Source organism: Gymnoscopelus microlampas (assembly GCF_963454915.1).
Source record: "Gymnoscopelus microlampas genome assembly, chromosome: 15".
Classification (NCBI taxonomy): domain Eukaryota; kingdom Metazoa; phylum Chordata; class Actinopteri; order Myctophiformes; family Myctophidae; genus Gymnoscopelus; species Gymnoscopelus microlampas.
Window position 1 is genome coordinate 1,528,907 of NC_139952.1, and position 144,179 is coordinate 1,673,085.

The 144,179-nt window shown below is 41.7% G+C and overlaps 2 protein-coding genes across 2 annotated transcripts in view; both read left to right on the plus strand.

Annotated features, from left to right (window-relative positions):
* Positions 1-51,282: 51,282 nt before the first annotated feature.
* On the plus strand, positions 51,283-112,213 carry LOC311061250 (uncharacterized protein; the record flags this gene model as incomplete). Its single annotated transcript, XM_084079805.1, has 14 exons — positions 51,283-51,393; positions 54,902-55,164; positions 55,724-55,850; positions 57,432-57,526; positions 57,635-57,783; positions 58,496-59,675; positions 60,299-60,400; positions 63,222-63,323; positions 66,429-66,530; positions 72,801-72,965; positions 80,868-81,011; positions 86,611-86,785; positions 93,313-93,361; positions 112,058-112,213. The coding sequence occupies exons 2-14, from the start codon at positions 54,957-54,959 to the stop codon at positions 112,211-112,213; spliced, it is 2,754 nt and encodes a 917-aa protein (XP_083935931.1). The 5' UTR covers positions 51,283-51,393; positions 54,902-54,956.
* Positions 112,214-142,308: 30,095 nt separating this feature from the next.
* The window catches only part of LOC311061251 (uncharacterized protein), a gene marked incomplete at both ends in the record, with an annotated part of 25,204 nt that continues 23,333 nt past the window's right edge, over positions 142,309-144,179 (plus strand). The window contains 4 exons of the mRNA XM_084079806.1: positions 142,309-142,378; positions 142,829-142,955; positions 143,592-143,686; positions 143,801-143,952. Coding sequence (XP_083935932.1) covers positions 142,309-142,378; positions 142,829-142,955; positions 143,592-143,686; positions 143,801-143,952 — 444 coding nt within the window. The remainder of the gene's footprint in view (positions 142,379-142,828; positions 142,956-143,591; positions 143,687-143,800; positions 143,953-144,179) is intronic.

The following is a 144,179-nucleotide window of genomic DNA, read 5'->3' on the forward strand; positions in this document are numbered from 1 at the left end:
GCAGAGCATCAACTTACACAGAGCAGGTTGGTAAAATGACTTTAAAAAAAAGCACTGTCAGTCAAATCGATGTTTGCTTTAATTTATTTTAGAGTGAGATCCCATTGTGGTAGTAATGTCCTTTATGCTGTTCTTTGTTGGGATTAGTTCAAGTTTATTAATGTTGGATCTTCCAACAATGCTCAAAAACTTTTGAATAATTTCTCTAAAGCATAGAAAGTATAGAAAGGACAAAATATTCATGGCTGACTGTGGTACATTGTGGCGTAATCAACACAAGTTTAGCTGATTAACTTAATGGACATGCTGGATTTAAGTGTGACAATGGTTGCATTTGATAAATATCCATAAACAAGGATATGGTATAGAAATGTATCAATTTATATTCTAAGCATTTGATGGTTTTATCTTTTGCCCAGACATACTGCAACAACAGGGGAGGAACTCTATTCTGGTTCAGGGAGAACCGGAGCTTCCACATATTAAAGAGGAACAAGTGGAGCTACTTCTCACACAAGAGGAGGGGTTGATGTTACTAGCAGTGAAAACTGAAGTTGATGGCGAGAACAGAGATACAGTGCCTGTAGCCAGCATCTCAACTGAACAAATGAAACCGCAAGCTGATTTAGAGGACTTTGGCACATCACGACCAACTAGTGATGACCAGCTCCTCTCTTCACACTGTTCTGAATTTGACACTGAGGACAGTGAAGTGTGGGAGGTGAGCAGGGATGACCAATTAGCTTTAAAAACACTTACATCACTCAAGACACAAAATGTGGAAGGACAAATGGTGTCTTTGAGCAACAAGCAGTCACAGGAGTCAAATTTGTCAAAACACTCTGTGAAGAGTCACACAGCAAAGAAACTATTCAGTTGTACAGAGTGTGGGAAACATTTTAATCAAAAGGTACATCTTAAGCTGCACACAATGATTCACACAGGAGAAAAGTCCTTTACGTGTAAAGTATGTGGCAAAGGCTGTGGCCAAAGTGTTCATCTAAAAAGACACATGCTTACTCATACAGGGGAAAAGGCCTTTACTTGTTCAGTTTGTGGGAAAGAATGTAGTCAAATGGGGGCACTAACTAGACACATGAGGACTCACACAGGAGAAAAGCCCTTTGCTTGTACAGTATGTGGCAAAAGCTGTAGTCAAAGTGGGGATCTTAAACGACACATGCTTACTCACACAGGGGAAAAGCCCTTTATTTGTACAGTTTGTGGCAAGGGCTGTAGTCGCATGCATCATCTAACAACACACATGAGTACTCATACAGGTGAGAAGCCATTTACTTGTAAAGTTTGTGGCAGAGGCTGTGTTAACACAACTAAACTAAAAACACACATGATGACTCATACAGGGGAAACGCCTTTTACTTATACAGTGTGTGGCAACGGCTTTGTTAAAACAAGTAATCTAAAAATACACATGAGGACTCATGTGCGAAAATGTGTTAGTTGAACCGTACATTGTTTTTCGAGGAGGCCATCTGTGTTGACACATGTCACACTCAGACAAATGTATAACATTGCAGGATGACAATGACATGGCATATATGCTAAATGAGAAGAATCACATTTGACAAGATCAACATGACTGAATAAACACATTTAATTGATGTTGATTCACTTCCTCATGCGTATAGAACCCCATCAGTAGTGGTTAATGCATTCATTCACCTTGATGGCTTATGAAATACTTGTGTTGATCTTTTAATGATTTTTTAAATTTTATTCTTACCAGCAGTCATATGTTACTAGTAGTAACATGATTATCAATGTTCAACCACTGTGGTTGCTTGTCTTCAAATGTTTTTCTTCAAATAAAGTTTTCACATCTATGATTCCCTTGTGTGTGTTATATCATTGTGTGTGTGTGTGTGTGTGTGTGTGTGTGTGTGTGTGTGTGTGTGTGTGTGTGTGTGTGTGTGTGTGTGTGTGTGTGTGTGTGTGTATGTGTGTGTGTGTGTGTGTGTGTGTGTGTGTGTGTGTGTGTGTGTGTGTGTGCGCGCGCGCGTGTGTGTGTCAGCGTGTGTTCATGCATGTATATATATATATATATATATATATATATATATATATATATATATATATATATATATATATATATATATATATATATAATACATTGATCTGCAGTTATACCAAAGATACATACATGCATATTTACAAATTGAAATTGAGCTGAAAAGTACTCAATTATCTAGTTGTTCCTTTGAGAATCATTTTGTACTTGGTATGAGAGGGAGTGGATTTCTTGACAGAGAGTGGGGGCACTTAACCAGCCCAGTATCTGTCTATCAATGGTCTGCACGCCCCTCCCCCCCTTCCACGACTCCTCTCTGATTGGACCATCAGACACACCCTCTGTGAGTATTTAACAGTGGTTTTGTTCGGTGACACTTTAAAGGCGATATTTCGCCGATTTTGCAACCTGTGTTTTTAGATATCTAGTAATCTTCGAAGATCTCGTGACGTTATTTACGTCACGATCATATGGTCTCATTCCTTTCCGCACTACATGTTGTCTCGACGCGTTTCAGTCATCATCATCATCATCAGGTCTCTTGCTCGGCGACGGGGGCGTCGCCATGCATAGAGCCAATCAGCTTAACCAGTCTTCTCCATTTGGGTCGGTCCTGTGCTAGGGGCTCGGCTTCAGCTAGCGACAAGCCCATTTGTTGTAAGTCCCTGGTGATGGCATCAATCCAGCGTGTGCGGGGTGCACCGCGGGGGATGTTTCCAACCGGCGGGTTTTGGATCGAAGTGGAGGATAGCGGATGTAGGGTGTTCAGGAGGGAGTCTTTTGACGTGGCCGTACCAGCGCATCCGGCGCTGTGCTGCCAGGTGGGATGTGGGGGGCTGTTTGGATACGTTCCCGCAGCCTGATGTTGGTGACTCGATTTTGCCATTTTATCCCCTCTATTGTGTGCAGCGCTCTGGTGTCAAAGCCGTCAATTCTGTCCGCCAGGGTCTTGTTGAGAGGCCAAGTTTCTGCTCCATAAAGAAGGATGGAGAGAACTGAGGTGTTATAGATCCGTAATTTGGTCTCTCTCGTTATGGAATGGTGTCTCCACAGCAGCCTCCAGAGAGTTTTCATGGCACTGGCTGCCAGAGCACGTCTCCAATTTATCTCGGTTGCTATGTTGCCGTTGTTAGTGACAATGCCGAGGTAATTAAAGGAGGTCACAAACTCAACTTCTTCCCCACTGATGTGCAGCGGGGGGGGGAGCTTCGCCTCCGATGTGCATGAGTTTGGTTTTAGCCCAACTGACCTTTAGACCCAGTTTATTGGCTTCCTCTTCATAGTTCTCCAAGGCTTCTCTTAGCTGATCTAGTGTGGAGCAGAATAGTGTGGTGTCATCTGCATATTCCAGATCTGTGAGTGGGTAACTGCCTAGTTGAACCCCGGAAATACGAGCACAGATCCGTTCCATCAGATGGTCGATGATGTAGTTAAACAGGTCTGGTGCAGCTACGCATCCCTGTCTCACTCCGCTGTTGATTGAGAACCAGGTGGAGTTCTTGCTGTTGACCCGCACACAACTTTCGGCATCGCTGTAAAGCTTTTGAAAGAGATGGATGATCTTTCTTGGGGCTCCAAGGATGGTTAGGATCTTCCAAAGAGATGCGTGGTCAACAGTGTCAAAAGCAGTCTTAAGATCGAGAAAGGCAATATAGAGGTGTCTATCTCGGCGGAACTCATGTGCCTTCTCAATGATGAGGCGGAGGGCAGATATCTGGTCCGTTGTGGATCGATTCGGCATGAAGCCAGCCTGTTGGGGGCGTCTTTTACTTCTAATGGCCGGAAGGGCCCGGGTGAGAAGTATACGGGAAAAAATATTTCCTGGGATGGAAAGGAGTGTGATTCCTCTGTGGTTATTGCAGATCAATTTGTCACCCTTTTGTTTCCAGAAGGGTCTACGCTGCAGTTGGGATTTGCACTGGCATTTTCAGATGACACGGTGAGAGTGGGGTCTGTTTGTGGTGGAAGATGATGCAATAGCTCATTGAAGTGCTCCTTCCAGCGGCCGATACATTCATCCTTGGAGTTAAGTATGTTACCCTGAGAGTCCTTTACCAGGGCTGTTCCCTGGTGGGGGCATGTTTTTAGTCGCCGCAGTGTTCTATAGACTTGGGTGTAGTTATTGTTCTCTGCGGCAGACTCCAGGTATTCTGCTTCTCCTTGCCAGAATCTCTCCCTGTCTTCTTGTATCGCGGTGTTACGTATGCGATTCAGGCAACGATATTCAGTCATGTCGCCCCTAAGACGGGCAGCTCTGCAGAGCTCTATGATTTCTAGCGTTCTTGGTGATATCCAGGGACGCCTCGGTGTATGGTGGGTGCGTCGGATGGAGTCAGCAGTTGCCTGGTTTATTGCGGACAATAAACCAGTAAATCCAGAAAACCAATAAATCCAAAGACAGCCCCAAGGGGTGTCCCCAAGATTTGGTCCAACCTTGAACCGTCTTGGACTCCACCCCATAGAGTTGAGGCAGCGGCGGGTGCTGCTCATGCAGCCAGCAGGCAGGTTGTTGAAGATCACACCCACATGCAGCCTCCACGCCCATAGAGGTATGTCCACTCCCCACAAGGAGGGGCAGTGCACCAAAGCATTATGGTCATTGTAGCATTGCAGCTGTCCAGTCAAACCCTAGTCAAACACACATATTTCATTATTTTTCTGGCCATAGGGTGCACATTTTAAATTGTTCTACTGTAATGTACTACAAATACTATTAACATTGAGTGATTGCAGTTTCTTCCAGGGGTGAAATGCTCCTTTAATCTCTGCAACTTGTTAAGAACGGAACTTCTCTCTTCTCTTGGTTGGTGTATTTGTCATAAGAACACACAGAGCTTGTTTTGAGAAATGGCATTATTACAAACATTGGCGTCCTTGGTCAATGAGCGACTATCTGCAGCTGCTGAAGAGATATTTAGGACTGTTGGAAGAATTCTAACAGAGTATGAGGATGAAGCTTTCCATTTGACACAAGAAATTGACCGCAAACGCAAACTACTGGATATGGCTTTGAAGCAGAGCATCAACTTACACAGAGCAGGTTGATAAAATGACTTTAAAAAAAGCACTGTCAGTCAAATCGATGTTTTCTTTAATTTATTTTAGAGTGAGATCCCATTGTGGTAGTAATGTCCATTATGGTGTTCTTTGTTGGGATTATTCAAGTTTATTAATGTTGGATCCTCCAACAATGCTCAATAACTTTTGAATAATTTCTCTAAATCATAGAAAGTATAGAAAGGACAAAATATTCATGGCTGACTGTGGTGCATTGTGGCGTAATCAACACAAGTTTAGCTGATGCACTTAATGGACATGCTGGATTTAAGTGTGACAATGTACAATGTTAAAAGGTATTATACTTCAATTATAATGTTTGCATACATATCCACAAACCAGGATATGGTTATGATATATTATATATTATATATTCATAATTTAAGCATTTAATGTTTTTTGTCTCTATTTATATTTCCCCCAGACATCCTGCAACGGCAGGGGAGGAACACCATTCTGGTTCAGGGAGAACCGGAGCCTCCACATATAACAGGAGCAAGGGGAGCTACCTCTCACACTAGCAGTGAAAACTGAAGGTGATGTTGAGAACAGAGAGACAGTGGCTGTAGCCAGCACCTCAACTGAACACCTGGAAGCACAAGTTGATTTAGAACACTGTGGAACATCACAACCCACTAGTGATGACCAGCTCCTCTATGCACACTGCTCTGAATCTGACAATGATGAGTGGGAGATGAGCAGGGATGATCAGTCAGCTTTAAACACACTGATGTGGAAGGACAAAGGGTGTCTTTGAGCAACAAGCAGTCGCACAACTTAAATTTGTCAAATCATAGACACCCTCTATGAGGAGGCACACAGGGAACAAAAGATTCAGTTGTACAGAGTGTGGGAAACATTTCAATCAAAAGGGACATCTGAAGGTCCACACAATGATTCACACAGGAGAAAACCCCTTTATTTGTAAAGTTTGTGGCAAAGGCTGTAGTATGAAAGGTGATCTAAAAATACACATGAGGACTCATACAGGTGAAGAGCCCTTTACTTGTTCAGTGTGTGGCAAAGGCTTTACTAATACAAGTAATCTAAAAATACACACTCTACACAATCTACAAACCCACTGAAGTCCACAATGCATCATGAGCTAACACTTTTTTAACTTGCAGGGCCATAAATCACACAGTGTGCAGAGAAGATCATGGGGAGGGGGGGGCGTGTCAGACTCATGGTTAACAGCAGGTCAGCCAGAGGGGCGAATAACTTAGACGGAGAATATGTATGCCAAATCAATAAAAAGAAAACTTGCGACAGGAGAATTTAGTCTGTCTGCTAACAAGGCTGGGAAGGCCAAAGCATGGGAGTTTTAAATTGGTTGTGAACTCCGAAGTGAAGGTGTTGGACTTTACCCAGTGCACAAAATGCAAACAAGTGCTGAGCTACAATAACAAGACAACGGGTACATCCACCATGTCACATCAAAGATTCGTGCTCTGGAACGTCTGCAACACCATCAAGCTCAGGTGTTGCTCTGCCCCAACACCATAGCCACACACTGCAGGACCTTGGCTGAGGAGAAACGAGAAGCCTTCGCAGACCAGGTGAAAAAACATCTGAAAAACAGAGGCACAGTAGGATTGTCAACTGACATGTTGACAGATGATTTCCGAAAAATGTGTTAAGTTATCTTGCCATTACATGCCATTTTGTATCGGAAGATTTCAAATTGATTGGAAAAAATCTGACCACAGCCATGTTTGGATTAGACCCAATGTCGATGAGCAAAATTGTTTGGGTCACTGACCAGGGATCGAATATGATTAAAGCCTTCCAGTCCTACACTAGACTTGACTGCCAGGATCATGTCCTTAACACATTTACCATATCAAATCCACCCGTCACCCGCCTATCCGAGATATCTCAGGATCGGCTTTTTATGTGGTTTAATAACGATCGTGGTACATTTTGGTACCATCCTTGATTTTTTTCTCTTTCCATGACGCTTTCGATCCATCCTGTGAGAAAATGTCTGACAGCCGCTTCCGGTTCGGTTTTTATCTAGATTTCCTGGTTTTGGCTAAACATCATGGTTTCCACACGGTTTAAAAAACGAATGGTAAGCTCCGGTTGTATTTTCTTTTCTTTGATCGATGAACAGTTATCCTCTTTGTGTTTACAAACGATCTGATAGCCGATCGGATGCTAAGCTAATCTAAGATAGCTGGTTGGGAGGGGGTGGAAATCACGTCACAGCCAAACGGATATGACGTCTGCAGCCTGTTTGAGCCGCTGAAATCACAGAAGAAGAAGAAAGAAAAACCTAAAGCCTAAGAGGGCTCGTACGTCCGTCGTGTTTGTTTATAAACACCATCCGATCACAGATTTTAATGGATATACATTTTTTGTGACCGGTTCGAAAGGTTATAAAACAAATGTCTGGCAGTGGGTGAGTACATTATGAACTAGAAAATGTGCTCCTCAAAGCACAGGTCTCCGCCAGTACTGTTCCTGATTATAGACCGGTGGGATTTCTGGAATATGTGACCATAGGGACTAACCACTGTGTACACGGACCATAGCTTGTGTGTGCACGAGCAATAGTTTTGCATGAACCTTTGTAGACCATAGTACAGATCTGCCTTGTACAGCCTAATATAGCCTAGTAGAGCCTAGCAAAGCCTACTAGAGATTAAAACAGCCTATTAGAGAGCAGTAGAGTCTAGTACAGTACAGCCTAGTACATCCAAGACTAGTCCAGCCTTTTGGGAGAACAGACTAGGGGAGGGTGCTAGACTAGGTTGTACTAGGCTGTACTAGACTCTAATAGGCTCTATTAGGCTGTACTAGGCTCTTGTCCGCCCTGTAGATCCTCAACCCATAGGGACTAATCACTGTGTACACGGGCAATAGCTTGTGTGTGCACGAGCAATAGTTTTGCATGAACATTGGTAGGCCAAAGTAAAGTACTGCCTTCTATAGCCTAATAGAGCCCAGTAAAGCCTAGCAAAGGCTGCTAGAGCTGAAAGCAGACTATTAGAGCCCAGCAGAGACCAGTACAGTAAAACCTAGTACACCCAGGTCTAGCCTAGTCCAGCCTGGTGGGAGAACATAATAGGGGAGGGGGTACCAGGCTATGCTAGGACTGATGACGCGGACCCGTTCAAATGGTGTCCCTATTTTGTGCATGTGTTACATGTACCAGGATCTGGCACCTAGTAGTAGATATATGTTTACCTGGAAGACAGGTTAAAGTGGTTTGGTTTCCCTAACTGACTACTGCTTGCATTTGTCCTTTTTACTGTTATATTTTACCCAGCATTTAATACTGCACATTTGACTCAGCATATGACAATACTGCATTTTTTTTACTGTCTATCTAGACATATTGACATTCACTTGTTCATAGAACCTTCACAATTACATCAAAATCAAACAAAATACAATAACCATTCTTTTCAATTCAATTCAATACAATACATTCAAAAGAAACACACCTTGTAACCTCTTGTGTCACTCTTATTTGCATTCAACTCCCATATGTGTTTGTCATTAATTAACTTGCATCTAAAGTGCATTTGTATACATAAGATGCTCTAAGCACCATTTAGGACTTGCATATCAGTAACAATACTAAATGAACATATTTACATCAGCATGTTGCACATCTACAACATTTTAACACTGTTCACAAAATATACATATACATTAAATAATAAATGGAGCCAGCCAGTGTATGAATCAAAACACAAACCTAACAAAAGAATGGAGATGTGATACCCAGACACACACAATTAACGTGGCACACAACGGAGGTGGAGCAACGTGGTGGACGCCATTACAAACAATGAGACACTTTTCAATCACTCCTTTTACACTTAAATTTCGACCCAAAAGTAAACTCAATAAACTCCAGACGTTACATAAACAACAACAATCAGTTATGTGTGCTTTGTGAAGTATTACCCATCTGGAAGACAGGTTGAAGTGGTTTGGAAGAATTAGAGACAGTGAAACATGGTCTGTTTCCACCGAGTCCTCTCTCAGTTATGAGAAGAACCTGCAGCGCATGCGCACTAGACTACCTCAAGGACAATCTCAGAAGGCAAAGCAGGTTGACACCATGGTGTTACACTGCCACCTATTGACCAAAGTTATTGTTTTTGGGTGAAAACATTACATAAAGACACAACCTGGGTTTGAAAGGTAAAATAAAAATACAAACACTTCTCAAAACACCATGACAAATAAAACAATCACACTAACAGGGCTGCCAACTTCCAGAAATTTCCAGGAGTGAGACTTAGGCCTTGGCTACACATACATTGATCTTTTTGTAAACGGACATTTTTGTGTGCGTTTGGGCCTTTCAGCCACACGCAAACGGTGTTTTTGGCCGCTAAAACGGATATTTTTGTAAACGGATAAATAAGTGAAGGTTTTCCAAAACATGCGTTTCAGTGGATCTGTGTGGACATGTAATCCGGAGATTTTGAGAAACGATGACGTCATCGCGCATTCGCACATGGTCATTATAATAATAAATAATATAATAATACATAAACACCGGACCGCTCATGGTCATTATAATAATAAATGAAGAGAGAGAGAGAGCAACACTTACAGTCTATTAAACAAGGCACGCTCATTTATGGCAAAATAATGTCATAATTAATAATAAGACAGTGGTGGGAAAAGTAGCTCATTCACTGACGAAAACCCTCTTTCTCTGCGCCAAGTAGAACACACGGCGCGCACACAGATTCTGTCGTCCTAAAACACAATCGCCCCGGGTCAAAATCCAGCGACCATGGAGCGGCCGCGGGTGGCCCGCTCATGGAATGAATCGATGAAGTAAAACTCAGCCCTGAAACATGACAGTCATGGTGCCGAGAGTCCCTGCTTTATAGTGGTGTTCGATGTTTTTACATTGCCAACTCTCACATGTAGGAAACGTTCAGATTTCAAATATAAAGTGCTTACCCCCGAGCCACGGACGTTACAAGGCGATCCGGACCGCGATAAGTACCCGTATCTCCCGTATTGTTCAATAAAAAGCATTTTAATCTGATCGCTTTTCCGATCATTTTCTCCAAATTTTCTCCGATGCTTTCAACCATGCGACACCAATGGTTGGGAGGTGTATTGCACTCTGATACATTACCCAAAAGAAAGAAAAGAAAAAGAAAATGGCCGGCGATGGGATTAAAATGCTTTTTTATTGAACAATACGGGTACTTATCGCGGTCCGGATTGCCTTGTAACATCCGTGGCTCAGGGATAAGCACTTTATATTTGAAATCTGAACGTTTATGTACATGTGAGAGTTGGCAATGTAAAAAAAAAAACGAACACCACTATAAACTAGAGACTCGACAGCGTCATGTGAACCATGGCTATACTGTTTGCGCTGCAGCTGCGCCCTAATAATGTTGTTTTCGTTTATGTTCACGTATGCTGTTCACGTATGCTATTAAAATAATGCAGCTATTGCAGTATTGGGCCTTAACATGTGATGACAAATGTATTTGTATTTGGCCCCTCATATATATATAATTATAAAATAAATGTAAATATAAAATCTGATATAAAATTGAAACTTGCAGCTGATCGATGAGTTTCTGCGTCTACGTGTGGACAGGGATTTTTGTTTATCTTTGTCATGTGGCCAGGGATTCTTTTTACTAGAGGTGGGCATAGATTAATTTTTTTAATCTAGATTAATCTATCTGCAATCCTGGAGTTAATCTAGATTAATCTAGATTAAAATGGCTCATTTGAAGTCTGCCGAAGGCATTCAAAATATGTGTGTTCTAGGGATGCACCGATGGGATTTTGGCCGATATCGATATCCGATCTGATATATTGCTGTTATGACCGATAACCGATATAACCGATGTCGATATGATCGATAAAAAAAACAGTTTTATCCAGTCTGAAAAACATGTGTAAACACTGCATTTGAAAATGTATTCCAAATTATTTTAAATTATCATCTGGATAATCCCCAGAGCAAAAGACATAATGTGTCAACTGCAAAAAGTACCAGTGACAGCAGTTTAGAAAGAAACTTGGCAAATATCATTGATATTGAATAATTGAATAAAAAGTTTGGGCCCCAATACTGACCCCTGGGAGACGCCCAAATGATTTGAGCTGTATTTGCCCAGCTTTCGACACTATCTATCACACCATATTAATAAACAAACTGGAGAAAATTGGTATTAGAGGCATTGCAGTAGACTGGATTAAAACAAAGTTATTTGGACAGACTGTTGACGTCTGTCCAAATAACTTTGTTTTAATCCAGTCTACTGCAATGCCTCTAATACCAATTTTCTCCAGTTTGTTTATTAATATGGTGTGATAGATAGTGTCAAAAGCTTTTTTGGGGTAAATTAATATTCCAATTGCAACTGTGACTCTTTCAATGGATTCCATCAATGCCTGAGATGTTGATCTGTTAGTTCTAAAACCATATTGACTCTCTGAGAGTAGGCTACATTATTTTTTTTCCAAAAAAGAATCTAGTCTGCTATTGCAAAGTTTCTCCAGTAGGCCTATCATTGAAAATTGTGAACAATTGGTTCCATTTGGACACTGAATTTACAGACCCATAAGCAGGGGTGCAATGCTCAGTGGACGCGGTTAACCACTTATTTGGCCAGGGGGACGTGCAGGCACACGCATAGATTTAAAACTACTTTAAATTCACACTTCATCAAAGTTTACAAAGGCTCCCGACTCACGCGGTACATTAACATAGGAATTAGCCTATATGCATATCAATTGTCCATTGTGTGACCTGTACTGTAGGTGTTAAGCGACGTGCGCGTCACGTCATTAAAATAGAGAGTGCAACCACTTCTCAAATGAGCACAGCATCACTGCCCATAAGGGTCCATTTGGTTTGTACACTCCGAGTTACAGACCCATATAAGGACCCACTTTTAGAACCACTGTCCTACACTGTGTGTGTGTGTGTGTGTGTGTGTGTGTGTGTGTGTGTGTGTGTGTGTGTGTGTGTGTGTGTGTGTGTGTGCGTGTGCACCCGCACGCTTAGCATACATTTGTTTGTTGTTGTTAGCATGTAGCACTCAGTAGCATGCTCTATAGCAACAAGCAGTGATGCTATGCTCATTTGAGAAGTGGTTGGTTGCACTCTCTATTTTAATGACGTGACGCGCACGTCGCTTAACACCTACAGTACTGGTCACACAATGGGCAATTGATATGCATATAGGCTAATTCCTATGTTAATGTACCTGGCGTGAGTCGGGAGCCTTTGTAAACTTTGATGAAGTGTGAATTTAAAGTAGTTTTAAATCTATGCGTGTGCCTGCACGTCCCCCTGGCCAAATAAGTGGTTGCACGGCGTGCAACCGTGTCCACTGAGCATTGCACCCCTGGCAACAAGTATTACCAAACAGCGCCCAACTACTGCTATGTTTGTTCATCAACACGGTAGCGGAGGCTCTGCTTTTGTCCAATGACCACTTTAATAAGCTTCGCTGGGCTTACAGACCTGAAGCAAATGAATTAACGAGTGGAGCAACATGCTCGCACCGACACATACTCAGCCTCTCTCTGTCTGAGTGAAATGAATGAGAGGCAGTGCGCAGCGCACGTCTGTACACCATGTGAAACCCGACACCTATCCCCCCCCCCCCACACACACACACACGCACACGCACACGCATTGCAGTCACACACAGACACAGAGTAATTCGCCCAGCTACATCAGCTAATGTTTTGGCTCCCAGACCCAACTTTGAGAATAGATTAACGGCGGTAATTTTTTTTTATCGCACGATAAGAGTCCGCGTTAACTTAGCCCGGTAACGGCGTTAACGGCCCGGCCTTAGTTTTTACCCTTTAACTGCCAGAGATTATTTCTGAAAATTTCTAGCCAGTGCCAGAGCTTTTTCATTGAAAATGAAAAAGTACTTAGGAGCCGAAATACAGAATTTTAAAGTTTTAAGTTACAAGGAAGTGTCTGGGAGTCTAAATCTTCGGTAAATCATATCTCCTTGGTCTTTGGGTTTAAAAAAAAAAAAAAAAAAACGTTTATTTTGAAAAATTTTCACTTCACGTAGATCTACGCGATTGGCACGTGGCGGCTATAAATAGGTTCGCGTAGATCTACGTGATTGGCATGCAATGTGTTAAAAACGGAGGACTAAAATATCCGTTTAGTAAAAGATCCATGTACGTGTAGCCAAGGCCTTTTAACTGTCTTAATGCGTTCGGCCGCCGCCCGCATTCATTTGACGGGCCCAATTTGACGGGCCCTTTTAAACGCTGAATTAGAGGAATTTAACATTAAGACTGATGTCTTCACCCCCATGCCAGCTGTTCTCCCTGTCGGCCCCCTCATGCTTATAAAGTGTTAATAATTGACCAGCACAAGTAGAAATGAAAACAATTGTAACAAGAAAATATTTGACAAATTAAATATGTTTATTTATAAAATGTCAATATAAAGAACATAGCAGCCTTCAAAGAATAGCAGCCTTCTAAGAACCAATAGCAGCCTTTTCCTTTAGTGCATTTTTTTGTGTAACAAAGAACCAGAATAATATATATTTATATATTATAAAACAATAAAGTGCACGTCTTTGTTTCTGTGTTAGGGTTTACATGACATGTCTCATGTTGTAGGTTTTTGAGGCAGATTTTGATACCTTGATGACAGAGCGAGGGGGCTCCCATTTGAAACACTGTGGCTCAAGGTTTGACATCTTCACAGTCATGATGGATGATAGCGTTCCCTCAAGAGCCAAACTGTTTCGGGTTTTGGTTTTGTTTAGTCCCACCACAGAGAACACTCGTTCAGCATCAGCATTTGAATGTGGAAGTACCAACACCAACTTGGCAATACGAGAGAGCCTTCCAAATCTGCTCATACCGGTCACCTTTGGAAAATGTACAAAGGAAGCCTAATTACTCTCAAGTATTTTTGTATAGAATTAAGTTGATTACGTCAATGGGTATTTTAAAGGGTGCAGAATAATTCTTACCTTATTCTTCATTGATGCCATGCTCCCCCAAAAGCTCGCAATGTCAAACGTGGCTGGGTCTTCGGACATGGCAATGTCCATGGACTGGTAGTCCAGAAACTCCTCAGTCAGTTCATCACGCTCTTCAGGTCTGTTGTATGGGAGAAGTTCAGGAAACCTAAAAAGAACACAATGTGCACTGATCTGGTAAAGTAATGTAGCTGAAACAGGGGTTGCTTTTCAGATGTGGTCATCAAACTTTACAATCCATTTAGAAAATGTGACAACAGCCTGGTCTTTAACCTGCTCTACTTACTAAGCATTGAGATAACAATGATTTGGCACTATACTGTAGATAAATGTACTTGACACCCCAACTAACCTGTCGACAAAGTACATGGCGTCTTCCACGCCACACTCTACCCTCTGCTGGACATCCAGAAACATGGCATGTTTTAGCAGGGGCTCTCTCATGGGGAGTTTCTTCATGGCATACTCCACAGCCCTCACCAGAAACTCCACTGCTGCCTGCTGGAACCTCTGCACTTGCTGTGGTGTAATGTCTCCTGCATCAAGGAACCTGTTGAGTGTTGCTCGAGTAGTGAAGCCGATTGCCAGCTTTTCTCCTACGAGAGACACAATAAAACAACAACTTCAGAGGTCATTAAGGTGCTGTATGGGATTCTGGAGAAAGATTGATGCAATAGGTTCTCATTCCACCAACACCAACCCACCATGTCAGTATGAGACTGGGAATAAGACCGGTGTTGAGTCACTTTAGCAATCATCCACAACCACAATAGCTAACTTGAAAGCACCCCTTTAAGTATCATCATCACATTAGCGATTGATTGATTGAATACTTTATTAGACAGAAATGCAAACAGCACAAGGTACAGTCACACATTTGGGCTAAAAGGATAATATAAAGTCCTGTGGACTCGTTTCCATTGTGCTCCTATATGTGTGATAGATGAGATGACATTATCCTCATACCTTGTCTGCACAAGCAGCCTTCTAACAAATAGTATTATGTGAGTGAGCTCAGTGAGTGTATGTGAATCTGCTGATGTGAAACTTGGAGAATTACCTGGCAGTTGGTTTGATGGGTCCTTATAGAGGATTTCATGCAATTCCTGGTGCTGCAGTGCTGCGGGCTTCAGAAACTTCGAGAGCAACTTGCGGATGAAACTCCGTATCTACAAATTTGTATTTCAGAAAAGATTTAGACAAATTTAACCTAGAAGTAGAGTGCTAATGAAAAAAGGAACAAACTTAGTACATTATTACTAGCATACTGTATACTAGAATACCTTCCCAATTTACCTCATCATGTAGAAGGAAGATGGAGGACTTCTCTCTCTGGAGGAGGAGGTTGAAGGTGCAGAAGACTGGCAACGTTGCTTGATAGAAGAGCAGGTACACCTCTGTCATCGGGTTAGAGAATGCTGCCAACAGCCTCCTGAACCTTGGTTGTTTCTCATCTGTGAATACAAAAAAAACACAGGTTGTGCATACAACTTACATTTAGTCTGTTATAATAATCGTTCATTTGAGTCATTGAAATATGATGCCTACTTGATGACTTGAAGTAGCTGACCAATGGCTCATACTGCTGCAGGATACGAGTCAAACACCTCTCGAGGCTCAACCATCGAATGGAAATGTGCATAAGTATTTCCATATACTCGCTTCCATGGAGTTCACAGAATTCTATGACAAGAATGGAACATCTTAATTTCAATTTAATATACGGTAACTCTTCTGCATTTCATTTGGACTGCACATACCTGTCAGGTAACCCTTCCGATTGGTGCTTCCTTTAAACCAGAGTCCCACATCCACAGTCAGATCCTCTGGATCAAATCCACACACCTGCAACACATGATTTATAATCACATGACATTTTGTCATAGATTCATGATAACACAGCATAACAAACAGCCAGTTAGACTTGACATTAGACATAACGGATACGGTAGATCATATAAAGCATACATGATTCAACTCACCTCCAAAAAGCCCAGGCCAGCCTGTTTTGGCAGTGTTGTGGATGATGTGACAGGGGCACCCATGGATGTAGATGCTGCCATGTTCTTTAAGAATTCTGGATGCGATGGAATTTCTTGCTCCTATATTGACAGGTGCATTATCAACAGACAGACTCACACAGTTTCTCCATGGTATGGCGTTTTTTTGCAAGGCCTCGTCCATCTTCTGATATATCACTTCAGCTGTGCCGTAGCTTGGCCCACTGGTGGGGCACATATCCAGGAACCTGTGGATGACTTTACTGGTGTCACTGTCATATACCCGCACAGTGAGTGGGTTCATCTTCTCTCTTCCTGCAACGATATGGTACATATAATATGTCAGATTAAGGTACACATCAGACTGAGTGTGTGTGTGTGTGTGTGTGTGTGTGTGTGTGTGTGTGTGTGTGTGTGTGTGTGTGTGTGTGTGTGTGTGTGTGTAATATTATATCTAAAAATGGGGGCTAGAAAGTGTGGAAAATGTAATGACCTGTATCATTTAATCCATCTGTGATCAATGTGAAAGGATTGGTCCTCATCTTCGTGACCAGTTCCTTTCTGAAGTGTGGGGCCACTGCTTCATTTATTATGCACAATGTTTTTGTGCGGGCGCACTTGTAGTCCTGTGCAGTAGGGGAATCTTTGAAGCATTCTTTTAGCAATGGGCTGAAGTGATCTGCTACTGCAAATGGCACATTGTGTTCGACCATTGACACTGCCACCTTTACCTCAGCTCTCCTTGTCTGCAACAGAAAGGGGGTAATCAAAGAGCAAATCATGTAAAAACATTCAAGTGTTTTTGGACTGAATAAATGGATTTATTGCGGACTCAAGGTCCCTCGAAAAACACAACTACATACAATAAACATAAATAAAAACAGTCCAAATGAACAGACAAGGCATTTGTGACAGTTTCTTTCATTTACTATTATTTATGCTGATATAACCTACAAGTACAATTCAGCTACTGCCACTGTTCAGAATATATATATATATACACACACACACACACACACACACACACACACACACACACACACACACACACACACACACACACACACACACACCTTGGCTTCTTGTGCTGTCATGCCACCAACAGAGACTGGGGCATAATAAGGTGCAATCGTGGTTGTTGACTTTAGTGCCTGGTCTTTGGCATGCCCTTTGCTTTTTATATGCCTGATGACATCTGCCTTTCCTTGATGGGCACAGCTGTTCTCATGTCTGCATGTAGAGCACCAATAGTAAGAGGTGGTGGTGCCTAGAGTGATGAATGGCCATTGTACTGTCCACTCCTTTTTGAAAGTGCACCTGTAGGTGGCCGCTCCACTCTTAGCCCTCAGCTTTTTCCCTGTTTGTACCTTATTATGATTTATCTCCACAGTTTCCTCTGCTGGCTCTTCTGTCTCATTCTCATTCTCTGTGTCCTCAATCTCCTCTACAACATCATCATCATCATCATCATCATCTTCTTCTTCTGTCTCCTCTGCATTCTCATCATCTGGAGCCTCAATCTCCTCTATATCATCATCTTCTGTCTCCTCTGCATTCTCATCCTCTGGAGCCTCAATCTCCTCTATATCATCTTCTTCCGTCTCCTCTGTATTCTCATTCTCTGTGCCCTCTGGACTCTCATGTTCATCCACTCTGTCAGTCACTGTGAGATCCAAAGCCTCCTCCACTCTGTCAGTCACTTAGAGATCCAACGCTTCCTCTGACCTGGCAAGTTTGGCAGGGGGTGGTTGACCCTTTCCTGCCCAGAATGAAAGCAGATCTCTCTGCTGCTGCTTCTTTTTACCGGACTGTGACATCTGTCAGACTTTCAAACTAACAAACAGACAGAAACCAAAGTGTACAGTTAAGGAATGAATGATCCGGTCTCAAATAGCTACATGTTATTGTTTGCTTGACTTCATATTTTATTAGACAGAAATGCAAACAGCACGGGTACAGTGCTGTAAATTCCCTTAGCTCATAGTAAGTATCCATTTGCTCACACACAAATACATGATTTAACTCAGTGGTTCTCAACCTCTTCAGGCCGCTACACCCACAAAAGAAAACCACCCTGACAAGGGGGTCCCCCAGGAGGCTCTATGCACAGCAGCCATATTGGAAAGAATTTGGGCCTCTTCTTACTTCCTTCACAGGTGTTACCAATGATACTAATGAAGGCTCTGTTCCATTCTGATCAGGGTGCATGTTGGCTCACTAGAAACACTCCATTTTGGTTCCCAAATGGCCCCTTATGGTGGGTGTGTAACTCTGAGAGTGTACAAATGGAACCAAATGGTCCATTGGTTCCATTTGTACACTCAAGAGTTATGGGGGTCCTTGAAAATAAGACAACCACATACCACACTAAATGGAACAGAGCCTTAATTATAGCGGTTTCACACTACGGCCCCGGGTGCGCACCCTGGGCCACTTGGCTGATGTTGTGGTAGTGTGAACGTTGCGTATCGTTCCCCGAAACGGATCCCCGTTCCGTTCCCGAAACCACCTCCGGAGGCAGTCTCGGATCCGAATCATGCGTCCTCGGAGACGGTACGCTGCAGTGTGAAAGCAAGCGTACTGTTTGACGGAAGTGGCCCGCTATTTGTAATAGGTGACGGTATATAAACTCGACAAAAACAGTCAACAAAAACACGTCGCAGATCAATCCACAGGGGTTCAACCATGGCCGGATCCCGCGGGTTAATTTCATCATTAAATTATAAAATGAACCCGCGGGATGATGAAAGATTTAGTACCGCATCATCCCGCGGGTTAATTTTATCATTAAATGACCAAATGAACCCGCGGGATGATGCGCTAAAACCCGCAATATTTATATATAAAACTTATTTATTTATTTATATAAAACATTACATACAGAAATAGAATGAGAGCGCGAGATAGAAAGAGAGGCCGTGTCATGGCCATATAATGACAGCAACACTATATATATATATATATATATATATATATATAATAGTATATCTTGTGGATATCTTGTGGAGTTTCAGCTACTATGCATCCCAGAAATATATAGCTTATAAGGCTTTGTAATTTGAAATTTGTAAGTAAATATAACTCATTTAGATGTAGGCCTACGTAGGTTTATGGTTTCCCATGGACTATAGCCGTTTCACTCATGATGCAATTTCTCTTTCATAACAGATGCATACATGTGCCAGATAATCCCCACACAAAGAGAGTAAAAAAAGAAAAGACGTTACTTTATTTAGTAAGACATGAGAAACAGTACATGGAAGTACAATTCACAATACAAGGTTTCAGTCATTCAGTCCGACTTCACTGTATAGGCTAGTTGCCTTTTCATAAATTATATATTTTTGTACTTAAGCTGTCGTGAAAGTTTATAATATTTAGAGAAATGTAAGGTTTCAAATACAAAAGTAGTAGTTGTTGTGAAGGTTAGCAAACTGGACATTTAGACTGAATGTTTCCTGTATCCTCATCTTGCGCAAATGCACACAAGTGTTTCACCAGGTTTTATTTGTGTTGTTTCTCAAAAGCGTGCATCCGTTGTCTGTCAACAACACGCGCGCCAACAACACAGCAGTCTGTGCCTTGACTTCTGTGCGCTCGCGTCGCTGTGCGCTCAGTGCGCTCCTGACTCTCTCCCCAGCGGCAACCCTATATATGCGCGACCAGCACAAACATTGTCGCATAGTTGATGACGTCTGTGTCCACTGGGGAAGCACTATGTGCATGCCGCCACCTATAGGATCGGGGGTATATATGCAAGTGTATTCGGGCGCGTTAGAGACTTGGCCAGTGTGAATGCTGGCCAGCCAAGCGCACTCGGAAACGGAGCGGTCTGGAGTGCGCACCCGGAATCATAGTGAGAAACCGGGTGCAGTATGTTAGTCCGACAGCGCATTCCTCCGACAGCGCAGCGCTCCGACGTTTCCAATACTAAACCCGAACCAAACCCTAACCCTAACCCTAACCGCACGCGGATGCCACATAGTCGGAGAAAAGGTCTGTCGGATTAACGCATGCCTCCCGAGAAACCGCCCTTAGTATCATTGATAACACCTGTGAAGGAAGTAAGGAAGGGGCCCAATTCATTCCCAATTTGGCTGCTGTGCATAGAGCCTAAATATTGTGGAAAATAGCAGATCTACAAGCTCACAACGCTTTGCATTGCGAGCTTGTAGATCAGCTATTTTCACAAATGTGGCCTCTTACAATTTTCTATAGTATTATTTGTTGATTACTTTTGATGCAGTGATGATATTTTTCATTTCATTTCTTCTTTTTTTTTGGTATTAAAAAAGGTCTTTTAAAAAAATGGTCACTTTACTGTCATCTGGGGACCCCCCCCCCCCGCCCCAAACAAAACAATTACGTGGGGACCCCCCTGGGCCTTGTGGGTCCCGACACACAGGTTGAGAACCAGTGATTTGCTAGTCACGGTTTGTTGTTAAACCCACCAGCAACATATGCTGCTCACCAGCAGCCTGTGTAACGTTTAAGTCTCATGTAGTCAGACCCACCATTTCATCAAAATAAAATGTTTTGTAAAGATCATGTGTTTGTAAAAAGGAGGTGGTTAAATTACCTACCGTTTGACCTCCCGCTTCAGATTCACTGAATCAGTCACGGCATTATTGAGGCGCTGCGTCGGTCGGCGTTTCACGTTGTGTACTGTTTTCATTTCTCCGCCAAAGTGTTGTGCTTCCTTAAATCCTTCTTGTTGGCTAGAGAGACGCTATGACCCGCCTTAAGCTGCCTCTGATTGGTTTAGACGAGCGTCATGTGAACCATGGCTACAGTCCATCCCATCGCGCGTCCTAAACACGGTTACATGGCGGCTTTCCGACATGTCGCCTTTCCGACGTTAACGAACCCTATACCTAACCCTCACCCTAACCCTAACCGCACGCGGAAGCCACTAGTCGGAGTGGCGAGATGTCGGCGTGGAAGACTGTTACCCTAAACACCCTCGCCCCCGGTCTAATCCGGCAGCCACGGTCCGCGAAAAAAAGGTGGCAGTGTGTTTTAGGACGAGGTTTCCGTTTTCCGACTGGTTGCTCTTTTTTTTTTTTTTTTTTGGCTGTGAGATGGGGGGAGGCGTGAGAAATGGCAAGTGTGGCGTGAGGTGTGAGAAAATGTTCAATTGCGTGACTCTCACTCTCAAAGGGTGAGACTTGGCAGCTCTGCACACTAATGTGATCACACTTTAGTGGGCATCACACATGCAACATTGCACATATTATAGCAAACAATCAGGACACACTGCAAGCTTGATGTTCTGCTATTTTTCAAACTGTTCAATAGTAAAAAAAAAAAAAAAGGTTTTGCACAATTATTGACTCAATCTCAATCTGTCAAACAAGTTCAACTAACGTATGGTAACTGCTATCACAAATGATTGTTCAAATATTGCAGGTGGTAAGTATGTAAGTATTTATTTTAATGCATTAAAAGTCACAAAGTAGAAAGAATTGAATTACAAGCTCAGTCATGATGTGACGTGGGCTTGTAATTTTGGATGTCTTTCTTGTTGTGTTGCTAATGTACAATGTTTCCACCAGACAAAGTTTAGTTTTGATGTCCAGTACTGAAAATGATTCAAGTAGTTTCCAAAGTAGACAAATCATAGCGGCAGTCCACAGTGCAACTTGATTAATGTAGATTAACAAATACACCAATATACATTTGTGAAAGAATGTGTACGCCAATATACATTTGTGAAAGAATTTGTATTATCTCATAATATGCCTCTGAGATTGACCAGACAAAACAGTGCATCCTGAAATGTGCTAGTTATTGTTAACCACAGTATCAAAAAGAAAGAAGATGTCTGGGAAGCGCTCTCCAAACAGTTGCTCTGTATGGGATCTGTCTTGCTTTGTGGAGAATGGGTCAGATCTAGCTCTGATTCATCGGGGAGCGAGAGGTTATGAATCAGAGCTACTTCTCTAAATGCTTTGCTGTTTTTCATGATGCAGGCACTCACAGAGTGCATAAAATGAACGGCAGAGCATTTAGAGTAGCAGTCACAACACATTTGGAGTGGCTGTTTAAATACAAAACGTACCACAGACATTGTAGACATTTTTTTGTCTCTAAGCTCTAATCCTCTAGAGCAGACAGTGCTCCATCAGTACCATCCACTGTGAAGACATTATCTTGGAAGTTGTCCGCCCTGCATTTCAGGCAGTCATTGGAATTCAGGAGGTACTGATCCATGCAGACCCGGCATGTGACCAGGCTTCTGCAGCAGGCTGCAAAACACGGGTTAATAGGGTTATGAATGAGAAGTCACAAATTAGTCCAGTGTTTTGTTTCACCTCCAATACAATACTCTAATGCCATGTGATATTATAACCACAGTTGTCATATTACGGACCTCTGCAAACGAAGCATGTAAATGCACCCTGGAGCACAGCCTTCTGCTGGGTGAAGAACGTGGTACCCTCAGGGCAGGCTTAAGTTGTAAATTAATAGGTGCTGGAGGCAGGGCACACATGCAAAAATGGCGTTTTTTTTCACTGGTGTGTACTTTTTTGGGGGGTTAATTTGGTTAATTCGGTTAAAAAATGTTATATTTTCCCCCCATACATTAAGACATTATTTAACCATAAGCCTCAGATAAGCCAAACAACAAGGACTCACTCACTGTCTCCACTTGACTCCATGTCCTCTTCTCTTTCATCCACAACAACAACAGCTGCTGCTGCGGGTGGTAGCGGGAAGGGCGGAGAAGGTGGCTCATCATTCTCCGCTGATTTGGCGTGGTTTTGCCGAATACATTTTATATATTACTCTGTCTCTTAGACAGTTTGTTAGTATTGTGTCTTGACTCTTGTGTGTAGGTCCTTCACTGACTTCACAACAACAATACCGATTCCAGGGTTATTTTCGTCTACCATAGTTCTGTTATCTTTTTTTCCCAATTAGGGGTCACCGGAAGAGTGCCCCACAATGAAAAAAAGACATTGTAGGTGCATTTGAGGTAGCGGAGCGCCCTCTACAGGTTCTGGAGCGCAAGTGACAGGTTCCGGAGCCGATCTCACGGTCCACTCCTCAGCCCTTGGACTTTGTCTGTGTTTATTACTTTTGGACTTTTACTTTGTATTCCTGTTCTGTTTTGGTCTTTTAGTTCTGTGTAGTTTGTTGCCTTGGTGTTCTGTGTTTTATTGTGTAGTATTGTTCCTAGTGTTTCCTGTCTGCTTAGTTATCCATACCTGTCTTGTCTAACCAGTCCTGTGATTCCCAGTGTTTCCACCTGTGTCCCCTTAGTCCCCTAGCCTATCCCAATGCTGATTGTCTGTTGAGTTCACCTGTGTCCAGTTAGTCCTTGTCTATATGTATGCCCCTGTGTCTTTGGTCCCTTGTCAGTTTATTGTCGTATGTGATGTGGTTAAACCTTGTGTCCTTGTATATTCCTAGTTTTACCAAGTCCTTGAGTATTTTGTCTATGTGATTTTCCCAGTGTAAGGTTTTGTTAATAAACACCCTTTGCATCCTTACTACTATGTCTGTGCCTTGTCATTCTGCACCTGAGTCCTACACCTCCAGAACCTCATTGTGACAGCCGAGCTCTGCCTAGTTCCGGATTAAGCCCTGCCGCAGGGGGAACGTACTCCCGTCTTGGAGACAGGTCAAAGTGGCCATCGTTTCTGGGAGAGATGGCAACGTTGTTGTCGTCTCTCAAGCATATCATTACACTGCAAACCTAAACATATGCAAGTAGCATATGCAGGTATCCATAATGTTTTTATTGTTAGCAATACAATAAAACTTATGACTGATAAGAGGTGCAAGCGGCGAGGTTAGATAAGAGGCGACCAGCACGTTGCCGTCACTTCCGGTTCCGGGTGATTGGATAAAACTACAAACGCATACATAATACATAACGCGGACATAATGTATATGAAAGATCGATAATTGCGGATCCACTTCCGAGTCATGCCAGTGGTGTCAAATGAAAACTAAAAAAAAAAAAAAAAAAAGTGACACCCTGACGCTGACCTGGGCGTGATCCGATTTCTCCATTTTCAATTCAAAGCAAAAAAATTTAAATAGGAAAACGAGTCGTAATCGTTCTTTTCATTTCGTATTTGGAAAATAATATATAGAAAACACAGCGAGTCGCGGTTCACACCACTAATAGACAAAAATGACAAATCATCAATTTTTGATTCAGGACAAAAAGTTAGAAATTGGAAAACGTTTTTCAATGTTCCATTTTTGGATATTTTTTCCGTTTTCCATTTTCCATTTTTTTCTGACCGAAAGGTACACGGATTCAGCTGGATAATCTCTTTGCGATCTATTACATTTCTAAGCAATGTCTAAGAATGTAGTCCTTTACCACCAAATAGGAGATTTTTTTATAATAATCTTTATTAGTACCACATAAAGTTGACATTTTGACAAGTTGCCAATTAGGAAAATACAAATTATCCCCTTCCCATCCCTCCCCCCCATATTGTTATTGCTGTCATATTTTCCTTTCAAAAGACAATTATAATAATAAAATATAATAATAATACAATGGAATAAAGAAATGGTCCAGACAAACAAACAGTCAGTCCTCTTAGGGCAAGACAGGGCCACTCAATCCGCTTGTCCGGAACTACTCTACCGGGACTGGGGGAGAGGAGAGGCTCTGGCACATGGAGGGGCTAGGCTCTGTGGATGGCCTCCTGGCCGGGCTCCTCCTCCATCTCACCAGGTCCAGGACCTGAGCGTTGCACCAGACTCCTCCGCTCCAAACATTTCCTTCTGGCGTGATGGTTTCTTCGGCCGTGGTGGTAGTGCAGGCTCCCCTTGCGGCTTGCTTGAATGGCCCTCCTTAAAAGCCTCACTGTGGATTTGTTGGGCTTCTTCCTCACGGAAGACACAGGCTGGGGCGCCATACTGCTCCCGGATCAAATTAGGTATAAACAATGGAGTGTGATAGAAAATAAATGATAAAGAAAAAATCTTTAAATGTTGTCACAAATCACCGTCCACCAGTTGCACATCTCACCATAGATACACACAGGTTTAGCTCATCATTTGGTAAAAAAAAGCAGTGATTCATTGCTTCGAATTACTTGCTCATTCACTGCGTGCTTGCTAGCAGGGCTAGCACGATTTGTGAGTGTATTTACCCTCTGTTTGATTGTTTTATTAGTCCACTCTGTCAGTTTGCACAAACATTATGAACAACCCAAGACATTTGCCTCTGCAAATAATATATATAGCACTAAATTATGTCCTTTGCACTCTTAATTGCTTTGACCCATTTACCCTGTGGTTTGTTGACTAGGGTTCATGCCACCAACTCTGATCTTACATTAGGGAATGTTGGGAATGTTCTAATTCTTATGTTCTAATTCTTACAAAAAATAGAACATGTTACTGTGTCATAGTAACATGACACAAGTGTCCTATCCGTCAGTATAAGTGTCCTATCCATCCTGTCTGTATAAGTGTCCTATCCGTCCTGTCTGTATAAGTGTCCTATCTGTCCTGTCTGTATAAGTGTCCTATCCGTCCTGTCTATGTAAGTGTCCTATCCGTCCTGTCTGTGTAAGTGTCCTATCTGTCCTGTCTGTGTAAGTGTCCTATCCAATTGTTACAGTATCCGCCATTTCTCAGCCATTTCGTGATTATTCCTGTCTTACCTCACTTTGAAAGAGGCTAAGACTCTTGTTGTAAGTGCTGTCAGGTTCTCAAAGTAAGTGATAAATGGCTGCCAGCTAGAAAATTACTTTTCTGTTGACCCTCTAGTTGTAAATGTATTTTTCCCCCCTAATTTTAAGAAACCCATGACATCTTTAAGCCGCATAGCAACAGAGGGGTTGGAGATTTCCATCCTAATAATATTCTGCGTCTTGCTATCAGTGTGGTACTATATTAGACTTTTTTGTGATGTGCTTCTATCTTCTGGGCCTGCAGGTTGCCTGTTGCCTTCTCTGCCATCTCCATCCCACGCATAATATGTGCGTCAGATTATCAAAATCATATTATGATTTTGATAATCAGTGTTGAAGGTGTTCCTGCATTATGGATGGTACTTAGCTTCCATTGCAAAGAGGTCCTTGGCCTGCACCTTGCGGTAAAGTTAACTCTGTTCAATTCCCATGCCCTAGGCTCAATGACTTTCCATGCTGGCTCCTTGTGTTTCCAACTCTGAAACTGTGTAAGACGTTCAGTCTTGCCTTTGACTTTTATATCTGTCTTCTCACAGAAAATGCACAGATTAGGAAACAAGAAGGAACACCTTCGACCTTCAGATCGATCCTGATCGGATTGAGATTTGGACTGGCGTAGGGAGTCCTTTGTCGATGATGCTGACGATTCACCAGAGTTAGAGGCCTTTGAAGCATGCAAACGATGCAAATTCCCTGTGAGTTATAACAGTGTGTGTTATAACAGTTTTGATGATAGTCAGTTGTATCCAAATGCAAGCCTTCCAATGTGAATGGTATCTAGTGACAAATTTCCTTCATACGGTAGGGTAGGTGAAGTAGCTTCTTCATAGAGTCTCATATCACAAACTCTGTATAGATACGAAAGCTTCTCCTTTGGCTCCCCTTTGCGATTACCATACTCAGAGAGAGTTGGAACATGGATTATACATCACAGGGGTGGAATCTTCTTTTTAGGGCCTTCAGCAGTGCCAGTGCTGCAAAATGTTCCTTTTCTCATGATTTGTCTGTATGACTTTTATAGACATGAAACTGTCAGGCTCTCCCTTGAGTGTGTGTGGGGATGACAGATTTATCCTGTGTGCATCAATTCGATCAATACACAACAGGTGTGCAGTCACATCCAGCTCAGAGTCAGGCCAGGTGTGACTGCTTAAAACAGCCATCTACCACACCACACTATTGCTTGCCTTGGATGTCAGTAGAGGAAACAGGGGGAGGGCAGTTTCTGTCCTGTAAGTAATAGTCAAGATATGCTAGAATCTTAATTTAATTAATTCCTTGGGTTCCAATTGTCTGGAAAAACATGTTCATTTGTCCCTGTAGGTTGTTTATTTCAATAGTGTTTCAAATGTTTTCTCTTTTTTTCCATTTTCGGGGTTGGGTAGGATATGTGTAAGAAAGGGTTAAAAAGGAACACCATGGGACATTATTTCAGCCTGTTACCTGGCATAATCTTAAAATACACCCTTCAAGGATTAGGAAAAAACAGTTGGCAAGGGAAAATCCATCTAAGGATTTAGAAAAAGGAGAAATATAGATGTGATCCGAACATTTTCACCTATTTTTGTGCAGTTTTTGCCCCGAGATAGACTCGAGATGTCCTTGAATCTTAACACATTGGGTGCCAGAGGTTTTCTAAAATTATGTACACAGTGCCAGCATTTTCAATCTTTCTGACTCATCTTTCAAGGACCACAGAACATTCTGTGCTATTGCTATGTAAACACCAAATATCTCAAGATTCAAGATTGGAATCTCTACTTTAACCAGAAAAAAAGTTAGTTGATAGCATGTTCTGTTTTTGAGATATTGGCTGTTGAATACAGCATGATTTCACCAAAATCAGCACCTTTTCTTTAGAAACAGAGTTATGGCCGTTTTAGTAAATCTTTTTTTTTTCTTTTCTTTTTTTTTCCGAAAAATAATTTGACATTTATTTTTGCTTTCAGGGACAGTAGTCATCTCAATAGTAGTTGCTTTAAAGAAAAGAAGAAAAAAAAACGCTTTTGAAAATACTTTTGTGGTTCGTTTTCACTCCTATGGGTAATAACAATAGAATAATGATAGGAAACATAAAGGCTCGTTGTCACTCCAATCTCTTTGAAGTGCATCTTAGTTCAGCTTATTTCAAAGTTCTCAAATAATAAATAATACATCAACTTTGGTTTCATACAAGACAGCAGCAGCATAGTAATAATAATAGAATAATTACAGAAAACATAAGAGGTTAGTTTTCACTCCAATGTATTTCAAGTGCATCTAGTTCAGCTAATTTCATTTAATTTCAATAAGTTATCAAATAACAATAAATACTACAATAACAATAAATCAAATTTCAAAGGTTCAAGGTTGTACTTTATTGTTCTTTCTTGTGTACAGGTTGGATTCCAACCAGACAGCAGCAGCAGCATATGTAATAACAATATAATGATTGAAAACAAGTTTCACTCCAAGCAGCACACTTCACACTATATACAGCAGATAGTTTAGTGGAAAATAATAGTGCAAAGTATTACAAAAATGGAGGTTCAAGTACTTCACAGTATGATACAGCACACTTCACACTATATACAGCAGATAGTTTAGTGGAAAGTAATAGTGCAAATTTAGGCATTAGGCCACACTATATACACAGCAGATAGTTTAGTGGAAAGTAATAGTGCAAATTTAGGCATTAGGCCACACTATATACACAGCAGATGAAAAGTAAAACAATTAGGCATTAAGCTCAAAATAATAAGCTTCATATGAGTAGTAGAAAAAATATAAAAGTAGGCATTAGGCCAATCAATACAAAATAATAAACAAAAATATGCATTAGGCAACAAAAAAAAAAGACATTCTGTGATTCTACCATTTAGTGAGGTCCTTTTTCGAGTGGTACAATGTTGTAGATTCAACATGCAAGGGGACTTTACAGCCTTTACACATCCACCTTGTGTCTCTCTTTGTGTCTCTTTTCTTGTTATTTGTTCTTCGCGATTGTAGTGGAACGCAGTGAGCTGGGATTGAACCCGAGGCTCCCACTCGCCAGTCCGACGTGTTACCAGTCATGCCAATAGGGCTGAGCCCCATTGGCAGGTCTGTTGCACGCCGGTTCTTGGCTATTTTGACTGTGGGGGCTACAATCACCCCCCCGATCTTTGGAGCGCGTCCTCGCGCTTCACACTTCACGCCGCGGACCACCGTACACGACGTCCCTCATGTCCCTGACGTGAGGATATTACGCTCCTCGTCCTGCCGACTACGCCAGATTGTAGTGGAACGCAGTGAGCTTGGATTGAACCCGAGGCTCCCACTCGCCAGTCCGACGTGTTACCAGTCATGCCAATAGGGCTGAGCCCGATTGGCAGGTCTGTTGCACGCCGGTTCTGGCTAATTTGACTGTGGGGGCTACACATGCAAAGCCTGCATGCCCTCTGAGGTGCTTTTTTGCCTTTGGTTGGAGGGTATTTGACCAGTTCATGGTCGGCACGATCCTGTTCAGCCTGCTCTCGGGGTCTTCTGTTGGTGCCCTCCACCGTGGGTCGTGTACAGGTGGTTCAGGTGCAGGTGCCCCCTCCTCCTCCTCCTCCTCTTGGGGAGGAGGGGGGGCCCTCCTCCCCAAGGTATCCGAGGGAGGTCCAGGATTTGATGACGTGGTAGATGAAGGACTCTAGGTTTGTACAGCTGGCAGTGCCCTCAGGATGTTTTGCCTTGAACAGGACAAAGGCATTGAACATGCTAATCTGAAACAGCTAATTGACAAACTTTTTTGGCCACTTGCATGTCTTCCTGACAAATAGATAGTAAGCAAGATTTTGGTCCAACTTGTCGACGCCATTCATGTACTTGTTGTACTCGACGATGCATGTTGGCTTCTGTATTTCGACCTTCCGGCTGGGGGCCCTTTGTTGACCCTTCTTCTTCTTCTCCCTCCTCCACTGGGAAGCAGTGGTCGTCTCATGCTGGTGGAGTGTGGTGATCATCTTCACGATCCGTTTGTCATGCCATGCCACCACCATGATGTCGTAGCTTGGAGATGGTCAGGTCCCTGATGGCTGGTGGCTCCCCTCTGTTCGCGCGTAGGGTCCCGCACACATGGGTCTGAAGACCAAGGAGGTGTTTACACAGCTTCACTGAATTGTAGTAATTGTCCATGAACAGATGGAAACCGTAACCTTTTAAGTCACCAAGGAGGAAAGTGATGGTGGGTTGCAGGGGCACCTTCTCCCCACAGAACGGCTTCATGTTGTACATGTACCCAGTGGCCGAATCACACAATATGTAAGATTTAATGCCGTATTTGATGGGCTTAGCTGGGTTGTAAACCCTCCAAGAAAGCCGCCCTCGCCAACACAGCATTCCCTCGTCTATGCTAATGTTCTTGCCTGGCAGGAACATCTCTTGGAAGTTAGACAGCAAGGTGTCCAAGACTGTGCGGACTTTGCACAGCGGGTCCTTAGTGTGCATGGTCTCATTGTTGTCAAAATGGAGGTTACTCAGGATGAGTTGGAACCGGTTCCTGGACATGGTTTTGTGGAAGAAGGGAGTGGTTCGGATCTCATCAGTGAGCCAATAGTCTGCAATCTTTGGCTTCCCTATCAGTGCGGTGAGGAACAACAGCGCCAGGAACTGCTTCAGCTCCCCAACAGTCAGCTCCTTCCCTTTCCATGCGTGCCCTCTGGAACATGGCAGGGCGCTTGGTACACGTTGTTTTGCATACAGATTTGTCTGCTCCACGATGTGCGCAAGCAGCTCCTCTGTGATGAGCAGCTCCAGGAAGTCAACAGGTTCTTCAGACTGCAGGTCAGCGGCCCTGCTCCGAGGACCTGGAGTCCCAGCACTGAAAGGGATGTCCTTCGGCTGCCAAGAGTCTGCTGACTCAGACCACACAAGCTCATCAACTGCACCGCTACGAGGCCTGCCACCACCTGGAAATTAGAAATGCATAAGTTACCATTACATCAGGTGTCATCGCCATGCTGGCTTGTGGTGGACATTTTTGACAAAATTATATTTTTGCCATGGACATATATTATAGACAAACACAAAGAGCTAGCCCTAAATGACCATTACAGGTCTGTAACTCAGAGTGTGTACAAATGGAACCAAATGGACCCGTAACTCGAGTTATGGGGGTCCTTGAAAATAAAATGTTCAATACATGGTGTTTCATAGTAAATAAGTGTCATACATATTCTGAAGAAAACCTGGAGACTGACATTCAGTAATTGGGTGTTATGATCAAAATAAGAACACTATAAAATGGTGTGTAAAAATGAAAAACATTTGGCACAGACAAGGCAAAGTCTTGCCACGGACACATGTGTCCGTGTACGGACATATTGATGACCCCTGCGTAAAATACATATTTTGTCATTTGTGTGGTAAAAGAGAGCTCAGTGTGACAACAGAAAAAGTTTACGGCTGACAGGTGGCATTACAGGTGTGTCCTCCTCGTCCTCCTCCTCCGACTCCGACTGTGTGTCTGTAATCACAGTAAAATATGAAATAGTTTGGTAAATATGATTTACACAAAATGAAATCAACTAATTTCACCCCTGTGGACGATGGAGGATTGTACAACCCTTCTGCACAAGTAATCAGAACATGGCTATACTGTCATGTTACAATAGCCATCAGGCCTAGGAGAGACATCTTGGCTCTACATCATGTAAACTAAAATGTATCATAGAGCAGAAAAATTAATAGAATAAGATAAACAACATAATGTACTGACAACAAGGTAACATAAGCAATCATGATAACATAATCTGATTTCGTCCACACCTTAGAATTAATCATTTTTATTCCTGTTGTAATGTCTTTACTTACCACGCTGATGATACACAGACGCCCCAGATACAGCATCTTCCACCTCCTCCTCCGTGTCGGAGCCTAAGATAAAATATACTTGGTCAATATAAGTACATCAAATCCATTTAGGCATAAACAATCTTACTATGAGATGCCTGACAGAACACATGCATTTTATTAGCTAACTAATTGTGCTTATTGGAAGTCCCTCTGGATAAGAGTGTTTATGGCTAAATAGATTTGATGTACTACACTACACATTCTATGATCCTATAGCATACGGAAACACTACACTGTCTCTCTGTATTCTATGATCCTAGTTTACTGAGAAACTACACTGTCTCTGTATTCTATGATCCTATAGTTTACTGAGACACTAGTGACACTAGTAGGGTGGATTTTCTGATGCCACCTGTTTTTCTTAATATTCTGCCAAGTAACAGGCTGAAAAAATGTCCCATGGGGTTCATTGTAAAAATAAATGTAAATGTAAAAATGAAAATGTAAAAAAGAAAAAGAGAAAACAGCATAGCTATTCAAACCTACAGTAACAACCTGCAGGGACAAACACATGTTTACAAACAATTAGGACCCAAGGAATTCATTACAATATTTATTATTAACACATTGGGTGCCAAAACCGTATATATACGTTTTTTCAAAAAGTGACGTTGAGTGCCAAAACCGTATATATATACGGTTTTTGCTCTTTTCATTGATTTACTGTATATTAATACCTGATACATCAACTGGAACAGTTAATTGTTTTGTTTTGCATTGTAACAATTGATTAATAACACTCCAAGTGGACTTGATGCCATTTGATGCTTGATTGAATGTGTCTGTGAAATATTTCTTTTTTGCATTACTTAATGATTGAGTACATTTATTTTTCCATTTCTTGTTTCCACATAGGAGTGGGACATAAAATCGTTTTTTTTATATCGTTTATTTTTACGTTTCAAATGCATTTACTGTAGAGCAGTGGTAACCAACCTTTTCAAGCCCAAGAGCACATTTCATTTCCAATTGTAAGGCATGATCTACCACTAAAATATGTTCAAAAAAACCCCACTTGTCACGATTTCCATTTCTGACAGGCTCAATGCATGTGCATAGTGCATACATCCACACAAAGACTAGTAGTTTAAATAAGAATACACACTGATAGTTATATAGTCAATGCCTAAATATTAAGATTAGAAAAATAAATATTAGGACAAAAATACAAATAAACTTCTGTGTTGATTTTTGTTTTTTATTAAATGAAACACAAAGGACATGAAATAGATTGCTTTTACAGATTTCTTCTCTTCAATGCACAATATTTAGTTTCTCAGTTCGATGAATTTTAACATTTACAGATATTCTGTTCAAATGACAAAAATGCATACATGACCATATATTTGCACATGTATGGTGACAAATCCAATACTCTCAGGGTCAGCCCACCTTTAATGAGACTGCTGTGACTGCACATTATCTGCAAGCCTTTTGAAATCTGGTTGATAGTTACTGATTGCCAGTCTGAGGCAGTCATTAAGATGTGAGTCAGTCATACGAGTTCTAAACTTGGATTTGATTATTTTCATTTGTGAAAAGGCCATTTCACATAAGTAAGTAGAGCCAAAGTATGCATGCAGCTTAAGTGCACAAGACACAAGCAGGGGATACTTCTCTCTGCTGCTCACAAGTGACCAAAAGTCCTGGTCTCTATCTCTGCCCACCAATAGATGGTCAGTTTGTAGTACAAAAATCTCTTCTTCAACACCTGTAGTTAATGCAAACACATCCTGCATTTTAGGTTTGATACAAAAGCAGCCACTTGACTCATGCCTTGTACCTCAACAAATCTACGTTCAAATTCTGATTTCAGTTTGTTCAATTGGGCACAGAATGATTCGGGATGAAAGGCAGCTTTGTCTGTGAGGTTTTGTGACACCTTCTCAAGATTTGGGAAGTGTGTCAGCCTTGCACGTCGTATCTGAGAGCCCCACCAATCGAACTTCAGTTTGAATGCGTTGACTGTACTGATCATGTGACCAATGCCTCTGTCCTTCCCTCTCAATTCTCGGTTAAGGTCGTTTAGTTTTGCTGTCAGGTCCGTAAGAAAACCCAAGTCCAATAACCAAGAATCGTCAGACAGCTGCTCATACTCCTCGTCTCTCGACTTGAGAAAAATGATGATCTCTGGCAGTAAATCCAGAAAACGCTGCAGCACTTTGCCCCGACTGAGCCACCTGACGTCTGCGTGAAGAATCAAATCTCCATATGCAGAATCCAGTTCATCCAATAAAGACTTAAATAACCGGTGCTGTAGCGCTTTTGCACGGATTGAGTTGATTATTTTAACAACAACAGTCATCACATGTGACATGTCAATTGCTTTAGCAGCCAGTGCCTGCTGATGTATCACGCAGTGGTAGTTTACAAACGGCGGAAAATCTTCGTCTTTTCTGCACAGTGAAACAAATCCTGATCGAACGCCAAGCATCGCTGGGGCCCCGTCTGTTGTCATCGATACGATTTTATGAATGGGAATCTTGTACTCACGCACGTAATCCTTGAATGCGTTGTACACATCCTCACCCTGGGTCCTTTGCTTCAACGGAATAAGGGCGAGAAATTCCTCTTTGATGGTAAAATCGGCAAAAACCATTCGAACAAACACAATTAGCTGGGCTGTGTCAGTGGTATCAGTGGACTCGTCAAATTGAAGTGAAAAGTATTCACAGTTTGACAAGTCTTTGAAAACTTGCTGGGATACATCTTCAGACAGCGATTCCACTCTCCTGGCTACCGTAGGTGCACCAAGCGACAACGTTTGTATCAATGCTTTAATTTCGTCCTTGTTTTTAAGGTTAGAAAACAAGCTGTCAGCCGTGACATTCAGCAATTCTTTAACCATCTCCCCGTCCGTAAATGGTTTCTTGCGCCGAGACAAAACATGGCTAATGTTTTTTGTTGTTGTCGGTGGCGCAGTAAACAGCCGCTGATGTGTTTGGAGTCCACTTTTCAGTTCATCAATTCTTTTCAATCTTTTTGCGCTGTTCAGTGGATACAGGTCTTTGTATTTAGCATGCGCGGTAGAATGATGGCGTTCCAGGTTGCCACGTTTTGGCACAGTTAACGTCTTTTGGCATACGAGGCATGTAGTATTCCCATGCGCTGACGTGAAAAAAAAATCATGCTCCCATTCCAGGTGGTAATGGTATGTTTTCGGTTTCTTTTTCGCCGGACCTTCCATAGCTTGTCACTGCTTGCCTGTGTAGGTATAGTAGTGTGTGGTTCATTTGCTCTCTGTGGGTTTTTATACTGATGTAGTTATGTTCTGATATGCATATGCAAAACACCACTCCGGATACGGGAGATAGCGGCCAAACAATAGAACAGAAGCATTCCACAGTGGATGGCCCCAGACATGTCCGTTTGGTAAACAGCTAGATGAGCTACTCTAAATACACAAATTCTGTGTATTGTCGATGGCTGCCCGTCTGCCACCGGGTCCGCCCCGCGATCGACTTCAAAGGCTTTGATGATCTACCCGTAGATCGTAATCGACTGGTTGGTTACCCCTGCTGTAGAGAGTAGCAACATGGTACAATTAGTTTGAACAAGTGTGACTTCCTAAATCAGCCATGACCCACACACCACATAGCCCTGAAGCCTATAACAGGCCAACACTGAGTAATTCTTACTGTTTGTATTGAAGAAAGCATTTTATTCACAAATAATAAATGCTACAAGATTAACATTTTGTTGAAAACATTCATTTGTCTAACAAATGTTACTGTGCCCGAAATTGTCTGGCACAATTGTCACTCTGACATTAGCACAAAATTCAAAGAAAAACAGACTCTCCCAGGAGGTATAAATCGGTTAATGACTTGAAAAAAATCACACCCAGTGTGAAGTGGGCGGTGTGTGGTCATCACAACATGACTCACTTTAAAAAAATGATAAATTACTTTTTTTAAGTCCATACTGCTATTCATAGGGCTGCACATGTGTCATGTGTTTTGCTAGCCAATCACAGTCCTGAATTTGCAAAGTCAGCCAATCACATTACAGCTAGTGGTGATGACACTAGCTGTAATGTGATTGGCTGACTTTGCAAAAGTATAGATTTGCATTGACTGTGCAAGGGTTAGGGGTGTAGACTGCGTTGTAGACTATTGGCCAATCACGGTGCAGGATTGGTCAGTGTCCAAAACTCACTTATAGGGGGTGGTTACACCGCCCCAAAAACAATAGGCTGTGGTGCTGGCCTGGTTTTCCCCTCGAACAACATGAGGTAGTCACTTCTTCCTTTATCCTTGCCGGCCCTCTTCGGGAATCCAGAAGGGTTATTATGCCTGGCTTTCCACAGAGTGTACAGGCCACTGTCAGAGCCCACCGCCCCTGCAGGCCGCTGTCTCTGCCAGTGGTTTACTGCATTAGTCCAGTCGGTGTTATGAGTAATTAGTTCGGCGGCCGTCAAACCCATCGCCCTCTGGAATGCTACATTGGCCATAGCCTGATGCCGGAGTGTATCGTAGCCGTTGATGATTCCTGCTCCTGCTGCTGGTAAACGGACGGCAATACCCTCAGGCATCAGCAGATAACTAAGATTCGGGTCCTTTGACGTGATGATCACTCTGAGAGTCAAATGAGCCATCTTCTAAATCAGAGTAATGGTTGACCAGGTTTTCCAGGCACTGGAAGGTGAGTCGAGGGGAGATGTAGTACCAGGCGTTGTCCAGTCTGAAGATGCGATAGTGCTTTATCTTTCTGTGTTTCACTGACAGTGAATACACTCTCTGTACTTCCTGCAGAAGTCGTCGATGGATCCCACGTCAGAGCCCTGGACCAGCTGACTGGTAAAATGCTGATTGTTTTTTTCTGTCTGTTTATGTTTTTACTGATATGTTCTGCTTTTGTTGTTGTGAAGCACTTTGTGACTCTGATGTCTGTGAAAGGCACTCTACAAATAAAATGTACTTAGGCTACTTACTTACTTACTTGTACTGAACCAGGAGTCTGGAGCACGCTGCTGTGTAGGCTGATGAAGTGAAAAATGGAAACAGGAAGAGCTATAGTTTAATTTTTTAGAAGAGAACATTAACAGAACTTAATTCTGAAGTAAACCGTCAGCCAGGACTACACTCACGATCCAGCTTGATTGCAACTCTCCAACATGTCAGATTTATTACTGAACCTTAACTCCATAAAAGTAAATCTAGATAAGGATAAGGTACCTGGTTCAGTGGTTCCATAGTGTGAGGAGTTATCCCTTGAAATAATCGTTACACAGGTTATTACAATTGTAAGAATCAAAATGGTTTATTATCCTTAAACTAAGTTTACAATTATTGATGAGACTATTAACCAACCAGAATGAATTGTCATATACAAAAATAATACTCTACCAGCAGTTACGGTTCAATTCAGAGCTCTGAAGATACACGCCTCTCGAGCTCGTCGAGAAGTTTGTAATGCCCTAATATTATTTTCCAAGCGTTTATATGACTGGCATATAGATACTAAAACATTAATAAAAATCATCAACAGGAGTCGCTGTTGGTCCAACGTAGGGGATCGAGCAGGCGGCTCCCATCCCTTCTCGCGACCCATCGTTGGGGTGGGCAAGGACCCCCTCCCTGCTGTCTCACGGTCTCTCACGGCTGCCATGGGGGACGACCTTGGCTCCCTTCAGGGCGCCTGTGGACTGTATCTATCCTCCCTAACTCCTGCCTCGATAAGAGTTCTATGCAACTGTTATCTGACTGTGGCTGAAGCACTGAGAATATATTTTAATTGTCTGTTTGCTTTAAACTGGCCTACTGACCTGTGATGTGCTAGCAGACATCCATTTTCACTCTAGCATTACAATATTAATATAAGATAGTTAAGACCACAAAACATTACTAACTTTATGAAATAATTTGAAGCACTATGACCATTAAAGTAGTTTTGCCTGCAGTCAGTAAATCACTCTGCTCGAGGGGAGAGAGAGAGAGAGAGAGAGAGAGAGAGAGAGAGAGAGAAAGAGAGAAAGAGAGAGAGAGAGAGAGAGAGAGAGAGAGAGAGAGAGAGAGAGAGAGAGAGAGAGAGAGAGAGAGAGAGAGAGAGACTCTAATGTGATGACCTCATCTCCTGACACTAGAGTCTTGTCTGCTCAAATGAACAGGATAGCTGAGCTCAAAACAGTGTAAATATATATATATAATTTTGACAGCCCTATAGAATTTCCTTTCAGTGTCTATCCACCTCGATCAAGTTTCCCGCAGCCGCAACAAACACCATCCGGGTCCCTCATGTTCCCTGTATGCGCAATCTTTTTTTTTGGTTTCATAGCGGGTTACAACCTTATTTCTAGGCTATTAATCTGCGAGTTACCGCGATCGCGAGTCACAATTGTCTGTTGTATTCACTTCACTGCATGCAGCACTCTGAATGTGGACTGTGTGTGTGTGTGTGTGTGTGTGTGTGTGTGTGTGTGTGTGTGTGTGTGTGTGTGTGTGCGCGTGCGTGCACACTCACGTGTATGTTTGTGTGAGTGCGTGCGCACACTTGTATTGTGGGCTGTCATCTCCATGAGAACAATGCACTGATTGGCTGTTAGCTGGGGTCACTGAGAGTTCAGCAGCAGGTTTAAATTTTGCAATCAGTGAGTTTGTTTGCTTGTAGCAGCAGCACTTCATCAACTGTTAAGACTACATTTTGAGTGTGAATCACAATGGCATGTTCTAAGTTTGCTAGTAAGAGAAAGGTGGACAGTGAAAATCGGAGGTTCAAAGAAGAATGGACTGACAAATATGCTTTCATCCTACCTCCATCAAGTGATAAACCAATGTGTCTAATATGCTTAAAGACTGTAGCTCTGGTGAAGAGTGAAAATGTTAAACGCCATTATGTGACAGAGCACAAATCTTTTGAAGTGGAATTTCCTCCTAATTCAGAGCTAAGAACAGAACAAAATCAAGAAGCTGAAAAAGTCATATCAAGGTTCAACCAAGGGGCAAGGCTGAGATATTTACTATGAGGCCAACCCGGATGTTTAGTAAATGTCCAGCGAGAGGCGCTGTTTCACCCGTGCCGACCTGTGAGTTCAGAAAGAATTTATTTTAACGCAAGCCGATGGGTTTTTACCAACTTTCAGACTCGATTTTCTTACTGTAATAAAAATTGTCATAAATTCTATATGCTTCCAGTCGCTAGTTTAAAGTCTCCTTTCAATCATCAGGATATGCGTTTTGCTAAATTATGGTTCTATTTATTATAAAATTGACGATAAAGTAGGCTATTCTCTAGGAGGGGCGGGATGATTTGATTGACACGCTACACAACCAATAGCATTCATTCCCCGCCCCCCGCTCTTGATTGACAAGTTACCCAACCAATAATGGTCTGAACTCATTCTGACGCGTAGTGAAAGATGGCGGACCAACAGTCTGCAGCAAAGGATTCATTTTCGGTCTGTAGAAAGCAGCGGAGGGGGTTTGTCCATCTCATTTATACAGTCTATGGGTTCAACCAAGATTATTGTGTGATCTATGACAGAACAACAAAAAGCAATGGAGTGCTCACTCAGTGTCATGGGTTTTGGGTAAGCACAAGAAGCCATTTTCTGATGCAGAGATAATTAAGGAATGTTTGATTGAAGTGATGGACACCATGTTAGAAGGACAAGAAAAAGAGGAAATGACAGCTAAAATTAAGAAAATTCCACTCTCAGATTCCACAGCAACCAGACGTACTGAAATACTGGCTGGGGATTTGTCCAAACAGCTTTGTTTTTTTTTGTTTTTTAATTTTTATCCCACGATTTTGTAACCCCTATTTTTTTCACCCAGTGCCAATGCCTAAGCTGTAATCCTGGGCACTACCTTCCCTCTGCCAACCTAGGGAGGCCAGGGCCGAGCTCATGCCTCCTTCAATGCATGAGAGCCAACTGACCTTCTTGTCACCTGACAGGGGAGAGTATCCCTGGTTGGACGTAGCGCGTGGAAGGAACACGTTATTCCAACCAGTTCCCTTCCCCTCCATCAGGCGCCCCGGCTGGCCAGGGGGAGGCAGTATAGTGACCAGGATTACTACATGTTTTTGTGAGGGTACCTACCCTAGGAGACACGGGGAGAACATGCAAACTCCACACAGAAAGGCCCTTTCGCCAACCCCACCTAGGGTGTGGGCACTGATGACGCGGAGGAGAGAACACGCCCACAGCGTCCCCTGCGGGAATTGAACCCAGGACCTTCTAGCTGTGAGGCGACAGCGCTACCGACTGCGCCACCGTGCCCCCGGTCCAAACAGCTTTGTGATGGAATACAAAACGCAGAGTGTATTTCCCTAGCAGTGGATGAGTCCACTGACACCACTGATGATGCTCAGTTGTTGGTGTTTGTGAGGTATTATCATGAGGCGAAGGGGGAGTTTATTGAAGATGTGTTGGGCCTGGCAAACCTCAGTGGACAAACAAGGGGGGAAGATATTTACAAAGTAATATCAGAAATGCTGAATGAAGAAGGGATAGATGTGAAGAAAGTTGTGTCAATTGCAACTGATGGAGCCCCAGCCATGTTGGGTATAGAGAAAGGAGTGGTTCAGCGTCTGAGAGACCACCACCCTGGCCTGATATCTTACCATTGCATAATCCACCAGTCTGTCCTTTGTGCAAGTCTTGGAGAATTTTACTCTGAAATCATGACAACAATGATGACACTCATAAACTTCTTGAGAGCATCATCTGCACTGCAGCACCGCTTGCTGCGCACATTCCTGACAGAGGTAGATGCAGCTTTTGATGATTTGCTCCTGCACAACAACGTCAGATGGCTGAGCAAAGGCAAGGTCCTGGAGCAAAACAGTTCCTGGACTTTCTGCAAAATGCTGGGAAAATGGAAGCTGTGGCTTTTTTGGCAGATATAACCTCTCATCTCAATGACCTAAATCTCAAGCTACAGGGGAAGAACAACACAGTGTGTGAGCTGATGTCAGCAGTGCGTGTCTTCCAGAGGAAGCTAGAGATTTTCAAAAGGCCTACAGGTAAGTTCCTTTTAACATTTTCTACCACACACATTTCCTGGATTCCACTTAACATCTTTTTGAATCTTCATACTCCTTTTAAAGCAGTGCTCCTTATTTCTTTTTGATGTTTACCTACAGGAGGAACTGCTCCACTTCCCCAAACTTCTGGAGCAGACCAAAGGAGAAGGCGATCATCAGTGTCATGTGGAATTCCTGGAGAAGCTGATTGCAAATTTCAAGACTCGCTTTGATGACTTCATATTAGGTAAACAAGTCCTACTGTTCATTGACAACCCTTTCCTGGTCAAAAATGTGAGAGAGTTCTCTGCAGAAGCACAACAAATCTTCCCATGGGCCAAAGCTGCTTCACTGCAAACTGAGTTGATTGACCTCCAGGAAAACATTGCCCTGAAAGAGGCTTAGTGTGACGCTATCACCTTCTGGACAAAGATGGTAACTGCAGCTAATTCCCCTCTGCTGCATAAAATGGCAGTTCACATTCTCACAATGTTTGGCTCAATTTACAGCTGTGAGTCTGCCTTCTCCACAATGAATATTGTGAAGAACAGGTACCGCAGTAGACTCACCAATGAACACTTGCATCAGCGTCTCCGCCTGGCCATCACACCTTTTGTGCCAAAGTTCAAAGTGTTGGCCTCAAACCCAAGATGCAATTTCTCTCATTAAGCAGCAGTGTTTGCCACAATGTTTGTACCATAGTTATTCTTTGCACCTTAATCTGACTGAGATCTTGCCATTTGTTTACCAGAGAATTGGAGTTTTTTTTATTTTTGTGTTAAAAGGAAATGGACATTTTGTTTCATGCTATGTTGTGTATGTGAATATTTGAATTCCTGAGACACTTGATTCACCTTTAGTCACTGGAAGAACAGCACTACAGCTGTCCCCCTCCATTCCTGTGCTCCCTCGTGTCTGTAATTAAAAAGAGAGGGTTCTTTAACCTCCCTCCTGCTATATTTTTGGGGGATCCTTGGAGGGGGTGTGAAAGAGTTTGAATTGTTGTTCAATTTAAAATATTTGATTTAGTATTTGTTTTAGTTACCGTTACCTGTTGTTTTCATACTCTGTGACATTACCATTCACGGTCACCGACGGTGACTGATAATAGTCCCCACACGCACCCTACGACCCAAGACGGCTGGGTGACTGCTCCTGGTCGTAGACCCCCCCGCCCCAGACCCGGAAAAGTCGCGCTGTGATTGGCCAGTGGTCACTTTGAGTGACAGTTAGGGCAAACGCAGTCCCCACAACATCATTTACTATTCTGTCCCTATCGGTACATAACTCGAACGGCGCTGAGTCGACTAGCAGGCCATCGGCTGGTCGTCGCCGGCACTACTCGGGCCATATTCAACTCAAGCTTAATAGTCAGCCTCAGACCCAGGCTGACTTACAAAACGTTTGAAAGTCTGGTTCTCACTCTTTCCCACCCAAGCTGGAAATCATTACAGCCTTTATTATTTGTTCTTGTACTGTCATCACCACGCATGCTAGAGCTCGGCTATACAGCCAGCTAAACTCTCATCCACATAAGAACAGCGACGAGTTGAATCCAATTCTGATAATTCTTTATGTAGAAAAAGTGTAAAACTGCAAAACAGAGATACAAAACAATAATCATTCTTACTAGAATACAGTGAATGACCTAATACAAAGCCTTTGTGATCACAGGATTCAACAATGTACAGTAAGTATGCATATAAGCATTTTAACACTATTTTCCCAACAGGGTTCTCTTGGTAAGTATCTTTTTATACATCACAAAACAAGCATAGCAGAAATAAACCATTACTAGAATGGGGAAGTAACAAGGAAGGTATGTATTAGAACTAGAGGAGAATGAACAGAGTAAACAATCACTCAATGCACTTTAAATTGCAGATATACAAATATGAAATAATATCATGTCCCAAGGTTAACATTGATCACAACAATATGTATTACTTACAGATGATGCCTTTTTGAGAGCAAAACATGAAGGATGGAGCTGGATTGTAAACATATGTAAACATCACAAAATTCTCCAGTAAACTCTCCTTTGTAGCTTGTCTGAAAGTCCTTCAACTATATGTTTCCCCAAAATAAGGTTCCTACCTACAAGGTTCCAACATTTCCAAACCACCACTAGGTGTCACTGTTTCGTTCCACTACAGTTACAGTGTACCGTCCTCCTGGGGCCTACACTGAATTTATATCTGAATTCTCAGAGTTTCTATCACGCCTAGTCCTAGACTCTGATAGAATCATTTTGGCCGTTGACATGAATATCCATGTGGATGTTGTAACTGATAGCCTCAGTAAAGCGTTTATTACATTAATTGAGTCAATCGGTTTCTCTCAGTGTGTAGATGAACCTACTCACATGTTCAACCATACCCTCGACCTTGTTTTGGTATGTGGTATTGAAATTGAACATCTCATAGTCTTCCCATATAATGTGAACCTTTCCAACGACTATTTAATAACTTTTGATTTTACATTAATTGATTACTCACCATTGGACAACAATGTCTTTGGTAGAAATCTATCTGATAGTGCTGTGGGCAAATTTAAGGAAGCAATACCATCAGCCATCAACTCAGTATATTCCAACACAATTGAAGATCTCTAGGTCGTTAATATTAGTTTCAATTACGTATACCTACCCCATTTCTCCCCTCGTCTACCCCATGGTAGAACAGTTAAGCCCCTAGCTCCAAAATTGATGGCCTTGCCCATTGAGATTAATAATCTCTCTAGAAGGGAGACCTAGGCTACAGCAAGGTAGCTATAGCCTAATGGTGAAATGTTTCCTAAAATGTGCAAGAATATATATATATATAGATATGACTTGTTGATTTGACGTTTTGGATTTTTTTTAAGAAAAAAAAAAGAAAAACCCAGCATAGCCTATGGAATGAGCTGGAAAGGTGGCCTTGGACGATTTTCTACCAAGGAGTGGTTTTGGTGCAAAACAAATGCTTGCAATGGATTCAGAATCGTAAAAAAAAAATGTTCGACCCCTCACATGCTACCTAAAGCAGAATTGTATTATTTATGTATTTCCCGCATAAGGTTAAAGGTAGCCCAACTTTCAGCAGCTGTCACAAATTCCCCTAGGGAAATTACATTTCAATCTTTATGAGATGTGTTACTAGACACCTTTACAAACACATTGGTGAAGACATTTCTTGGTAAGGAATTTATTCCAGGTTTTGACATTATTCTGATAATATTCCCTGACTAAGAAGAGCTCAAACCACGAAGACGCACACAGGTCTCCCATCTTCCTCCTCTCCCGACCGGCCACCGCCCAACCTTTGTTTGTTTAGTTTAAAGTTTTTGTTTAGTCTAAATAAGCTAAGGGCGTTGGGTTTTGATAGCACATCATTAAACTGGATGGAATCCTACCTAGAGGGAAGAGAACAGGTGGTTGATATAAACGGAACCATGTCCTCGCCCCTCCCCGTGAGTTGCGGTGTCCCTCAAGGAAGCATTCTAGGGCCGTTACTGTTCCTTTTGTACATTAATGACATGAGTGCTGCCTGTAACTGCAAGTTGTTTCTGTTCGCTGATGACTCAGCACTCCTGATTTCGGGAAAGGACAAATTGCAGGTCGAGGAAGCTCTCAGCTCGGAAGTCACCAAAATCCGTACCTGGCTTACCGATAACAAACTATCACTACACCTCGGTAAAACAGAATCCATTCTTTTTGGTTCCAGACATTCTTTAAGTGGGATAAATGTAGACGATTTCAAGGTCAAAGTTGATGACACAGTAATCTCTAGCAAAGATGAGATTATCTATTTGGGATGTATACTTGACAAATACCTGTCTGGTGATAGCATGGCAACAAAGGTGATCAAAAAAGTTAATCAAAGAACAAGATATATTGGCAGAATGTCCACTTTTGTCAACAATAATGCCCTCAGGACCCTTGCCGGGGCCCTCATTCAGCCCCTCTTTGATTATGCATGCACCTCGTGGTACTCCAACATCAAAATGCCACTAAAGATTAAGCTCCAAACCTCACAAAACAAACTGATCCGACTACTTCTCGGCCTGGGGCCGATGACCCACCTTTTTCCCACACACTTTGCTAGTCTACGGTGGCTCAAGGTAGAAGACAGGGTTAAACTACTAAAAATGGGATTGACTTTTAAGATAGTCAATGCAACTCTGCCCTCAGTCCCTGCAGTACCCGCATACCTGTCTAATTACCTCCAAAAAATCACTCACAACCACAATACTAGAGGGAGGGCTAACAACGATCTGATACCACCCACCCACAATACAAACTTGGGTAAATTCTCCTTCTATAGCACTGCCACTGAAGTGTGGAACTCATTGCCCCCTTCCCTTAAGACTTGTAGCTCGCTGATATCCTTCAAGAATGCTCTGAAGGTTCACCTCTCAGGAGGCCAAAGGCGGAGGTAGTAGTTACCACTGCTACCTTAAACAGGCGAGAGGTGATCACCCCCCGGCCTTTAAGTTAACCCCCCCCCATTATTTACATATAGTCTTTTCCATTTCCCAATTTCTTTCCCCCCCACTTGTTCTTAATAGTTTTGTTTTGTTTTTTAATTATTATTAACGTGATGATATTAAATGTTTTTAAAATTGTGATGATATTAAATGTTTTATATGTCTTTGAATTGAGCACCAAGGACCTTCAACGGAAACAAGGCCGCAAGGTCTTTTTTGGAGTGTTCCTTTTGGACAGTTTTGTTGTATGTACTTGTGCAGTACTGCTTGTTCTTTTTCTTATGTGACTGTACTTGTACCATCCTACAAATGCTTGTTCAATAAAATATTCAATCAATCAATCAAAGTTAGTTATTAGTCATTTGATAGTGTCATTTTGAGTTAAAGGGATATTTCACTTTCAACCCATTGTAACTTCCATCCATATTAACCATTAAAACACCCGCCCGTTTACAGGGTCTGAATGTCTAAATACTTTAAAAAAAACATTTAAGGCGTCCTTTCTAACTATGTTGGGGTTGCCCATTCATTTGGTGATACTTTGGAGATTGCCAGAACCCAAGGACATACATTAAATCAAGGTCAAGGTCAAATTACATAGTAGCTTCAACCGTATATTATATATAGCTTGGACACTGAGTTATACCGCAATATAGTGAAACTGTTCTTCCATTTTGTGACAATGTGAATAATACAAAACAAATAACAGAATAAACCCATGGTGGTAGTCTATATTAATAAATTAATAGTAAATGACAATAATCAAGGTTCAAGGCATCTTTATTGTCACATCTTGCGTACAGAAAGAGAAAAACAAGACAAAAATATAGCTGCAAGCAGCGATAATACGGGGCCAGTGAATAGAGAGAGAGAGAGACATGGAAACGGAATAGATTGAAGAGAGAGAGAGTGACATGGAAACAATAGATTGATGAGAGAGAGAGATGGAAACATAATGGTTTGATTGGACATCTCAACCTACTGCCATTAACAGGATTCGAACTCTCAACCTTCAGACTAATAGGCTGCAACACTACCTATAGTAATAGCTTTGTCCAGGCTGATATTGTCTGTTGAAGATCATAAACTCTTGCCTTCTTTCATGAACCAAGCCCCTGTTTCACTAACACTAAGATCACTCGTTCACAAACCATTTACCAATGAAGAAATTGTACATCTCCTCAGAACCAAAACTAGTGAAAGTAGCCGATCTACAAGCTCACAAACCATGAAAAGTTGTGAGATTGTAGATCAGCTATTTTCAGAATGAAGTATGTCATACGTTGAAAACACGTACTCTCAAATAAGCATTTCAGGTAATCTTTACCATTTGCACATGTATTCATTGATACAGTCATGTTGTTTGCAATTCAACTTAAATTAAGTCTGCATCAAGTGAGGCTTGAACTGGCGACCTTGATATTGTGAGGCATTCATTTAAGGGAGACGCCATTGGCCCAACAGACAAGTAACTGTGAAAAAGGAGATCACACAGATGATAGTTTCACGCAAATAGCTGAAAAATCCTGGGTTTAAGTGTTTTTCAAACTGCTCAAAATTGCGGACAATCTAAGGGCGGAGCTTACTGGTCAAAGTTGGCACTTTCAATTGAGTGCTATAGCGCCACCCTTTGACGAATGAGTGTGAGAATTATTTCTTGGTAGTTTTTCATGAGCATCTACCATATGGCCGAGTTTCGTAAAAAGCGTATGCACGGTTAAGCCAGAACTGGCAAAAACAAGTATTTTTCAAACTGCTCAAAATTGCGGAAAATCTAAGGGCGGAGCTTAAAGGGATATTTCACTTCCAAAAAAACTTTTGGTCATTTTATGGTCTACTCAGGCTTTTGTGAACCCCCCAGACAGTTTTTAAGTTGCTTGATTCAGTATTTAGACATTTGATATTCATTTTGCCAGCCACGCCCCCTTCCTATACAAACCCATTGTAACTTCAAACTCTATTTTTAACCCGTTTAACCATCAAAAACACCCGTCCTTGGTTCTGGTGACTCACCCTGCCCTCCTAATGCGTGAGAGGGCCGTGTTTTTTTTATAACTTTTTTCATTTATTTTTAATATATTTCTTTGGAAAATGAAAAAATTAAATACAAAAAAAAAATATTAAAAATAAATGAAAAAAGTTATCAAAAAAACACGGCCCTCTCACGCATTAGGAGGGCAGGGTGAGTCACCAGAACCAAGGACGGGTGTTTTTGATGGTTAAACGGGTTAAAAATAGAGTTTGAAGTTATAATGGGTTTGTATAGGAAGGGGGCGTGGCTGATAAGATGAATATCAAATATCTAAATACTGAATCAAGCAACTTAAAAACTGTCTGGGGGGTTCACAAGGGCCTGAGTAGACCATAAAATGACCAAAAGTTTTTTTGAAAGTGAAATATCCCTTTAATGGTCAAATCGATACGTGTGTTCCTCATGAGTCAAGGCACATGTGTAAGCAAGTTTCACGACTTTCGGCCAAACGAGGCATGACTTATGCCTGTTTAATGTCTGCCTTTTCAAAAAATTGCTATAGCGCCCCCCTTTGGCCAATTGGAGTAAGATTGGTTTCAGTGATATTTGGAATGACCCTGTACATTTCTGGTTTCAGTGATATTTGGAATGACCCTGTACATTTTTGCAAAGTTTCAAAGAAATGTGAGTCTGCATGTATGTTTTAGGCACAGATGAATAATTTTCATAAAACTGTAATAGTTCAAATCTATCTCCTCCTGGGATTTTTGAGCAATCTGCACGAAACGTTTAACACTTGAACTTTGGACCTCTGCCTACAAAAATTTCCAACGGATTTTCCATAAGTGAAAAAATGCAGAAGTTAGGAGCCAATGACTGTTTTTCATATAATTCAAAATGGTGGGAGATCTAAAGGTCAGAGGTCAAAAGTCAGACCACGAAAGTTGTCGGGCATGAAGAGACACATGTGTGTATTGAAGTTTCATGGTTGTAGGTCAAACAGGGCATGAGTTGTACCTGTTCAAAGTTGGCACTTTCAATTGAGTGCTATAGCGCCACCCTTTGACGAATGAGTGTGAGAATTATTTCTTGGTAGTTTTTCATGAGCATCTACCATATGGCCGAGTTTCGTAAAAAGCGTATGCACGGTTAAGCCAGAACTGGCAAAAACAAGTATTTTTCAAACTGCTCAAAATTGCGGAAAATCTAAGGGCGGAGCTTAATGGTCAAATCGATACGTGTGTTCCTCATGAGTCAAGGCACATGTGTAAGCAAGTTTCACGACTTTCGGCCAAACGAGGCATGACTTATGCCTGTTTAAAGTCTGCCTTTTCAAAAAATTGCTATAGCGCCCCCTTTTGGCCAATTGGAGTAAGATTGGTTTCAGTGATATTTGGAATGACCCTGTACATTTCTGCAAAGTTTCAAAGAAATGTGAGTCTGCATGTATGTTTTAACTGTAATAGTTAAAATCTATCTCCTCCTGGGATTTTTGAGCAATCTGCACGAAACGTTTAACACTTGAACTTTGGACCTCTGCCTACAAAAAATTCCAACAGATTTTCCATAAGTGAAAAAATGCAGAAGTTAGGAGCCAATGACTGTTTTTCATATAATTCAAAATAGTGGGAGATCTAAAGGTCAGAGGTCAAAAGTCAGAGGGTGAAGGTTGTTCAGCATGAGGAGACGCATATGTGTATCCAAGTTTCATGGCTCTAGGTCAAACAGGGCATGAGTTGTACCTGTTCAAAGTTGCCATTTTCAATTAAGTGCTATAGCGCCACCTTTGGACGAAAGATTGTGAGAATTATTTCTTTATCGTTTTTCATGACCATCTACCATATGGCCGAGTTTCGTAAAAAGCGACTGCACGGTTCAGCCAAAACTGCAAAAAGTGGCAGAAGAAGTGACAGAATACTGCCAATAACAAAACAGGTCCAGAGCTGAGCTCTGGCCCCGTAAAAACAGTCTCCAGAACAGAGGCACAGTGCAGTATGTTTGAGTGCAGCTTTGGCACACTTGCATCGTCCAGTACGGTGTTCACTCTCCATTCCGACATCTCACCACTCCGACTAGTGGCTTCCGCGTGCGGTTAAGGTTAGGGTTAGGGTTAGGTATAGGGTTCGTCAACGTCGGAAAGGCGACATGTCGGAAAGGAGAAATGCACCCGTCCAGTACACCCTTTGGTGCAGCGACAGCGGATTAATTCATGGCACGATTTGGATGCTTCAGAGAGACTGGTCCAAAATGGTTGCCACCCAGTTGTTTCTTTTGTCCAGCCCCATTCAGATGGCTCTGGCATCTCTGGTTCCAGTACCAATGCCTGGTTCCAACAGTTTGCCTGGTAGCAAGTGCGCTTGATGTGTTGCTTGAGTGCTGCCTTTGTTGGAGGAATGCTTTCTCTAGTGTTCTTGACTTCTGTGTAAAGAGCTGTTTCCTGGCATCATTCACTTCCGTGCACTCACTGGTTTGGTCATACATGAGCACCACAAATCGCTCTAGCAGGAACATTGATCCTTCACTGACCTAACTTGGCATGTGTAGGAGGAGTTCACTGAAAGCCTCATTCACCTCTGGGAATGACCTCCAAGTTTCCCAGGCAGTCTCCTTTCCTCTGCCAGCGAATGCAGATACAGTGTCACACCCGGTGAAAGTGTGAAAGACTGGGAGAGTCAGACACTGTGTTGGAGTCATTGTGGCAACCATTTCATGCTACAACAGCTATGTGCAGAAAGCTTGATCAAACACCAAAAGCAACCCACAGCTCATCGGAATGAAGCCAAAGACAGTACTACCACATCAGTATGAACAGTACGTATGTAATGTACGTAGCAATATTTTTCCTGACCCCCCCCCCCCTCCCCCTTCCTTTAATAAGAGCACCTCAGTCTCTTTAAACAGAAAGTAATACATAGAGCCTAAAAAAAACCCTACCTAACTATCTATCTGTCTGTCTGTACTTGGACTACACCAAATACAGTTGTGGCTATTTTTGGCTAATGTTCCACCACCAGGGAAGCTATGCTGGGGTTCAATTGGTTAAATGTCAAGACTGTAGTATTATACAAGTATAAGTTCATTTTCAATCTGTCCTAAGGGGAACGGATTTTCCGTGACATACTCAGGGCTGCCAACATTGGACTGTCAGAATCCAGGAGATTGGTTGGGGCGTGGCTAACAGAGTAGATGTAATTTCCTGTGTTTTGGTGAATTTTGTGAGTTTGATACTTTTATCAGGCTTGCTTTACTAGCATTGGAAAATAATGGGTACAATTTCATCCATTAAACAAGTAAGCCTACAGAAATTGATTTGATGATTGAAACAATGTAAGACTCATCTTTAACTAGAAAAAGTACTCCTCGGAGCACAGGTCTCCGCCAGGTCAGGTAGGTTATTGTGGCCTCCTGGTGGCGCTATAATAGGCCAATGTGACAAGGGTGACATTTCTTCTTAGGCCTTGCACGGCAATCGGACACTGCATTCATGATTTCAGGCATTTTGTTCAAAAAATTAGTTTTGCTAAATTAGACCTGCTGGTGGCGCTATAACCGGCCAATGTTAAAAGGGTTGCATTTGATCCTCAATATGGTGTGAATGTGTGTGTGCTAAGTTTGACCGCAATCGGACGCTGCGTTCATGATTTGCGGCATTTTGTTCAAAACAAGCCACTACTGCAAACTTTAGATGTCAATCTTAGCCAATCAGGATGGAATATGAATAATCATTCTTTTTTTTTGTTTGTGCCCCCTGATGCCCAGGTGCCCCTGGGCACGTGCCCAAAGTGCCCATATGGTAGATCCGGCCCTGGGTGCAATGAAGTAAAGTAACAATGAAATGCAGAGGTGCCATGGATTAAAACGTTATTTACAGGGGTCTCTCTCTCTCTCTCTCTCTCTCTCTCTCTCTCTCTCTCTCTCTCTCTCTCTCTCTCTCTCTCTCTCTCTCTCTCTCTCTCTCTCTCTCCTGTGCTCCCCCCTCTCCGCCTCTCACTCTCTTTCTCTCCCTCCCTTTATCTCCCCCTCTCCCTCTCCCCCACCCTCTCCCCACCCCCTCTCCCCCACCCTCTCTCCCCGACCCTCTCCCCACCCCCCCCCTCTCTCTCTCTCTCTCTCTCTCTCTCTCTCTCTCTCTCTCTCTCGCTCTCTCTACCTCTATCCCTCTCGCCCCCTCTCTGCGCATGCGTGGAACACGTTTTGACCCGGGAATACTGTGTTGTTGTTGTTGTTAGTAGTGTCTTTTTCCATGGTGGAGCCTCTTCTCGTCTCATCTGAGTGAGGCTCAGGAACGAGGCTATGCCTTAGTGGAACAAACAAAGCTTCCAGACGGGATTCAAACACACGGCTCTTCATTAAAACAACACAAACGGATAACATCCGTGTGTTGAAGGTAAAGCCTTTCTATTTAACATGTGTTCATGTCTGGACAAAAAGCAGCTTCCACTGGATAGCATAGTGCTCTAGCATAGCATAGCTGCTAATGCTAGTCCTAAAGAACACAATGGAACGTATCAGGGAGGCTAACAAAGACAAGCATGGTCTGTGTGCAGTGGTGGAAAAAGTACTCGAATGTTATACTTAAGTAAAAGTACCAATACTGCAATGTAGAATTACTGTTACAAGTAAAAGTCCAGAATGAAAAATGTACTTGCGTAAAAGTATCAAAATGTACTTAAAGTACTAAAAGTAAAAAAAACTACATTTTTAAAAAAAAATTGCAGATCTACAAGCTCACGACGCGTTGTGAGCTTGTAGATCGGATATTTTTTTAAATAGCCAGGTTTAAAATAGGACTGAAGTGGTTAATAACTTATTCTATGTGTCTGTCTCTTATGTCATCATGATTTGTGTGCATGGGGATCTCATCTTAAACAAGCTCAGTGCTTAATGAGTCTTCCAGTTTAGTAGACCTTTATTGTGGATTTGTACTTCCATGCTGTTCTCATGTACATCAATCAATCAATGTATGTTTTATAATGTAATCATTTATAACTGCAAAGTAACTAGTAACTACAGTTTTCAAATAATTGTTGTGGAACAACACATCTTGTAAGGGGGTCCCTGGCATAAAATATTTTCAGATGGGAGTCGGCAGATAAACCGCTTTAAGCCAGTGGTTCTCAAACCTTTTCATGTCCAGGACCCCCGAAATGATATGTATTTGGCCGCGGACCCCCATCTAAAAATATTTTGTTCCAGGGACCCCCCCAGAAGCAAAGATTTGAGTTACAAATGTTCCCTTAAAAAAGAAAAAAGTATTTGCACACATTTTTAAGATTTTTTCAAAAATAGCAGATATGCAAGCTCATAGCGTGGCACAGAGTATTTTAAAGTAGAAAATATAAGGGGTTAGAATGATTGTGTGCATACGCACACAATGCGTCACATTGTGACATGTTGTGAGCTTGTAGATCTGCTATTTTTGTGAAACATTTTGACAACACATCTTGTACTGTATGGGGGTCCCTGGCATAAAATATTTTCAGATGGGAATCGCCAGATAAATACTTTACTTTGGAGGAAATGTTTGAGAACCACTAGTTTAAGCCAGTGGCTCTCAAACTTTTTCATGTCAAAGACCCCCTGAAATAGTAGTGTGCGTCCCGTGGACAGCACGATGGTTTGTTTGATGCGTCCTTTGTTAAAAATGTGTGTCAAAGTCGCAGAACACAGGGCTTTAAGCATCACTGAAAATGATATAAAATACAATTAGTACTATCGAAGGGGAGAAATAATCGACCGAGGTTGAGTTTCCAAACTTTTTTTGTGAGGAGTTTAGTTATAATCCTAGCATTTAAAAGGTTAACCCTTTTTTAGGTCAGTCCCCTACATCCGTGGTTACAAACCCTGTGAGGGTCCATTTGGACCCCTTCAAGGAACATTGAGGGTCCCCGGACCCCAGTTGGAGAACCACTGCCCTACAACACGGGTTTTAAAATGATTCATGTCACAGACCCCCAAATTCCCTTTGGTTAGACCAGGGGTTCTCAAACTTTTTTGGCCCAGGTACCCCTTGGAGGGAGACATTTTTCCAGGTACCCCCTCACCCTCGCGGCACCGATAAGCATATACTTACAACCACATGTGTACATTTAGATGCCATTGGAACTATTTGTATTAAAAAACGTGTCAATCGAAATCATTCAGACTGAATGAGTGTCACTAATCTTAGATTAGATGGCGGCCTATTTGACAGATGCCTATAACATTAACGAGTGTCAACGAGCGTCAGCTGGAAACAGACACACACACCTGCCCTCTGCAGTGCTCTAATTTGAAAGTGAGTGGAGTCTGTCTCATTTTTCTGCAAAAGCCCTTGAATATGATGGAATATGATTAAGGATTACTGTGATTATGTTAAGCTCACATTTCATATCACACACCCATAAAAATAAATAAATAATCAAAAAATATTTTTTATCATAAAATATTTTTTTATCAAAAAATATTTTTTTATCAAAAATATTATTATTATTTTTTTTAAATCTGTGAATTATTTCGCGGACCCCCTGGCTATGCGTCGCGGACCCCCAGGGTTCCGTGGACCCCACTTTGAGAACCGTGGGGTTAGACCATGAACCCTCATTTCAATAGGCTCTATGCACAGCAGCCATATTGGGAATGAATTGGGCCCCTTCCTTACTTCCTTCACAGGTGTTACCAATGATACTAATTAAGGCTCTGTTCCATTTAGTGTGGCATAGTGGTTGTCTTATTTTCAAGGACCCCCATAACTCTGAGAGTGTACAAATTGACCCTTGCGGGTCCATTTGGTTCCATTTGTACACTCTCAGAGTTACACACCCACCATAAGGGGCCATTTGGGAACCAACATGGAGTGTTTCTAGTGAGCCGACATGCACAATGTCAGCACCCTGACTAGAATGGAACAGAGCCTTCATTAGTATCATTGGTAACACCTGGGAAGGAAGTAAGACGAGGCCCAATTTCTGTCCAATATGGCTGCTGTGCATAGAGCCAATTGATTGTTCTAGCAGGGACTCTGATATGACCTCATATATTATCATATAATCGCTGTTCTGAATCCAAACAGGCCACCTGTGTGATATATGCTTTGTTTTGAGGGAGTGACGCATTGTGTCCGAATAAAGCAACCTATTTTCGGCATGGCCCGTTTAGAAGTCCCCCCTGCGTCACCCCCTGGTGGTCGGGGAAGCGAACTGCTGGAGGGGCGGTGTTTGACAACAGTTTTTTTCTTTGTTTATCTCTGAATTTGCCTACAATCCCTTTAAACCGTGAACCAATAAAATGTCTCCACATTGTGTTTTCTGAGACTTTGTTCCATCATGATAACAGTGAGTGAGTGCATATTCTATTGGTTGCAGTTATATACCTTATTTTATACTTTATACACCCCAAAATGGAACAGATCTATAAGCCTAGCGTTGTGATTCTACACAATGTTAAAGGGGAAATTTGCCCCACGGTTTTCTTACCTGTTTCTAGGATATCCTAGGACGAATGGTACAGTAGAAACATTTCATAACTCCATCCAGGGTCCGCCACAGCTAAAAACGTGCGCCTAGGGTCGTTGCGCTAAATTACATAATTATTTTAATAACTTTTTCCCCATTTTCTTTTGGTGAGATATGACGTTCATAGTGACAGAACCCTATGCAACGTGATTGTCTTGAATGCACCCCACCAGAAGTCTCGGTAGATGAGATTTTGTGAAATCTTGTGAAATCTCGTCGTAAATATACCTTTAAATATACTTTTATGCTGCTACCGGGGCTTTTTGTTAAATCCTTGACTGCACTGCTTGTACTGTTAACAACTTGTACTGTTAAAGACCACTGTTAATAAAAGTATTCAATCAAAATCACACAATCAAGCACTTGCTGTCGTAATGAAACGTCATGCGTTTACTCCTCTAGGTCTGAGGTGACCTCCAGCAACTCCTCAGAGCCTCTGCTTCAGCCAGTTAGAGAAATGAGGCTTCAGACTCTGCTTCACTCCCGTACCGGGGACCACCAGGCTCTGATTCACACCCATACTGGGGACCACCAGGCTCTGCTTCACTCCCGTACTGGGGACCACCAGGCTCTGCTTCACTCCCGTACCGGGGACCACCAGGCTCTGCTTCACGCCCAAGGTGTCTGCACCTCCAGGGACCATCAGGAAGACCCTGACGAGACAGGTAGAGCAAAAATAATTGGGATTATCTAAAATAAATGTGATTAGGCTATTATGTACTAATTCTGACGGGCCTAAAGACGGCTGGGTCATTGCTGAGACAACACAGCAGCACCTTCTGCACAGCTAATTAGTAATGCCTGTTGTTCTCTTTGCTCTGCAACTTTATCACTTATTATTGGAGACTATATTAAAGGAGTAGTTCATCTAAAAGCTGAACCTAAAGCTTCATGGGGTGTGTAATTGATAGAAAATAAGTAATTTTTACATGTTCACTTATTTAGTATTCAACAGTTCAGTATCTTATTATGCGCGCGTGCACACACACACACACACACACACACACACACACACACACACACACACACACACACACACACACACACACACACACACACACACACACACACACAGGTTTATCTTATATTATTTGTAGAAAGGCTGCTTAACAACTGTGGCCTCCTGTACTTTTCAAACCCTTTGTCCAGTTTTATTACCAATGAAAAAAGTGAAACAAAAGGGATGAATTTTTTTAATGTATTTATTTGTCTTATTTTTCTCAGGCACTGGTGTGGACAGCACCGTGTCTGAGCTGGATAACCAGGCTTTGCAAAAACCGACCCCAGCCCACACCCTAAGACTGCTGCATCTTTCTGAAGAGGGCACTCTGGTGCAGCACAGTCTACTCCAGTAAGCCACAAGAGCACTATTAACCTTATGCATGACCTGACCACATCCTGGAGCAGTGGTGTAACATAGCAAGTACATTTGCTTAAGTGCTGCACTTAAGTACACTTTTGAGGATTTTTTTTTACTTTACTGGAGTATTTCCCATTTTCAATACTTTTACTTCTACTCCACTACATCTCAGAGGCAAATATTGTACTTTTACTCCACTACAATGATTTGACAGCCTTATTTACTTTGCAGATTTAGATTATTATCACAACACATGCATCAACCACTTCAGCCCTGTACTGTGTATATTTTTGCCATTTGAAAATAGCCGATCTACAAGCTAAAAAATGCGTCGCAATGTGAGCTTGTAGATCTGCTATTTTCAAAAGATGTTTGTACATTTTTAACTTTGTGAAATGGGACATTCTGCACAATGAATATTTTTACTTTTGGTACTTGTACATTTTGATACCGCAGAGATGCTCATAGGCCTGCGTCCTGCGTCTCTGACGCACCATATTGAAAAAGGACGCATTCATGGCACCGTGGTTGCGTCCATGGGACGCACTACAATTTAGTCCCCCCAGGAATCCGTGATTCCGCGATCGCGGAAATTACCGTGGATTTGAAGGCCATCCGTGGATTTCAAAGCCGTCCGCGGATTACAAGGCATAGTGCAGAAAACAAGAAAAATCTCGGTAAAACACCGCCGTATGGAGAAGTATTCTCTCTCTGTCTCAGGGCAGTGCGAGCTGCTGCTAGAGGGAGAGAGAGTGAGAGTGCTGCGCAACTTACAGCCCAACTTCAAAGCAAGTTAACGATGGCTCGTTGACCCCAATTTGACCACTAGGCAATCAACACTGAACAGCACTAATTAATGGCAGCTGTGATTCTTGTGTCTTTCCGTGCAGCCAGATATCAAATAATTCCCTGTAGAGCAGGGGTCTTCAGTGTTTTCAGGCTAAGGACCCCCTATTTGAGAGAGAGATGAAGCAGGGACCCCCTCTATATTGTATAAAATTGTGTTTCAGATAAACTTTTGCTGCTCTTTTTTTCCCTTTACACACCTATAACTCCAAAAATAGCCGATCTACAAGCTCACAAGTGTGAGCTTGTAGATCTGCTATTTTTGGCTAAAGTTCTCCTCAGAAAAGGGATACTAGGATTCAAGTGGTTAATGTAAAAAAAAAAATCAAGTACTACAAGTACTAGTTGTCGGATTTGGAATTGTGTACTTTTCTTTCAGATACATGTTCTACATGAATATAACCATATAAGATGAAACACAAGTTAAACGCTGTGCATTTTTGTGGGACCCATAAAATGTCCCTGGGACCCATCTAAAAGACCACCCTTGCATCCCAGGACCCATTACATTGAAAACCTAGCAACATCACTGGATACCAATACTCGTTTTTGTTTCTTTTACTCAAGTAACATTTTGAACACATGCCTTTTACTTGTAACATAATATTTCTACATTACAGTATTGATACTTTCACTTAAGTAAAGAATGTGAGTACTTTTCCACCACCCACTGTCCTAGAGTAATCATCATCTAATATCTTAATTCCCCCCCCCCCCCCCCCCTAGGAGCTGTAATGAATGTCTGGCCCCTACCCAGGACAATTTGAGCAAAACAACCTTTATTGCCCCTAACTCAACTACTGGCCCAGAGGCTGAAGGAGGTAAAAACCTGTTCACTTTCTACCTCCAATAACAATAATTATTTGGAGAATAGAGCTGGAGGTGTTTTTATTCAACAGGCACTGATAACCCAATGTCTCTGCCCCCAGGTGACAAATCGGGGACAAAAGCAGACGAGCCAATGGAAACTGATGCTGCATCCAAACCACGCCCATCCACATCCACTCCTGTGTCCCGGAATTCACCTGGTGTTTTGGAGAAGACGCTCTCTTTGCCGTCCCAGCCTGAGTCCTCTCACGTAAGAACATCTTTATCCTCAATACTGGGATAGTTAAAGGGTAACTTCACCATATCCTACAGTACTTTTGTGAGGAGGACAACAACGTGTTTCGGTGCGTTATTTAAGCTGATTTTTCCCAGCGCCTTTTTTGGGAGTGCGTTTTCGAGACACACTGCGCTTTGAGAAGTTAAATTATGTCAGATTTCCTCCTCTGAATAGAGCAGATAGATAGACATTTTGACAGGTAAATGCAGCTGGATGTCATAATGTTAACTGGGTCTTTTTCATAGATGTATTTTTCTGTGCCAGCATGAAATTGGACTTCGTTCGGCTCTGTATATAGGATTTAAGTCTGGGGGGTGTGCCGATATATCGTCCCACGATATATCGCGATACGTTTTCATGACGTAACGTTTTGAAAAAAAAAACGCAAACACAAGCCGATGACAGTATCGGTAGACTATCCAATTACAATAGCCTACTCATTCATATGTGTGTGTGTGTGTGTGTGTGTGTGTGAACACAATATGAAGTGAAACATTTGATAGTTTTTGTCACACATTTTATGTCACACAAGACATCTCGAGTCTGGCCCATTGCCTAAAATGAGTTTGACACCCCTAGTTTAAGTGGTAAAGAATAGACTAAGTTGCCTACGCCACAGCATGACACTATACCACCATGACGTGTCCATAACATGATTAATTTCTCTGTTCTGTTTCCTCCCCAGGATGTGTTGGTCGCAACCCAGAGCCTGGCTGCTGTGAGCACCACCACCAGCAGCAGCAGCAGCAGCGTGGCTCCACGACACACACAAAGGAAGCCGGTGACACCATCCTTGCGCGACCAGAAGCCATCACCGCCCGTTGAGTCAAGTCCGTCCGCTTTGCCCTTGCGGTTCACTGTGAACACAGAGAGCAGCACTGTGGCCCCGCTGGCCTCAGAGCAGCCTGAGGATGAAAGCCAGGCCACACAGATAGAGGGTCTGGACGTAGCGCTCTGCATTGACACCGGCCACTCTGTGATGTCACGCCTCAGTCAGAGGAGCGAGCCTAACGGCGTCTCCTCCTCTCCGAAAACGGCGGCCGAACCCAAAGCTGCCCCCTCCTCATTAAAACATAGTGGTGAAGGTGTCACGGAGGAACGCGCTCCGTCGTCACAGAGGTCTGAAGTGAAGGAATCTATGCCGATGGCCAGGAATGTAACAAATGTGAACGTAAGTTACGCAAGTGGCGGCAGCCCTAAGGACAAGGTGCATGGCGCTCTGCTCACGTCCGACGTGGTAGACCCACTGGCCAGCAACTGCGTCCAGCAGACCCCTCAGACCGCCATACATGGTAGTTTAGCCTCAATGTCCCAGTCTGTGTTCTCTCAGACATCAAGCGGGGACTCTGTGAGCGTTACGGAGAGTGAGTTAAACACTCAGTCGCTGCTGAAGCACGGACAATTCTCTACTGTTCCCTGTCAATTGCTGTCACTAGATCAAGACGTGATGGATGAGGGAGACGAGGCTGGAGAAGAAGAAGAAGAGAAGGAGGTGGGGATGGTGAAGGAAGGAGAGAACATATTGGGGAGTGAGGGCTCGGCTCTGGGCCTGGCTCTCTCCCGGAGCCAGGTGTTGTCCCCTGAGCCTTTGAAGATGGAAGGGAGGGAGGAGGGCGGCAGCCTCATCGTGGGGTCTGAAAGCGAGAGAAGCCCTGGGCCGCTCCAGAAAAAGGACGCATTGCCGTTGACACAACAAAAGAGGAGCGGTTCTCAGCCAGAGGGAAGCAAGGTGTCCACCAACGGCCAGGGTGCCCAGTCTCAGCCTAAAGACGTGTGCATGGCTCCTGATAGCCTCTCCCAGGCTGACAGGGAGGGGCCTGAAGCAAACGGAGTCAAAGACAAGAGCCTCAGTGACAGCTCTGGAGGTAAGATTGACACAGAGAAATCCCAGGCTCTACCAATGTGGGCTACACTGTTACACTTTCTTTTTTCTTTTTTGGGGCGGTGTAACCGCCCCCTATATGTGAGGTTTGGACATTGACTAATCCTGCACCGTGATTGGCCACCAGTCTACACCCCTAACCCCTACACATTCAATGCAAATCTATACTTTTCCTTAAGTGAGCTTCCATCAGTGTGATGACCACTAGCTGTAATGTGATTGGTTGACTCTATTCAGGACTGTGATTGGCTAGCGAAACACATGACACATGTGAAGCCCTATGAATAGGACTATGGCACTTAAAAAAAACACATTTATGTTTTTTTTTAAGTGAGTCATGTGATGACCACACCGCCCACTTCACACTGGGTGTGATTTTTTTAATTTTTATTATGAGGGGAAATTAATGTGATTTGCATTCAACGATTTGCATAAATGTTCAACATTTTTCAAAAATAGCAGATATACAAGCTCCCAGTGTGGCACAAAGTGACTGTGAGCTTGTATATCTGCTCTTTTTGAATAGTCAACGCTAAAATATAAAGGCTTACATATGTACACACATGTATGTGGTGTACCGATCACTGTCCTGTTTGCATTGTGCAGAAATTCCCACCCGTATTAAAGAAGAGGAGCTGATTGGGCCAGCTGTAAGTGCCACGCCCCCTCTGATCAACCAGCTACAGCAGACACCAAGCACTCCCACTGGTGAGTTCTGTTTTCTTACCCATGTAGACCGCAAACAAAACCTGACAACCTGAACCTCTGCCCCATTTAAAAAAGGGTTGGCCTCATGGTGGCGCTATGACAGGCTAATTCACGTTTGGGCCTATAACTGTTCAACCATTCAATTTTCAGATGCCCTTCCGATTGGCTACGATAGGCTCTATGCACATCAGCCATATTGGGAATGAATTGGGTCCCTTCCTTACTTCCTTCACAGGTGTTACCAATGATACTAATTAAAGCTCTGTTCCATTTAGTGTGGCACAGTGGTTTTCTTATTTTCAAGGACCCCTATAACTCTGAGAGTGTACAAATGGAACCAAATTCCATTTGTACACTCTCAGAGTTACACACCCACCACAAGTGGCCATTTGGGAACCAAAATGGAGTGTTTCCAGTGAGCCAACATGCACAATATCAGCACCCTGGCCAGAATGGAACAGAGCCTTCATTAGTATCATTGGTAACACCTGTGAAGGAAGTAGGAAGAGGCCCAACTTCTTTCCAATATGGCTGCTGTGCATAGTATTGGCTTTCAAAATTTGCGCGGGGTGGCCTGTTTTGCAAAATAAATCTATAAATAAATCACTCTCCACAGCTCCTCCGCGGCAGACTTCCGCATCACGTGTACACGTTTTTTTTTTTTTTTTTTCCCCTTCTCCTGTGACGTATACATGGTCCTCCTCCACATGTGGCCACACAAACAATGCTTGAAACCCTACACTTCATGGAGTAAATACATTTTGTACTGGGGTTCTGGGGACTACGAGCAAAAAGAGGGACAGGTCAGGATTAAATTCATAAATGTAAGTTTGCTCATCCTGGCGCTTCATTCACTATTTCAGGAATAAATGGCTTTGCACAACAATGTTAACTATAAAGATAACGATGTGGCCAGCCACATTGATGAAGTGTCTATTCTTATATTATGTATAATTCTATAGTCTGCATATTATTCTATGCATGTATTTTCATCCATGGCTCTGGTCCAGCTGTGTGAGACGTCATAAGTGATCGCGGAATTTGCCGTCGCTTTGAAATGACGCTGAGTGCAGTCCGATCCTTTGAGGGAAACCGAAGACCACTCCGTCCTCGCAAATAATCATCGGCTCCTCGTAGGGGTGGGGCTTAGGCCCGAGTGGAGGAAGCGAGGAGAGTGAGCGAGTGACTGAGCTTTGGTGAATGGAATTTAGCTATAGGCTCTATGCACAGCAGCCATATTGTGAAGACATTCACAGGTGTTGCCAATGATACTAATGAAGGCTCTGTTCCATTCTGGTCAAACAGAGTCAGGGTGCTGATATTGTGCATGTTGGCTCACTGGAAACACTCTGTTACATGTGGGGCGGCCATAGCTGAGTGGTTAGTGAGCCCGCCTAGGGAGCCAGAGGCCCTGGTTGCCCCAGGTTCGATTCCAGGCCAGGCCAGCATATGTGTCGATGAAATGAAATTTATCCCTGAGCAAGACTCTTAACCCCTAATTGCTCACAGGTTCTCATTGGAAACAAGACCGCAAGGACTTTCATGAATGACCTGTTAAAAGGAATTATCCTTATCCTTATACACCAGTGGGTCTACAGTTGGGGTCCAGGGACCCTCATGGGCTTCCAAATGTCTCCTTTACGGGTGTGTAACTCTCAGAGTTATGGGGTTGTGGAAACCACTGTGCTACACTAAATGGAACAGAGCCTTCATTAGTATCATTGCTAAGTGATAACATGGCTGCTGTGCATAGAGCCTATTGGACAGTACAGTTTGTACAGAATAAATCCTAGGTTCCCATTGCAACACCAGACAAAGAGAGGCAATTCACTCAGAGAGTGGGCGGGGTCTATGGTCTGGAACCAGGCTAGATGTGAATGTTATGGCTACATTCACGTGAAAACGTAATTTCAAAACGTTGTTACCCACAGGTATGTGCATAATCTAGTTAATAACCCACTGTCATGCCGTCCAGCAGATTCTGTGTTGTGGAGTGTCCGTGGTGCAGTAATGGCTGTATCTCTCTCTCTCTCATGCTCTTTTTCTCTCTTGTGTGTGTGTGTTCTTTCTGGTGCTGTGCATTGCGTTGCAAATATAAACAAACCCTGTGTGTGTGTGTGTTTGCGCTGTGCAACTCCTCACAAATAAACAGCCCCTCTCGCTCATTCTCTCATTCTGTTTTATTTATAATGTTTTTGAATCTCAATGGAAATTTTGCAGACTTATACAGAAATGGACGGTAATAATGCAGTACTATCTGAGACTTAATGGTACCTAATTCTTTTGAGCGGGTGCATCGGTCAAAAATGAACTGTGGGCGGTCAGAAATGAAATCAATGCGGGCACGGGCGGGCACCTTCAGAGAGCAGGATTAAGAATTCTCTCTCTCTCTGAAATCTGCTATTTTCAAATAGCCTAGGTATAAAATAGGTGGTTAATGTATGTTTTATAATGTAATAATTTATACTTGCAAAGTAATTAGTAACTAACATTTTCAAATATTTGTAGTGGAGTAAAAGTACAATATTTTCCTCTGAGATGTAGTGGATTAGAAGTAAAAGTATAGACAATTGGAAATACTCCAGTAAAGTAAAAGTATCTCAAAATTGTACTTGAGTACAGTACTTGAGTAAATGTTCTTAATTACTTTACACCACTGCTCGTTCTCTCTTTCACTCTCTCACACACACACACACACACACACACACACACACACACACACACATACACACACACACACACACACACACACACACACACACACACACACACACACACACATGTTTAGTGTACCGATCACTGTCCTGTTTGCATTGTGCAGGAATTCCCACCCGTATTAAAGAAGAGGATCTGATTGGGCCAGCTGTAAGTGCCACGCCCCCTCTGATCAACCAGCTACAGCAGACACCAAGCACTCCCACTGGTGAGTTCTGTTTTCTTACCCATGTAGACCGCAACAAACCTGACAACCTGAACCTCTGCCCCATTTTCTTTTTAAATTGGCCTCATGGTGGCGCTATGACAGGCCGATTCACGTTTGGGCCTATAACCATAGGGCGTACAATCCAATTTTCAGATGGCCTTTTGATTGGCTACGATTGGCTTTCAAAGTATACAGGAGGGGCCTGTTTTGCAAATAAAAAGGCACAAATCATGAACACAGTGTCCAATGCGATATATGTAAGTGCGCTTTGTTTGGTGTCCCCGCCCTTTTGGGTGGGGGCGCAGGCGGGGACTTCTTTCTATTACAATAGAAGAGTTAGGACGTCACATTCTAATATAGTCCGAATACCCAATCTCAGCACCGGCCACAGTGGCGCACCTCGTTAATCATTAGACTCCCAATTCACTACCACTGGGAGTCTGGGTTCGACTCCCACTTGGGATACAACTTTTTCAAACATCCGCAGACTACTTTTTTTCACCGATAAAGTATAGTTTTGGACCATGACGGAGGCGCGCTGACTCAGCAGACCTTGAGGCCGAGCGCTTCCAGGCGCGAGTGCTGGCGACGACCGGCCGATGGTCTGCTAGTCGACTAAGCGCCGTCCGAGTTATGTACCGATGGGGACAGAATCGTAAAAATGTTGGTGGGGACTGCCACTCAAAATGACTACTGGCCAATCACAGTGCGTCTTTCCCGGGACTTACCCAGCTCTCAACTTCCGGTACACAACCACATTAGCTCGCGTGTCTAATACGACATAGCAGTGGCGGCCATTTTGTGGTGCCACATATCAAAAGCCCATTAATTTTTCCCATAGATATTTCCAAAAATACATTTTTGTGATTATATTTGAAAACAGCAAAAAAGGGTATTTGATAATAATATATGTATATATAATATAATTAAATATTCAAATGTTTTTGACACAGAATCAAATGTTTTTTGGTCATTATTCACCAGGAGCCTGTATGTCTTTGTTCCAAATCTCTATGGGAAACCTGAATGGGCTTTCTAAAATGGTAATGGTGCATTTATGTAGCACTTTTATCAAAAGCGCTTTACATACATTCACACATTCACACACACATTCATACACCGATGGCTGAGGAAACCATGCAAGGCACCAACCTGCTCATCGGGAGCGATAGGCTCTATGCACAGCAGCCATATTATCACTTCCTTCATAGGTGTTACCAATGATCAGTGTTGGGCATAACGGCGTTTAAATTACCTAACGCCGTTATTTTTTTCAGTAACGAGTAATCTAATTAATTACAATTTCAATTTTGGCAACGCCGTTACCGTTAGTGATATGAAATGTGCTCCGTTACTATGTCAAGCTAGGGTTGCCACCCGTCCCTTAAAATACGGAATCGTCCCGTAATTGGAAACTAAAAGACGCGTCCCGTATTGAACTGATACGGGACGCACTTTGTCCCGTATTTTAAGGTCGGGGAATCAATTTGATTTGTATTTGAATGACAGGGCGATTTATGAGCTGTCCTGTCTCTCTGCTGTGTGTTACTGGGAGAGTGGGAGACTGGGAGCGCAGTTAGTCAGTGTTGCCAAGTATAGTGAGAGAAATGAGCCAGGCGACCTACAAAAACAAGGCAAAATCAAGGCAAAAGCAAGGCAAAAAATTGTCCACAAGTTGCAGGAAATAAGCAGACCTGGCAACGCTGGCTATAATGCCATTGTCTGGGAGTGTGCTCAGCAGCTCATTGGCTCATTACTCAAAACACGACCAATGACAATAGCGCTTTCACGTTGCTAAGATACGGAGCCTTGTAGACACCGTCAGTGGAGATCTTTGGAGAAGTTTACAAAACAAACTGTAAACTTTTTAAAGTAGCCTATGTCGGCGTATGTTTTCTGTGGTCAATGGTGGACTGGTTGACATCAGACAAACAGCATGCCTCAGGAGAACAACATACCAAAAATATAAGAACCCAAAGAAGGACCCAAGCACAAGTGTCACAGACAGTTCTTCATGAATGAAACATCTCCTGAGATCGATTCGGTATGGGATATTACATATTATTTATCTGGTTGTGTTTTTTAACAAGATAGTATTTTTTTTTTATCAGTATTTCTATTTACCTGCCCTGGCAGCCTACATATTGGCTGCTGATGTGGGCATAGTCTAGGCTATTTCAGTAGACTAATATGGTTGATTGTTTATTAATGTTGTGCTTTTAAAGTCTAAACATGTATTTAATATATATTAATCAATATAATTAAATAGTGTGCCCATTTAAAGAATAACTCTTATATATATTAATCAATATCATTAAATAGTGTGCCCATTTAAATAATAACTCTTATATATATTAATCAATATAATTAAATAGTGTGCCCATTTAAAGAATAACTCCTATGTTATGCTCATCTGGAAAACGGAATTCTTCATAATGGATTAACAGTTAATAAATACATAAATAATATAATTAATATATAATAATTCAATATTAATATACATTTCATAGATTTTTTTATTTAGATTTCATAGATTTCTATGCATTTCAGGAGTTTGGGGGGCTGGCTCCAAAATAATTAAATAACCCTAACAACCTTAACCCTAAAACCGAAATAAAGTATCAGAAAAAACTCCCAAATCCGTGCGAAACCCGAAAAAAATCGCACGCGCAACAACCTTTTTACGCAAATAGTTACTTTTCCTAGTAACTAGTTACTTTTACAATAGAGTAATTCAGTTACTAACTCAGTTACCTTTTTGGAGAAGTAACTAGTAACTATAACTAATTACTTTTTTAAAGTAATTTGCCCAACACTGCCAATGATACTAATGAAGGCTCTGTTCCATTTAGTCTAGCGCAGTGGTTTCCACGACCCCATAACTGAGAGTGTACAAATGGAACCAAATGGACCCGTAAGGGTCCATTTGGTTCCATTTGCTCGTTCCATTTGCTCATTTGCTCGTTCCATTTGCTCACTCTCTCACACACACACACACACACACACACACACACACACACACACACACACACACACACACACACACATACACACACACACACATATGTGTAGTGTACCGATCACTGTCCTGTTTGCATTGTGCAGGAATTCCCACCCGTATTAAAGAAGAGGATCTGATTGGGCCAGCTGTAAGTGCCACGCCCCCTCTGATCAACCAGCTACAGCAGACGCCAAGCACTCCCACTGGTGAGTTCTGTTTTCTTACCCATGTAGACCGCAACAAACCTGACAACCTGAACCTCTGCCCTATTTTCTTTTTAAATTAGCCTCATGGTGGCGCTATGACAGGCCGATTCACGTTTGGGCCTATAACTGTTTAACCATAGGGCGTACAATCCAATTTTCAGATGGCCTTTTGATTGGCTACGAATGGCTTTCAAAGTATGCAGGAGGGGCCTGTTTTGCAAATAAAAAGGCACAAATCATGAACACAGTGTCCAATGCGATATATGTAAGTGCACTTTGTTTGGTGTCCCCGCCCTTTTGGGTGGGGGCGCAGGCGGGGACTAATTTCTATTACAATAGAAGAGTTAGGACGTCACATTCTAATATAGCCCGAATACCCAATCTCAGCACCGGCCACAGTGGCGCACCTCGTTAATCATTATACTCCCAATTCACTACCACTGGGAGTCTGGGTTCGACTCCCACTTGGGATAACACTTTTTCAAACATCCGCAGACTACTTTTTTTCGCCGATAAAGTATAGTTTTGGACCATGACGGAGTACAATCGTAAAAATGTTGGTGGGGACTGCCACTCAAAATGACTACTGGCCAATCACAGTGCGTCTTTCTAATACGACATAGCAGTGGCGGCCATTTTGTGGTGCCACATATCAAAAGCCCATTATTTTTTCCCATATATATTTCCAAAAATATTTATATTCATACAAATATTAATTTAAGCCTGGAACCAAGCCATCCAGGCTCCTGGTGAATCATGACCATAAAACTCTTGATTATGTGTCTTATTTTTTGAAAAAAAATAAAACACACATTGTTGTGATTATATTTGAAAACAGCAAAAAAGGGTATTTGATAATAATATATGTATATATAATATAATTAAATATTCAAATATGTTTTTGACACAGAATCAAATGTTTTATGGTCATTATTCACCAGGATAAAAATGGATGGAGCCCGCACACCGGATCTGGTACAAAGAGAATTTCTTTATTTGGACAACGTTTCGATCATATAGATCTTCATCAGGTCATGATCATACACAAACAGTCTGTGCTTTTATCAGGAAATGGCCAGTGTCAGCCACCCCCACTTGTGACACCACAGGTGTGGCTCATCTCCCCTGAGTGAGCTGGCAAAAGGCCTGCCTTTGCACAGATTTATATATACATTTATTTTACTTTATGTTGTATGCCCGTAGGTCAAACCAGTTAAAAACAATTAAAATCATATCTATGGTTACTTGTTCTTCATAACCAATTGTATTCTTAGTGGCCTGTCTGGGTCTGTGGTTAGTCAGAATTTCAAGGTTCAATATTTCTATTTTCAGAATATCTATAGTCCCTGTAGAATTACTCAGAATTACAAATATAGGGAATATCAAAAAACAGGAAAAGAATTTCCCAAATTATTTAAGGGATATACAAGACTAACACCAAAAAGGGAGGACAGAATACACTACATGACAATAGAGGACAACAGACAAAAAACAAAACAAAACAAAACACAAGGAACCATTAAGCAACACAGTGATGCAGAGAGTAGCTTTGGTAGGATGCATGTTCACAGAGGCAAGCTGGCACCAGAGTAAAGGATCATATTACCAGGATAGTTTTACGCTTGGGCTTAAGAATATTATGCAAATCACTTAAAAACTGGGGAGGTATTGCACCCCAGAATCGTGACTAGAGGTTACTTTCACAGGAAGTGTCTTATTTCATCCTCCTGATTTAAGCCTAGGTGTCATAGTTTGTAGCATATGGATATAGTAACTCTCTCTTCTTAGCAAAAGGTTATCAATGTTACCTCCTCTTCTTGGAGTTTTAACATGTTCTATACCTATGTATCTTAGGGATGAGACACTATGTTGTGCTCCTGCAAAATGCAGGGCCACTGGACTGTGTTGATCCTTGGTGCGTATGTTGCTTCGGTGTTCAGCAATCCTGGTCTTGAGAGCTCTGGTGGTCTTCCCTACATAGGCGAGACCACAAGGACACAATATTAGATACACAACATTCTTTTGATTACAGGTGATAAAACCTTTCATTTTTATACTCTTCCCTGTGTGTGGATGGTTGTATGAGGTGCACTTTGTGGTAAAATTACATTGTATGCACGCCCCACACTTGTAATTCCCATCTGGGACATCTAGAAAAGTGCCTTTCCTTAAAGGAGGCAAGTCCGATTTTACCAGCATATTTCTCAAATTTGGAGGGCGTTTATACACTACCTTTGGGGGATCTTTGAAGACATTTTCTAACTGTGGATCTGTATTTAGGATATGCCAATGCTTCTTTATAGTGTTTTCAAATTCCTTCCCCATGGGAGAGTACTGCAGGAAACAACAAGATCTTGTGTCAGTGGGTTTTGCCTGTCTTTTTATGAGACACTCTTCCTGTGTCATCTCTTTATATTTATCTCTAGCTGACTTTATCCAATGTTCAGGATACTTTTTTTGTCTAAATCTCAAGCCCAATTCATCCGCTTGTTTATTAAAATCTGTCGTGTTACTGCAGATTCTGCGGATGCGACTATATTGACTGATGGGTAAACTTTTCTTTAGGTGTGTGGGGTGGAACGAGTCAGCCTGGAGATAGGAACAGGTGTCTGTTTTCTTCCTGTAAAGATCAGTAGCAAACCCATGACCATCTCTCTTTATGAGTATATCCAGGAAGTTGATTTCCTGCTGGTCATGGCAAATCGTAAATTTTAGGTGTTCATGGCAGCTATTCAGATAAGTAAAAAACTCCACAAGAGAACTCTCAGGGCCCTGCCAGATCATGAACACATCATCCACGTACCGTTTCCACATTTTGATGTGCTGTTGAAAGGGATTAGCTGGATTAGACACAAAGTTTTCCTCAAACAGTGCTACATATAGGGAACTAAATTGGGGGCTCATTTTGCTTCCCATTGATGTCCCCTTGCGCTGCACATAGTGTGTGTCTAGGAACATGAACACATTGTTCTTCAGAACTACTTCTGCCAGTTCCCTAATACATTTGGTACTGGGTTGAACCTCTGAGTCACGTTGACTAAGAAAATGTGTGAGGGCATCTAACCCCCCTTGGTGGTCTACATTGGTAAACAAACTTTCTATGTCCATTGTTACAAGAATGTGATTGTTTGTATCTAAATCATGCACAGATTTCAGAATATCAATCATATCCATAGAATCACGTACAAAAGATGGTAAAGCTGTAGCATAAGGTTTTAAGAAATAATCCACAAAACTAGATATCTTTTCCGTGAGTGAGTCTATAGCTGACACTATAGGCCTCCCTGGTGGATTTTCTAGATTTTTGTGGATTTTGGGAAGTGTATAGAATACTGGCATAACAGGATGCTCCACTTTCATGTATTCATATTCTTTCTTAGTGATCTCCCCACTTTCAAAAAATCCTTTTAGTTTTACGTCAATTTCTTTTTTAAAGACAGAGGTGGGGTCTTTATCCAATTTTTCATAAAATGTTGTATTGGCAAGTTGCCTATGTATTTCTTTTTCATAATCTGTTCGATTTAAAATACATATGGCACCCCCCTTGTCTGCTGGTTTTATAACAACTGTAGTGTCCCGTTTGAGTTCTAATATAGCCTCTCTCTGGGCTTTTGGGAGGTTGTTATACACCTTATATTCCCTGCTTTTACTCATAATGTTAGTAACGTCTCTCTCTACAAGTCTGCAGTATGTATCTAAAGATTGGTTTCTATATCTAGGAGGACAAAATGTAGACTTTGGCCTAAAAGGCGTGAGGCTCTCCCTTTCCTGTGTGGGAGTCTCTGTGGGTCTATCTATGTTTGTCTCTGGAGTGTTTTTTTGCCATCTGTTATTGGAGCTAAAGAATTCCTTAAGTCTTAGGCTACGGAAAAAATTCTCAAAGTCTATTTTAGTATCAAAAGAGTTGCATTGGGAAGTAGGAACGAAATTAAGCCCCTTTGATAAAGCCAACTCACATTCTGTACTGATGGATCGATGTGAGAGGTTGGTCACGTTCACATCTGGTTGTGCGTGTAGTTGCGGGTCCATTATTCACCAGGAGCCTGTATGTCTTTGTTCCAAATCTCTAAGGGAAAACTGAATGGGCTTTCTAAAATGGTAATGGTGCATTTATGTAGCACTTTTATCAAAAGCGCTTTACATACATTCACACATTCACACACACATTCATACACCGATGGCTGAGGAAACCATGCAAGGCACTAACCTGCTCATCGGGAGCGATAGGCTCTATGCACAGCAGCCATATTATCACTTCCTTCATAGGTGTTACCAATGATACTAATGAAGGCTCTGTTCCATTTAGTCTAGCACAGTGGTTTCCACGACCCCATAACTGAGAGTGTACAAATGGAACCAAATGGACCCGTACACACCTGTAAGGGGCCATTTGGAAGCCCATGAGGGTCCCTGGACCCCACCTGTAGATATGCACAATATCAGCACCCTGATTCTGTTTGACCAGAATGGAACAGAGCCTTCATTAGTATCATTGGTAACACCTGTGAATGTCTTCATAATATGGCTGCAGTGCATAGAGCCTATTAGGGGTTCAGCGTCTTGCTCAAGGACACTTAGACACACCAACTCTGGGGGAGCCCGGGATCGAACTGGGGACCTTGCGGTTTCCATCTGGCGACTCTACCGGCAACTCTACCCCTGAGCCACTGTCGCCCGCTTTCTATGTGTGGAACCACAAAATGGCCGCCACTGCAATGCCCTATTGACATGACACGTTGCACTCACCACCAGTAGGCCAAGAAAGAACCACCAAACTTTTGAAATGGGCCTCATGAGGGGGCTAACACAGCTTGCTTCACATTTTGGACGATAACCTCTTGAGCCCGGTTCTCAAAGTGGGGTCCGGGGACCCCACGGGGTCCTTGGGGGATACCAAGGGGTCCTCAGCAAAATGTGTTAATAAAGCGTCAAAATCATTTTAACCCCTTTATCTATACTCTACAGTATATGCTGGCTATTGAAAAATAGCAGATATACAAGCTCATATCTCTATGAGCTTGTAGATCTGCTATTTTTGAAAAAACTTGAAAATGTGTGCAAATCTTTAAATCTTTTTTTTCTAAGGCAAACATTTTTAACATAAATCTTTGCTTCTGGGGGTCCCTGGCACAACATATTTTCAGGTGGGAGGTCTGCGGCCACGTACATATCAATTTGGGGTCCTTGGCACGAAAAGGTCCCAATGAATTCCTTGGATCATGACGCAACTCCCCACATAGGCTCTGCCATTTGTGCCAGACTGTTTTTTGTGTTCACTTCAAAACCCACTTTTTGCTGCTACTCCTACAAATTCTCTCAAACTCACACAAATAGGTACATATTATCTCTGGAATCATCATCACGTTTGCCCGGGACCCAAACTAGTGAAAATAGTAGATCTACAAGCTCACAACGTGTTGCTTGGCGTCACGTTATGAGCTTGTAGATCTGCTATTTTCACTACTTAATTTTTTTTCATGCATTCATGAAATACTTGGAATTGTTTTTAATTGTTTTAAATCTTTTGAAATGTATTTATTTGTTTAAATGTTTAAACTGTATTGTGATATTATAGCAACATACTTTGTTTTTAAACTGTTAGGATTTAGAAGACATTTGTAGAATCCCCAGAAGCAAAGATTTGAGTTACAAATGTTCACTTAGATATATATATATATATATTCAAAGATTTGCGCACATTTTCATGATTTTCTTCAAAAATAGCAGATATACAAACTCATAGTGCGGCACTGGTTGCCACACTATGAGCTTGTATATCTGCTATTTTTTAAAAGCCAAAGAAATCTAAAAATGACATAGATGCGCCCCCGGACTGAAGGGGTTAAATTAATGATGATAAAACAATGTTGATGTTGTCAAAGTCTGGCTTCAAGTTTTGTCGAACGTCTGCCAGCTACATTTTACCATGTTGTGTTGTCTTTTGCTGCTAATGTCGCATATGGAAAGTAATTGAAAAGGATACAACAAGTTTAGTTTATAATTTATGATTCCCCTGAGCACAGTGGAGAAAGATGGGATAAATTTAGAGTTTTGTTAAAACAGGGTACATCTAGTGCCAACGATCTTACCATTTACGCTGATATGTTGCGTGCTGTAGAAGCCACGTATGTACGTATGTAAACGAAGGGTAACGGGTAAGAGATGCGAGTACTTTTTCCACCACTGGACATTATTTCTAATGAGATGAACAATAATACTAAATCCTGCGTCCTCTCTCTCTCACTCTCTCTCCCTTTCTCTCTCTCTCAGATGTCTCCAGTATGACGGTACAGCACATGGTGGTCGAACCTCAGAAGCGTGGCCGTGGCCGTCCTCGAAAGTATCCCGTCTGTCTGCCCTCCCCTGCGGCACAGCGTGTGGTGATCGAACCCAAGAAGCGTAAACGTGGCCGTCCGAGATTGAGCGAACGTGAAGGTAACTGTTGAACCACAATCCAATTTTCAGATGGCCTTCTGATTGGCCACGATTGGCTTTCAAAGTTTGCAGGAGGGGCCTGGCAAACAAATACCACAAATCATGAACACAGTGTCCAATAGGACAGGGGTTTTCAGCCGGTGGTCCGTGGTCCCTGGCCATGCATTCAGATTTTTTTTGTTTTGTTCAGGAGTTCTCACTATATGGTGTGTGAGCTTTCCATGATCACAGTAATCCTTCATCAAATTCCATCATATTCAAGGGCTTTTGCTGAGAAAAGAGACAGACCCCAGTCACTTTCAAATTAGAGCACTGCAGAGGGCAGGTGTGTGTGTCTGTGTCCAGCTGACACTTGTTGACGCTCGTTAATGTTATAGGCATAAAAGCAATTATGCTTCTGCACTGTCAAATAGGCCAACATCTAATCTGAGATTAGTGGGACTCACCATTGAGTCACACGACTCACTTCATGGAAAACAAACAAAATCACTGTATTCTTTTAGATATTATATTATTGCTATTTTATTTGATTAGATATGTGATGTTCCTGACAATTAGTTGACTTTTATATACCGCATATATCGGTATCGGTTGATATCGGTATCGGAAATTAGGAGTTGGACAATATCGGAATATCGGATATTGGGAAAGAATGGGGTGGGTCTATGATGGACCCACCACGCACAATAATAATAATAATAACTTTATTTATATAGCGCCTTTCAAAAACAAGTTACAAAGTGCTTTACAATAACAACAGTTCAATTTTACAGATGTACAAATCCGACATTAAAATTGCATAAATAGTACAACAGTTCATACTCTTAAGAAAGGGCTGTGCAATAGAGGTGAGTTTTTAGAAGAGATTTAAAAGAGGACACTGAGTTTGCCTGTCTAAGGTTCCCAGGCAATGCGTTCCACAGCCGAGGGGCCCGAACAGCAAAAGCCCGGTCGCCCTTTGTGACAAGTCGAGACTTTGGTACAGTCAACAAGGCCCTGCTGGATGATCTCAGGCAGCGGCCTGGCCTATAAGGAGTTAGAAGATCACATATATACACAGGAGCCTGACCATTTAGGGCCTTAAAAACAAGCAGTAAAATCTTAAAATCAATTCTAAAACTCACCGGTAACCAATGAAGGGCCGCAAGGACTGGTGTAATGTGGTCACCTCTCGTTGTGCGGGTCAGGAGCCTAGCAGCTGAATTTTGTATCAGTTGCAATCTATGAATGTTTTTCTTGCTGATCCCTGAATAAAGTGCGTTGCAATAATCAAGTCTGGAGGAAATAAAAGCGTGAATGACCTTTTCTAGGTCTGCAGTTTTAAGGAAAGGCCTTACCTTTGCTAATTGTCTCAGCTGGACAAAGCAGGATGAACTACTTTTGTAACCTGGATGTCAAAAGACAGCTCTGGGTCAAACATGACACCCAGGTTACGGGCCTTCTTTTTAACAGATTTGGAGAGGGAGCCGAGACTTGAAGTGAGGTTATCAACAATATCTGTGCTGGGGCAGGAGGGGGTGAATATAATTACTTCTGATTTCGATTCATTTAATTGAAGGAAGTTTTTTGACATCCATTGTTTGATGTCCTTGAAACAGGACTCAATGCATGCGACATCAGTGTAGCCAGGTTTTACGGGGACATACCATTGAGTGTCGTCTGCATAGCAGTGGAAAGATATTTTATGTTTATTCATAATTTTCCCCAAGGGTAACATATATATAATAAATAAAATGGGACCCAGGATCGAACCTTGGGGAACTCCGCAAAACAGAGGGGAAGAAGAGGAGGAGGCATCACCTAGTGAGACAGAAAATGACCTGTCTGCTAGGTAGGAGCACAGCCAGTCCAGCGCCACTTCACTGATACCAACATTGGTTTTCAGACGGCTGATCAGAACACCATGGTCCACTGTGTCAAATGCCGAACTAAGGTCCAGGAGAATTAAAATGGATACAGGCCTTTGTCGGCTGCAAGCAACAAGTCATTTGTGACTTTGACTAAGCAGTCTCCGTGCTGTGTTGGGCACGTAAACCAGATTGAAATGCTTCAAAGATATGGTTATTTTTCATATGTGAAATAAGTTGTGAGGAAACAACCTTTTCTAAAATCTTTGATAAAAAAGGCAGCTTGGAGATGGGTCTAAAATTACTTAATATAGAAGGGTCTAGAGAAGGCTTTTTTAAAAGGGGGTAGACGGTGGCATGTTTAAAATAGCAGGGGAAAATACCAGAAGTGAGTGAGCAATTTACAATAGATAAAAGATCTGGACCAACTGTCTGAAATGTAGCTTTTAAAAACCAGGTGGGCATGCAGTCAGAGGGCCAGGTGGAGGATTTTGAAAGTGCAACAGTGCGTTCCAAAGTTGACAGTGAGATTTCACTGAAATGAGTCAGTGCTGGATTTGGACTAAAATCAGCATCACTTTCTCTGAAATCAGTGTTAAAATGCTGTCGAATCTCCGCTACCTTGTTTAAAAAGTAATTTAAAAATGCTTCACATTTCTCTGGGGAGGACTCCATGGGCTGACTAGGGGGGGGACCAATCACAGAATTTATGGTTTTGAAGAGAACTCTAGGATTATGTCCTTCTTTAGCAATTAGATCTGAAAAATAAGAGTGTCTTGCGACCTTGATTGCAGTTTGATATGAAAACATTAAAGCTTTTAAGGAGGCATGAGAGGCAACATTTGTTTCCTTTTTCCACAGCCGCTCAGCCTTCCTACATTGTCTCTTTAAGGACCTTATTTCCTCATTTAGCCAGGGCGTCACAGAGGGTTTTGGTGTTTTAAATCTAACTGGAGCTAAAAAGTCTAAAATGCTTGTGCAAGAACTGTTAAAAGCACTAACACGCTCATCAACAGAGAGGCCACCTTGTTCAACAGATTGACGGGTAAAAATGTCACAAAAGCGGGGAACAGACAGTGAATTTAGAGGTCGGGAGCGGATCATTGAGGTAGTTTTTAGGTCGGGGGAGGGAAGTGGTACCTGAAAAAACACTGCATTGTGGTCGGAGAGACTAAAATCAACCACGTTTACATCATTCACACTGATACCATGTGAGAGCACCATGTAGGTCCAGTGTATGTCCCTTGTCATGGCTGGGTTGCTTCACATATTGGGTGAAATTAAAGGAGTCTACGAGTTTAATAAAATCAGAGGCAAATGGAGAGGTAGAAGGGCAACAGATGTGCAAGTTGAAATCTCCCTGAATCAGAATCCTGTCATACTGTAATATAATACCAGATAACAAAGTTTCAAATTCCTCAATAAAACCAGAGCTCAGTTTAGGGGGTCTATAGATTAAAATACATAGAACAGGAAATGTATTTTTTAGAATAAAGCTCAGATTCTCAAAAGAGGAGAAACAGTCAAGCGAGACTGGAGAGCAGCTAAAAAGATTTCTATGTATTACAGCCAGGCCACCTCCTCGGCCTGTCAGCCTTGGTTGATGGAAAAAACAATAGTGGTGGTCCCCAGGTTGCTCTTAGTCAGGATGGTGGTCCCTGGGTCAAAATCAGTTGAAAACCCCTGCAATAGGACATAGTAGTGGCGGCCATTTTGTGGTGCCACAGATCAAAAGCCCGTACATTGTTCCCATAGAGATTTCCGAAAATATTTATTTTCATTATTGTGCGCCTGGAACCAAGCCCTCCAGGCTCCTGGTGAACCATGACCATAACACATTTGATTCTGTGTAATACCTATTTGCAAAAAAGGGTATTTAATAACTATAGTAGCCTATATCATATAATTAAATATTCTTTGACACAGAATCAGATGTTTTATGGTCATTATTCACCAGGATGGCTTTGTTCCAGACTTAAAATAATTCATATAAATATTTTTGGAAATCTCTACGGGGAAAAAAAGAAGTGCTTTCTATGTGTGGAACCACAAAATGTCCGCCACTCCCCCCCCAGGGGTCCTCGGGGGGATACCAGGGGGTTCTCAGCTAAATTTGTTAATAAGGCATCAAAATCATTTTAACCACTTTATCCATATGATATACTTTGGCTATTGAAAAATAGCAGATATACAAGCTCATAGCACGGCAACGAGTGCCGTGCTATGAGCTTGTAGATCAGCTATTTTTGAAAACATCTTGAAAATGTGTGCAAACATTTTTATCATAAATTTTTTTCTCTGGGGGTCCCTGGCATAACATATTTTCAGGTGGGGGTCCGAGGCCACATTCATATCAATTTGGGGGTCCTTGGCATGAAAACGTTTGAGAACCACTGCCGTAGGTCATACAATTAAAATATTTTTTTCCAATGAATTCCTAACTCCCCACATAGGCCTGGCCATTTGTGCCAGACTGTATTTTCTTCTATTTTTGTGTTTACTTCAAAACCCACTTTTTGCTGTTGCTCCTACAAATTCTGCAAAACTCACACAAATAAGTACATATTGTCTTTGGAATCATGTAATCAGGATCAGTGATACCCAAACTGTTTTTAGCTCAAGACCCAAAAGAGAAATTAGACGTTTGCCCGGGACTCAAACTAGTGAAAATAGCATATCTACTATAGCACTTTTATGATAGGCTCTATTCACAGCAGCCATATTGTGAAGACATTCACAGGTGTTACCAATGATACTAATGAAGGCTCTGTTCCATTTAGTCTAGTACAGTGGTTTCCACGTCCCCCATAACTCTTTACGCACCTGTAAGGGGCCATTTGGAAGCCCATGAGGGTCCCTGGACCCCAACTGTAGACCCACTGGTGTTTCCAGTGGGCCAACATGCACAATATTAGCACCATGATTCTGTTTGACCAGAATGGAACAGAGCCTTCATTAGTATCATTGGTAACACCTGTGAATGCCTTCATAATATGGCTGCTGTGAATAGAGCCTATTAGTTAAAGGTAGGGTAAGTGATTTACTTTGGTTTAAAAAAGTGTTAAATAGCTCTATATTGTGATAGTACTCATTGCTATAGAGTGTTTGGTCAGTAAAAGGAGTCTCCCATGTCTCTCCAGCTCTTTATTAAACAGACAATATATTTTCAGTGCTCTCTCCTGATTGGCTATTTTGTCACCTACCTGAAAATGTACTATATTCTGTTTACTACCTACCTGAAAATGTACTATATTCTGTTTACTAAAGAGCTGGAGAGACCCCTGTGACCGAACAAACGCTCTGTAGCAATGATTACTATCAGAATATAGTACTTTAACCATAAAAATAAAATAAGCAAAAAATATCACTTACCCTACCTTTTTAATTCATATGTTGTTGATCCAACGGTGAGTTGTGTAGCCGACGCAGGCAATCAATCAACAGCTGAGTGAGTCAGCTGCTGGCACTGGACAAACTACTTGTAGTTCTAATAAAGGGCAGTTCCAACATTCTAACAGAATGAAATGAATGGTGATAAAACAATGTTGATGTTGTCAAAGTCAGGCTTCGAGTTTTGTCCAACGTGTGCCAGCTACATTTATACCAAAACAACAGGCATGTTGTCTTTTGCGGCTAATGTCGCATATGGAAAGTGATTGGAAAGGATATAATGAGTGCACTTTATAGTTTATGATTCCCCTGAGCACAGTGGAGAAAGATGGGATAAATGAAGACCTGAGGCCGATTCTTACTAATGTCTTCTAAATCCTAACAGTTTTCTGAAAAACGTATGTTTCTGTATCAGTGGTTCTCAAACCTTTTCATGTCAAAGACCCCCAAAATTATATGTATTTGGCCGCCAACCCCCATCTCAAAATATTTTGTTCCAGGGACCCCCACAAAGGAAAGATTTGAGATTAAAATGTTCGCTTTAAAATAATATATTTTCCACACATTTTCACAATTTCTCAAAAATAGCCAAAGTGTAAAATGAGCTATATATCACCATAAAAATGCAATTCATTAACGTCCTGCAATGAGGGAGAGAGAAAAGAACACATTTAGATCTGACACATTATTTGATTGCAGAAATAGATTCTAAACCCAGCCCTGTTTGCACAGTTAAACTTTTGCTGATTGATAAACTATATACTTATGTGTACTGTGCACTCTGACAGTTACAGACCAGTATGCTAATGATCCATTTGTACACACTGAGAACCAGTATGCCACACTCAGGGTTACATTAACACTGAGGTATGTACCATTTAGGTTGGGGCCCAAGAGATAGAAATGTAATCAATCATTTAGCTGGGGGTCGCCTAGAACCCCCTAATGACCCCTCATTTTGAATTAGTGGCATGGATGAGCATTAATCTCTCTTACGTGCACATTGGGCATCATCAATCTGGTGGAATGTTGTTTTTAGAAACCAGGGCTTGGAATTACCTTTTTCACGTGGTAGCACTAAAATGGGAATAGCAGATAACAATACATGTTGGAAATGTAATTAATAGGTTGGCACATATATGCATATGATATGGGATTGTCGCTTAGTATATCCATTCTGGTGTAAAGTTCTAGAATATTTGGAGAAATGGGTGGAATTCACCCTAACCCCACAACCGCGGGCGGCTCTGTCTATTAGGTGATAGGGCAGCGGTTCCTGGTATAAATAACAACGAATTCACCATTGTAAAAGTTGGACTTGTTACAGCTGCCAGAATCCTGCTGCGGAATTGGAAGACCCCTAGAACACTTGAGCTTAAAGAATGAAATGAAGAAATGATTAAGATTACATCATATGAATATATGTTGGGTAGAGTGAATGGAGAAGGAAAGATGAAGGACACATGGGACAGATTTTGGACATATATGAACCTTCTCTGATATTGGGATTGCTAGACAGCATTTATTTTGTATTTTGTTTTTTATTTCTTGAAATGGCTGTACTGTTGTTTTATGCTGTATGCTGTTTTGTACCACTGAAGTTACATATTGTACCATATTGAAAAACAAATAAACATTTGAATTACAAAAAAAAAAACTACTCAGGAGCACCCACCCAAATTGAAGGAGAATCAATATGTAATCGATTTTGTAAATAATAAAAAACAATATAACAGTGGTTTACAGGTAACAAAATGGTGAAAGTGGCCTTCAGAATACATGGTAGGCCACCACTTGGGCTTAATACAATATGCCTGGGCCAGAATTTAAAATGTAGTGTCCTGACACTATGTCCATCATCCATCCATCTCTTCACTGAGGGGAGGCGGATTCTATACTGATTTCTTCACCTGTGTTGTTTTTTTCTTAATATTTACAACAGTTTCAAAACTCAAAGGAAATATATCAGCCATGAGTTCCTATCACTCGATCTCTGCGCGCACGCACAGACAGACAGACGTGTGTGTGTATATGTATGTGTGTGTGTATATATATATATATATATATATATATATATATATATATATACACACACACACACACACACACATATTTTTTATTAGGGGAAAATTGCAAGTACATGGATGCAGAAAAATACTTGAACTTTCTGACCCGCAGTGAGATCGCGTGTAAGGCGCTGGAATGACTCGGAGCAACGACGCTCACTCAGTGACGCTTCGCTCCATTGTGTCAATGAGTAAACAATCTACATGCTAACGCTAGCACTAAGAGCTCCTGGCAGCTCAGAGGGGAAGGCACCCGCACGTACGTTATTCCGGATGGCAGGGAGCGCTCATTTTGTTTCACTCAACGCCGCCACAGCAATTATTTGCAGTCGCACAGGTGCTCCCAATCATAGTTTTTAGGTCGCACAGATTGCATTTCAGTTGCATCAGTTTCAGTTGACCAAAACAGTCGCAATTTCAAGCCCTGGAAACGCACATTTAAAATGTGTGTGTGTCCAATCAAAGTGATTTGATTACATTTTTATTGAAGATACTGAACTGTCACTGCATTGTTGAAGCTCTACTGTGATCTTTTGTAGTACAGTATGTAAGGTTACTGAATGATAACTAAGCGTTATTTCTACTGGTGATTTCCACAGAGCACCACAGACAGACGTCTACACAAACGGGAGAGATGGCCTCCAAAAGATATTCAACGTTGTCAGAGGTTCAGCGCGAGATCGACCAGGGACGTGGACTGCTTGATGCAAGGATGCAGCCTGTAGTAAAGTTGTACAGGATAGGTATGTACTGTTTTAGGTGCCTTTCACACCCAAAGTCCGCTAAAGGGGTCCAGACCAGGGACCAAACTGTTACACTGTTGCATTGTTCAGTGGATCTGGTTTGTGTTCACACAGTCCTGTGTTAAAGGAGAATTTCAGACCAGCCTTTTTCTTACCTTTGTATGACATTATTATATCCTAGGTAGGACGAGTGGTAAAGTTTATTTGTCTGACGCTTATAATATATTTCTGTCCCAAATGGAACATCGAACACAAACACTGTGGAGAGTTTCCTGTCAATATGAACGCAATAAAAAATATGCGATCTAGCGCATGGACCGCTACTACCGCTGGCTTGTTCTGCTGTACCACTCATCCTTGGATATAATAACATCATAGAAAGTTTTGAAAAAGGCTAGTTCTGAAATTTGCCTTTAAGCGAACCAAATATGTATACAAATGACACGTACATGTCTTTCATCTTTTGGACAGAACATTTCTAGGAAAAAATCACTTCATTACCATAGACCACAATGGTGCAACAGCAGTGCATTATGATAGCTTCACTTTCATTAGTGTGATTTTTGTATTCCAGTTGCATACGAATAGTGGAAATGTATTAACCCATTGAGACCTGGAACTGTCTCATTTTTAGATTTGAGCTAAAAAGCATTATTTTACACTTTGGGCTATTCAAAAATAGCAGATATACAAGCTCATACCGCGGCACCGAGTGTCGAGCTACGAGCTTGTAGATCTGCTATTTTTGAAAAATCGTGAAAATGTGTGCACATCTTTGAATAGATATATTTTTAAAGCAAACATTTTTAACTCAAATCTTTGCTTCTGGGGGTCCCTGGAACAAAATATTTTGATGGGGGTCCGCGGCCAAATCATATAATTTTGGGGGTCCGTGACATGAAAAAGATTGAGCACCACTGATATAGAAACAAACCTTTTTTCAGAAAACTGTTGAGATTTGTCTCAATGGGTTAAAACTCAAAAGCTTAAAATGCATCATGTTTGTGTAAGCTTCTTGACAAGCATTCTTCCCCACGTGGAACTGACGAGTTATACATGTGTCATGGACTTGTGTTGTGACAATTGCACACAACCCTACCACATTTCTACTCCAGAAAGGTTGTGTTCAAAACAGAAAAGACTGAGATGGTCCGATTGATCGGCCATGGATCGGCCCTATATTTTTATATATGGATATATTTTTATTTTATTTACATTAACCACTTGAACCCTAATGTCCCTATATTCTGAGGGGAACTTTAGAAGAGGTAGAGGGTTGAGTAGAGTGTAGAGGGAAAAAGAGCAGACCAAGTGCAGAGCCTAGGGTCAACTTTACTAAGCACTGAGAGTTTTAAATGTCTGATAAATACACTGATCACAGTGCTGTCAAACAAGTCTATGAAGCTATCTATGGAATCTATGAAAAGGTTTCATCTGCAACACAAATGTTATACAATATACTGTAGTGGGGGTCCCTGGTTCATCTCCCCCTCAGCTAAGGGGTCCTTGACCTGGAAAACCGTACTAGAGGGGGGGGGGGGAGGGGGCAAGACGTAAAAGGCAATATAACTTGTTTTGCTGCTTGCTGCAGATCAGGCAGTGCTTCTCTAGTCCTTTCATTGATCACACAGAAAAGTCCTGTCTGATTGTGACGGTAAACTGACCAATATTATAGGCCTACAGCTTTGGTTATCCTCTTAGTCTCTGCAAAGAGACTTTGTTTCACAAAAATCCAAACTGGGATTCCATTAAAAGGTATAGCAAATGTGAAGCAAATTTACAGAAAGTCTGATAAAAACTACATGCAAATGTATCCACGTTTCCATTCATTAACACATCCAAATGTATCCATGTTTCCATTCATTAACACATTGTCTGCTCAGGACGTAGATTTACGTCATTTCAAATCCAACCGTTGACCGCCATTGACGTAGATCTACGTCAATTAAATTTTAAAAAAGAAAATTCGCAAAAGCGAGCGAACGCAACTTAGGAATGATCCCTTGACTCTGATAGAAGGAATGGACGGATATGACGTCATCCCAAAAAAATCGTCCAATCATGTTAAGATTTGTAGAAAAACAAATCTTTCCGGATATCTTCTTCTTTTGGTGAAAACGAGCAGTATTCAACGGGCGATGGCAACAAAATGGCCGATTGCGGTTATGACATTTTTGTTCCGGTGGATTGACGAGACCCTCCCCCACCCCCCAGACACTCTTTGTTTACATATGCGTGGCTTTCGCGGCTCTCCAAAGATCGTCAATATAAGGTAAAAGCACTGGCACCAGCCGATGAATTAATTAAATAATACCTTGCAGTGAATGTGTTAATAATTAGTGATTTTAAGGAGATGATTGTGTCAGATTACATCTTCCTGGGGGGGTGTGATCAAGATGTATGAGTCAGATTTTTCAGATCGCGTTATATGCTCCGAGAAGTACACTTTTTGAATTGTTTTTTGAATTGCAGTTATCTGACCAGTAGTATAATGGGTCCAAAGATCTAACCTCCTGATCTGCTCACAAACGATTGGGGTGACTCCAATAATTATATCCTTCCAATACAAAATTGAGATTGTTAAATGTCTTTGATAAATGAGGATAGACTGGTGGTTTGGAAATGGAGAATGTATTTACACCATACGTTCTTGCAACAACAGTGTTTCCTGTAAAACAGCTAAATACTGTATAAAAACATATATAATTCAAATATTTATACAATTCAAATATTTGAGATTTTTCATATCGCGTTCTGTGCTCCAAGGAGTACACTTTTCAAATTGCCAATAGCGCCAGGCACCATCTCTTGCGAGGACACGGTTATTCATGGGTGTGTTTTGGCATTACACTAATAAAACCAAACACCGGTTTGCTGCTGATCAGAAGCGGTTATCTTACCAGTAGTATGATGGGTCCAAGATATAATCTTAGATCTCCCTTCCCTATCTAATCACAAACAATGGGGGTCGCTCCAATAATGATATTACAATAAAACATTTAGACTGTTACATTTCCACCACAAAGAATGAAATTAGGATAGACTTGTGTTTTGGAACAGCTGAATTTCTTGAAAAAAATATATGATTTAAATATTTCATTTTATCTTTTGCCTAGACTTCCTTCTGGTCCAAGAGGAATCAGAGCCTCCACAGATTAAAGAGGAACAAGATGAGCTACTTAAGAGACCAAATGATGGGTTTTTATACATTGGGCACCAGTTATTTAGCTCTTCCACTCAGGAAGTGGAAGAGCAGCAGCGCCGGCGAGTGAAGGCAATCTTTGACGAAAAGTCAGATGAGGAGGAGTTCCTTGGATTTCCTGACCTGGATCATGCTTCAAAATCATCAAAACAAACTCACTCCCTGGGGAGACGGACAGGGAAGAAAAACTGTATTTGTGCAGAGTGTGGGAAAGGGTTTAGGGATAAGAGTACACTGAATATGCACACAATGATGCATACAGGGGAAATGCCACACACTTGTAGAATCTGTGGCAAAGGCTGTATAACGAAGGGTGATCTAACAATACACATGCGGACTCATACAGGGTTGAAGCCCTTTACCTGTACAGTTTGCTACAAAGGGTGTCGTCAAATGGCTCATCTAAAGGAACACATGAAAACTCATACAGGAGAAAGGCCAGTCACTTGTACCATTTGTGGCAAAGGCTGTTTTCACAATGGTCAATTAAAGGCACACATGAGGAGTCACACAGGGGAAAAGCCCTTTATTTGCATAACTTGTGGTAAAGGCTTTGGTTACTTGAATCATTTAAAAAGACACTGGATGATTCATACAGGGGAAAAACCCTTTACTTGTAAAGTTTGTGGCAAAGGCTTTAGTCAAAAGATTGATCTACAAAAACACATGTGGACTCATACAGGGGAAAGGCCCAGGCCCTTTAAGTGTACATTATGTGGCAAAGCATTAACGTCAAAAAATACATTACGAATACACACAATGATGCATAAAGGGGAAACGCCCCTTAAGTGTAACGTGTGTGGTAAAGGCTGTCGTGAAATGGGTCATCTAAACACCCACATGAGGACTCATACAGGGGAAAAACCCTTTATTTGTACAGTTTGTGGCAAAGCCTATAGTCAAAGCTCTCATCTAAGAACACACATGAATAGTCACACAAGGGGAACGATTGTGGCAAAGGCTGTAGTATAAAGGGTGATTTAAATGATTCTGCATGTGTGCTGGATCATTAAATTATCATCAAAGTGACTTACCTCCTTTTGGTTAGGGAAATGTTGTACTTACCCCATGACTAAAATAAAAAAAGAACAATATAGTAATAAGACTTAATTTGTTATAATATTTTGATGTCAAGATAATGTGACCCCTAATTTGCATATTTTATTAGTGTGAAAATTAGTTATACTTTGTGTATTTATAATGACATTCTTTTAGAATTGAATTAATCTAACTGCTGACAGTCAGGTTGGATGGGGAAAAAAGAGAATAATTGATGTGCATCTAACACTTGCTAGTCTTGTGTGAGTCAGAATATGTTGCTATTGATATATTTGCATGAGTAGTGTTCTTTTTTCCATATGTTCTTCTTCATTGAACACACGATACACTGTATTTTCGTTAAACTTCCTTTATCAAGGTCCCCCTAGTTGGAATGATCTCCCCTTCCACCTAAAACTGTGGCCTCTGTGGACCTTTTTAAAACACGTTTAAAGACTCACCTATTCTAACAGGCCTTTACATAGCCTTTTATGATTACCGATCCTTGTGTTGTAACATAATTCTGTATCGATTTCTTGATCTTTATTGACTGACTGGTTAAAAGCCGATTGTTTTATATTGTGTTCTTATTTTATTATTGACTTGTTCTGCTTTTATTGTTGTGAAGCATTTTTTGACTCTGATGTCTGCGAAAGGCCCTCTACAAATAAAAGTTACTTACTTAATTACTAACTAGCCCTTTCATTGATCAGACAGTAAAGTCCTGTCTGATTGTGACGGTAAACTGACCAGTATACGCCTACACCTCTACAGTTTTGGTTATCCTCTTTGTCTCTACAAAGAGACGTTGTTTCACAAAAATCCAAACTGGGGTTCCATTAAAAGGTATCGCAAATACAAAGTACATTTACATAGAGTCTGATAAAAAAACTACATGGAAATGTATCCACGTTTCCATTGATTAATAATTCGAGTTTTAGGGGATTCTTGTGCCAGATTACATTTTCTTGGGGTGCATGTCAGATTTTTCAGATCGCGTTCTGTCCCCCGAGGAGTACACTTTTCAAATTGCCACCGGGCACCATCTCTTGCGAGGACACACAATTATTCATGGATGGGTTTTTGCCATTACACTAATAAAACCAAACACCGGTTTGATGCTGATCAGAAGCAGTTTTCTGACCAGTAGTATGGTGGGTCCAAAGATCTAATCTTAGACCTCCCGATCTAATCACAAACAATTGGGGTCACTCCAATAATTACAAATTGTTACATTTCCACCACAAAGAATGAAATGAGGATAGACTTGTGTTTTGGAAATGAAGGAATTATTTACAGCTGTTCTTGATAAAAATATATAATTAAAATATTGAATTTTTCATTTTATCTTTTGCCTAGACTTCCTTCTGGTCCAAGAGGAATCAGAGCTTCCACAGATTAAAGAGGAACAAGATGGGCTACTTAAGAGACCTATTGATGGGTTTTTATACATTGGGCACCAGTTATTTAGCTCTTCCACTCAGGAAGTGGAAGAGCAGCAGCGCCAGCGAATGATGGCTAACTTTGACGAAAAGTCAGATGAGGAGGAGTTCCTTGGATTTCCTGACCCGGATCATGCTTCAAAATCATCAAAACAAACTGACTCCATGGGGACACAGACAGGGAAGAAAAACTTTATTTGTACAGAGTGTGGCAAAAGGTTTGGGGTTAAGGGACACCTGAATAGGCACACAATGATGCATACAGGAAAAACGCCACATAATTGTAGAATCTGTGGCAAAGGCTGTGTTAGTAAGGTTGATCTAACAATACACATGAGGACTCATACAGGGTTAAAGCCCTTTACCTGTACAGTTTGCTACAAAGGGTGTCGTCAAATGACTCATCTAAAATCACACATGAGAACTCATACAGGGGAAAGGCCAGTTACTTGTACCATGTGTGGCAAAGGCTGTGCTCACAATGGTCAATTAAAGGCACACATGAGGAGTCATACAGGGGAAAAGCCCTTTATTTGCATAACTTGTGGTAAAGGCTTTAGTTACTTGAATCATTTAAAAACACACTGGAGGATTCATACAGGGGAAAAACCATTTACTTGTAAAGTTTGTGGCAAAGGCTGTAGTCAAAAGATTAATTTACAAAGACACATGCAGACTCATACAGGCGAAAGGCCCTTTGTGTGTACATTATGCGGCAAAGCATTGGCAACAATGAATACACTACGAATACACACAATGATGCATAAAGGGGAAACGCCCCTTAAGTGTAACGTGTGTGGTAAAGGCTGTCGTGAAATGGGTTCTCTAAAAACGCACATGAGGACTCATACAGGGGAAAAACCCTATATTTGTAAAGTTTGTGGCAAAGCCTGTAGTCAAAGCTAAAAATACACATGAGTATTCACTCAAGGGGAAGGTTTGTGGCAAAGACTGCAGTATAAGGGTGATTTTAAAATGATCCTGCATTTGTGATGAATCATTCAATTATGGTTATCATTTAAAGTACAAGTGATTTACCTCCTTTTGGTTATGGAAATATTACACTTACTCCATGACTAAAATAAAACATTGAAAGATACAAGAATGAGCATTCATTTGTTGAATTATTTTGATGTCAAGATAATGTGACCCTCAAATTGCATATTTAAACTGTGCAAAAATGAGTTATACCTTAACTTCTGACACTTTTGGCAAGCTTTTGTATTTGTTGTCTTTTTTTTGCATGAACAAGCAGATTTCTTATTACATCTATCTAGAGAACTCTAATTAGCTCCTTACCAATAAAGGCACTATTCCTTAGAATTAATGTTAAATGCACATGTATATTTAGTTGTAGGACTTACTTAAAACCAAAATCAAACAACCTATGCATCTTGCAGATACCACTTAATTGAAATAATAGATCAAAGCAATGGTTCTCAACCTCTGGGTTTGGACCCCAAGGGGGTTACGGCATCAAAACTAATCAACAAACTATACTATGAAAAGTGGTCAAACATTGGCAAATTGTCAAATAATATAAGAAAGAGGCAACACTTTTGAAAAATAGCTTATCTACAAGCTCACAACCAAGGGGCAAGTCTTAGATATTTACGATGTAATCTGAGTTCCCAGAAGTTTTCGCCAGCTCTGGCGAGGAACTTCTGGGCCACAGCCCTGGTATTTGTGGGCGGGATGTACGTCACGCTCTGAATCTGAGCGGACACGCCTCTTACCGGTCTGAGAGCTGTGCAACTCGTCTAAAAAGTCCGACGAGAGGCAAACAGCAGTACACAACAATGGCGGCCGAAATTTCTCAAGGGGAAATTGCTTCCCGTCGATCCTATTTAGATGCATCACCCACTGCATGTGGATCCCGCCCCCTTTTCTTCATTGGCTGTTGATTTGAATCACAACGCAGTGGCCGCGCCCCTGCTGTCCAAGCTCCGACGCTAACCCTCCCAGACTATTTACGATGAGGCCGACAAAATGGCCAGAGTGGCGCTGTTTTACCCTGCGCCGACCTGCGGTGTCAAAAATAATTTATTTTAACGCAAGTGAATGGGTTTTTTGACAAACTTTAGACTAGATTTTCTTACTGTAATAAAAATTTTCATAAATTCTATATGCTTCCAGTCGCTAGTTTAAAGTCTCCTTTCAATCATCAGGATATGAGTTTTGCTAAATTATGGTCCTATTTATTATAAAATTGACGATAAAGTAGGCTATTCTCTAGGAGGGGCGGGATGATTTGATTGACAAGCTACCCAACCAATAATGGTCTGGTCTCATTCTGACGCGTATTGAAAGATGGCGGACCTACAGTCTTGGAACAATCGGCTTCATTTTCGGTCTGTAGAAAGCAGCGGAGTGGGTTTGTCCATCTCATTTATACAGTCTATGCTCACAACGCGAGCTTGAGCATGTAGATTTAAAAAAAAAAACTATATATCTGTAACAACATTGAATGCCTCAACTCCTACATTGCAAGTGCTTATCAAGGTGGGGGGTCCCCATTTACTGTGTGATTATTGAGTGAGTCACAGCCTGAAAAGGTTGAGAACCACGGGAGTAGAGTACAGTCCTATTGATACAGCCAGTACAGTATACTAAACACTTCAAATGAAATGCCTCTCCTAATAAGGATAATTCCTTTTAACAGGTCGTTCATGAAAGTCCTTGCGGTCTTGTTTCCAATGAGAACCTGTGAGCAATTAGGGGTTAAGAGTCTTGCTCAGGGACAAATTTCATTTCATCGACACATATGCTGACTTGGCCAGGAATCGAACCGGGGGCAACCAGGGCCTCTGGCTCCCTAGGCGGGTTCACTAACCATTCAGCTATGGCCGCCCCCTATGCATCAATTGTGTTTAGAATTTGCAATAACTGATTCAGCTGGTGTCCTGTATTCCTTGCCTTGATCTACAGCTTTTTCTTGGTGTGTTCAATACTTTTTTTTTCTTCCTGTGCCATTCTACTTTATTCCACATAAACTTTTTATGGAGTTTTGTGATTACTTTACTTGTGTGGATTGCCTGGCTGGTGAATAGCATGATTGGAAATATATTTACTGGGAAAAGGTTGACGTGTCAAATACTTATTTCCCCCACTATAAGTACCTTTTTTTGTGTCTGTGCTTGACTTGAGTATTTGCATTGTTTGTATGTGTGAACCAGCAGAGAGTATTGCTAGAGAAACAGCGCCATTACAAGGCAAAGGAATGTAAATAAACGATCAAATATATCATAGATATCACAACAACCACTAACAGCCAAATAAAATGTGGCATTTAAAGCAGCGAGAGGGTCCTTATGACAAAAATACAAACAGTACAATAGACAAAACAATTCAATAAGTACAACCATGCATACTATACATAAACAGGACAAAACAGACTTGACAAAACAAAACAAAACAGAACTTTAGGGCGGATTCACACTGCGGCCTTGGAACCAGCCTTGAGGCTGGTAGGAAGGAATACCTGGGAAGGAATTGGTAAAGCGTGTGCACTTTGTGAGTTTTATAATGTTTTCAATAGGGGGCGAGCCTAACTTGTTTGCAATGTTTTTTAAAAAGCTATACCCTTACCTAATACCATTCCAAAAATCTAAAACTTCTCACAAAGTACACTTATAATAGATGCTAGCTTTACCAATTCCTTCCCAGGTATTCCTTCCAACCAGCCTCAAGGCTGGTTCGAGGCCGCAGTGTGAATCCGCCCTAAAGCTCTCCTGAAACTGTCCGCTCCCACCCCACCTGAACACCCACGAAATAACATATTACATGCATTAATGATGTACCCATGTAAAGCTAGCTAATCAAAAACACGAGTAGCAACTACAGACCTTTACATACATGCACATAACAGATAACAAGCAATGATGTGCACATGCAAGTGAACATAAAACAAACATGCACATGCACTTTGGAAATTAAATTGCAGTATATTCCTCATAAATCACAGGACAGATAAGAGACAGAGAACAGTCAAAAGTTAATCAGAAGTCAATCAGAAGCCTTTAGAAACAAGAGCAGGTTATTTGAAGATGAGTAAAGATGGAAGCTTTACAAATATTAAAGGAGTTAATAGTTCTAAGGGAACTGGGGAGATCGGTCCAATCCGATGGGGCTTTATATTTAAAAGCATGTCGACCAACTTCTTTACTGATGCTGGTGGGGATAGTGAAGTAAAGATAGTCTGTATGCCTTAGGTTGTATGGTGAGCTGTAGGGATGTAAATATTGTTTTAGATAGTGAGGATAGTTAAAGTGTATGCATTTAAAAACAAATAGCAGCCAATGAGAGTGTCTCCTAGATGTAGGTGTTAGCCAGTTAAGTGACTCGTACATAACACAGTGGTGGGTTATATAAGGACACCTGAAGATAAATCTGCAAAGACTGTTGTAAATTACATAGATAGGATGGAGGTTTGTTTCAGAGGTATTTTGGTAAACAATGTCAGCATCGTCTAATATAGGTAATATTAACTGTGAGATCATTCTTTTTCTGACCTGTAGGGTGAAGCAGTTGATGGAACGATATAATACTCTCAGGCTGCAATTTATTTTCTGCACAACAGAAGTAATATGGGACTTGAATGAAAGTTGAGCATCAAGCCAGACACCTAAATATTTGAATTCATCCACTTTTTCAAGTGGTGTGCCATCTGTAAATGAAATAGGTAAAAGTAAAGAAGTTGGTCTCATGGAGAAGAGCATACTGAAGGACTTCTTCTTATTCAGCACCAGCCTATTAAGGTGGAACCATCTTTGAACTGAGTCAAAGTCAGCCTGTAGAGTACCCTGAATTTGAGAGAGATCAGGCTTAGAGGAATAGATGTCGGCATATAATTGGATGAGGCTATCGGAGCAAATTGTGGGCAAGTTATTGATAAAAATGGAGAATAGCAGAGGCCCCAGGGACGAGCCCTGAGGTACGCCTTTTTCCATGATTGTGAATTCAGAATGGTTACCCTGATACGAGACACACTGACGTCTAAGGTGGAGATATGAGTTGAACCAATGTATGGATTGTTTTGAGAGACCAATGGAGTACAGTTTGTCAAGCAGAAGGTAATGATCGACCAAATCGAATGCCTTGGTGAGAAACATAAATATTGCACCAGTGAGCATACTGTCCCCAAAAGCAGAAAATACATCATTAGTACATTTAGAGTGTTGTGGTTGTAGAGAAGTTGGGTCTGAAGCCAGATTGAAATGGAGATAGAATGTTAGAATTATTGATTAACTTTTCAAATACCTTGACTATACTGTTGATAATTGAAATAGGTCTGTAATTATTGATATCCTGAGGATCCCCACTTTTATGCAGAGGGGTGACACTGGCACTTTTCCAGATTGAAGGAAATTCACATGTGGAGAGGGATAAATTGAATAAGTCAGACAGTGGATATGACATTATGTGAGGTGCAATTTTGCTTAATGCTTAATTTCAAGACCATCTGGCCCGGCAGCACCTGAGCTTAACTCACAGATAGTTTGTTCAACAGCTGCTGGAGTAATTTTGGCGAAGGAGAAGGAGCTATCACCTCTTAGATTATTCAAGGGAGCATGAGAGTAGGGTGGGACTGATGTTTGTGAGCTGCAAACAGAGGAGAAGTGCTGACTAAACGCATTGGCAATTTTGGAGGGATCAGCAGTTAAGCCACCATTGACCCTAATGAGGTTGGGGCTTTTGTTTGTTTTGTTGAGAATACTGTTAATTCTGTTCCAAAATTGTTTGGGGTTATTGAAATCATTATTTAGGTAGTCTTTATAAAAATTGGATTTGGCATTTCTTGTTTTGGTTGTGCAAGTGTTCCTTAAAAGTTTATAAATGTTCCAATCAGTAGGGTCATTTGATGAGCGATACTTTGACCATGCCTTATCTCTCTGTTTAAACAGCTGTATGAGTTCACCATTGATCCAGGGTAAGTGTCTGCCTTTGACCTTGATGGATATCCACGGGGCATGTTTGTCTATTACCATATTCAATTCTGTGTAGAGGAAGTTCCATGCATCTTCTTACAGATGGTATTAATTCAAACCGGTTCCAAATATGAATTAAATCACGAGTAAAAAATTAATTATTCAAATTTTTGTACTGTCTTACTTTTATGTACCTTGGTGGCAAACGAGGTAGTTTAATCTTCCACACACAATAGATAATTGAATGGTCACTTAGACAATCAGACAATACTCCGGATTTTGCAATTCTGTCAGGATGGGTGACAAGAATCCAGTCTAACAGAGATTTAGAAAAATGAACAGGGTCAACTCTAGTGGGCTCACTAATGAGCTGAGAGAGGTTAGCATTGCTGATAGATTACGGTCCTTGGAGGATGATCTATCAAGCCAATTTCGGTTAAAATCGTCCAAAACAATTAATTAATTTGGATGATCTATAGAATTAATAGTAGATAAAATGCATTGTGTAGATTCAGAGGGAGCATCTGGAGTTCTATAAATATTTCCTATAATCAGGTGTTTATTTTCATGAAGAATTAATTTGATAAATAGGCATTCAAAATGCATAGGCCTCTCATTTGGGACGACAACCTCAGATGATAAATTAGAGGAAACATATGTAGCCACACCTCCTCCTCTTGTGCCTCTATCAGCTCTATACAACACATAACCATCAAGCTGAACAGAATTATCAGAGATAAGGTTGGTCAGCCATGTCTCAGAGATTGTAATTACATGAGGTTTATTATAAGCAACCCAGGCCCTTAGGAGAACGATTTTAGGGAATAAGCTCCTAATGTTCACATGTATAATTTGTAAACCTTTCATAGTATTTGATTTACAAAAATAAAGTTGAGGGGATCATGAGCAGACATGAGAAAAAAACATTGAGCAGGGCTGATGGTATAGAGAGCAGCACACAGGAGAGCAACACACACACACACACACACACACACACACACACACACACACACACACACACACATTCGCGCGCACAGTAAACAAGAAGAACATATATATATATATATATATATATATATATATATATATATATATATATATATATATATATATATATATTAAAGAGGTGGAGAGAACCTTTTAGTGCAGGAACAAACCCTCAAAAAAATCCTATTTCATTTTCTACCTGCTGGTTGTTTTTAGATCATACTTGCACAGATGGTCTACATGTAGTGTCCCTACATCCCAAAACAATCAGAATGCCAATATGTGGTTCTATTGTGAATCAGCAGCCTTTTATATAAGGCCTTAAATAGGCGGAAATAGCAACAAGTTCACTTTTCTGAGCAATATGTACTTGTAACTTTGGTCCAGCTCTTTATCAGGGGTAGAACTAGATGTGACATTGTTTTTTCATGTCTTTAAGATGTCCACTTCCTGAAATGGATGGTCAGAAGTTTTACTTTTACTGCAAAAGTCATGAAATTCATCCACAAAGTGACTCACCACTGCCAAAACACGCCTACCCTGAAAAAGGAAGTTCGAAGTCAATCCTTTCTCATTTTCTACCTGATGTTTTTTGTTTTATATCATACTTAAACAGATGGTCTACAGGTAGTGTCCCTACATCCTAAAGCAATCAGAATGCCAATATTTGGTTCTATTGTGAATCAGCAGCCTTTTATACAAGGCCTTATTATAGGCGGAAATAGCAAAAAGTGGACTTTTCTTAGAAATATTCACATGGAATACTGGTCCTACCCTTCTATCAGGGGTAGAAAAAACTTCACCTTGTTTTTCCATAGCTTTGACTTGTCCTCTTCATGAAATGGATGGTCAGAAGTTTTCCTTAGATGTCAAAATTCATGAAATGTATTCATGAACATTTGCAAAAAGAAAAAAATAATGCAGAAAAGTCCCTACTAATGTTTGGATTTACATCATATTTGCACAGATTGTCCACAGGTAGGACCCCAACACCCAAAAACAAAACGATATGTTAAAATATGCTGTATTGTGAATCAGCAGGATTTTAGGCTCCTACTGTATGCCTTGTTAAATATTATATTATGAAGTTATTTTTTTCAGAGTTACTTCTAATCCTGATGTATTACTGTAAAATTCCTGCAAACAAAATGACTGCTTAATAACAGGACATGTATTCTGATACCATGTTGTTACCCACTTCATATTCATGTGGAATCTAAGGATGTTTCTCAGGTAGGCCAAATATCCTGATGCCTCAAAATGGAATGACAAAATATAGTTCTATAAGCCTTCTATGGTAGCCAGACTTAAAATGCAGTATGGGCTAAGTAGAATACACTACTGTGTGCCATTCTTAATGAATAATCATCAATCAGCAGCTTATTCTCAATTTCATATATGTATTTACTTTTTTGAGCAGTGTGGGGGGAACTGACTGACGGGTGCCAAACCGTTTTCCATAAGCTGCTGATTGATGATTATTCATTAAGAATGGCACACAAAAAGTGTATTCTACAGCATGTACTTAAGCCATACTGCATTTAGGTTGTATGGGCTTATAGACATATATTTTGTCATTCCTGAGGCTTTGAGGTGTAGAGATATTAGGCCTACCTGAGAATCATAGATTCCATATGAATATGAAGTGGCAGGGTAAAAACATGGTATCAAATTGTATTCCCTGAAGCAGTCATTGTGTTGTATTTGTAGGCATTTTACAGTATTAATCAGGATTAAAAGTAATTCAGATGTTTTTTAATGCCTTTAACCAGGCCTAAGAGCCTATAAAACCCAATTCACAATACAAGCCAATTTTAATATATTTGTCTGGTGGCTTTGGGGTGTAGGGGTCTTACCTGTAGACAATCTGGGCAAATATGATCCCTTTTTCATGCAAAGTGGGGGCAGTTCTGCACTTTCTTGGTGCAGAAACTTTATTGAAGAATGTCATGACCTTTGCAGTCAATGTAAATAGTTTGATGGTTGATAGTTAGATGACAAGTCAAAGTTATGAAAAGGTTTTGTTCTACCTCTGACCAAAATCACAAGTGGATATTCCTATTTCTGCCTTGAATAAGGCCTTATATTATATAAAGGGCTGCTGGGCACTACCTGTAGACCATCTGTGTATAAGTACAATGTGAAAACAACCAGGATGTGGAACTCCCTATTTCAGGGTAGGTGTGTTTTTGCAGTGGTGAGTCACTTCATGGATGAATTTCATGACTTTTGCAGTAAAAGTACAATTTGGGACAATCCATTTCATGAAGAGGAAAAGTCAAAGTTATGGAAAAACAAGGTGACATTTTTTTCTACCCCTGATAGAAGGGTAGGACCAGTATTCCATGTGAATAATTCTAAGAAAAGTCCACTTTTTGCTATTTCCGCCTATAATAAGGCCTTGTATAAAAGGCTGCTGATTCACAATAGAACCAAATATTGGCATTCTGATTGCTTTAGGATGTAGGGACACTACCTGTAGACCATCTGTTTAAGTATGATATAAAACAAAAAACATCAGGTAGAAAATGAGAAAGGATTGACTTCGAACTCCCTTTTTCAGGGTAGGCGTGTTTTGGCAGTGGTGAGTCACTTTGTGGATGAATTTCATGACTTTTGCAGTAAAAGTAAAACTTCTGACCATCCATTTCAGGAAGTGGACATCTTAAAGACGTGGAAAAAACCAATGTCACATCTAGTTCTACCCCTGATAAAGAGCTGGACCACAGTTACAAGTAAATATTGCTCAGAAAAGTCAACTTGTTGCTATTTCCGCCTATTTAAGGCCTTATTTAAAAGGCTGCTGATTCACAAAAGAACCACATATTGGCATTCTGATTGTTTTGGGATGTAGGGACACTACCTGTAGACCATCTGTGCAAGTATGATCTAAAAACAACCAGCAGGTAGAAAATGACAGAGGATTTACTTGGAACTCCCACTTTCAGGGTAGAAGGTTTTTTTGCCTATGTGGTGAGTCACTTCATGGATCAATTTCATGACTTTTGCAGTAAAAGTAAAACTTGGGACAATCCATTTCATGAAGGGGACATCCTAAAGATATGAAAAAACAATGTCCCGTTTTGTTCTACTTCGGGGAGGGGTATAGTCAACTTTTGGGCTTTTGGTTCCTGCACTATTTACAGCAACGAATACTATCAGAATATAGTGCTTTAACGTTTAACCAAAAACGTTTTGTTTTCACCAGAAAATATCTCTTAGCCTACTTTTAAGTACACTATTCAGGTAAATGTACTTTCTTACTGTCCACTACTGGATGATAATATAGACCGGTGGGATTTCTGAAATATGTGATTGTTAGAGGCATTTGGGGGTAAAAGTCGGGAACAAGGCCATTTTACATAATTCAAGGGTGCTGAATCAGAAAAACACTGTTCCCAAGCAAAATTCTTAGTGCTTAACCTCCTAATTTGCATATCAAAATGGCTGCCGATTTTGAAGTATTTCTTAAACAACTCTATAACAAAGCAAGCAAATCTGACAAATAAAGTGTATATATTTATGTTCTGAGGGTCATACAATGTGTGGAAGATATTTGTAATTTAATACATGTAAATAAATGTAAATAAATATGCAAATTAGAGGCCACCATTACATAAAATGATGTACCGTAGTACTCAAACGGTGCAAAAGGTGCATCCCCCTTATTTTGTTCCTAATTATCTGTATTTTTGCCATCCTTAGGACATCTAAAATACATACTTTTTCCCCATGCTAAATGTTTAGTTTTTGACCTTCTAATCTGCATATCTGAATGGCTGCCAAATTAGCAAATTCGCACCTTTATCTTCAATAATTCTTTGGCCAGGCAAGCAAAATTGACAAATGAAGTGTCTACAGTTTCTACAATGTGAGTAAAGAATTTGTAAGTAATATAATATGATAATATAATATAATATAATAATCAGCCTACTCCGAAATATGCAAAATAGCGGCCCCCATAACAGATAACGGTTTAGTACTCTAAAGATACTGTATTGGCCATTGTTGAACGAAAGTCTAGACACTAGACCACATTCATACAAGGAGGTTGATCATCACTCCGTTGCTGACATGCACACATGGCTGTGCATCGTAACCCAGATTTCCGGCATTTGCAACGACGTGTTGTGCATTGCTTATGGCATGCACATGAAATCATTTCTATAGGCTATACTAGCATGGAACAGGTTGGACTAGGCTAGAGTAGGTTGTACTAGGTTGTACTAGACTCTAATACTCTCTATTAGGCTTTACTAGTCCCTTGTCAGCCCTGTAGATACTCAGACCATAGGGACTAACCACTGTGTACACAGGCCATAGCTTGTGTGTGCACGAGCAATAGTTTTGCATGAACCTTTGTAGACCATAGTACAGATCTGCCTTGTACAGTCTAATATAGCCTAGTACAGCCTAGCAAAGCCTACTAGAGATTAAAAAATCACACCCTGTGTGAAGGTAGCGGCGCCTTTGATACATTTTGTCATCGATATGTGTTTATAGCCATGTGTCGCGTGAAGCTTGACCAATCACTTTGTTGACGCACCTGACCAATCAGAACGTTGACGCACACGGACAAAGTCAGGTATAGAGCGGCTAGAGCCGCTAAAAATTCTATTAGAGACCAGTAGAGTCTAGTACTGTACAGCCTAGTACATCCAAGACTAGTCCAGCCTTTTGGGAGAACAGACTAGGGGAGGGTGGTATAGGCTATACTAGCATGGAACAGGCCGGACTAGGCTAGACTAGGTTGTAATAGGCTGTACTAGACTCTAATAGGCTCTATTAGGCTGTACTAGGCTCTTGTCCGCCCTGTAGATCCTCAACCCATAGGGACTAACCACTGTGTACACGGGCAATAGCTTGTGTGTGCACGAGAAATAGTTTTGCATGAACATTTGTAGGCCAAAGTAAAGTACTGCCTTCTATAGCCTAATAGAGCCCAGTAAAGCCTAGCAAAGGCTGCTAGAGCTGAAAGCAGACCATTAGAGCCCAGCAGAGACTAGTACAGTAAAACCTAGTACACCCAGGTCTAGCCTAGTCCAGCCTGGTGGGAGAACATAATAGGGGAGGGGGTACCAGGCTATGCTAGGACTGATAAGGCTGGACTAGGATAGATGAGGCTGTACTAGGCTGTACTAGACTCTAATAGGCTATATTAGGCTGTACTATGCTCTTGTCAGCCCTGTAGATCCTCAACCCATAGGGACTAACCACTGTGTACACGGGCAATAGCTTGTGTGTGCACAAGCAATAGTTTTGCATGAACCTTTGTAGACCATAGTACAGATCTGCCTTGCACAGCTTAATAGAGCCTAGTACAGCCTAGCACAGCCTACTAGAGCTTAAAACAGCCTATTATAGACCAGTAGAGTCTAGTATAGTACAACCTAGTACACCCATGACTAGTCCAGCCTTTTGGGAGAACAGAATAGGGGAGGGGGTACAAGGCTATGCTAGGACTGATAAGGCTGGACTAGGATAGATTAGGCTGTACTAGGCTGTACTAGACTATACTAGGCTCTATTAGGCTGTGCTAGGCTCTTGTCAGCCCTGTAGATACTCAGACCATTGGGACTAACCACTGTGAACATGGGCAATAGCTTGTGTGTGCACAAGCAATAGTTTTGCATGAACCTTTGTAGACCATAGTACAGATCTGCCTTGTACAGCCTAATATAGCATTGTACAGACCAGCACAGCCTACTGGAATTTAAAACAGTCTATTAGAGACCAGTAGAGACTACAACATCAAAGCCTAGTACACCCAGGTCTAGCCTAGTCCAGCCTTCTGATGGAACAGACTAGGGGACGGCGATATAGGCTATACTAGCATGGAACAGACTGGACTAGTTAAGACTAGGTTGTACTAGGCTCTATTAGGTTGTACTAGGCTGTGCTAGTCCCTTGTCAGCCCTGTAGATACTCAGACCATTGGGATTAACCACTGTGTACACGGGCAATAGTTTGTGTGTGCACCACCAATAGTTTTGCATGAACATTTGTAGGCCAAAGTAAAGTACTGCCTTCTATAGCCTAATAAAGCCAAGTACAGCCTAGCAAAGCCTGCTAGAGCTGAAAACAGACTATTAGAGCCCAGCAGAGTCTAGTACAGTAAAGCCTAGTACACCCAGGTCTAGCCTAGTCCTAGGACTAGGCAGTAATAGGCTGGACTAGGCTGTACTAGGCAGGGCCCATCGGGGGTGGGGGGGGACACAAGCCTGTATGGCAATCAACTGAAAAGTTAGGCTACATAGCTTAAACAATTTCAGCCTTTCCCTGTTGGCCGTCTAAGCGCATCTAGGAAGTTTCATAGGTTTTTGATGCTGGGAATTGGAGTTATGGCTGTTTAAAGCCCAGCCAATAGGAACACAGAGGGGCGGGGCTTAATACATTTCAGCTAGTCCCTGTTGGCCGTCTAAGTGTACCTATAGCCATCCCCATCCCACTCTATATAGTTGTGTTGAAAGTAGTTTGTGTTCAGTTATCAGTACCAGTTCTGTGGCTCTAACTCATTCTGGGGGTGAGTTATACATGGGGGCAATTTATTTTTTGGTCATCAGGGGCCAAATGTACCAGGATTTTTCCATGATCTAAATATGTATTTTAGATGTCTTAAGGATGGTAAAAATACAGATAAGTAGAAATAAAATAAAATAAAATAAGGGGGATGCGGATGGATCACTTTAAGTACAAAACCGTTTTCTGTAATAGTGGCCTCTAATTTGCATATTTATTTACATTATTTACATTTATTTACATATATTACATTATAAATACCTTCCACACATTGTCTGACCCTCAGAATATAAATATATACACTTTATTTGTCAGATTTGATTGCTTTGTTATAGAGTTATTTAAGAAATACTTCAAAATCGGCAGCCATTTTGATATGCAAATTAGGAGGTTAAGCACTAATCATTTTGCTTGGGAACAGTGTTTTTCTGATTCAGCACCCTTGAATTATGTAAAATGGCCTTGTTCCCAACTTTTACCCCCACATGCCTCTAACCTCCTTATAGAAGCCCTTTTTCTGAAATCCCACCGGTATAATAATATAGTAATTGTAATGATAACTAGAAAAAGTGCTCCTCGGAGCACAACTCTCCGCTGTTGGGAATGTTGGGAATGTTCTATCTGTATAAGTGTCCTATCCGTCCTGTCTGTATAAGTGTCCTATCCCTCCTGTCTGTATAAGTGTCCTATCCGTCCTGTCTATGTAAGTGTCCTATCCGTCCTGTCTGTGTAAGTGTCCTATCCGTCCTGTCTGTGTAAGTGTCCTATCCAATTGTTACAGTATCCGCCATTTCTCAACCATTTCGTGATTGTTCCTGTCTTACCTCACTCTTACCAGACTTGTGTTGGGAATGTTGGGAATGTTCTAATTCTTATGTTCTAACTGTCCTATCCATCCCGTCTGTATAAGTGTCCTATCCGTCTTGTCTGTATAAGTGTCCTATCCGTCCTGTCTATGTAAGTGTCCTATCCCTCCTGTCTGTGTAAGTGTCCTATCCCTCCTGTCTGTATAAGTGTCCTATCCGTCCTGTCTGTATACTGTAAGTGTCCTATCCGTCCTGTCTGTATACTGTAAGTGTCCTATCCGTACTGTCTGTGTAAGTGTCATATCCCTCCTGTCTATGTAAGTGTCCTATCCGTCCTGTCTGTGTAAGTGTTCTATCCGTCCTGTCTGTATAAGTGTCCTAATAAGTGTCCTATCCGTCCGGTCTGTATAAGTGTCCTATCCGTCCTGTCTGTATAAGTGTCCTATCCGTCCTGTCTGTGTACTGTAAGTGTCCTATCCGTCTGTGTAAGTGTCATATCCCTCCTGTCTATATAAGTGTCCTATCTGTCCTATCTGCCAATTATGTATCAGCCATGCAGCCATTTCGTGATGGTTCCTGTCTTACCTCACTTTGACAGTGGCAAAGACACTGTCAAAGTGATGCCATGTATTTATACAGTATTTCACCGTATTGTCACGTGTCACGTGGCAGCGGTGGCCTAGTGGTTAGAGGGGCGGCCTTGATACCGGAAGGTCCCTAGTTCGATTCCCCAATTCATCACATCAATCATGAATCACCGCTGAATAGCCCTTGAGCAAGGCTTCCATGCAGGGTCCGGCTGGAAACAAGCTTCGTACTTAGTCCGACACCCTGGGTAAACAACAAACTTTGCTTTGCTTTGCTTTGCTTTGCTTTGCTTTGCTTTACGTGAGGCTTGACCAATCGGTGTGTCATATTTAGAAAGTGAAAACAATACTCTCCTGCGGAGAGTAATAATAATAATAAGTGGTGGAAAAAGTACTCACATTTTTTACTGTAAATTGTTAAGTAAAAGTATCAATAATGCAATGTAGAAATGCTGTGTTAGAAGTTAGAGTCAGAAATTAAAAATGTACTTGAGTAAAAGTTCACAATTATTGGCATCAAAATTTACTCAAAGCACCAAAAGTCAATTTTCAAATGACTGATATGTATATAGGAACTAAAGTTTTCAAATAACTGTAGTGGAGTAAAAAGAATAACATTTGCTTCTGTCCAATATTAATGATCTGGCTATCAAAGCATACTTTTTTGACCACAGAGAAGCCAGATACCTCTGGAGAGGCTAAGTAGCTTCATTCAACCATACAAGCCCAAATCCAGGGATATGTGCACCCGAACTATACGCAAACTTGACAGTACAGCAGCTAAGAAAAACAATCGTTCAAATCTGGAAACAAGCCCCGAAATTGAAATGAGTGTGCCTCATTTTTTGGAAAAATCCCATTAGCCACCTAAATTTCAAAATGGCCGCCTATTTTATAGATGGCTTCCTTTTATTGGTTACCATATTTATTGTTTACCATATACATTAGTTGTCGATTTTGACATATTTGTCTGGTTGCTTTGGATATTTAGGGTCCTACCTCTAGACAAGTGCAAATAATTATGATAAATGTGCAAATATGGCAAATCCAACCAGTAGGTTGAAAATGGTGCAGGATTAACTTGGAACTCCCTTTTTCCTGGAAGGTGGGGTCTTGAATGAATTGGTTGAATGATTTTATTGAAGAATTTCATGATTTTGCAGTCAAAGTGAAACTTCTGACAAGGACAAGTCAAAGTTATGAAAAAACAAGGTCAGGTTTTTTTCTACCCCTGACAGAAGAGTAGGACCAGAATTACAAGTGAATATTCCTCTAAAATGTACACCTTTTGGTATATCTGCCTATAATAAGGCATTATTCTAAAGGCTGCTATTCAAAATGCAACCAAATATTGGCATTCTGGTTGCTTTTAGATGTAGGGACACTACCTGTAGATCATCTGTGCAAGTATGATGTAATAACCAGCAGGTATGAAATGGCAAAGGAGTGACTTGGAACTCCTTCTTTGTCACTACATGGATACATGTCATGACTTTTGCAACAAAAGTTAAACTTCTGCCCATCCATTTCAATTTCATGAAGAGGACAAGTCAAAAGTTATTAATAAATATGTATTCAGGAGGGTTTTGAACCGGGGAACAGACTATGCAAGCCTGATCTCTAGGGGGAGGGCATTCCAGAGAGTCGGAGCTCTGAAAGCGAAGGCCTGATCAGCATTTTATTTTATTTTTTCTGGGAGAATGGGATTTTGAGTAAAGCTTTGTCTGAGGACCTCAACTTGAACTTTGGTACATATGGCACGGAAGTATAGGATGGGGCCAGACCAGAAATGGTTTTAAAGGTCATTAATACACAATAGGAATGCCAGCGATCAGGACCTGGGCTGCAGCATTCTGAACCAGTTGTAACGTTGAATGGACTTATTGGAGAGAGAGGAATACAGGGAGTTGATCATTATCATTACAATACAAAATTGAGAAAATTGAATTTCCACCACAATTAAAATCTGTCTGTAAATTTGCAAGTTTGCCAATAACAAGGACATGGAGAATGTATTTATAGCTGAAGTTCTTGCAACAGCAGTGTATAGTGTAAAGCATCTAAAGACTATGAAAACTATATATAATTCAAATATTTAATGGTGTTCTCTCATTTTATCTTTTGCCTAGACTTCCTTCGGGTCAAAGTGGAACCAGAGCCTCCACAGATTAAAGAGGAACAAGATGAGCTACTTAAGAGACCAAATGATGGGTTTTTATACAATTTGCACCATGTATTTAGCTCTTCCATTCAGATAGTGGAAGAGCGGCAGCGACTGACGGCAATCTTTGAGGAAAAGTCAGATGAGGAGGAGTTCCTTGGATTTCCTGACCTGGATCATGCTTCAAAATCATCAAAACAAACTCACTCCATGGGGAGACAGACAAGGAAGAAAAACGTTATTTGTACAGAGTGTGGGAAAAGGTTTAAGGATAAGTGGAGTATGACTAGGCACAGGATGATACATACAGGGGAAAAACCATTTACTTGTAAAGTTTGTGGAAAAGGCTGTAGTCAGAAGATTGGTCTAAAAATACACATGCAGACTCATCCAGGGGAAATGCCCTTTAGTTGTACATTGTGCGGCAAAGGCTGTGCGACAAAGCAACTACTACGAATACACACAAGGGTGCATACAGGGGAAAGGCCAGTTGCGTGTACCATTTGTGGCAAAGGCTGTGCTCACACTAGTCAATTAAAGGCGCACATGAGGAGTCACACAGGGGAAAAGCCCTTTATCTGCATAACTTGTGGTAAAGGCTTTAGTGCTGTAAATGCTTTAAAAACACACTGGATGACTCATACAGGGGAAAAACCATATACTTGTAAAGTTTGTGGCAAAGGCTGTAGTCAAAAGATTAATTTACGAAAACACATGCAGACTCATACAGGGGAAAGGCCCTTTGTGTGTACGTTATGTGGCAAAGCATTAGCGTCAAAAAATTCACTACGAATACACACAATGATGCATAAAGGGGAAACGCCCCTTAAGTGTAACGTGTGTGGTAAAGGCTGGCGTGAAATAGCTCAACTAAAAACTCACATGAGGACACATACAGGGGAAAGACCCTTTATCTGCATAGTTTGTGGCTACTGCTTTAGTCAAAGCGCTCATTTAAAAAAACACATGAGGAGAAAACACACAAGGGGAAAGTTTGTAACATTTTAAAAACAGCATTTTAATTAAGTTTTCACAGCCATATGTAACCCAGGCTTGAAATGACCCTGCCTGAATTTAAAATAATTCATGGGATTAAAGAAGTTAATTTTAGTTGACTTATAAAGTGCTAAAAACGATTAAAAGTGCATTTGAAATACATACACTTAAGTTATATGAATATACCTAAAATGTTGCTCTACAAGTCTGTTTAAAATGCAAAACAAGCTAAATAAATGAAAGGAAAAAACGTTGCCAAACAAACAACAAGGTGCCTTACAGGTTTCTGCAAAAGGTTAAAACTACCTGGCTCTACCTGTTGATTGCCTCCCCAAGTGGCCAATCAGTGAGCCTGTGAGCCGTTTATGACCAGCCCACTAGTTGTACTTCCTGTTACTATATAAGCAGAGAACTTCCTTTTCCTGTTCAGAAAAACATGGTGGTTCTTCATGTGCTGTTGTTTACAAAGACACAGAGACAATCTTTTGCAATCCACTTGAGCAGTGTGAGACCAAGGTGTGCAAATCACTGACCAGCCAGGTGATTTTGCAGTGTGTGCCCATTCATTCATTGATCAGCGGTCAGGTTTTTTATTATTGGGTGATTCAGATTCCAACCATCATCTACTCCTGGAGTGCTTCACGTGGAGAAGAGGACAATGCTTCCCTTCCATTCACTGAAGAGCCCAGGTGCATGTGAGACTCCACCGTCTCCATACCCAACGTCAACGATCCCCAGATCTAGATTCCCAGTTCATACTGGGTGGCGAGCTAACCAACCTACGAGTCTGGACACTGATGGTGATTCCCCTCCCTCACGGATTGTGTGGTAGGACAAATCAGAACACTGTCAGGATTCAGATAAAGGGCCCCAACGAGAACACAAACCTTATAATTTGGGAAAGAGGGTTTTCTATATTTTTGCCGGCTTTTCTTTTTGTTTATTATTTTTCATATGCTGCAGCTGTTGTAAATTTCTATATTGTGATTTGTAATAATAAGTGGCCACCACAATCCAATTCATCATTGTCTGTGTCATTATTGATATGCAACACTGGCTCTTAAAAACACTAGAGTTTTCTGATATTAGCCCAGATATTGACATAAACACTATTGACTACTACTTACCTGTTTTACCTATTACTAGTTCCGTAACTAGGGGTTACACATAGGTCCTGCATTTGTGTTGGATCATTCAATTATCGTTGTCATTCAAAGTGCAAGTCGGTTATGGAAATATTGTACTTACCATGACTAAAATAAAATTGTGAAAAATACAGGTATGGGCATTCATTTGTTGAAATATTTTGATGTCAAGATGATGTGACCACCAATTTAAAATTGTGTGAAAATGACTTAACTTCTGACACCTTTGGCAAGATGTGTTTTTTTTTCTAATGTATTTGCCTGAACAAGCTCATATGTATGATTAAAACTATCTACAGCTCACTAATTAGTTACTTACTATTACAGCCACAATCCCCCCAAAGAAATATTCAACAACAAAAAAACATTTTTGTTTCTATTTATTGTAGAGCTGTAGACAATAACAATAGATTAAAGCAGTGGTTCTAAACCCGTGGGTTGGGATCCCAAGGGGGTTACTGCATCAAAAGTAGTCAACAAACTATACTATAAAAAGTGGTCAAACATTGTCAAATAATATGAGAATGTTTTTTTGTTGTTGAAAATAGCCGAGCTTGTGGGTTGTAGATCGGCTTGTAGATTGGCTATTTTCACTATTTATCTGTGGAACCTAGTCAAACTAAATTGAATGCCTCAACTCCTACATTACACGTGCTTATCAGGGTGGGGGATCCCCAGTTAAAATTTGATTATTTGTGGTGTCCCGTCCTGAAAAGGTTGAGAACCACTGGAGTAGAGCACATTCCTCATGATAGGCTTACAAACAGTACAGTATACAAACACTTCAAATGAAATGCCGCTCCTACGCATCAACTGTGTTTAGAATTTGAACAATGTGTTTATATCAGAATCAAACCAGCAATCGCTGATACACACACACGCACACATGCACGCGTGTGTGTGCGCAAGCACACGCATGCATACAACAACCTGATTGTTGTTTTGCATCCAAATTTAACTGGTTACATAGTATTTAAAACATTGGAGTATTCCAGTAAGCACTGTTGGGGTCATTATCCACAAGTGGAAGGATCATCACTCTACCATCAAAAGAGTCACACACAGGAGCTCCAAACAAGATTATGTCAGCTGGTGTCCTGCTTTTCCTTGCCTTGATCTACTGCTTTTTCTTGGTGTGTTCAATACTTGCATTGCCATCTTGCGAGGGTACTGACTTATTCATGGGTGTGTTTTTGGCGTTGCACTTATTAAAACCAACACTGGTTTGATGCTGATCAGAATCAGTTATCTGACAAGTAGTATTATGGGTCCAAATATCGAATCTTAGACCTCCTGATCTGCTCACAAACGATTGGGGTAACACCAATAATAATAATAATAACTAGAATAATAACCTCTAGTCCCAACCTCACGACCCACCTGCTGTCAAATAGAAAGCCTTTCTTATCAGTGGTGGGACCGCCATCGCCATTGGGCCGCCTGTACTGTGGGTAACCATGGCCATCATGACGCAGTCGAGTGTTGTCACTGCTGTCCTTGAAATATGTTCATTAGTACACCGTCACTCTTTCAGTTTGCCGTAATTGTGATAAAGAGGTCAAACTTCCTGTATCTGGTTGCTATGGCAACCTGCCAGATCAGGCTGAGGGTCTGATAGGAGTCTGATCACTGATCGAGGTGGGTAAGATGCCTAAATAATAGCCAGGGCTTTGATCAACAGTCTGTGGCAGGTCTTGGAGGCATGCGGAGTGATCCTGTGCTTGCAAATCCCGGACGAACTTCGGAGCTTTTGTCAATTATAGTAGTAAGATAAGATCATAATAATAATAATAATAATAATAAAGCTTTATTTATATAGCACCTTTTGAAACACAATTACAAAGTGCTTTGCAGAGAATCAGAGGATTTATACCGGGTCACATACTCTGCAAGCCTGATCTGTAGGGGGAGGGCATTCCAGAGAGTCGGAGCTCTGAAAGCGAAGGCCTGATCACCTTTTGTTCTTTTCCACTTTGGTACATATGGCTTGAGTAGGTCGGGGGTATAGGATGGGGCCAGGCCAGAAATGGCCTTAAAGGTTATTAATACACATTTAAAATCAATTGTGAAAGTGATTGGGAGCCAATGTAGGGATTCCAGAATTGGTAAGATGTGATCATACTTTTTTGAGCTGGTCAGGACCTGGGCTGCAGCATTCTGAACCAGTTGTAACGTTGAATGGACTTATTGGAGAGACAGGAATACAGGGAGTTGATGATTATCATTACAATACAAAATTGAGACTGTAAAATGTCCACCACAATTAAAGTGTGTCGGAGAATTTGAATGGTTGCTGTCAATAACAAGGACATGGAGAATGTATTTACAGCTGAAGTTCTTGCAACAGCAGTGTATCTTGTAAAACATCTAAACACTGTATGAAAAGAAAAATCTAATATTTAATGGTGTTTTCTCATTTTATCTTTTGCCTAGACTTCCTTCGGGTCCAAGTGGAACCAGAGCCCCCACAGATTAAAGAGGAACAAGATGAGCTACTTAAGAGACCAAATGATGGGTTTTTATATTCTCGGCACCATTTATTTAGCTCTTCCACTCAGAAAGTGGAAGAGCAGCAGCGCCGGCGGCTGACTGCAATCTTTGAGGAGAAGTCAGATGAGGAGGAGTTCCTTGGATTTCCTGACCCGGATCATATTTCAAAATCATCGAAACAAACTCACTCCATGGGGAGACGGACAGGGAAGAAAAACTGTATTTGTACAGAGTGTGGGAAAGGGTTTAGGGATAAGAATGACCTGAATAGGCACACAATGATACATACAGGAGAAAAAACATTTACTTGTAAAGTTTGTGGCAAAGGCTTTCGTCATAAGATTGATCTAAGAATACACATGCAGACTCATACAGGGGAAATGCCCTTTCGTTGTACATTATGTGGCAAAGGCTGTGCGACAAAGCACCTACTACGAATACACACAAGGGTGCATACAGGGGAAAGGCCAGTTACGTGTACCATTTGTGGCAAAGGCTGTGCTCACACTGGTCAATTAAAGGCACACATGAGAAGTCACACAGGGGAAAAGCCCTTCCTTTGCATAACTTGTGGTAAAGGCTTTAGTGCTGTAAATGCTTTAAAAACACACTGGATTACTCATACAGGGGAAACCCCCTTTACTTGTAAAGTTTGCGGCAAAAGTTGTAGTCAAAAGATCAATTTAAAAAGTCACATGCAGACTCATACAGGGGAAAGACCCTTTATTTGTACATTATGTGGCAAAGGCTGTGCGACAAAGCAACAACTACAAATACACACAAGGATCCATACAGGGGAAAGGCCCTTTAAGTGTAACGTGTGTGGTAAAGGCTTTAGTGAAATGCGTCAACTAAAAACTCACATGACGACGCATACAGGGGAAAGACCCTTTATCTGCATAGTTTGTGGCTACTGCTTTAGTCAAAGCGCTCATTTAAAAAAACACATGAGGAGAAAACACACAAGGGGAAAGTTTGTAACATTTTAAAAACAGCATTTTAATTAAGTTTTCACAGCCATGGGTCCTGCATGTGTGTTGGATAATTCAATTATCGTTGTCATTCAAAGTGCAAGTCGGTTATGGAAATATTGTATTTACCATGACTAAAATAAAAATGTGAAAAATACAGGTATGGGCATTCAATTTGTTGAAATATTTTGATGTCAAGATGATGTGACCACCAATTTACATGTTTAAAATTGTGTGAAAATGACTTAACTTCTGACACCTTTGGCAAGATATGTGTTTTTTAAATGTATTTGCATGAACAAGCTCATATGTATGATTAAAGCTATCTACAGCTCACTAATTAGTTACTTACTATTACAGCCACAATCCCCCCAAAGAAATATATAAAAATAAAAATAAAAACATTTTTGTTTTTATTTATTGTAGGGCTGTAGACAATAACAATATATTAAAGCAGTGGTTCTAAAGCCGTGGGTTGGGACCCCAAGGGGGTTACTGCATCAAAAGTAGTCAACAAACTATACTATAAAAAGTGGTCAAAATTGGCTAAATTGTCAAATAATATGAGAACTTTTTTTTAATAGCCGCGCTTGTGGGTTGTAGATCGGCTTGTAGATTGGCTATTTTCACTATTTATCTGTGGAACCTAGTCAAACTAAATTGAATGCCTCAACTCCTACATTACAAGTGCTTATCAGGGTGGGGGGTCCCCCGTTAAAATATGATTATTTGGGGGGGTCACGGTCTGAAAAGGTTGAGAACCACTGGAGTAGAGCACATTCCTAATGATAGGCCTACAAACAGTACAGTATACAAACACTTCAGATGAAATGCCACTCCTACGCTTCAACTGTGTTTAGAATTTGAACAATGTGTTTATATCAGAATCAAACCAGCAATCACTGACACACACACACACACACACACACACACACACACACACACACACACACACACACACATGCACGCGTGTGTGTCTGTGTGTGTGTGTGTGTATGTGTGTGTGTGTGTGTGTGTGTGTGTGTGTGTGTGTGTGTGTGTGTGTGTGTGTGTGTGTGTGTGTGTGCGTGCGCGAGCACACGCATGCATGCACACACTTACACACATGCATAAAACAACCTGATTGTTGTTTTGCATCCAAATTTAACTGGTTACATAGTATTTAAAAGAACATTGGAGTATTCCAGTAAGCACTGTTGGGGTCATTATCCACAAGTGGAAGGATCATCACTCTACCATCAAAAGAGTCACACACAGGAGCTCCAAACAAGATTATGTCAGCTGGTGTCCTGCTTTTCCTTGCCTTGATCTACAGATTTTTTCTTGGTGTGTTCAATACTTGCATTGCCATCTTGCGAGGGCACTGACTTATTCATGGGTGTGTTTTGGGCGTTTCACCTATAAAACCAAACACTGGTTTGATACTGATCAGAATCAGTTATCTGACCAGTAGTATGATGGGTCCTAATATCTAATCTTAGACCTCCTGATTTTTTTACAGGGGCACGGTGGCGCAGTTGGTAGCGCTGTCACCTCACAGCTAGAAGGGGTCCTGGGTTCGATTCCCGCCGGGGACGCTGTGGGCGCTGGGGGCGTGTCTTCTCCTCCGCGTCATCAGCGCCCATACCCTTGGTGGGGTTGGCGAAAGGGCCTACTCTGTGTGGAGTTTGCATGTTCTCCCCGTGTCTCCTCGGGTAGTTAATACCCTCACAAAAACATGTAGTAATCCTGGTCACTATACTGCCTCCCCCTGGTCAGCCGGGGCGCCTGATGGAGGGGAAGGGAACTGGTTGGAATAACGTGTTCCTTCCACGCGCTACGTCCAACCAGGGAAACTCTCCCCTGTCAGGTGACAAGAAGGTCAGTTGGCTCTCATGCATTGAAGGAGGCATGAACTCGGCCCTGGCCTCCCTAGGCTGGTGGGGGGGGGGGGGTGTAGTGCCCAGGATCACTTAGCAAATTGGCACCGGGTGTAAAAAGGGTTACAAAATCGTGGGATAAAAATTATTAAAAAAAAAAAAAAAGACCTCCTGATTTGCTCACAAACGATTGGGGTAACTCCAATAATAATAATAATAATAATAATAATAACAATAAAGCTTTATTTATATACCACCTTTTGAAACAAAATTACAAAGTGCTTTGCAGAGAATCAGAGGATTTATACCGGGTCACATACTCTGCAAGCCTGATCTGTAGGGGGAGGGCATTCCAGAGAGTCGGAGCTCTGAAAGCGAAGTTCTGATCACCTTTTGTTCTTTTCTGGGATAATGGGATTTCGAGTAGAGCTTTGTCTGAGGACCTCAAATTGCACTTTGGTACATATGGCTTGAGTTGGTCGGGGGTATAGGATGGGGCCAGACCATAAATGGCCTTAAAGGTTATTAAAACACATTTAAAATCAATTGTGAAAGTGATTGGGAGCCAATGTAGGGATTCCAGAATTGGTAAGATGTGATCATAGTTTTTTGAGCCGGTCAGGACCTGGGCTGCAGCATTCTGAACCAGTTGTAACATTGAATGGACTTATTGGAGAGACAGGAATAAAGGGAGTTGATAATTATCATTACAATACAAAATTGAGACTGTAAAATTTCCACCACAATTAAAGTGTGTCGGAGAATTTGAATGGTTGCTGTCAATAACAAGGACATGGAGAATGTATTTACAGCTGAAGTTCTTGCAACAGCAGTGTATCTTGTAAAACATCTAAACACTGTATGAAAAGAAAAATCTAATATTTAATGGTGTTCTCTCATTTTATCTTTTGCCTAGACTTCCTTCGGGTCCAAGTGGAACCAAAGCCCCCACAGATTAAAGAGGAACAAGATGAGCTACTTAAGAGACCAAATGATGGGTTTTTATACTCTCGGCACCATTTATTTAGCTCTTCCACTCAGAAAGTGGAAGAGCAGCAGCGCCGGCGGCTGACGGCAATCTTTGAGGAGAAGTCAGATGAGGAGGAGTTCCTTGGATTTCCTGACCCGGATCATGCTTCAAAATCATCAAAACAAACTCACTCCATGGGGAGACGGACAGGGAAGAAAAACTGTATTTGTACAGAGTGTGGGAAAGGGTTTAGGGATAAGAATGACCTGAATAGGCACACAATGATACATACAGGAGAAAAACCATTTACTTGTAAAGTTTGTGGTAAAGGCTTTCGTCATAAGATTGGTCTAAGAATACACACGCAGACTCATACAGGGGAAATGCCCTTTCGTTGTACATTATGTGGCAAAGGCTGTGCGACAAAGCACCTACTACGAATACATACAAGGGTGCATACAGGGGAAAGGCCAGTTACTTGTACCATGTGTGGCAAAGGCTGTGCTCACACTGGTCACTTACAGGCACACATGAGGAGTCACACAGGGGAAAAGCCCTTCCTTTGCATAACTTGTGGTAAAGGCTTTAGTGCTGTAAATGCTTTAAAAACACACTGGATGACTCATACAGGGGAAACTCCCTTTACTTGTGAAGTTTGTGGCAAAAGTTGTAGTCAACAGATCAATTTAAAAAGTCACATGCGGACTCATACAGGGGAAAGGCCCTTTATTTGTACATTATGTGGCAAAGGCTGTGCATCAAAGCAACAACTACGAATACACACAAGGATGCATGCAGGGGAAAGGCCCTTTAAGTGTAACGTGTGTGGTAAAGGCTGTAGTGAAATGGGTCATCTAAAAACCCACATGAGGACGCATACAGGGGAAATACCCTTTATTTGCACAGTTTGTGGCTACTGCTTTAGTCTAAGCGCTCATTTAAAAAAAACACATGAGGAGAAAACACACAAGGGGAAAGTTTGTAACATTTTAAAAACAGCATTTTAATTAAGTTTTCACAGCCATGGGTCCTGCATGTGTGTTGGATCATTCAATTATCGTTATCATTCAAAGTGCAAGCGGTTATGGAAATATTGTACTTACCATGACTAAAATAAAAATGTGAAAAATACAGGAATGAGCATTCATTTGTTGAAATATTTTCATGTCAAGTTGATTTGACGACAAATTTAAATATTTAGAATTGTGTGTAAATTAGTTATAACTTAACTTCTGACACCTTTGGCAAGCTATGTGTTTTTTTATGTATTTACATGAACAAGCTCATATTTATGATTAAAACTATCTACAGCTTTCTAATTAGCTACTACAGCCACAATCCTCCCAAAGAAATATTCAACAAAAAAAAACATTTTCGTTTCTATTTATTATAAAGTTGTAGGAATGACTTAATGCCAAAATCGAACAACCTATGTATCTTACAGATTTGATTGAAACAACAATAGATTAAAGCAGTTGTTCTAAACCCGTGGGTTGGGACCCCAAGGGGGTTACTGCATCAAAAGTAGTCAACAAACTATACTATAAAAAGTGGCCAAACATTGGCCAAATTGTCAAATAATATGAGAAAGAGGCAACCATTTTGAAAATAGCCGAGCTTGTGGGTTGTAGATCCAGAGGAGGATTACCCAACGGGCCGACTGGGCCCAGGCCCAGGGGCCCCTGAGCTAGGGGGGCCCCTGAGCTTGAGCCTTTTTTTTTTTTTTATAAAAAAAAATGTTAACATATTTTTTTTAACAATTTTAACATAAAAAAAACCTAATAATTTCCATTATTAACCGCAATATAACCGAAAAATGTCTTTGTATTTAAGTTATAGGTAAAACATGCATTATATTAGCCTATCTGCCGCCGTGCACAGACGTTTTTAACCGAAAGAAACCCTATTAATTTCCATTATTAACCGCAATATAACCGAAAAATGTCTTTGTATTTAAGTTATAGGTAAAACATGCATTATATTAGCCTATCTGCCGCCGTGCACAGACGTTTTTAACCGAAAAAAAACCTATTAATTTCTATTATTAACCGAGATTTAACCGCGAGATTTCGCGCGCGCGCTTTGCGCGCGCGGGGGTGTGTGCACGCACGCGCGCTGCGCGCGCGTGCACCCACGGAAGGGGGCGGGGGGGCCTTTTGCGTGTCTCGGCCCAGGGGCCCGTTTCTTCCTAATCCGCCTATGTGTAGATCGGCTTGTAGATTGGCTATTTTCACTATTTATCTGTGGAACCTAGTCAAACTAAATTGAATGCCTCAACTCCTACATTACAAGTGCTTATCAGGGTGGGGGGTCCCCAGTTCAAATATGATTATTTGGGGGGGTCACGGCCTGAAAAGGTTGAGAACCACTGGAGTAGAGCACATTCCTAATGATAGGCCTACAGCCAGTACAGTATACAAACATTTCAAATGAAATACCGCTCCGACGCATCAACTGTGTTTAGAATTTGAACAATGTGTTTATATCAGAATCAAACCAGCAATCACTGATACACACACACACACACACACACACACACACACACACACACACACACACACACACACACACACACGCACAAATGCACACATGCACACATGCACGTGTGTGTGTGCGCAAGCACACGCATGCATACAACAACCTGATTGTTGTTTTGCATCCAAATTTAACTGGTTACATAGTATTTAAAACATTGGAGTATTCCAGTAAGCACTGTTGGGGTCATTATCCACAAGTGGAAGGATCATCACTCTACCATCAAAAGAGTCACCCACAGGAGCTCCAAACAAGATTATGTCAGCTGGTGTCCTGCTTTTCCTTGCCTTGATCTACTGCTTTTTCTTGGTGTGTTCAATACTTGCATTGCCATCTTGCGAGGGCACTGACTTATTCATGGGTGTGTTTTGGGCGTTGCACTTATTAAAACCAACACTGGTTTGATGCTGATCAGAATCAGTTATCTGACAAGTAGTATGATGGGTCCAAATATCGAATCTTAGACCTCCTGATCTGCTCACAAACGATTGGGGTAACACCAATAATAATAATAATAATAAACTAAACTAGAATAATAACCTCTAGTCCCAACCTCAAAACCGACCTGCTGTCAAATAGAAAGCCTTTCTTATCAGTGGTGGGACCGCCATCGCCATTGGGCCGCCTGTACTGTGGGTAACCATGGCCATCATGACGCAGTCGAGTGTTGTCACTGCTGTCCTTGAAATATGTTCATTAGTACACCGTCACTCTTTCAGTTTGCCGTAATTGTGATAAAGAGGTCAAACTTCCTGTATCTGGTTGCTATGGCAACCTGCCAGATCAGGCTGAGGGTCTGATAGGAGTCTGATCACTGATCGAGGTGGGGTAAGATGCCTAAATAATAGCCAGGGCTTTGATCAACAGTCTGTGGCAGGTCTTGGAGGCATGCGGAGTGATCCTGTGCTTGCAAATCCCGGACGAACTTCGGAGCTTTTGTCAATTATAGTATTATTATTATTATTATTATATTAAGATAAGATCATAATAATAATAATAATAATAATAATAACTAGAAAAAGTGCTCCTCGGAGCACAAGTCTCCGCCAGCAGACTTGTGTTGGGAATGTTGGGAATGTTCTACTTCTAGGAATGTTCTGCTTCTTATGTTCTAATTCTAACAAAAAATCACACCTGTGTGAAGGTAGCGGCGCCTTTGATATATTTTGTCATAGATATTTGTTTCTACTAGAGAAACAATATTAAATCTCTGTCAATTTATTTCAAGGCTTCCATTGGCACTAAATAGTGCCATTGGAAGTGAATCACCAAATACATTCCAAGGTAAGTGGCAAAAACTGATCTGTCATAGCTGATAGAGTGGGTACCTAAAAAATAAACTTTAGCCAAATGAATAATAAAATTAAATTATTAAATATTTCTAGATATTACTCATTGTTTATTTAGTCATTGTTTATATAGACATCTAATTCTATATTCATGACATCATAGTGATGTCATGAATAGTAACATAGTGATGTCATGAATAGTGACCAATCAGAACGTTGACGCACCTGACCAATCAGAACGTTGACGCACCTGACCAATCAGAACGTTGGCGAGCCTGACCAATCAGAACGTTGACGCAAAAGCCAGGCATAGAGGGCTAATATCCGCTCTATAACTAAAGGTATAGAGCGGCTAGCGCCGCTAAAAATAGAACATGTTACTGTGTCATAGTAACATGACACAAGTGTCCTATCCGTCCTGTCTATGTAAGTGTCCTATCCGTCCTGTCTATGTAAGTGTCCTATCCGTCCTGTCTGTATAAGTGCCCTATCCGTCCTGTCTGTGTAAGTGTCATATCCCTCCTGTCTAGGTAAGTGTCCTATCTGTCCTATTGTGTCCTACAAAAAGTAGAACATGTTACTGTGTCATAGTAACATGACACAAGTGTCCTATCCGTCCTGTCTACGTAAGTGTCCTATCTGTCCTGTCTGTATAAGTGTCCTATCTGTCCTGTTTGTGTAAGTGTCATATCCCTCCTGTCTATGTAAGTGTCCTATCTGTCCAATTATGTATCCCGTCCTATACAGACAGGACGGATAAGTGTCCTATCCGTCTTGTCTGTATAAGTGTCCTATCTGTCCTGTCTATGTAAGTGTCCTATCCGTCCTGTCTGTGTAAGTGTCCTATCTGGTCTGTCTGTGTAAGCGAGTGTACATGTCTGTGTAAGCGTCACTTTGAAAGTGGCAAAGACACTTTCAAAGTGACGCCATGTATTTATAGGCCGCTATGCGTCACTAGCCAATCAGATCACAGTATTTCACTGTATTGTCACGTGTCACGTGAGGCTTGACCAATCGGTGTGTCATATTTAGAAAGTGAAAACAATAGTCTCCTGGCGGAGACTAATAATAATAACTAATAATAATAATAACTAGAAAAAAGTGCTCCTCGGAGCACAAGTCTCCGCCAGCAGACTTGTGTTGGGAATGTTGGGAATGTTCTACTTCTAGGAATGTTCTGCTTCTTATGTTCTAATTCTAACAAAAAATAGAACATGTTACTGTGTCATAGTAACATGACACAAGTGTCCTATCCGTCCTGTCTATGTAAGTGTCCTATCCATCCTGTCTATGTAAGTGTCCTATCCGTCCTGTCTGTATAAGTGTCCTATCCGTCCTGTCTGTGTAAGTGTCATATCCCTCCTGTCTATGTAAGTGTCCTATCTGTCCTATTGTGTCCTACAAAAAGTAGAACATGTTACTGTGTCAGTAACATGACACAAGTGTCCTATCCGTCCTGTCTATGTAAGTGTCCTATCTGTCCTGTCTGTATAAGTGTCCTATCTGACATCGACATCACTCGCCTCCTCCAAGACGCACATGAACAATTGGACCGCGACTACTTCCGGTTCGAAGTCTGGGAGTGAGCTAGTGGCCGGATTTTCGGTATTGGAATCTGGCTTATGACTCTTTCAAAGTGACACATGTATTTATAGGTCGCTATCCCTCCTGTCTATGTAAGTGTCCTATCCATCCTGTCTGGGTAAGTGTCCTCTTCCGTCCTGTCTGTGTAAGTGTCCTATCCCTCCTGTCTGTATAAGTGTCCTATCCGTCCTGTCTATGTAAGTGTCCTATCCATCCTGTCTGTGTAAGTGTCCTATCCGTCATGTCTGTATAAGTGTCCTATCCGTCCTGTCTGTGTAAGTGTCATATCCCTCCTGTCTATATAAGTGTCCTATCTGTCCTATCTGTCCAATTATGTATCCTATATAATTGTTACAGTATCCACCATTTCTCAGCCATTTCGTGATGGTTTCTGTCTTACCTCACTTTGAAAGTGGCAAAAACACTTTCAAAGTGACGCCATGTATTTATAGGCCGCTATGCGTCACTAGGCAATCAGATCACAGTATTTCACCGTATTGTCACGTTCTCCCACTCGGTCACCGTATGGACCGACTGGGAGGGAGCGAGTGGCCGGATTTTCGGTATTGGAATCTGGCTTATGACTCTTTCAAAGTGACACATGTATTTATAGGTCGCTATCCCTCCTGTCTATGTAAGTGTCCTATCCATCCTGTCTGGGTAAGTGTCCTCTTCCGTCCTGTCTGTGTAAGTGTCCTATCCCTCCTGTCTGTATAAGTGTCCTATCCGTCCTGTCTATGTAAGTGTCCTATCCGTCCTGTCTGTGTAAGTGTCCTATCCGTCCTGTCTGTGTAAGTGTCCTATCCGTCCTGTCTGTATAAGTGTCCTATCCGTCCTGTCTGTGTAAGTGTCATATCCCTCCTGTCTCTATAAGTGTCCTATCTGTCCTATCTGTCCAATTATGTATTCCTATATAATTGTTACAGTATCCACTATTTCTCAGCCATTTCGTGATGGTTTCTGTCTTACCTCACTTTGAAAGTGGCAAAAACACTTTCAAAGTGACGCCATGTATTTATAGGCCGCTATGCGTCACTAGCCAATCAGATCACAGTATTTCACCGTATTGTCACGTGTCACGTGAGGCTTGACCAATCGGTGTGTCATATTTAGAAAGTGAAAACAATAGTCTCCTGGCGGAGACTAATAATAATAATAAATATAGCTGCAAGCAGCAATGAGCGGTTTCGAGAATAATGGCAGACTGGCAGACTGTGACAGAGTGGCAGACTGGCAGACTGGCAGACTTTGACAGAGTGGCAGACTGGCAGACTGGCAGACTGTGACAGAGTGGCAGACTGGCAGACTGGCAGACTGTGACAGACTGTGGCAGACTGGCAGACTGGCAGACAGACAGACTGTGGCAGACTGGCAGACTGGCAGACAGACAGACAGACAGACAGACAGACAGACAGTGACAGAGTGGCAGACTGGCAGACTGTGACAGACTGGCAGACTGGCAGACTGTGACAGAGTGGCAGACAGACAAACAGACAGACTGTGACAGAGTGGCAGAGTGGCAGACTGGCAGACAGACAGACAGACAGTGACAGAGTGGCAGACTGGCAGACAGACAGACTGTGGCAGACTGGCAGACTGGCAGACAGACAGACAGTGACAGAGTTGCAGACTGGCAGACAGACAGACAGACTGTGACAGAGTGGCAGACTGGCAGACTGGCAGACAGACAGACAGTGACAGAGTGGCAGACTGGCAGACAGACAGACAGTGACAGAGTGGCAGACTGGCAGACAGACAGACTGTGACAGAGTGACAGAGTGACAGAGTGGCAGACTGGCAGACTGGCAGACTGGCAGACAGACAGTGACAGAGTGGCAGACTGGCAGACAGACAGACAGTGACAGAGTGGCAGACTGGCAGACAGACAGACAGTGACAGAGTGGCAGAGAGAGAGAGAGAGAGAGAGAGAGAGAGAGAGAGAGAGAGAGAGAGAGAGAGAGAGAGAGAGAGAGAGAGAGAGAGAGAGAAAAGAAAGAGAGAGAGAGAGGGGGGGAGAGAGAGAGAGAGAGAGAGAGAGAGAGAGAGAAAAGAAAGAGAGAGAGAGAGGGAGAGAGAGAGAGGGAGAGAAAAGAAAGAGAGAGAGAGAGGGAGAGAGAGAGAGAGGGAGAGAGAGAGAGAGAGAGGCAGTGAGAAAGAGAGGCAGTAAGAGAGAGAGCGAGAGAGAAGAAGTGAACATGCATTAATTAACAAAGTCATGATTTTATTGAGTCAAGGCACATGTGTAAGCAAGTTTAACGGCTGTCGGCCAAACGAGGCATGACTTTTGCCTGTTTAAAGTTTGCATTTTCAAAAAATTGCTATAGCGCCCCCCTTTGACCAATTGGAGTAAGATTGGTTTCAGTGATACTTGGAATGACCTTCTACAATATTGCAAAGTGTCAAACAAATGCGAGTCTGCATGTATGTTTTAGGGGCAGATGAATAATTGTCATAAAACTGCAATTTTCATTGGCTTATAAAAGCTTAACGTTTTCACTTATGGAAAATCCGCTTGCTCACGTCTGTCGGCATTGGTCCAAAGTTCATGTGTATACAGTTTCGTACAGATTGCTCAATCTGTACGAAGGAAGAGTCTTTTTTACTGCTTTTCATAGAATTCGAAATGGTGGGAGATCTAAAGGTCAGAGGTCAAAAGTCAGAGTGTGAAAGTTGTTAGGCATGAGGAGACGCATGTGTGCATCGAAGTTTCATGGCTGTGGGTCAAACAGGGCATGAGCTGTACCTGTTCAAAGTTGGCATATTTCAATTGAGTGCTACAGCGCCACCCTTTGGCCAATGTTTGTGAGTTTCGGGTTTTCGCCGTTTGGCATAGCCCTCTACCATATTGCCGAATTTCATAAAAAGTGACCACGCGGTTAGGCCAGAACTGGCAAAACCGGCGGAAGAATAATGAACTCTTACAGATGTAATAGGGTTCGAAGCCTGATAGGCTCTCGAAACCTAATAATAATAATAATAATAATAATAATAATAAAGCTTTATTTATATAGCACCTTTTGAAACACAATTACAAAGTGCTTTGCAGAGAATCAGAGGATTTATACCGGGTCACATACTCTGCAAGCCTGATCTGTAGGGGGAGGGCATTCCAGAGAGTCGGAGCTCTGAAAGCGAAGTTCTGATCACCTTTTGTTCTTTTCTGGGAGAATGGTATTTCGAGTAGAGCTTTGTCTGAGGACCTCAAATTGCACTTTGGTACATATGGCTTGAGTAGGTCGGGGGTATAGGATGGGGCCAGGCCAGAAATGGCCTTCAAGGTTATTAATACACATTTAAAATCAATTGTGAAAGTGATTGGGAGCCAATGTAGGGATTCCAGAATTGGTAAGATGTGATCATACTTTTTTGAGCTGGTCAGGACCTGGGCTGCAGCATTCTGAACCAGTTGTAACGTTGAATGGACTTATTGGAGAGACAGGAATACAGGGAGTTGATGATTATCATTACAATACAAAATTGAGACTGTAAAATGTCCACCACAATTAAAGTGTGTCGGAGAATTTGAATGGTTGCTGTCAATAACAAGGACATGGAGAATGTATTTACAGCTGAAGTTCTTGCAACAGCAGTGTATCTTGTAAAACATCTAAACACTGTATGAAAAGAAAAATCTAATATTTAATGGTGTTCTCTCATTTTATCTTTTGCCTAGACTTCCTTCGGGTCCAAGTGGAACCAAAGCCCCCACAGATTAAAGAGGAACAAGATGAGCTACTTAAGAGACCAAATGATGTTTTTTTATACTCTCGGCACCATTTATTTAGCTCTTCCACTCAGAAAGTGGAAGAGCAGCAGCGCTGGCGGCTGACTGCAATCTTTGAGGAGAAGTCAGATGAGGAGGAGTTCCTTGGATTTCCTGACCCGGATCATATTTCAAAATCATCGAAACAAACTCACTCCATGGGGAGACGGACAGGGAAGAAAAACTGTATTTGTACAGAGTGTGGGAAAGGGTTTAGGGATAAGAATGACCTAAATAGGCACACAATGATACATACAGGAGAAAAAACATTTACTTGTAAAGTTTGTGGTAAAGGCTTTCGTCATAAGATTGATCTAAGAATACACATGCAGACTCATACAGGGGAAATGCCCTTTCGTTGTACATTATGTGGCAAAGGCTGTGCGACAAAGCACCTACTACGAATACACACAAGGGTGCATACAGGGGAAAGGCCAGTTACGTGTACCATTTGTGGCAAAGGCTGTGCTCACACTGGTCAATTAAAGGCACACATGAGAAGTCACACAGGGGAAAAGCCCTTCCTTTGCATAACTTGTGGTAAAGGCTTTAGTGCTGTAAATGCTTTAAAAACACACTGGATGACTCATACAGGGGAAACTCCCTTTACTTGTGAAGTTTGTGGCAAAAGTTTCAGTCAACAGATCAATTTAAAAAGTCACATGCGAACTCATACAGGGGAAAGGCCCTTTATTTGTACATTATGTGGCAAAGGCTGTGCGTCAAAGCAACAACTACGAATACACACAAGGATGCATACAGGGGAAAGGCCCTTTAAGTGTAACGTGTGTGGTAAAGGCTGTAGTGAAATGGGTCATCTAAAAACCCACATGAGGACGCATACAGGGGAAATACCCTTTATTTGCACAGTTTGTGGCTACTGCTTTAGTCAAAGCGCTCATTTAAAAAAACACATGAGGAGAAAACACACAAGGGGAAAGTTTGTAACATTTTAAAAACAGCATTTTAATTAAGTTTTCACAGCCATGGGTCCTGCATGTGTGTTGGATCATTCAATTATCGTTATCATTCAAAGTGCAAGCGGTTATGGAAATATTGTACTTACCATGACTAAAATAAAAATGTGAAAAATACAGGAATGAGCATTCATTTGTTGAAATATTTTCATGTCAAGTTGATGTGACGACAAATTTAAATATTTAGAATTGTGTGTAAATTAGTTATAACTTAACTTCTGACACCTTTGGCAAGCTATGTGTTTTTTTTTATGTATTTACATGAACAAGCTCATATTTATGATTAAAACTATCTACAGCTTTCTAATTAGCTACTACAGCCACAATCCTCCCAAATAAATATTCAACAAAAAAAAACATTTTCGTTTCTATTTATTATAAAGTTGTAGGAATGACTTAATGCCAAAATCGAACAACCTATGTATCTTACAGATTTGATTGAAACAACAATAGATTAAAGCAGTTGTTCTAAACCCGTGGGTTGGGACCCCAAGGGGGTTACTGCATCAAAAGTAGTCAACAGGGGCGGCCATAGCTGAGTGGTTAGTGAGCCCGCCTAGGGAGCCAGAGGCCCTGGTTGCCCCAGGTTTGATTCCCGGCCAGGCCAGCATATGTGTCGATGAAATGAAATGTGTCCCTGAGCAAGACTCTTAACCCCTAATTGCTCACAGGTTCTCATTGGAAACAAGCCCGCAAGGACTTTCATGAACGACCTGTTAAAAGGAATTATCCTTATTGATTGATTGATTGATGTACTTTATTTTGTAAGACATGAGAACAACAGTACATGGAAGTACAAATTCACAATACAAGGTCTACTAAACTGGAAGACTCATAAAAGCACTGAGCTTGTTTCAAATGAGTTCCCCATGCACCCAAATCATGATGACATATAAGAGACAGACAGATATACACAACTACTATAGAATGTCATACAATCAGTTTACAGGTTACTGGTATGAAGAGTGAGAAATATGTACAAAGGGAGAAGGAGAGAGGGGGGGGGGGGGTAGGGGGGTAGGTTAGGTTAGGACTTAGACAGGGGCCATTTTCCAATTGCAGCCTCCTGAAGGTGTATCTTTAGGGCTGTTTTGAAAGAGAGTAGGGTTTTACACTCCTTTACTCCTTTTGGTAGGGCGTTCCACATTTTTGATGAATAGCATGAGAACGAGTTACTTCCCTTTGTTGAGCCAAAAAAGGGTTGGACGAGGTTTGTGGAGCTTCCTCTGGTATTGTGATCATGGACATCATTAACATTTTGGAAGTATTTTGACAAATACAGGGGGATCCCAATGTTGTGGTAGATCTTGAAGACCAGGCCCATAGCAAGTTGCTGTACTCTGTCCGCAACCCTAAGCCATCCAATCCTATCAAAATGATCAGGGGTTAGATGGGTTTTGTAATTGAGGCCAAGAAGTATCCTTACAAGTTTGTTTTGGGATGTTTGGAGCCTTGTTTTTAAGGCCTTGGTGGTGTTGTGATACCACGAAGTACATGCATAATCGTAATGACCTTGTATAAGGGCCACTGCAAGAGTCTTCAGAGTCTTCTTACTGACTTTACGATCAATACTCCGCAAATAGCGTGTTTTTTTGTGGACCGTTTTGATCGTTTTTTCAGCATTTTTGTCACCAGAGAGGTCAGCCTCCAAGATAGAGCCCAGGTAGGTAATTTCGTTTTTTCTTTTGATGATATCATCACCCGCTTTGATCGTGAAGCTCTCTGCCTTTCTGAGGTTAGGAGTGGACCCAAAGAGGATGCATTCCGTTTTGCCCAGGTGTAATGAGAGCTTGTTGTCGGAGAGCCAGATGCGGATCTTGTTGAGTTCAGAGCTGAGAGTTTTCTCAACCTGCAGCCTGTCCCTGTCCGAGACTAGCAGGGCCGAGTCATCTGCGAACAGGAACAGGTTGCAGTCGCAGGCTGACGACATGTCATTCACATATATCAGGAACAGTAAGGGTCCTAGTATACTTCCTTGGGGAACACCACAAGTCACTGGGAGGGGGGGGGACTGGGTGCCGTTTACTTCCACCACTTGCTCCCTCCCTTCCAGGTAGGATCTCATCCAGTTCACTGACGTGTCATCAAAACCTATTGCTTTGAGCTTATTGATCATAATTGGGTGATTAACGGTGTCAAAAGCCTTCTGGAGGTCCAGCATGACCATGCCGCAATATTTGCCCTTTTCGATCTCTTGTTTGATAGAGTCGTTCAAATAGAGAAGGCATGTGTCAGTGGAGTGGTTTGTTCTGAAGCCAGATTGGAATTTGTAGATTAGATTTTTCTCGGCAAGATACTTGTCGACCTGTTCATAGACTATTTTTTCCATGACTTTCGAGATGGAGCTTAGAATAGAAATAGGGCGGTAGTTGCCAGGGTCTAATTGGTTTCCTTTTTTGAACAGAGGGGTCACCCTTGCTTTTTTTAAGTCGTTGGGGACCTGTCCCTGTATGGTGGAGAGGTTTAATATGTGGGTAATGATTGGAGCAATGGAGGCGGCTGAGTCCTAACAAACTATACTATAAAAAGTGGTCAAACATTGGCCAAATTGTCAAATAATATGAGAAAGAGGCAACCATTTTGAAAATAGCCGAGCTTGTGGGTTGTAGATCGGCTTGTAGATTGGCTATTTTCACTATTTATCTGTGGAACCTAGTCAAACTAAATTGAATGCCTCAACTCCTACATTACAAGTGCTTATCAGGGTGGGGGGTCCCCAGTTCAAATATGATTATTTGGGGGGTCACGGCCTGAAAAGGTTGAGAACCACTGGAGTAGAGCACATTCCTAATGATAGGCCTACAGCCAGTACAGTATACAAACACTTCAAATGAAATGCCGCTCCGATGCATCAACTGTGTTTAGAATTTGAACAATGTGTTTATATCAGAATCAAACCAGCAATCACTGATACACACACACACACACGCACACACGCACGTGTGTGTGTGTGTGTGTGTGTGTGTGTGTGTGTGTGTGTGTGTGTGTGTGTGTGTGTGTGTGTGTGTGTGTGCGCAAGCACACGCATGCATACAACAACCTGATTGTTGTTTTGCATCCAAATTTAACTGGTTAGATAGTATTTAAAACATTGGAGTATTCCAGTAAGCACTGTTGGGGTCATTATCCACAAGTGGAAGGATCATCACTCTACCATCAAAAGAGTCACACACAGGAGCTCCAAACAAGATTATGTCAGCTGGTGTCCTGCTTTTCCTTGCCTTATACAGACAGGACGAATCTGGCTTATGACTCTTTCAAAGTGACACATGTATTTATAGGTCGCTATCCCTCCTGTCTATGTAAGTGTCCTATCCGTCCTGTCTGTGTAAGTGTCCTATCCGTCCTGTCTGCGTAAGTGTCGCTTACACAGACAGTCTGTGTAAGTGTCCTATCCCTCCTGTCTGTATAAGTGTCCTATCCGTCCTGTCTGTGTAAGTGTCATATCCCTCCTGTCTATATAAGTGTCCTATCTGTCCTATCTGTCCAATTATGTATCCTATATAATTGTTACAGTATCCACCATTTCTCAGCCATTTCGTGATGGTTTCTGTCTTACCTCACTTTGAAAGTGGCAAAGACACTTTCAAAGTGACGCCATGTATTTATAGGCCGCTATGCGTCACTAGTATTGTCACGTGTCACGTGAGGCTTGACCAATCGGTGTGTCATATTTAGAAAGTGAAAACAATAGTCTCCTGGCGTAGACTAATAATAATAACTAGAAAAAGTGCTCCTCGGAGCACAAGTCTCCGCCAGCAGACTTGTGTTGGGAATGTTGGGAATGTTCTACTTCTAGGAATGTTCTGCTTCTTATGTTCTAATTCTAACAAAAAATAGAACATGTTACTGTGTCATAGTAACATGACACAAGTGTCCTATCCGTCCTGTCTATGTAAGTGTCCTATCCGTCCTGTCTATGTAAGTGTCCTATCCGTCCTCTCTGTGTAAGTGTCATATCCCTCCTGTCTATGTAAGTGTCCTATCTGTCCTATTGTGTCCTACAAAAAGTAGAACATGTTACTGTGTCATAGTAACATGACACAAGTGTCCTATCCGTCCTGTCTACGTAAGTGTCATATCTGTCCTGTCTGTATAAGTGTCCTATCTGTCCTGTTTGTGTAAGTGTCATATCCCTCCTGTCTATGTAAGTGTCCTATCTGTCCAATTATGTATCCCGTCCTATACAGACAGGACGGATAAGTGTCCTATCCGTCTTGTCTGTATAAGTGTCCTATCTGTCCTGTCTATGTAAGTGTCCTATCCGTCCTGTCTGTGTAAGTGTCCTATCTGGTCTGTCTGTGTAAGCGAGTGTACATGTCTGTGTAAGCGTCACTTTGAAAGTGGCGAAGACACTTTCAAAGTGACGCCATGTATTTATAGGCCGCTATGCATCACTAGCCAATCAGATCACAGTATTTCACCGTATTGTCACGTGTCACGTGAGGCTTGACCAATCGGTGTGTCATATTTAGAAAGTGAAAACAATAGTCTCCTGGCGGAGACTAATAATAATAATAATAATAATAATAATAATAATAATAATAATAATAAAGCTTTATTTATATAGCACCTTTTGAAACACAATTACAAAGTGCTTTGGAGAGAATCAGAGGATTTATACCGGGTCACATACTCTGCAAGCCTGATCTGTAGGGGGAGGCATTCCAGAGAGTCGGAGCTCTGAAAGCGAAGGCCTGATCACCTTTTGTTCTTTTCTGGGAGAATGGGATTTCGAGTAGAGCTTTGTCTGAGGACCTCAAATTGCACTTTGGTACATATGGCTTGAGTAGGTCGGGGGTATGGGATGGGGCCAGGCCAGAAATGGCCTTAAAGGTTATTAATACACATTTAAACTCAATTGTGAAAGTGATTGGGAGCCAATGTAGGGATTCCAGAATTGGTAAGATGTGATCATACTTTTTTGAGCTGGTCAGGACCTGGGCTGCAGCATTCTGAACCAGTTGTAACGTTGAATGGACTTATTGGAGAGACAGGAATACAGGGAGTTGATGATTATCATTACAATACACAATTGAGACTGTAAAATGTCCACCACAATTAAAGTGTGTCGGAGAATTTGAATGGTTGCTGTCAATAACAAGGACATGGAGAATGTATTTACAGCTGAAGTTCTTGCAACAGCAGTGTATCTTGTAAAACATCTAAACATTGTATGAAAAAAAAATCTAATATTTAATGGTGTTCTCTCATTTTATCTTTTGCCTAGACTTCCTTCGGGTCCAAGTGGAACCAGAGCCCCCACAGATTAAAGAGGAACAAGATGAGCGACTTAAGAGACCAAATGATTGTTTTTTTATATTCTCGGCACCATTTATTTAGCTCTTCCACTCAGAAAGTGGAAGAGCAGCAGCGCCGGCGGCTGACGGCAATCTTTGAGGAGAAGTCAGATGAGGAGGAGTTCCTTGGATTTCCTGACCCGGATCATATTTCAAAATCATCGAAACAAACTCACTCCATGGGGAGACGGACAGGGAAGAAAAACTGTATTTGTACAGAGTGTGGGAAAGGGTTTAGGGATAAGAATGACCTGAATAGGCACACAATGATACATACAGGAGAAAAACCATTTACTTGTGGTAAAGGCTTTCGTCATAATTCAATTCAATTCAATTCAATTTTATTAAAGTGTCAAATCACAACAAGTTGTCTCAAGACACTTTACATGTAGAGAAGAGACCCGACAATCCCACCCTGAACAAGCAATTTTTGCGACAGTGGCAACGAAAAACTCCCTCTTAACTGGAAGAAACGTCAGGCAGACCCTAGGTTCTAGGGCGGGGGCCTTCTGCCTCGACCGTGTCGGGGGAAAGAGGAGAGAGAGAGGGAGAGAGAGAGAGAGAGAGAGAGAGAGAGAGACAGAGACAGAGAGACAGAGACAGAGAGAGAGAGAGATACAGTGCAGGTAGTAACAGTAACAATAGTAGCACATATAATAGTGTAATATATGATATATATGATAGTATAATATAGTACAGCAATAATGTGTATGTAGTATATAATGGTATAATATAAGAATATTAAGATAATATACAGTATATATAGTATAGTGGTATAGTGCAGTGTAGTAGAAATCCACGGTCGTGCTCCATGGAGAGGCCCGGTCCGCAGTCACAGTCTTGAGCCGCAGCTGGGGGTCCGTATTGACAGTCCATGGACCTGCGACGTGGGAAATAAAAGAAACTCCGGGGAAGAGAGAAGAGAGAGGACGAGAGGAGAGAGGGGGGGAGGGTGGGGAGGGGAGAGAGGATAACTATAGGGTGACTGAGTCTATACACTTCGGCTATAGGCTTTATCATAGAGAAAGGTTTTTAGTCTAGTCTTAAATATACAGAGTGTGTCTGCTTTGCGGACTGAGACTGGGAGATGGTTCCACAGCTGAGGTGCCTGAAACTTAAATGCTCTGCCTCCTGTTCTAACTTTTTTGGGGTTTCCTGGAGCCGTAAGCATTTTTTCATACTGTGGGCGCAGTGGTGTTCTGGTTGGTTTATGGGGCTCGATGAGTTCTTTGAGATATATTGGTGCCTGTCCATTGAGAGCCTTGTATGTGAGGAGGAGAACTTTAAACTCGATTCTGTATTTAACCGGGAGCCAGTGCAAAGAGGCCAATGAAGGAGTGATATGATCTCTTCTTCTGGTTCCTGTCAGTATGCGCGCAGCGGCATTCTGGACAAGCTGCAGGCTATTTAGGGATTTATTTGGGCAGCCTGATAGTAAGGCGTTGCAATAGTCCAGCCTAGAAGTAACAAATGCGTGGACAAGTTTTTCTGCATCATTTTGGGACAGAATATGCCTAACTTTTGCAATATTACGCAGGTGAAAAAAGGCATTTCTTGAAATTTGTTTTATGTGGGACTGAAAGGACATGTCTTGGTCAAATGTGACTCCCAGATTTTTTACAGTGGCCCTGGAGGTCAAGGTAATACCATCTAGGGTAAAATTCTTATCGGCTAATTTATCTCTGAGGTGCTTAGGGCCAAGTACAATAACTTCAGTTTTGTCCGAGTTGAGGAGTAGGTAATTACGGGTCATCCAACTCTTGATGTCTATAAGACATGCTTGAAGTTTAGCCAGTTGATCCGTTTCATCTGGCTTCATTGATAGATATAATTGTGTATCATCTGCATAGCAATGGAAATTTATAGAGTGTTTCCTAATTATCTCACCTAGAGGAAGCATATATAGAGTAAATAGTATTGGTCCAAGTACAGAGCCTTGTGGGACTCCGTATTTAACCTTTTCGTGTAGTGAAGGTGTATCGTTAACGTTTACAAATTGAAATCTGTCAGACAGATAGGACTCAAACCAGTTCAATGCAGCACCCTTAATGCCAACCAGATGCTCAAGTCTCTGCAACAAAATATGGTGATCAATAGTATCAAATGCAGCACTGAGGTCCAACAGAACCAGTACAGAGAGAAGGTTATTATCGGACGCAATCAGGAGGTCATTTGTGACCTTCACCAATGCCGTCTCAGTGCTATGGTGTGCTCTGAATCCTGACTGAAAAGCTTCAAATAGCTTGTTTTTATGTAGAAAGTCATAAGATTGGTCTAAGAATGCACATGCAGACTCATACAGTGGAAATGCCCTTTCATTGTACACTATGTGGCAAAGGCTGTGCGACAAAGCACCTACTACGAATACATACAAGGGTGCATACAGGGGAAAGGCCAGTTACTTGTACCATGTGTGGCAAAGGCTGTGCTCACACTGGTCACTTACAGGCACACATGAGGAGTCACACAGGGGAAAAGCCCTTCCTTTGCATAACTTGTGGTAAAGGCTTTAGTGCTGTAAATGCTTTAAAAACACACTGGATGACTCATACAGGGGAAACTCCCTTTACTTGTGAAGTTTGTGGCAAAAGTTGTAGTCAACAGATCAATTTAAAAAGTCACATGCGGACTCATACGATACGATACGATACGATACGATAATACTTTATTGTCAGTTCACACTGAAATTTGTCTTGCGACCCAGCAGCCATGTATGCAACAATAAACAGTTCACACATTTGACATGACACAAGAAAAACAAAACACAATACAAAATACATACATAAAGACATACAAAGACAAGAGCAATGTCCACCTCTCAGCCTACCCTTGACCTATAAATCCTGATTGAGCCTCAGTGTCGTCTGATGGACAAAGGACCTCTTCAGTTTGACCTTATTGTATGTAGGAACACTGTATCTCCTTCCTGAAGGCAGCAACCTATATTCTCCATACAAAGCATGGCTAGTGTTTGAAGTGATATTCCTTGCCAACCTTATCATACTATCATTATACGTAGTTGTATAGAGCCTCTGAAGTGGCTGTCCAACAATCTTTGAACAAATGTTCAGTTGCTGCAGCAGTTGTGACTTTAAGGCTTTAATGTACAGGGGAAAGGCCCTTTATTTGTACATTATGTGGCAAAGGCTGTGCGTCAAAGCAACAACTACTAATACACACAAGGATGCATACAGGGGAAAGGCCCTTTAAGTGTAACGTGTGTGGTAAAGGCTGTAGTGAAATGGGTCATCTAAAAACCCACATGAGGACGCATACAGGGGAAAGACCCTTTATTTGCACAGTTTGTGGCTACTGCTTTAGTCAAAGCGCTCATTTAAAAAAACACATGAGGAGAAAACACACAAGGGGAAAGTTTGTAACATTTTAAAAACAGCATTTTAATTAAGTTTTCACAGCCATGGGTCCTGCATGTGTGTTGGATCATTCAATTATCGTTATCATTCAAAGTGCAAGTCGGTTATGGAAATATTGTACTTACATGACTAAAATAAAAATGTGAAAAATACAGGAATGAGCATTCATTTGTTGAAATATTTTCATGTCAAGTTGATGTGACGACAAATTTAAATATTTAGAATTGTGTGTAAATTAGTTATAACTTAACTTCTGACACCTTTGGCAAGCTATGTGTTTTTTTTATGTATTTACATGAACAAGCTCATATTTATGATTAAAACTATCTACAGCTTTCTAATTAGCTACTACAGCCACAATCCCCCCAAAGAAATATTCAACAAAAAAAAAACATTTTCGTTTCTATTTATTATAAAGTTGTAGGAATTACTTAATGCCAAAATCGAACAACCTATGTATCTTACAGATTTGATTGAAACAACAATAGATTAAAGCAGTTGTTCTAAACCTGTGGGTTGGGACCCCAAGGGGGTTACTGCATCAAAAGTAGTCAACAAACTGTACTATAAAAAGTGGTCAAACATTGGCCAAATTGTCAAATAATATGAGAAAGAGGCAACCATTTTGAAAATAGCCGAGCTTGTGGGTTGTAGATCGGCTTGTAGATTGGCTATTTTCACTATTTATCTGTGGAACCTAGTCAAACTAAATTGAATGCCTCAACTCCTACATTACAAGTGCTTATCAGGGTGGGGGGTCCCCAGTTCAAATATGATTATTTGGGGGGGTCAGATTCAGATTCAGATTCCTTTATTTGCCATTGTGTAATACACATAGGAATTTGCTTTGACAATGCATGAATGTGTTTCAATCTTTTTTCACATATATAACATAAATACCAACAACACCAACAACATTGTGCAAGAAATAGATAATATAAAGTGCCATAGTGTTCAGTAGTGAAATGTCATTGCCAGTGTCAGGTTTCAGTGGCCCTTGGGGGCGGGGGAGGAGGGAAGCCAGACTCATTGAGCAGCCTGGCAGCTGAGGGGAAGAAGCTGAGTCTGTGGCGTGCTGTGGTGGCCTTCAGCAACCGCATCCTTCTGCCAGAGGGGAGCAGGGTGAGGAGGCCGTGGCCAGGGTGGGAGGGGTCAGCCATGATCTTTCTTGCCCTCCTCAGTGCCCTGGAGTCGTGCAGGGACTTGAGGGAGGGCAGGGGACGGCCGATCACCCTCTCTGCGGAACGAATCACCCGCTGCAGCTTGACGAGATCTTTTGCAGCTGCAGCGGGGAACCAGGTGATGATGGAGTGGGTGAGGATGGACTCAATGATGGCCGAGTAAAAACGGGTCATCATAGCCCTTGACAGTCTGTACTTCCTCAGTTGCCGGAGGAAGAACAGTCTCTGCTGTGCCTTTTTCAGGAGGGCCATGATGTTCAGTTCCCACTTCAGGTCCTGGGAGATGGTTATGCCCAGGAACTTAAAGGACTCCACAGAGTTCACCAGAGTGCCTCCCAGCATGATGGGAGGGGGAGGGGCTGCTTTCTTCCGGAAATCCACCACCATCTCCACTGTCTTTTGGGCATTTAGCTCCAGATTGTTGCTGCTGCACCACCTGCGCAGCCGCTCGATCTCCCTCCTGTAGGCCGACTCGTCCTCCTTGGAGATCAGGCCCACCAAGGTGGTGTCATTGGCGAACTTGAGGAGCTTGACCGACGGGTGGAGGGAAACACAGCTGTTGGTGTACAGGGAGAACAGTAGAGGGGACAGGACACAGCCCTGCGGGGAACCGGTGCTGGTGGACCTGGAGCTGGAAATGCTCTTCCCCAGCTTCACACGCTGAGACCTGTTGGTAAGAAAGTCCGTAATCCACCTGCAGGTGGAGGCAGGCACTTGCAGCAGGGACAGCTGGTGCTCCAGGATAGATGGTTGGATAGTGTTGAAGGCCGAACTGAAGTCGACAAACAGGATCCTGGCATAGTTGCCGGCAGTGTCCAGATGGTGTAGGGCGTAATGCAGAGCCATGTTCACGGCGTCCTCCGTGGATCGATTTGCTCTGTACGCGAACTGCAGCGGGTCCAGCACAGGATCGGTGATGCGCTTCAGATGAGCCAGGACAAGGCGCTCCAGTACCTTCATGACCACAGGTCACGGCCTGAAAAGGTTGAGAACCACTGGAGTAGAGCACATTCCTAATGATAGGCCTACAGCCAGTACAGTATACAAACACTTCAAATGAAATGCCGCTCCGACGCATCAAATGTGTTTAGAATTTGAACAATGTGTTTATATCAGAATCAAACCAGCAATCACTGATACACACACACACACACACACACACACACACACACACACACACATACACACACACACACACAAATGCACACATGCACACTTGCACGTGTGTGTGTGTGCGCAAGCACACGCATGCATACAACAACCTGATTGTTGTTTTGCATCCAAATTTAACTGGTTACATAGTATTTAAAACATTGGACTATTCCAGTAAGCACTGTTGGGGTCATTATCCACAAGTGGAAGGATCATCACTCTACCATCAAAAGAGTCACACCATAGGCGGCGGGTAATGAAGAATAGGGTAGGCTAAGCCTTCCCAAATGTCATCCTGGATTTTTTTTTTAATTGTGCAAATTATATATAATATATGTGCGCAGCATTATTTAGGCATTATTTAGGCTCTGTATAAATTGGTCAATATCTAACCCTAACCCTAACCCTAAAACCGAAATAAAGTAACCAAAAACCTATAAGAAACTAACACAATCCGCCCCATTAACCGCAAAATCTTCGTGCGGGCGCTGTAGCCTTCCCAAATGTCGGGCTCACCCGCCGCCTATGAGTCACACACAGGAGCTCCAAACAAGATTATGTCAGCTGGTGTCCTGCTTTTCCTTGCCTTGATCTACAGCTTTTTCTTGGTGTGTTCAATACTTGCATTGCCATCTTGCGAGGGCACTGACTTATTCATGGGTGTGTTTTTGGCATTGCACTTATAAAACCAAACACCGGTTTGATGCTGATCAGAATCAGTTATCTGACCAGTAGTATGATGGGTTCAAATATCTAGATCTTAGACCTGCTCACAAACGATTGGGGTAACTCCAATAATAATAATAATAATAATAATAATAACAATATAGCTGCAAGCAGCGATAATACGGGGCCAGTGAATAGAGAGAGAGAGAGAGAGAGACATGGAAACGGAATAGATTGAAGAGAGAGAGAGTTTTGACAACAATACTTTTGAATAAGCATTTCATGTTATCTTTAACATGAAATACTCTCAAATTAGCATTTCATGTTATCTTTAACAATTGCACATGCATTATTTGATGCAGTTATGTTTTGTTGAAAAGTGGAATGACCCACCCACAGACAGACAGACAAAAAGCAAAGTGCAATAATAGCACAATAAGACATGGAAAGAGAATAGATTGAAATTGAGACAAAGCAAATGATTCCAACAGGCGAATATTCTTTTCAGCCCAACCCAGCTGAGGTGGTCATATATAGGACGCAGGGGGGCAATCCCAGGTGAAAAACCTCACCCATTGACATCTCAACCTATTGCCATTGACAGGAATCAAACTCTCGACCTTTGGATTCACAGGCTGAGACACTACCTATAGGGCTATAGCTTTGTCCAGGCTGAGGTCATCTGTTGAAGATAAAAGTGAACCAGTGAAAGCAGCCGATCTACAAGCTCAGAAACATGTTGCTATCTGAAAAGTTTTGAGATTGTAGATCGGTTATTTTCACAATGAAGTTTGTCATACATTGCAAAAACATACTCTCTCCAAGAAGCATTTCATCATTACCTTTAACAGTTGCACATGTATTCAATGATACAGTCATGTTGTTTGCAATTCAATTTAAATTAAGTCTGCATCAAGTGAGGCTTGAACTGGCGACCCTGAGATTGTGAGGCCTTCATTTAAGGGAGACGCCATTGGCCCAACAGATAAGTAACTGTGAAAAAGGAGATCACACAGATGATACAGTTTCACGCAAATAGCTGAAAAATCCTGGGTTTAAGTGTTTTTCAAACTGCTCAAAATTGCGGACAATCTAAGGGCGGAGCTTACTGGTCAAAGCGATAGATGTGTTCCTCATGAGTCAAGGCACATGTGTAAGCAAGTTTCACGACTTTCTGGTAACTGGTATTAACTGGTATGCGGTCCAGGTGGGACTCAGGATGACTGGACTTACCTGCCATGCACAGTCCCCAGTGAACATTTCTCACAAAGTTCACTGGCATTTCTATTTCATATTATAATTTGTAAACATGCCCAAAAACCTAAACCTTAAAGAAAGGTGAAATGGTTAACCCTAATTGGAAAAAAATGTTTTCCCCCCCCTCCCTCCAGGAAAGGGGTAACAGCCAAAAAGGGCTTAGGGCAAAGATTTAGAATGTAGTCTAAAGGAATACTTAATTAAACAGAATGTGAAATTATATGGACCTTAAAATTAAAGAGTAGCAGGATCCCAAAAAGACTTTCTTTCAAAAATAAGATGGCGAGAGCAAAAATTCCTTGCTCTGCCTTTTTCTGAAAGGATGACCTTTCTAAAAAGGCTTAGCACTGAAGTCCGACCCTAACCATTCCCTAACCTGGGTGGAGGGTGATTATGCGGGTGAACTCAGTGGAGGAGGGCCATTAGGTGTAAGCAGTGGGGTGGAGTGAGTTGTCCTCTGCTGTGGAGGGAGTTGGCCAAGTGTGTGGAGTGAGTTGGGCACTGCTGTGGAGTGAGATGTCTGGAGTGAGTTGGGCGCGATTTGGAGTGAGTTGGATTTGGAGTGAGTTGGGCTGTTACCGCATCAACCCCCCTTGACAAAACGCTCAGGAGACTCATGCTGGATCCAGGAGGGTTGGTACCTCATGGGGGAAAAATAAATATTCTATACCATAATGTGACATAGATATTAGGTGCAATGAAGTAAAGTAACAATGAAATGCAGAGGTGCCATGGATTAAAACGTTATTTACAGGGGTCTCTCTCTCTCTCCTGTGCTCTCCCCCCCCTCTCTCTCTCTCTCTCCCCCCACTCTTTCTCTCTCTCTCCTGTGCTTCCCCCCTCTCCGCCTCTCACTCTCCCTCTCCCCCACCCACCCTCTCCCCACCCTCTCTCTCTCTCTCCGCCCCCACCCCCCTCTCTCTCTCTCTCTCTCTCTCTCTCTCTCTCTCTCTCTCTCTCTCCCCACCCACCCTCTCCCCACCCCCCCTCTCTCTCTCTCTCTCTCTCTCTCTCTCTCTCTCTCTCTCTCTCTCTCTCTCTGCCCCCACCCCCCCTCTCTCTCTCTCTCTCTCTGTCTCTCTCTCTCTCTCTCTCTCTCTCTCTCTCTCTCTCTCTTTCTCAATCTCTCTCTCTCTCTCTCTCCCCCACCCTCTCTCTCTCTCTCTCTCTCTCTCTCTCTCTCTCTACCCCCCAACCTCTCTCTCTCTCTCTCTCTCTCTCTCTCTCTCTCTCTCTCTCTCTCTCTCTCTCTCTCTCTCTCTCTCTCTCTCTCTCTCTCTCTCTCCCTCCCCCTCTCTCTCCCTCTCGCCCCCTCTCTGCGCATGCGTGGACCACGTTTTGACCCGGGAATAACGTGTTGTTGTAGAAGTGTCTTTTTCCATGGTGGAGCCTCTTCTCTTCTCTTCTCCTCTGAGTGAGGCTCAGGAACGAGGCTATGCCTTAGTGGATCAAACAACGCTTCCAGACGGGATTCAAACAAACGGCTCTTCATTAAAACAACACAAACGGATAACATCCGTGTGTTGAAGGTAAAGCCTTTCTATTTAACATGTGTTCATGTCTGGACAAAAAGCAGCTTCCACTGGATAGCATAGCGCGTTAGCATAGCTGCTAATGCTAGTCCTAAAAACACAATGGAACGTAGCAGGGAGGCTAACAAAGACAAGCATGCTCTGTGTGCAGTGGTGGAAAAAGTACTCAAATGTTTTACTTAAGCAAAAGTATCAATAGGGCGGACATTCACGGGTGTTACCAATGATACTAATGAAGGCTCTGTTCAGGGTGCTGATATTGTGCATGTTGGCTCACTGGAAACACTCTGTTACACCAGTGGGTCTACAGTTGGGGTCCATGGACCCTCATGGGCTTCCACATGGCCCCTTACAGGTGTGTAACTCTGAGAGTGTACAAATGGAACCGGGTCCATTTGGTACACTCTCAGAGTTATGGGGGTCGTGGAAACCACTCTGCTACACTAAATGGAACAGAGCCTTCATTAGTATCATTGGTAACACCTGTGAATGTCTTCATAATATGGCTGCTGTGAATAGAGCCTATACTGCAATGTAGAAGTACTGTTACAAGTAAAAAGTCCAGAATGAAAAATGCACTTGCGTAAAAGTATCAAAATGTACTCAAAGTACCAAAAGTAAAAGTACTAAAATGTTTGAAAATCAAGCAGATCTATAAGCTCACAACGCGTTGTGAGCTTGTAGATCGGATATTTTTAAATAGCCAGGTTTAAAATAGGGCTAAAGTGGTTAATTAACTTATTCTATCTGTCTGTCTCTTTTATGTCATCATGATTTGTGTGCATGGGGATCTCATCTTAAACAAGCTCAGTGCTTAATGAGTCTTCCAGTTTAGTAGACCTTTATTGTGGATTTGTACTTCCATGTACTGCTGTTCTCATGTACATCAATCAATGTATGTTTTATAATGTAATCATTTATAACTGCAACTGCAAAGTAACTAGTAACTACAGTTTTCAAATAATTGTTGTGGAACAACACATCAAATATTTTCAGATTGGAGTCGGCAGATAAACTGCTTTAAGCCAGTGGTTCTCAAACCTTTTCATGTCCAGGACCCCCGAAATGATATGTATTTGGCCGCGGACCCCCATCTAAAAATATTTTGTTCCAGGGACCCCCCAGAAGCAAAGATTTGAGTTACAAATGTTCCCTTAAAAAAGAAAAAGTATTTGCACACATTTTTAAGATTTTTTCAAAAATAGCAGATATGCAAGCTCATAGCGTGGCACAGAGTATTTTAAAGTAGAAAATATAAGGGGTTAAAATGATTGTGTGCATACGCACACAATGTGTCACATTGTGACATGTTGTGAGCTTGTAGATCTGCTATTTTTGTGAAACATTTTGACAACACATCTTGTACTGTATGGGGGTCCCTGGCATAAAATATTTTCAGATGGGAATCGCCAGATAAATACTTTAATTTGGAGGAAATGTTTGAGAACCACTAGTTTAAGCCAGTGGCTCTCAAACTTTTTCATGTCAAAGTTTGTTTGATGCGTCCTTTGTTAAAAATGTGCGTCAAAGCCGCAGAACACAGGGCTTTAAGCATCACTGAAAATGAAATGATACAATTTTATCGATGGGGAGAAATAATCGACCGAGGTTGAGTTTCCAAACCTTTTTTTGTGAGGAGTTTAGTTATAATCCTAGCATTTAAAAGGTTAACCCTTTTTTAGGTCAGTCCCCTACATCCGTGGTTACAAACCAGGTGAGGGTCCATTTGGACCCCTTCAAGGAACATTGAGGGTCCCCGGACCCCAGTTGGAGAACCACTGCCCTACAACACAGGTTTTCAAAATGATTCATGTCACAGACTCAGAGTTACTACAGGGCGGGGGGCCTCCAAATCTTAGTGTGATAGGATTTTTCTTTTGTACACTAACCACTTGAACCCTAGCATCCCTTTTCTGAGGAGAACTTTAGCCAAAAATAGCCGATCTACAAGCTCACAACGCCTCGCAGCGCGAGGCGTTGTGAGCTTGTAGATCGGCTATTTTTGGCAAAGAGGTGTAGTGGGGAAAAAAAGTGCAGACCAAGTAAAGTTTTATCTGAAACACAATTTTATACAATATAGATAGAGCCATATGAAATCCGTGTTAACGGAATCGCGGACGGAATCGCGGAAATGACCAATAAAAATGGAATTGGAATAAAACACGGAATATTGCAGAATTTGGAAAATAAAAAAAAAATCGCGGTAAAATATTTTTTTTTATCGCGAATTTTTACAAATCCACGGGACACCACCATTTTGCATGGCCACATCCTACTTTATAAACAGTTAATCCACGTAGAAATAGTCTTAGAAAGACGATAGAAACAATAACACATGGGCGACGCCATTTTGCGCATGCTCAGACCGAATTAGACCGAATTATTTTGGGAACATTTTTGCGTATAACACAACAAGGGCCATGTATGGACTGTTATATCTTGAACATTTATTCATTTCCACTTACCAGACACTTTTTTTATGGTAAAAATGAGCATAAAAAGCAAAATACAGAATTCAGAAATATTAAAATGGAAAAAACAGAATTTGGGAAAAAATAAAACGGAATTGGGAAAAAAATAAAACGGATTTCATATGGCTCTAAATATAGAGGGGGTCCCTGCTTCATCTCTCTCGGCTAGGGGGTCCTTGGCCTGAAAACGTTGAAGACCCCTGTGTTAGACCATGAACCCTCATGTCAATTGATTGTTCTAGCAGGGACTCTGATATGACCCCATATATTATCATATAATCGCTGTTTTGAATCCAAACAGGCCATCTGTGTGATATATGCTTTGTTTTGAGGGAGTGGTGGGTCGTTCGCATGGAGGATGCGGGGTCCTAGCAAGAGCCTAAAAGCTTTTTCCATACCAGGGGTGTTGTTATGAGACAATATTACACCGTGAACCAATAAAATGTCTCCACATTGTGTTTTCTGAGACTTTGTTCCATCATGATAACAGTGAGTGAGTGCATATTCTATTGGTTGCAGTTATATACCTTATTTTATACTTTATACACCCCAAAATGGAACAGATCTATAAGCCTAGCGTTTTGATTCTACACAATGTTAAAGGGGAAATTTGCCCCACGGTTTTCTTACCTTTTTCTAGGATATCCTAGGACGAATGGTACAGTAGAAACATTTCATAACTCCATCCAGGGTCCACCACAGCTAAAAACGTGCGCCTAGGATCGTTGCGCTAAATCACATAATTATTTTAATATTTTCTTTTGGTGAGATCTGACGTTCATAGTGACAGAACCCTATGCAACGTGATTGTCTTGAATGCACGCCACCAGAAGTCTCGGTAGATGAGATTTTGTGAAATCTTGTGAAATCTCGTCGTAAATATACCTTTAAATATACTTTTATGCTGCTACCGGGGCTTTTTGTGAAATCCTTGACTGCACTGCTTGTACTGTTAACAACTTGTACTGTTAACAACAACTACTGTTAATAAAAGTAGTCAATCAAAATCACACAATCAAGCACTTGCTGTCGTAATGAAACGTCATGCGTTTACTCCTCTAGGTCTGAGGTGACCTCCAGCAACTCCTCAGAGCCTCTGCTTCAGCCAGTTAGAGAAATGAGGCTTCAGACTCTGCTTCACTCCCGTACCGGGGACCACCAGGCTCTGATTCACACATATACTGGGGACCACCAGGCTCTGATTCACACCCATACTGGGGACCACCAGGCTCTGATTCACACCCATACTGGGGACCACCAGAATCTGCTTCACTCCCGTACTGGGGACCACCAGGCTCTGCTTCACTCCCGTACTAGGGACCACCAGGCTCTGCTTCACTCCCGTACTGGGGATCACCAGGCTCTGATTCACGCCCAAGGTGTCTGCACCACTAGGGACCATCAGGAAGACCCTGACGAGAAAGGTAGAGCCATCGCGATCGTACTATCGAAATAACTGTGATGAACCATATAATAAGAAGCGGCTTGCTATGAGCACCGAAGTCTGACGTAATTTACACATCCTTTGTTTGTCTACCTGGTTCGCGGTTTTCCACCCCCATTCTGAATCCCCGTAGACGTATTTAATATCGTGTACAAATGGCAGAGATGCTCGTAGGCCTGCGTCCTGCGTCGCTGACGCACCATATTGCGAAAGGACGCATTCATGACACCGTCGTTGCGTCCATGGGACGCACTAGAGTTGTCACCAACAGAGAAAAATATAACAATAATTCGCGGTAAAATTAGTAGTGCACGATAAGTATCGGCCCGATAATTATCAGTCTGATATCAGGAATTATGACGTCATCCCGATAAAACCGATAACATAAATAATAGCTCCGATAATATATAATATTTGTCAGCTGTGATCTGCATGGACTCTCTCGGTTAGACACCGTTGATGGAGAAGTATAACTCGGTTAGACACCGTTGTACTGGAGAAGTATAACTCGGTTAAACAGCGGTGTGTGGAGACTCGCATACGTTTTAGCAGCAGCAGCACAGCCCCTCGCTGTTAGACTACGCTACACACACAGAGAGAGAGAGACGGCATGAGGAGCTGGTTGAGACCTGGTCTTAAACGTGTTAAAACGTCTTGGATAGACCACTGTCTGGAATAATAACTGATCATCATACATACAGGTCTACTACTAATCTTTGTTGCTGTTGTCATCTTAAATTGACCAGCCAAAGTAAAATCCCCGATTTTAGAGTGTTCTCCAACTTGCTTGGAGATCAGAGTGATGTGGTGGATTAATGTTGCCAATCAGCTGTGTAACATTAGCAGGTTAACGATGGCTCGTTGAGCCTATGCATTTGACCCTGATTTGACCACAAAGGCAAAAGCACTAATTAATGGCAGCTGTAAGTAACCGGTTGTCTATCGTCTGTGTCTTGTGTATGTTTAATAGGCAACTGGATGTTTTCTGTAGCCTAGAGATATCAATTAATTCCCTGAAGAGGGTAGACCCTCTCCTCTCCTCATGCTAAACTTAAAGTGACTTATAAGGTTCCACTTCTCCTCAAAGACAACTTTATTTTCCTTTCTCAATGACAAGCTTAATATTATTATTGCATGTTGGCTATGTGCAATAACTGCAAGCCAATGTTCATAGGCATTGTCAGTATTTGTCTTCATTATTTCTTGAATTCCTATTTCTTTATTTGCCAATAATTCCACTGTAAGCCAGTGTTTTCAGTCTTTTATTGCTACACAATAAATAGTAAAAATAAATTCTACATTCATAAATAATACAAAATAAAATAATAATAATGATTAAAAGGTTCTATGATTAAATGTATTCTATTGGTCAAAGGTATGTTAAATCCACCTGTTGCCCACTACTAGTATTTCTTACCATAAGGTGTGCTAATACTAAAGATTCATATAGATTTGAAAAAATATATTTATGATTTTTTAATATATGTATATATCAGTATCGGTCTTGAAAAGCAGGAACGGGTCGCACTGATCTAGATCTGCCTCAACTCCTAATTCCTCAGGGTGGGGGGTCCCCAGTTAAAATATGATTATTTTGGGGGGTCGCTGCCTGAAAAGGTTGAGATCCACTGCATCAGGATATAATGTACAGGATCACACACGCATAGAAGATATGGAGATTGGAGATCAAACGGGCCTAAAGACAGCTGGGTCATTGCTGAGACAACACAGCAGCACCTTCTGCACAGCTAATTAGTGCTGCCTGTTGTTCTCTTTGCTCTGCAACTTTATGAAGTTATCACTTATTATTGGAGTCTATATTAAAGGAGTAGTTCATCTAAAAGCTGAACCTAAAGCTTCGTGGGGTGTGTAATTGATAGAAAAAAAGTTTTTACATGTTCACTTATTTAGTATTCAACAGTTCAGTATCTTATTATGCGCGCTCGCACACACACACACACACACACACACACACACACACACACACACACACACACACACACACACACACACACACACACACACACACACACACACACACATGTTTATCTTATATTATTTGTAGAAAGGCTGCTTAACAACTGTGGCCTCCTGTACTTTTCAAACCCATTGTCCAGTTTTATTACCAATGAAAAAAGTGAAACAAAAGGGATGCATTTTTAAAATGTATTTATTTGTCTTCTCTTTCTCAGGCGCTGGTGTGGACAGCACCGTGTCTGAGCTGGATAACCAGGCTTTGCAAAAACCGACCCCAGCCCACACCCTAAGACTGCTGCATCTTTCTGAAGAGGGCACTCTGGTGCAGCACAGTCTACTCCAGTAAGCCACAAGAGCACTATTCTGCAGTCCCAACCTTATGCATGACCTGACCACATCCTGGAGCAGTGGTGTAACGTAGCAAGTACATTTATTTAAGTGCTGCACTTAAGTACACTTATTCACTTATTTCCCATTTTCAATACTTTTACTTCTACTCCACTACATCTCCGAGGCAAATATTTTACTTTTACTCCACTACAATGATTTGACCGCTTTAGTTACTTTGCAGATTTAGATTATTATCACAACACATGCATCAACCACTTCAGCCCTATACTGTATATATTTTTGCCATTTGAAAATAGCCGATCTGCAAGCTCAAAAATGCGTCACAATGTGAGCTTGTAGATCTGCTATTTTCAAAAGATGTTTGTACATTTTTAACTTTGTGAAATGGGACATTCTGCACAATGAGTATTTTTACCGTTGGTACTTTAAGTACATTTTGATACCAATACTTGTTTTTGTTACTTTTACTCAAGTAACATTTTGAACACATGCCTTTTACTTGTAACATAATATTTCTACATTACAGTATTGATACTTTCACTTAAGTAAATAATGTGAGTACTTTTCCACCACCCACTGTCCTAGAGTAATCATAATCTAATATCTCAATTATTTTTTTCCCCCTAGGAGCTGTACTGAATGTGTGGCCCCTACCCAGGACAATTTGAGCAAAACAACCTTTATTGCCCCCAAATCAACTACTGGCCCAGAGGCTGAAGGAGGTAAAAACCTGTTCACTTTCTACCTTCAATAACAATAATTATTTGGAGAATAGAGCTGGAGGTGTTTTTATTCATCAGGCGCTGATAACCCAATGGACACGTCTCTGCCCCCAGGTGACAAATCGGGGACAAAAGCAGAAGAGCCAATGGAGACTGAAGCTGCATCCAAACCACGCCCATCCACATCCACTCCTGTGTCCCGGAATTCACCTGGTGGTGTTTTGGAGAAGACGCTCTCTTTGCCGTCCCAGCCTGAGTCCTCTCACGTAAGAACATATTTATCCTCAATACTGGGATAGTTAAAGGGTAACTTCACCATATCCTACAGTTCTTTTGTGAGGAGGACAACAACGTGTTTCGGTACGTTATTTAAGCAGATTTTTCCCAGCGCCTTTTTGGGAGTGCGTTTTCGAGACACACTGCGCTTTGGGAAGTTAAATTATGTCAGATTTCCTCCTCTGAATAGAGCAGATAGATAGACATTTTGACAGGT